Below are 127,591 nucleotides of genomic sequence, written 5' to 3'. Positions count from 1 at the left end.
ACCATTATATCTCTTTATGGAGAACTTTACATCCATTATTTCATTTAAGCTCATCTTATTGAATGAAAGTCCATTACCTCATACTCCCTCTGATGATTCTTCTGACATACAGATGTACCTGCGTGAGGAAAAAATGATAATAAAAATGTACATTTACTCTGTGCCAGGGATTATTATGCAAAGGGCCTTATGTCACTTAATCCTCATACTAGAGCTATGAGATATATATTATTACCTCCATTTTACAAACGTGGAAGCTGAATTTCAGAGGTAAACAATGATTGTGGTTTTTAGATTCAAACCCACTAGAAGCTTTACTTTGTATTACTTGCAATCCGTGGGAGAAAACTAGATCCAAGAGTCTAATCAGCAATATGATTTACAAAGTGAGCTTACTTACAATTTAAATAAACAAATTTCCTTATATCTGCTACAACAAACATTCTAAGAGGAAATGAATAATCTTCTTGGCTAAATATTGTATTCTGGGGAGACATCAAACAAAAACTTTGTAGTTAACATTGTTCTTTCTATTCCTTTATCTTTCTGTACTTTAGTTTGGGTATTTTCTATTGGCCCATCTTCAAGTTTATTAATCTCTTGCCTCTGCTGTGTCTAGTCTGCTGCTCAGCCCATCTGAATGCTTCCTTTCAGATATTCTATCTGTTCATCCTAGAATATTCATTTGGCTTTTATATATTCTAATTCTCTGTTGAAATTCCACATTTTGTCACCATTTGTTCATTGTTCCTAGTACTGTCTTTAACATATTTATTTATTTTATTTATTTATTATTATTATTACTTTTTTTTTTTTTTTTGCGGTATGCGGGCCTCTCACTGTTGTGGCCTCTCCCGTTGCAGAGCACAGGCTCTGGACGTGCAGGCTCAGCGGCCATGGCTCACAGGCCCAGCCACTCGGTGGCATGTGGGATCTTCCCGGACCGGGACACGAACCCATGTCCCCTGCATCGGCAGGCAGACTCTCAACCACTGCACCACCAGGGAAGCCCTCTTTAACATATTTAAATGGTTACTTTATTTTTAAATTTTATTTTATTGAAGTATAGTTGACTTACGTGTTAATTTCTACTGTACAGAAAAGTGATTCTGTTATACATATATATACATTCTTTTTCATATTCGCTTCCATCATGGTTTATCACAGGATATTGAATATAGTTCCCTGTGGTACACAGTAGGATCTTGATGTTTATCCATTCTGTATAATAGTTTGCATCTGCTAACCCCAAACTCCCAATCCATCCCTCTCCTACCCTCCCCTCACTCATGAGCAAACTCATGAGCAAACTCATGTTTGCCCTCTATGTCTGTGAGCCTGTTTCTCTTTAATAAAAGTTCATTTGTGTCATATTTGACGTTCCACATATAAGTGATATCATATGCTATTTGTCTTTCTCTTTCTGACTTACTTCACTTAGTATGATAATCTCCAGGTCCATCCATGTTTCTGCAAATTGCATTATTTCATTCTTTTTTATGGCTGAGTAATATTCCATTGTATATATATACCACATCTTCTTTATCCATTCATCTGTCGATGGACATTTAGGTTGCTTCCATGTCTTGGCTATTGTAAATAGTGCTGCAATTAACATTGGGGTACATATATTTTTTTGAATTATATATTTTTTCTGGATATATGCCCAAGAGAGTAATTGCAGAATCATATGGCAAATCTATTTTTAGTTTTTGGAGGAACTTCCATACTGTTTTCCATAGTGGCTGCACCAGTTTACATTCCCTTAAATGGTTAAAGTCCTTGACATCCAGATCAGGTATGGGTCTGCTTTTATTGCCTCATTTTTTTTTCTCTTGATTATCAGTCACATTGTCCTGTTGTATTAGTTTCCTACTACTGCTATAATAAATTACCACAAATTTAGGGGGCTCAGACAACACTGATTTGTTATCTTACAGCTGTGGAGGTCAGAAGTCCAAAATCAGTCTCACTGGGCTAAAGTCAAGGTGTCAGCAGGGTGGGTTCCTTCTGAAAGCTGTAGGGAAGAATCCTTTTCCTTGTCCTTTTCAGCTCTAAAGGCCACCGGCATTCTTTAGCTTGTGACCCCTTCTTCACAAAACTCCTACCTCTCATTTCCATCCTTAACATCTACTACTAACTCTGACCTTCCTGCCTCCCTCTCATAAGGACCCTTGTGATTTTATTGGGCCCACCTGGATAAGCCAGGATACTGTCTCCATCTCAAATCCTTAATCACATCTGCAAAGTCACTACATTCACAGGTTCCAGGAATTAGGACAGACACATCTTTGGGAGGACATTGTTCAGGCTACCATACCTGCTTTTTCTATGACTTGTAATTTTTTATCATATGCCAAATATTGTGTATAAAAGAATCACAGATGTTGAGATTAATCGTATTTTCCCCTACAGGGTTTACTTATCCTCTGTTAGACATATATCTTAAAGGGATGATGCCTCAATCCAATCAGGAATTGAGCTGAGTTGGGGTGAGCTGCAGCTTTAGTTGGACTCAGTACACCTCTGTTTTTAGTTATCTTGAGAGTGAGATCTATCTTGTGTTTTTGCAGGCCCTTCTCCCCAGTGAGACTCCATCCTCCAAACACCAAAAGATGTAGATCTTGTGCTGCCTTTCCAGCCCAGGCCCCCAGACAGGCCCAACCCCCTCCATCACCACCCCTCAGTCTACCCCAGCACTTAGCAAGTATCCCATAGGAAAAATGAGCCTCGCATCTAGATTCTAGTCTATAATGGCAGCTTGAATGGCCTCAATAGTTTCTGTAAACTAAGCTCAATCTTCAGCCTATGCCCAGACTTCACAAATGACCCAAGGAAAAAATGACCAACAATCTCAGCTCACCTGGAATGAGCTCTTCCTTTTCTGCTCCCACTGCTCTCTGATGTCCTTTAAAATATGGTTTTTGTAATTTATCCTTCTTTTTCCCCAATTGTTGCAGCACAAATGAAGACCTACTGATACTGACTACATCCTACCCAGAAGCAGAAGTTCTTTATGGATAACATTGAATATTCTAGAAAGAACTTTGTAGTTAACACTGGATATCTCAGAAAGCTTCTTGCATCTTCTTAGCAAACACAACAAAAGACAGACTATGCATAACTTTAATTAAGATCTTTTCCCATCTACCTGGTCTCTTGACTCTGTTCTGTTTACTTTGCTCTTGAGTGGTTAGGAGTGTAAATATACTTATCTTACATACTTTGAAAATTTAATGTATTTGGTATAATAGAATTTGTTCTTACTAAGGCTTATAAAATACCATTGCAACCTCTCGTTTTTTGTATTTTTAAAATTATGTGGGACTTCCCTGGTGGCGCAGTGGTTAAGAATCTGCCTGCCAATGCAGGAGACATGGGTTCGTGTCCTGGTCCAGGAAGATCCCACATGCTGGGGAGCAACTAAGCCCGTGGGCCACAACTACTGAGCCCACTTGCCACAACTACTGAGCCCACGTGCCACAACTACTGAAGCCCATGCGCCTAGAGCCCGTTCTCTGCAACAAGAGAAGCCACTGCGATAAGAAGTCCAGTCCGTGCACTGCAATGAAGAGTAGCCCCCGCTCGCCGCAACTAGAGAAAGCCCGCACGCAGAAACAAAGACCCAATGTAGCCAAAAATAAATAAATATTTTAAAAATTATGTAATTAATACTATGAATAGTAACAATCCCAAATGTGCAAATGTAAAAAGATATAAAAGGATATATAGTGAAGTCATTCCCATGACTTCTTCCCCCATCCACCAGTTTCCATTCCTCAACAGGTATCCATGATTATTAGTTTCTTGCTTATCAGAAAAGTTCAAATGCATACACAAGCAGATACATATAAACACAATTTCCCCCTCCTTTTCTACATAAACAGTAGTATACTATGCCTACTATTTTGCAGTTTTTTTTTTTTTCAAACATGAAAGGGAATTTGTCAGCTCGTGTAACTGAAAAGTCCATGGCTGATAGCACGGCAGCATCCAGGGCCTCAGACAATCATATCACAACCCAGCTTCTTTCCCAGTCTTGCTGCACTCTCCTCTGTGGTGGCTTCACCCTCAGGCTAGCATCCACCCCTCTTCCACATGGTGCTTCCCTCCCAGTCCCAGCTTCAGGATGACATCCTGACAGTTCGATAACCCCACCAAATAAGGCACACCGGCCATGTTCCCAGTGAACCCTAGTGAAAGTCTTAGGGAGAGCTGCCATTGGACTAGCTGGAATCACAGACCCATCTGTGAACCAATCACTGAGGCCAGGATGGGAGGGTGATGCTGATTGGCCAGGCCCAAGTCACATGACCACCTCTGGATACCTAGGCTGAGAGAAGTCAGTCCGACAATGGCGTGAGTCACCTGGGCCAGGAATTGGGAAGCACGGTGGTTCTCCAAAGGGATATCAAGGTGCTATGAATGGAAGGTCCGTCGCAGCTGAAAGCAGCAGATGTCTACTGCAAAAGGTGCTCTTTTGTTGTTTTTGGTTTTTTGGCTCTTTCATGCCTGGAAGCTGCTGTTTTATGCCTAACACGTGTATAGCTGAGGCCGCACATGGCTCCCAGCACTGGCCAATTGGAAAATGCTGCAAGGTGAAGAGGGGCTGCTCTGTTTCCTTAGATTCTGTATTTGTCTATTTAATGTCTATTAACCACAGGGCCAAACTGACAGCCAAAGTTGTTTACATCTGCCCTGGGATCCTGCTTTCATGAACAGGTAAAGTTGTATAACAAATCCTCCAACTAATCCCGGATCCATTCCCACAACTACCTCCTTTATGTAATCCCACACACCATGTCACTATTTCCCCTTCCTTGAGTCAACCCAGGGCCAGTTACCAGGCATCTAGGGACAGCCCCTAAACCCCAAATTTTGCTGGAATTATTCAAACCAGGAGTTTATCAGGTAAACACTCAAAAAAAGTGGGGGAAATGGTCAGAGACAGGAGACAAAGAAAAACGTGACAAGTGGGACTTTATCCACCTAAAGATACAGCTGTTCAGCTATTCTAAAAGATTTTGTTTAAGAGGGGAAAAAAGTAGGGGATGTTGAGAAGGGGACAGAGGAGGCTGCTGTCTAGAGGCACTGGGCCCTTTCCCTCCCTCTTTCCCCTTAAAGCAGAAACTAAAACCCACTGGCTTCAGGGAGCTAAAAGCCTAAAACAGAAGAAAAAAGGGTGAGCAGGGAATAGAGAAAAGAAAACAAAACCCTAGACAACAGGAGGAGAAAATTAAAGATTACTAAAATATTTTTGTATATATATATATATATATATGTATATATATATATATATAAATAAATATTTTAACTAATACATAATAGATATATATGTATATATGATATCTAACTAAATTAAAACAGGTCTTTAATTTGACTCAATTGGAATTCGAAAATTTATATGTAAAAATGTATATATTAGAAGAATTTATCACAAAAAGATAAAAAAGGGTGCTGATTGGCTTTTGTGCCTCTGCAGCCTTGGTTCTAATTTAACTTTAGCATTTGCTAAAAGGTATCAACTGAGACAACTTTATAGACTTAATCAATACTGGGGCTCAAATTATAGTTATACCTGGGGATCCCACTAAATTTAAACATTGTACCCCCTATAATCTTAGAAAAGGAACTAAACATAAAATAGAGAAAAAAATAGCCTTTAACTACAGCCTTACCCAAGTTTCCCATAGTCATAATACCTATTGCTCTAAAAATATCTCACGTTGGGCACACACACTCTAACACAATGAATACTGAATTAAAATTAAATCTTTGGCCATTACAAATTGGCTTGATACAATGGAACTCCACAGACCCCTTAGTTAAAATAGTTAATATGGCCCATTGTAAGTTAAAAGAGGGCCTTCAAGGATTAAAACTTATTATATAAAACCTAATTAATAAAGATGTGATTGTTCCCACTGCTTTTCCGTTTGATGGCCCAACTTTGCCTGTTTCTGCTGGGAAAAAATAAAGGATGCTGTACTAGTTAGCTTGGGTTGTCAAGACAAAATACCACAGACTGGGTGACTTAAACAACAGAAAATTATTTTCTCAAAATTCTAGAGGCTGGTGCCAATGCAGGGGACACGGGTTTGAGCCCTGGTCCAGGAAGATACCACATGCCGTGGAGCAACTAAGCCCGTGAGTTACAACTACTGAGCCCATGTGCCACAACTACTGAAACCTGCGTGCCTAGAGCCTGTGCTCCGCAACAAGAGAAGCCACCACAATGAGAAGCCCATGTACCACAAGAAAAAGTAGCCCCTGCTCGCCGGAGCTAGAGAAAGCCCACGCGCAGCAACAAAGACCCAACGCAGCCAAAAATAAATAAATTAAAAAAAAAAATTCTAGAGGCTGGGAAGTCAAGCGTTAAGGTGCTGGCTGACTCAATTTCTGGTGAGGCCTCTCTTTCTGGCTTGTAGATAGCAGCCTTCTTGCCATGGCTGCACATGGTAGACAGAGGAAGAGGTATTTCTCTCTTCCTTTTCTTCTAAATTCACCAGTCCTTTTGGATTAGGGGCCCACCCTTACGCCCTCATTTAACCTTAGTTACCTTCATAAAGGCCCTATCTCCAAGTACAGTCATATTGACGGTTGTGGCTTCAACATTGTAAATCTAGGGAGGACACAAACATTCAGTCCATAACAGGTGCCTCATGGTGGATTACTACAACATTAATGCTCTGTTCCCAGCTATTAGGGCCCCCATACCCAATATCTGATACTATTAAAATTACGGACTCTATCCAACTAGTAAATATTTTGCTCTTATAAATTTGGTTAAAAACATTCTCTTGCATGCCTGTTTCAACAGCCTTTCAGCTGCAGTTTGCCTTCACTTCTGAAAGGACACAAGATACCTTTTCCAGGCATGGGTACCTCAACAGTTTTGCCACCACATAGAATCTTTGCAACACGATCTTCACTGTGTTCACCTTTCTCCAGGAGCACAGGTATGGCATTATATTGATGACATCCTCCTCCAATGAGACTCATTTAACACACTCTTTACGGACGTGTAAGTTCAACATTTTTTAGTCCTTTTTGCGTCCGGTGGCAGTGTATTTACAAATTTTACTTCCAAATCAGCAGACACTTCCATTAGTGCCCTCAGAAACTCCTTCACTATAGTCTTTGGCAACCTCTTCTCATGTCTCCTGGTGTCTCTACACCACTTTTTTAAAAAAAATTGGAGTATATTTGCTTTACGATGCTGTAAACTTTGCTGTGTTAGTTTCTACTGTACAGCAAAGTGAATCAGCTCTATGTATACATATATCACCTCTTTTTTGGATTTCCTTCCCATTTAGGTCACTACAGAGCAATGAGTAGAGTTCCTTGTGCTATACAGTAGGTTCTCATTAGTTATCTATTTTATACGTAGTTGTATATATATGTCAATGCCAGTCTCCCAATTCATCCCACCCCTGCCTCCTCCCTTGGTGTCCATATGTTTGTTCTCTACGTCTGTGTCTCTATTTCTGCTTTACAAATAGGTTCATCTGTATCTACACCGCTTTTGATGGCCGTAAGTTGCCCAAGAGTTTGTGATTCAAGAAACTACCCGTCTTAGCCTCATGCTGTACACTATTAAAACAACAAACAGCAGGCTACATCCTGGACTCTCCTGGAACTAGAGGCTATCACAGACCCCCAAGACCGTGACCCTCTGTACGCAGCTACCCATTATGCTTTGGGTCATGGACACTGCATCCCACAAGCTCAGCACAGCTACAGAGTCCTCCCTAAGACAGGATGGAACCAAACATGGGCCCTCTGGCATATTCCACCTCCAGGGGGTTGGGGGTGGCTTCCCCTGTCTTCAGTCCCTTGCCAGATGCCATGGTGCTGAAGGAAGTCTCCCCACTCTGAGACCCCTTGGCTTCCTGAGAAGCCCATTGGCATTGACTGAGTGAACAGCAATGCTGTTTGTAGACGATGCGAATGGCACTGCTAACCATCATATGTGATGGAGCTTCATGGAATATTGCTGCTTTCCATCCCTTAACCTGGATGTCCCTGATGAAGGACGGGACCCAAAGGTCAACACAGTTGGCCAAACTTTAGGCAGTCATCTTCACACTAGATGCTCTGGCCAACAAATGGTCCCACCTTCACATTTATTATAAACTATTTGGCTCTTACGTAAAAACTGTCCCTTCCAAGGTAGAAGACTGGGAATCTCTTACCTCATAGATACCCAAAATATAAATCAAAATCACACATGTCTCTACTTATATTGAGGCCGCAATACAAGGCCTTGTCAGGACCCTCCTTATTCCCTTTGGGGTTACAGACGTTACTGGTAGTAACCAAGACACACATTTCACTTTTCAAAATACACAATGCTTGGCTCTTGGACAAGGCATTCAGTAGAACTGCATGTCCTTAATAGGACCTAAATAGCCAGTTTAACTGAGAGAACTAATGGTCTCTTAAAATAACTCCTTTTAAGATTCCAGCCCAGGAAATAAACCTCTAAATGTGTCTTTATGTTGCCCCTGGCCTTTAACCTATCTGCAAATTTTCAATCCTGTCTCCATTCCATAAGGGCTGGAGACCAGATCTAGGCTCATACTCCGCTGACACCCATTAACTATAGATTGTCCCATGGGCCAGGCAGCTGCCTGCCTGATATGGGACCCAGCTGAACCCAAACTTCCACCATAAACAAAGCTAAAAAAACAAGTGCAGCTGTACACTTTCTGTTGATTACAGAAAGTTGGGGCACTTTCATTCGTTTACAATCCACGGGCCAAATTCTCCAAGCTCCGTTGTTTCAACCAACCGTGGCAAATGCTAAGATCCACACTAACCTGAGTGGATGCCCACTTCAAAGGGATATCCCAAGTCCCATATCCCAGATGGCATTGCCCTGGCCCAGGAGTTCACCACTGGAGATGCCATCACCCCAACTCAAGACCTCACCTTTGGAAATGATTTGCCCTCCTGTGCCAGAGATGACTTCACCTGGACACCGAAACCTCCACCCCAGTGATGCCCATGGATGGCCTCTCCTAAGGTAAAAACTGGACACAGGGCAGTTTTGCTTTTCTTCCTTTGATATTAGATATTCTGTTTCTGAGCTTGCTGTCTGCTTAGCTTGTGACTCTTGGTATATCCCTTGTTCTCTGCCAAAACATACACCCCTAAACTCCCATGCCTAAAGGGAAATCTTGTGGAGATTATTACTATCTGTGCCATTCTAAAACTTATAGAGATTATTACTTTCCCCAGAAGGCACCTCCCCCATGTCAGTCAACCCGTTGACCCCTTGGGGAGAGGACCACTCACTCCCCAGTGCTGTGTCCTACTTGTGCTCTGCATCTCGAACATGACCTCTCCTTCCCCTTGGTTACACACAATACCACTAATCTTTACGTATACTTTGCTAAATTATCAGCTCATACCCTCCCACAACATAACTGCCTGACCCAAGAAATACACCAAGACGTTATTGTCACTCATACTTTTAACATACTGTACAACTCCACCAAAATATTATTAGAGACTCCTGAAATTTCAGATCTATTTTCTTGCCTAATGCCATATAAATGGAAAACCAGTTTTTCCAGTCAATTATGGACTGACCTAGAAGCACTCCTTATACTTCTACCTGTGTTCCTTCTTTCTACTTTCATAATAAAATGTTTCCTGTATCGTTTAGGACATCCTATGCCTTACTCCATAAAAGTCTCCTTATAATCACCCCAAAGTTTCTTAAAGTGATGCCAGATAACCACAGAGCCAATTGTTTTGTGTTTTCTTAGATTCTGTATTTAGCCTTTTGACATCTGTTAACCACAGGGCCAAATTAATAATGAAGGTTGTTTACATCTCCCCTACAATCCTGCTTTTGTGAGCATGCAAGTCATATTACAAACTCTCCAACCAATCTCGAGTTCATATCCACAGCCACCTCCTTTATCTAATCCCACACAACATGTCAATATTTCCCCTGCCCTAAATCAACCCAAGGCCAGGTACCAGACATCTAGGAACAGTTCCTGTCCCCCACAGTTCAAAAGAATTATTTAAACTAGCCGATCCTAAGCTATATTCCCCGCTATAGCTTGCCTTTCCTGCAGAAACCCCAGTAAAGGCTCTGACTTTGGCTTTCCCCTTGCTCCTTTCTGCCTCTTGACCAAACCTGATGCTTCCCCATGTGGCCACATGTGGTGTGCCTCCTCTTCTTGGGAAACATAAGTAATAAATTATTCTTTCAATGGCATCACTTCTCTCCGTGCTGTCACTCAATCACTTCCATAAATTAAAATTCTGCAGTTACAGTTGAGACAGGAGCTGCCACTGCTGAGTTCTCAGAACTGGAACACCAGGTTTGTGCACGTATGTGCATCTGTGTGTGTGCGTTAAAGTGTATGTGATATAAATTTTACCATTTTAACCATTTCTAAATGTACGGTTCAGTGGCATCAATTACATTTGCATTGTTATGCAACCATAATCACTATCCATCTCAAGAACTTTTTCATCACCCCAAACAGAAACACTACCTATTAAACAGTAACTCCTTATGACACCTCCTCACCCCCAAATCCTAGTAACCGTTATTCTGTGTTCTCTCTCTGAATTCTAGGTACCTCATGTAAGTAGAATCATAAAATATTTGTCTCTTTGTGACTGGCTTATTTCATTTAGCATAATGTCTTCGAAGTTAATTCATGTTGTGGCATATATTTCATTCCTTTTTAAGACCAAATAATATTCCATTGCATGTATATACCACATTTGTTTATCCACTCATCTGCACTTGGTTTCTTTCCACATTTTGACTATTGTGAATAATGCTGCTATGAGCTTTGGTGTACAAATATCATTCTCTACATAACAGCCAGAAAGAGCTTTCTGTTCAGTCCCTTCCCTCATAAAAACATATGGTAAATTAAACCACAATGAGATACCATAGAATATCTACAGATAGCTAAAATGGAAAAGACTGACAATTCCAAGTGTTGGCAGGGATGCAGAAAATAAGAAACTCATACAGTGTTGGTGGGAATGTAAAATGGTACAATCACTTTGAAAACAAGTCCATTTTTACCAGTTACCCTATGACCCAGAAATCCCATTCCTAGATACTTACCCAAGAAAAATTAATGCATATATTCACAAAAAGACCTATACAAAAACGTCCATTGCGGCTTTATAATAGGCAAAGGGAAAAAACGCAAATGCCCATCAGTAGATGAATGGATTAATAAACTGTGGTGTGTTTATACAATTGCATACACTTGTTAAAGAATAATTTTTAAAATCTAGTATAATCATGACTCACACAGATATAAAATGAATGTGTCAAAGGTTTTATTTAAGTCATTAATTAATGAGAGACCCAGAAAGATATTACAAAGTTCAGAGGAAAATTCAAAGTACTGCACGCACATGTATATTCAAATGAGGAATAACGAAATGCTTTACAAATAGATGCAAAACCTGGCAGAACTGATCAGACCCACAGTGCAATAATAAAATACATCTCCTTGAACACAATTTGCATTTCTATACACAAGAATAGGTCTTTTAAAAAACTAACAGAGTTATTCTTTACCTCAAAGACAATGAAAGGTATGGAGCCCTCATAGAATCAGATATCCCAGAAGGGTGTGCTAGACAGCACCTTGTTTTTCACTGGATACTCGGTAATGTTTTTTAGACCATTTCAAAGTTTTTCACAGTTTTCCTCTACATTACACAGTAATAAAAGAGAATGAACTACTGGTACACAAACAGATGAAGCACACAGATACTATGTTCAGGGTAAAAAAAAGGCAGACAGAAAAGAGTATATACTGTATGATACCAGCTTATGCTGGGGGCAGAGGTAGACTCCACAAAGGAAGCTCCACAAGAGAATCTTATGGGGTGCTGGAAATGGTATATAACTTGATTTGGGTGGTGGAGATATATATATGGCATATATATATATATATAATACATGTAAAATCATTGATTTTACTTAAGATTAGTACATAAGACTCTCCCTATCCCACTTGCCCCCAAATCCAACAATTGCCATGTACCTTCATAGTGAAGTCCAAACTTGAGGTCTGTTGTCTGTTTCCTCTTGTGTACCATTTCTCTCTATTTCCCCTTTTCCTGACAGTTAGTCTTTCCAGTTTCATGGCCTTTGCCTTCAAATCATACCTGTTATTTATCTCGCAGGTATCAGGACACCTTCTGAAAGCCTTACCTTACTAAGTCTATCTAGTCTACCTCTACCCCCAGAGTAAGCTGGTATCATACAGTATATACTCTTTTTTGTCTGCCTTTTTTTACCCTGAACATAGTATCTGTGAGCTTCATCTGTTTGTGTACCAGTAGTTTTCTCTTTTATTACTGTGTAATGTAGAGGAAAACTGTGAAAAACTTTGAAATGGTCTAAAAAACATTACCGAGTATCCAGTGAAAAACAAGGTGCTGTCTAGCACACCCTTCTGGAATATCTGATTCTTTTGGGCTCCATACCTTTCATTGTGTGTGTGCAAATCTGCCATCCTAGGTGCCTCCATAACATGGGTCAGCATTCTTATAGCTTGTGTACCCTTTGAGTCTAAATGTTAGAGGCTTTATTCTTTTGGTAAATTATTCACACCTGGGCTTTGTCCCTATCCTGCTTCCTATGTGGCCTTTTTTGCTATTAAAAGTCTGCTTAACTTACTCTGCTTTTGCTTTTTCCTACAGAGTAATTTAACAGCGATGCGTTTTGATTGGCTGCACCGTTCGGTTTTGTTTTTGTAACATTTTTTAAAAAGGCAGATATCACACACAAAACAGGGCAGAAACAGATTTTAAGTTTTTCTTAAAAGAGAAATAAATGAAGGAAGAAAAGAAAGATCTGGCATCACAGAGCCCACAGTCCCTCGTGGAAACAATCAGCTGGAACCTCAGGTACTGCACACGTCCCTAGAGGCATCTGAGTTTGATACCCCTTTCTCCGTCAATGACAATTTCCAGTTGCTCATTTAGAAGAGAACGGGTGGGGCAGAGGCCAGCGTTACCAGGAGGGTGGAGAGGACAGCCAAAGCCTCAGAGACAGACGGTCAGAACCAAAGAGATCGGGGTGTAGAGCCTTGGCCTGGTCTGTGGGAACTAGTAAATCTCAGGCTCGCTTAAACTCCGGGGTTTTCAAGACCGCCACGGTCCAATTCCAAGTGCGTGCTTCACTTAAGTCTTTATCGACGCCACGTAACATACTTAAATCAAAGAACCCCACCAGCCCCGGAAGCCCTGGGTTCAACCGTAGTCATCTGACCTTGCATTCCGGGCTCTGATTGGGCTTTGGGAATACGTGCTCTTCCTTCTCAGACCCTTACGGGGACCCCGCCCCAGCAGCCCACGGGGGCGGGGAAAGGTGCCACGGGGCGACGGTATTGGTCGGCTTCTTCAGGACGCAGCCAATCGGAATTCGCCTACTTCCGGTGTGAAGTGAGCCGGCGCGCGGCGTCAGGGCGCGGCTGCGGCGCGGGCAGTTTGGATCGTGGTTCCGCCCGCTTCGAGACTGGGAGAGGTGAGTACCGGCGCGCGCTGACTTATGGGCCCGTCCGCCTGTCCCAGCCCCACTACTGGCTATGCGGCCCGGGGCCGGAGAGGAAGGCCTCTCCGGTTCCTCCCGTTTCCCTCCCCCGTTCGGCTAGGCCCGCTGAGTCCTCTCGTCGGGCGAACAGCATGCAAGGAGAGCGCAGACGCACATAGATCCTCAGATGGGGAAACAGAAGCCTGGGGGCGGGGGCGAGCTTTGCCAGGCTGTCCCAGGACCTTGGTGGCAGAACCGGCCTAGCACCCAGTATGTTCTTGTTCGTGTACTCCAGTGCCTACTAAGATGCCTGGCACAGAACAGTCACTTACCAGATTTCTGGCACTACCCCCATTTCCCTCCCGAGGGATAACCAAAACTCTGTACTTTGTCTGTGGCTTTCTACAATCATGAGCCAGGCTGCATGTATTCTTAGTATCTACTGTGTGCCACGTGCCCGGCACCCCTTTACCTTATAGTTGTAGCTTCGCAATACCCCAGCAAAGGGAAATGGTTAAGGACACAGACTGTATCAGATTGCCTGAGTTCGGAAGCCGGCTCCTGCATGTACTAGCTATGTGACTATCCAACTGTTACTTAAAGTGCCTCAGTTTCCTTTTGTCATATGAGGGAAATGACCTACTCTACCTCCTGGAGATTTTGTTATTATTGAACGACTTAATATATGCAATAAGTGCTTCAAAGAGTACTTGACAACATAGTAAGGGTTCTATTATAACCACCCAGAGAACTGGATAAGATTGTCCTCATTTTATACATGGAGACTCTGAAGCACAAACAATTGTCTCTGTGATGAAAGGGCATTTGGTGATTAAATGCTAGAAATAGGATTTGAACCAAGAACTGCCTGACTCCAAAACATCTTGCACAACATGGGGATTTCACCCTTACCCCTCACCTGCCCTTAGGTTACTTGGCACTTTGGACACCTAGTGGCCTGAGATGGAGCAGGTACCTGACAGCTCCTGGTGCCACCAGCGTGGATAAATAGCACTCCTGTGCCCCTGTCAAGATGAACGGGCAGTAATGAGAGAGACTGTGTGAGCGACCAGAAATTGGAGAAGGCGGGAGATAGAGTATTCTGTGTGAGGAATAGTAAATAGTATTAAATTGAGCCAACGTTTAGTTAGCCAGGCTGCTGTCAGAAAGTAGCTTGTAGTCTAGTAGGAGAAATACGGTGCATGTATCTTTTTGAATTCGTGTTTTCATTTTTTCTGGTTATATACCCAGAAGTGCAATTTCTGGATCAAATGGTAATTAAATTGTCAATTTTTGAGGAACTTCCATATTGTTTTCCATAGTGGCTGCACCATTCCCATTAAGAGTGTACAAGGGTTCCCTTTTTTCCACTTCCTCTCCAACATTTGTTATTTGTTTTTGGGGTTTTTTTTTTTTTGGCTGCACCCCACAGCTTGTGGGATCTTAGTTCCCCGACCAGGGATCAAACCTGTGCCCCCTGCAATGGAAGCGTGGAGTCCTAACCACTGGACCCCGCCCCCCAGGGAATTCCCCAGCATTTGTTATTTGTAGGCTTTTTGATGACAGCCATTCTGACAGATGTGAGGTGATATCTCATTCTTGTTTTGATTTGCATTTCTCTAATAATTAGCAGTGTTAAGCATCTTCTCATGTACCTGTTAGCCATCTGTATGTCTTCTTTGGAAAAATGTCTATTTAGATCTTCTGCGCATTTTTTGATTGGGTTTTTTGTTTACCAGCACCACTTGTCGAAGAGACTGTCCTTTCTCCATTGTATATTCTTGCCTTCTTTATTGTAGATTAATTGACCATAGGTGTGTGGGTTTTATTTCTGGGCTCACTGTTCTGTTGCATTGATCTATGTGTCTGTTCTTGTGCCAGTACCATGCTGTTTTGATTACTGTAGCTTTGTAGTATAGTGTGACGCCTGGGAGGGCAGTACCTCCAGTTTTGTTCTTTTTTCTCAAGATTGCTTTGGCACTTTGGGGTCTTTCATGAGTCCATGTGCATTTCAGGAGTATTTGTTTCAATTCTGTGAAAAATGTTGTGGGATTGCATTACATCTGTATATTGCTTTGGGTTATATTCTGTATATATTCCTTTTAAGGGAAGGAAGGGTAGAAAAAGAGGTCCAGTGTAATTGTAGAATATTTGAGGGAGCTAAATGCCACAAGACCCTGTGGGTCTCCATTGCCTGTAGCATGATACATGAGGCCTTTGAGCAGTCTCCTCTAACCACCTGCTAGTCTGCCTCAGTCTTTGCATGAATAGTGTATAGACTACCCTTCACAACCTCCACCCTGTTTGGAAGGTTCCAATTGTCCTTCAAGATCCAATTCAGTGTTCTTTGGAAAACTGCTCTATGATTTTCCTGAGTTTTACCTTCATCTGGGAAGCCATAAGACTTTTAAGAAAAGACTTTATTATAGGACTTACCCATTTCATTGTAATTTTTTATTGACATGTCTGTTTCCTGCTAGTCTAGAAGCTCATTGAAGGAAGTAATTATTTCTTTTCTGTGTCCTCTAGTGCCTCCTACAATCCCTGGCACAGAGTGAAAATACAAGTCATAATCAACTAATGGAAGTTCTTGGTGTTATGACATATAGACTTTGTTCTCTAGAATGGCAGGGAACTATTGAGTTTACTTTGTCTAAAAAGTCCTATATCTTTTTTTTTTTTTTTTTTTTTTTTTTTTTGCGGTATGCGGGCCTCTCACCGTTGTGGCCTCTCCCGTTGCGGAGCACAGGCTCCGGACGCACAGGCCCAGCGGCCATGGTTCACGGGCCCAGCCGCTCCGTGGCATGTGGGATCTTCCCAGACTGAGGCGCGAACCCGTGTCCCCTGCATCGGCAGGTGGACTCTCAACCACTGCGCCACCAGGGAAGCCCAAGTCCTATATCTTAATGAACCATATTCTCAATGTCAAGAAAAATATTGCAGTCATAATCCTGTCTTCCAAACACTTCAGCTATTTTTATTTTTTCATAAAATTTAAATTTTCTAAATTTTAACTATGCAAATTTATTACTGTAAGCCTAATATACTCATAATTTACTGAGTTTTTTTCAGTTTTAAATTATTCCATGTAGCTTCTCAGTCTCCATGGTAGTCATTTATCTTGTAAATTATCACATTATCCCACCCTCCTTCGTGGTTTAATAGGTGTGAAATGTTGCTTCATGCTATTAATTATTAGAAGAATTGAACATTTTTCCATGAGATTATTTTGTCTTTGTATATTCTGGTGAACTATGTGTTTATATTCCCTGATCATTTGTTCACAGGAACTTTATGTGTTTTTAATATTAATCCTTTATTTGTTATTTGTTGCTAATTTTCTTTTAAAAAAATTTCATATGTGAAAGTAGATACATTTTTCAAACTACATAGTGTGTGTGTATATATATATATAAATATAAAGAAAACTTATAAAGTTTAATTTTACATTAAAATTATATAAATGTAAAGAATAATTATAAAATTATAATTACATGTAACTGTCATCCAAATCAAGAAATATGGGGTACTTACTAGTACCCCAGAAGTATGCTTCCCTCATCATAACCTCCTCCCTACACTAGAGGTAACTGTTTTCCTGTTTTGTGTAATAATAATTCTCTTGTCTTCCTAATTTACCCATATATGCAACCTGTAAGTAATGTAGTGCAGTTTTGCTCGGTTTGAACTCTATAAACGGGATGGTAGTTTGTGTATTCTACTTTGTCTTTCTCATTTAGTTCAACATTACGTTTGTGAGATTCTTCCATATTGTAAATACAGGTTTTTAAAATTTTTAAATAATTTTATAATTGTTAATAAAAATTTATTTTGTTGCCATAGAATATTCCATTGTATGATTGTGCCACAGTTTATCCATCCTGCTTTTGATGACATTTAGGTTGGTTTCAGTTTTGAGCTATTAATGTTGCTGTGAATGTTCTTGTTCATATTCCCTGCTGCACATGTTCGTAAGTTTGTATATAACTAAGAGTAGAACTATTGGGTCTAAGGATATGTATAGGTTTTACTTTTCGATCTAATGCCAAATTGTCTTCAAAAGTGGTTGCACTCCTACCAGTGTTTGTTTGTTTATTTATTTTATTTAATTTTTATTTTTTGGCTGCGTTGGGTCTTCATTGCTGCATGGGCTTTCTAGTTGAAGTGAGCAGCGGCTCCTCTTCATTGAGGTGCACGGGCTTCTCATTGCGGTGGCTTCTCTTGTTGCGGAGCACGGGCTCTAGGCACACGGGCTCAGTATTTGCGGCATGTGGGACCTAGAACACGCAGGCTTCAGTAGTTGCAGCGCGTGGGCTCAGTAGTTGTGGCGCACGGGCTCTAGGGTGCACAGGCTTCAGTAGTTGTGGCACGTGGGCTCAGTAATTGCGGCTCGTGGGCTCTAGAGTGCAGGCTCAGTAGTTGTGGCACACGGGCTTAGTTGCTCCGCGACATGTGGGATCTTCCCAGATCAGGGATCGAACCCGTGTCCCCTGCATTGACAGGTGGATTCTTAACAACTGCGCCACCACGGAAGTCCCTTACCAGTGTTATTAGACTTTCCATTGCTCCACATCCTTTCTAATATTTGATATTGTGTATTTAATTTTTGTCTATCAGGTAGGTGTATGTATTTTCTTATGGTTTTAATTCCCTGGATTATTAATGAAGTTGAGCACCTTGTATTTATGGACTGTTTCCTCTTTTTAAAAGTGTCTCTTCAAATTTTCTGTCTTTTCCATGGAGTTGTCTATCTTTTTCTTATTTTGTAGGAGTTATTTTTTCATTCCACATAGTGGTTATTTATTTGTTATATATATTGCAAATATCTTCTACTCTGTGTCTTTTAAAAGTGGATTTAATATAATTTTAGTCAACAATTTTTAAACACTTTTATTGTAAAATATTTTTTAACTTTTTATTTTATATTGGAATATAGTTGATTAACAATGTCGTGATGGTTTCAGGTGTATGCCAAAGTGATTCAGTTATACATATACGTGTATCTGTTCTTTTACAAATTCTTTTCCCATTTAGGTTGTTACATAATACTGAGCAGAGTTACCTGTGTTATACACTAGGTCCTTGTTGGTTATCCATTTTAAATATAGCAGTGTGTACATGTCAATCCCAAACTCCCTAGCTATCCCTTCCCCCCACCCTGTTGTGAAATATTATATATTTCATAGAGAAAAGTGCAGAAAACATCTATATAAGCTGTGCAGGAATGGGTTAACATAGTAGGCCTGGGAACTTGGGTTTTGAAACCTCTCCTAAGCTGATAAGGTTCTTTTGCCCACCTGTGGCACTAACACTTGCTTTCATTCTGAGAATCTGAAATTTTGGTGTTAAAGCGTTCCTATGTGACCAGCCCTGGATAAAAACCCTAGACAATGCATCTCTGGTGTGTTTCCTAGGGCAAAAACATTGTGCACGTGTAGCTGCAGTTTTCTTGAGAGAGAATGTGCTCTCTGGGAGGTAGAGAGCATATAGAAGCCAGCACATGGATTCCTACAGACTGATGTGTCTTTTCCTCTTGTTGCTCTGTTGGTGTGTCCTTACTGTCTGTTACGGTAATAAAACTTAGCTGTGAGTTAGGACGGTATGCCTGCGGTCGTTCATCACTGAACATGAGGGAGTGGTCTTTGGGGACCGTGGAAACAGCAGTTTAATGACATGTATCAAAGCAAACACCTCTGTACCTATGTCCCAGGTAAGAAATAGAACATTGCTAACACCCTCAGAAGCCTCCTGTCTATTAACACATATATGTGGAATCTGAATAAATTGGTATAGACGATCTTATTTACAAAGTAGAAATAGAGACACAGATGTAAACAAACGTATGGATACCAAGGGGAAAGGGGGGGTGGAATGAATTGGGAGATTGGGATTGACATATATACACTATTGATACTATGTATAAAATAGATAACTAATGAGAACCTACTGTATAGCACAGGGAACTCTACTCAGTGCTCTGTGGTGACCTAAATGGGAAGGAAATCCAAAAAAGAGGGGATAAATGTATATGTATAGCTGATTCACTTTGCTGTACAGTAGAAACTAATACAACATTGTAAAGCAACTATACTTCAATAAAACTAAAAAAAAAAAACAGGAAGCCTCCTGTCTGCCCCTGTCTTATCCTCTACCCCAAAGATAACTATTATCCTGACTTTTGTGCTAATCAATACATTGCTTTTCTTTATATTCAGGTGTCTCAAGTCTTAGTGCTGTTTTAGCTAGTTGGCACATGAAAGATTCTCAATTAAAATGCAATTCAGTTTTTCTAATCTTTTTCTTTTTTGTTAGTGCTGTTTGTATCTTGTTTGAGAAATCTCTTGGAGGTTATAAAATTATTCTTCTGTATTATTTTCCAGAAACTTTATTGTTTTGCCCTTTACATTTAGATCTGCAGTTCACTTGAAAATGATTGATGTGTATGGAGTGAAGTAGGATTTAAATTTCATTTCTTCCCACGTAGATATCCGATGTTCTAGCATGATTTACTGAAAAGACTCCTTCCATAGTGTTCTGCTATGCTACTTTTGTCATAAATTAAGTGTCTTTATATTGCCTTGCTTGTGGGTTCTTTATTCTCTTCCACTGGTGTTTGCCTATCCTAGCATCAATATCTCACTGTTTTTAAAGTAGTTTTTTAATAAGTCTTTATATGTCTGCCAGAGGAAGTCTTCTCATCCTATAGGTATTCAAGAGTATCTTGGCTATTTTTGGAATTTTGCATCTCCATATAAATTTTACACTCAGCTATTAAGTTCCTCCGGGGGAAAAAATAGAATTTTGATTAGAATTGCATGAAGTTATAGATGAATTTGGAGAGAATTGGCATCTTGACAGTATTGTTGTCTTCCAGTCATGATTATGGTACAAATATTTGTTTGATTACTCCTTAATTTCTCTTAATAATTATTTATAATTTTCTGAATAGAATCATAGACATAGTTTGGTAGATTTGTTTTTTTGATATTTAAATTTTTATGCCATTGTGAATGGTAAGTTTTCTGAAATTTCATTGTCTAATGGTTTATTGGTGGTACATAAAAATAGAATTAACTTTTGTATATTGACCTCATATCAGCAGTCTACCTAAACTCACTGCATTAGTTTTCTGCTGTAACAGATTACTACAAATTCAGTGGCTTAAATCAACACAGATTTATTATCTTACGGTGCTGTAGTTCTGAAGTTGAATGAGTCTCATTGGGCTAAAAATCAAGGTGTTGGCAAGGCTGTGTTCCTTTCTGGAAGCTCTAGGGAAGAATCTGCTTCCTTGCCCTTTACAGCTTCTTGAGGCTTTCCTCCTCCATTAATCTGAAGATTCTTTTAGTTGTTCTATATACACGGTTGTATCATTTGTGAACGTTAAGGTTCTTGCTTCTTTCCAGTTTATTTACTGTTCTTGCTTTATTGCTCTGGCTTAAATTTCCAGTGCACATCATATGGAAATGGTGAGAGTGGGCATCCTTGTACTGTTCCTGATCTAAAAGGAAAAGCTTTCTAAATATCACCTTTTTGGAGGTTTGTTTATTTTTAAATTATATATCCCCTCTGTAGGGTTAAGGAAGTTCCCTTTTACTCCTTGCTTGATAAGAGTTTTCATAATGAATGGATTTCATTGTGAATGGATATTTGATTTTATTGTATGCTTATTCTGCAGCTCTTGGGAAAAGTCATACGATTTTTCTTCTTTAATAGTTTGGTAAACTATATTAATTGATTTTTTTAATGTTGCCAATCATACATTCCTGAGACAATACAACTTGGTCATAGTATATTTTATACATGACTAGATTTGGTTTGCTAACATATTGTTTGGGATTTTTTGCAGCTACATTTATGCATAAGAATTAGCCCGTAATTTTTCACGTTGAACTGCCCTTGCAGAATTCTGTACCAAAATTATGATAGCCTCATAGAGTGAGTTGCGAGGTTCAGTCTTTCTGTACTTTGGAATCGTTCATAAAACTGGAATTTTAAATAAATTTTTCATTTAAAAATTGGAATATTGCCATAAATGCTCAGAAGAATTCACCAGCTCTCAGGTGTTGATGCTGTCTTTAAGGGTAGATTTTTAGCCACAGATATTTCTTTAAAATGGCTATAGGCTATTAGGCTTTCTGTTTCTTTTTGAGTGAGTTTTGATAAGTAAGTTTGTGAAGAAATTTGTCCCTTTCATCTAAATTTTAAATTTTATTGGCCCAAAGTTGTTCATAACAACCTATTACTATATTTTAATATCTATATTATATGTGGTTGAGTTTCTTCTTTTAGTCCCGATATTGGTTTATTTATGCCTTTTCTCTTCTTTTTGATGTCTTTTAAATTAATGAATTAATTAATTTTTGGCTGCGTTGGGTCTTCATTGCTCCGTGTGGGCTTTCTCTAGTTGTGGCAAGTGGGGCCTACTCTTCTTTGCAGTGTGTGGGCTTCTCATTGTGGTGGCTTCTCTTGTTGCGGAGCACGGGCTCTAGGCATGCGGGCTTCAGTAGTTGTGGCATATGGGCTCAGTAGTTGTGGCTCGCCGGGCTCTAGAGCACAGGTTCAGTAGTTGTGGCACATGAGCTTAGTTGCTCTGCGGCATGTGGGATCTACCCAGACCAGGGATCGAACCTATGTCCCCTTCGGCAGGCAGATTCTTAACCACTGCGCCACCAGGGAAGCCCCTTCGATAAGTCTTTTCATAGAACAAACTTGGTTTAGTGGTTCTCTCTATTTTATGTTTATTATTTTAGTTCTTATCTTTATAATTTTCTTCTTTGTATTCTCATTGGGCTTATTTTGTTTTTTCATTTTCACAAATGAAAGAGATACAAGATAGATGCCTACTGCTCATTAATTTTCATTTGTCCTTTCTAACAATTAAGGCTGTACGTTTCCCTGTAATTACTTCTTTAGTTGCGTATCACAAGTTTTTTTATATGTAGACTTTCATTATTATCCAGTTCAAAAATACATTCTAATGCCCACTCTGTTATCTTATTTGATCCATGGTTTTTTTTAGTAAGTATATTTCTTTATTTCCAAACATGAGGATTTTCTGGATCCACCTCTCTCCTTCTTTCTCTCTCTCTCTTTTTTTTTTTCTTTGAAAAATTAAAACCCTGTGGAAAAGTAGCAGGGTTAGTCCAGTAATAATATGTCTTCTCAAATGTGCATTTTGCATTCTAAAAATAGTTCACATTATCAACCTTAAAAATAAAATAGCCAGTTATTTTACTAGCAAAATGAGCTTATTCAGTAATGGCAGAGGAATTGCTATTTAGGACATGAAAACTATAGCAAACCACGGGTAGGTCTGGAGAACAAAGGAGAGCAACCTTACTTTATATAGAAAAAGGAGAAGTTGCGAAGGGCTGCTCCAAACCACAGTCCGTTGGAGGAATGTGAACGTTCAGAGTGTCTGAGTTGTTGGAGTTCTCACTGACTGGACTGTTGCTCAACAAGGAGAGAATTGGGTAATAAAGTAAGCTTCCCGCCCAGGAACGTGAAGTAAGTTGTGAAGGAAGGTACATGTGTGGAGAGCTCCCCCTTTAAGACTTCACAACTCCATTTTAAATGAGGTTTCCCTTTATTAATTTTTACAATATGTTAGGTCAGAAAGAAAACATTAGTATTTTCCAAAAGTAGAAAGATTATGAACAGTCCTTATCATTGTACAACAAAACTAGAAATTTAAAATGAAATTTTAAAAAAAAGGAAAAGCCCCTTCCATCTGGAAGATTAAAAATCTTCTATTAAAGAACTATTGGATACAAGGGACATACAAACTGAAATAAAGGATTCCTGAAAATTAACGAAATGAAAACACAACAAATCAGATTTTATAAGACATATAAAGCAGTGGTGAAGGGGGGAAATTTATAGCTTTAAAGGCATTATAAATGAAGGACGGAAAATAAATGAACTAAATTCCAAACTTGGAAAGTTAGAAAAAGAGCAAAAAGTAAACCAAACAAAAGCACAAGAGGCTAAAAAATAATAAAGATAGAAACAGAAATTAATGAGATAGAGAATGGAAGAACATGTGATTAATCAAAATCTTGTATCTTGAAAAATTTAACAAGCCAGCAAACTAATAGCTAACTTAAGAAAATAGGAGGAAATCGCAAATGCAAAATAACAAATGACAAGTGGGGGAAAACCCACTAATATAGAAGAAATTTTTTAAAATATGAGATTAACTTGCATACCTCTAAACATATTTGAATATTTATATGAAATGGATAATTATTTAGGGAAATACAATTTAACAAAATGGATCCCTGTAAAGATTACAAGTTAAATACCTCAATTTCCATAGAATAAACAAAGTTTTGAAAGAACCATCCCAATGAAAACAAAAAAACACTAGGTCCAAATGGTTTCATAGGGAAATTCTACCAAACTTCAAGAGTCTAGATAATCACAATGCTAATAAATTGTTTCAGATGAAGGAAGGAAAACTTTGAAATTCTTTTTTTTTTAATTAGATACTTCATATTATAGTCACTGATTTAGTCATCTATCTCTAGTTGTTGTCAAGGGGCTGAAAGGAAGTAAAATTTCCAAAACACTTTTCAGTCTTCTAGATGCTCTTTGAGTTTACTTTTTCTGAAGCAGCTTTATTGAACTACAATAAACTGCACATATTTAAGTTATGATTTGATCAGTTTTGATATATAGGAGATACCATCACCACAATCAGATCAATGAATATTCATCTCTCCCAAAAGTTTCTTCATGCCCCTGTGTAACGCCTCACTCTTGCTCCCTTTCCCCAGTCCAGAATCTGTAAATAGCCCCTACAGTTCTTTAAAACGAACAAATAACAAATAACCCAATGAAAAAGGAGGCAAAGGATTTGAATAGACGTTTCTCCAAAGAAGATACACAAATGACCAACAAACAGTTGAAAAGATGCTTAGCATCACTAATCGTCAGAGAAATGCAAATCAAAAACACAATGAGATATCGCGTCACACTCAGGATAGCTACTATCAAAAAACCCCAGAAACGACTTCTGTGGTGGTGCAGTGGTTAATAATCCACCTGGCAATGCAGGGGACTAGGGTTCGAGCCCTGGTCTGGGAAGATCCCACATGCTGCGGAGCAGCTAAGCCCGTGCGACACAACTACTGAGCCTGCGCTCTAGAGCCCGCAAGCCACAACTACTGAAGCCTGCGAGCCTAGAGTCCTTGCACTGCAACAAGAGAAGCCACTGCAAAGAGCAGCCCCCACTCACCGCAACTAGAGAAAGCCCACACGCAGCAACAAAGACCCAAAGCAGCCATAAATAAATATATATATATATATATATTTAAAAAACAAACCAGAAAATAACAACTGTTGGTAAGGATGTAGAGAAATGAGGATTATGGAGAAATTGGAACTCGTGCACACTGTTGGTGGGAATGTAAAATGGTGCAGCTGCTGTGGAAAATAGTATGGCAATTCCTCAAAAAATTAAAAATAGAATTACTGTATGATCCAGGAATTCCAGTTCTGGGTGCATACCCAAAAGAATTGAAATCAGGGTTTCAAAGAGATGTTTGTACACCTGTGTTTATTTCAGCATTATTCACAATAGCCAAAGGGTGGGAGCAACTCAAATGCCCATCGACAGATGAATGGATAAACAAAATGTGGTATGTACATACAACTGAATATTATTCAGGCTTTAAGGAAGGAAATTCTGACACATGCTTCAACATGAATAAACCTTGAAGACATTATGCTAAGTGAAATAAGCCAGTCACAAAGAAACCATACTGTATGATTCTACTCAAGTAGTCAAATTCATAGAAACAGAAAGTAGAATGGTGATTGTCAGAGGCTGGGGGAAAGGGGAAATGGGAAGTTGTTGTTTAATGGGCACACAGTTTCAGTTGTGCAAAGCAGAAAAGTTCTGGAGATTGGTTGCACAGCAATGTGGATATACTTTACATCACTGAACTGTACACTTAAAAACGATTAAGATGGTAAATTTTTAATGTTAGGTATGTTTTAGCACAATTAAAAATAAAAAAGGACAAAGGAGCCAGCTTGAAGGAATTCTATTCCCACTGCCCATATATGAAACAATTTGAGCATCAGCATAAATAATGACAGTATGGATTACAACCCACTGAATAAATTAAGAATCTTTACTGATAGAAAACAAGTAGGGAAGAAGGGGAAGTTCTTTATAGTGGAATGCCAATTACTAAATGATGATGCCAGCTACTAAAGAATGACTGGGGTTAGAAAGACCATCATTATATAATCATATTATTTTTCAGGTATGAATCTCCAGTGGGTATGAAAACAGTTTTTTTCTAGTTAACTTTTTTATTATTGATTTCTAGCTAATTTACGTTTGGTTGGAAACATGCCATTATGATGTCAGTCCTTTGAAGTTTGTTGAGACATGCCTTGTGACCCAGTACATGGTCAGCTTTTGTAAATGTCTGTTCTTGAAAAGAATGTGTACATTTTGCTGTTGTCAAATTTGTGTTATTCAAATCTCTGGGTTGTTACTGATTGTTTAGTTACTTGTTCTATCGATTACCGAGAGAGCTAATTTTATACTATAATTACAATCTTTTTTCTGTTTCTTCTTGTCATTCTATCAGTTTTACTTCATGTATATTTTTTCCATCTTCTTTTAACCTTGCTATACACTTAGTGTTTTAGATGTGTCTCTAATAAACAGCAAATACAGTAGTTAGATATCATTTTTAAAATTCGATTGTAATCTTTTAATCAAGGCAATTAGTCTGTTTACATTTATTATAATTCATAAATTTTTGGATTAAAATCTACTACCTTATTTTTTTCTTTGTATTATAATTTTCCTTTCTTCCGCTTTTATGTAGCTTTCTTACAGGTGAAGTGTTTTTTAAAAAAATCATTTCCCCTTGTAGATTTTAAGTTACATGCTCTGTTTTTGTTCTTTAGTAGTTACTCTAGAAAGTACAACATGCATATTTATCCTCTCCAAGTCTAAAGCTTATCAACACCTTACACTCCCAGGCAATACAAAGGCCTTGGAACACATTCACTCTCTTTACCTCCCTCCTCACTTATGGGTCATTATTGTTGGGTATTTTAACTATTTTTTTTTAACCCCAGAGGACATCATTGTTGTTGTTTTGCACAGGCAAGGTTTCCATAAATTTAACCTAATATTTACCACTTTCTTTGTCCTTCAGTCCAGCTATCATCTGAGAACTTCCACCCAGGCTCACTTTTCTACTACCTCAAAGTACATCCTTTAGAATTTCATCTAATGAGAGTCTGCTGGTGACAAACTATTGGTTTTTGATGATCTGAAAATGTCTTTATTTTGCCTTGATTTTTTTTAATAACAACTCTTTTGAGATATAACTCACACACCATAAAATTCACCCATTTTAGATGTATAATTCAGAGGCTTTTAGTATATTCATAAGCTTGTGCAGCAGTTGTCACACTCAATTTTAGAACAGCTTTGTCAGCCTAAAGAGAAACCCCACACCCCTAGCCATTAACCCCCAATCTAACCAGCAACCACCCCCGCCCCCCGCACCGCCGGCCGGCAGTCACTAATTACTCTACAGGTTTGCTCATTCTGGACATGTCATATAAATGGGATCATACTATATGTGGTTCCTTATGACTGGCTTTTTTTTTTTTTTTTTTTTTTTTGCGATACGCGGGCCTCTCGCTGCTGTGGCCTCTCCCGTTGCGGAGCACAGGCTCCAGACACGCAGGCTCAGCGGCCATGGCTCACGGGCCCAGCCGCTCCACAGCATGCAGGATCTTCCCAAACCGGGGCACGAACCCATGTCCCCTGCATCGTCAAGCGGACTCTCAACTACTGCGCCACCAGGAAAGCCCTGGCTTTTTTCTCTTACCATAATATTTCAAGGTTCATCATTATTGTAGCACTTATCAGTATGCTTTGGTCATTCCTTTGATTGATCAAATAATATTCCATATGGATATACACATTTCCTTTATCCATTCATTCATCAGTTGATGGACTTTGGGTTGTTTCTAGTTTTTGGCTATTATGAATAATGCCTCTGTGAACATTCAGATACAAGTATTTGTTGGAATACCTGTTTTCAGTTTTTTGTTTTTTGTTTTTGTGGTACGCTGGCCTCTCACTGTTGTGGCCTCTCCAATTGCAGAGCATAAGCTGCGGACGCGCAGGCTCAGCGGCCATGACTCATGGGCCTAGCCGCTCCGCGGCATGTGGGATCTTCCCAGACCGGGGCACGAACCCATGTCCTCTGCATCGGCAGGCGGAGTCTCAACCACTGCGCCACCAGGGAAGCCCTGTTTTCAGTTTTTTTGAGTATATATCTAGGAGTAGAATTGCTGGATCATATGGTAACTCTGTGTTTAACTTTTTGAGGAACTGCCAGACTGATTTCCAAAGCAGCTGCACCATTTTACATTCCCAGCAGCAATGGATAAGGGTTCCAAGTTCTCCACATCCTCACCAACACTTTATCTGTTGCTTTTATTATAGCCAGTTTTAAAAATAAAAGGTTTATTGGGATATAATTTATATACCATAAAATTCACCCTTATGCAATTCAGTCTCAATTGTTGAAGGATATTTTTGCTGGGGGAAAAGTTCTAGGTTACTCGCAGCAGACTGAAGATATTCCACTGTCGTCGTTGTCTTTTTTTTTTTTTAATTGAAGTATAGGTCATTTACAATGTTGTGTTATATTCCACTGTCTTATGATTTCCAATTTTGCTGAAGAGAAATCAGTTATCTGTCCAAATATTGCACAATGAGGGGAAATCCCTGGAAGTCCAGTGGTTAGAACTCGATGTTTACTTTCTTTTTTTTTTTTGGCTGTGCTTCATGGCATGTGGAGTCTTAGTTCTTCAACCAGGGGTAGAACCCGCACCCCCCTGCATTGGAAGCATGGAGTTTTAACCACTGGACCACCAGGGACGCACCAGGACTTAGTGCTTTCAGTGCCAGGGCCCAGGTTCAATCTCTGGTTGAGGAACTAAGATCCAACAAGCTGCTTGTTACAACCAAAAAGAACCCCAAATTTTGCACAATGATGTATTTTGGTGTGGATTTATTTTTCTCTGTCCTGTTCAGAATTTGTTTGCTTTCTTTCTTTTTTTAAAAAAATTAATTTATTTATTTTTGGCTGTGTTGGGTCTTCGTTGCTGCGTGCGGGCTTTCTCTAGTTGCAGCGAGTGAAGTTGTGGTGCATGGGCTTGGTTGCTCCGTGACATGTGGGATCTTCCCGGACCAGGGCTCAAACCTATGTCCCTTGCATTGGCAGGTGGATTCTTAACCACTGCACCACCAGGGAAATCGCTGTTTGCTTTCTTGAATTTGAGGATTTGTGTCTTTCATTTTGGAAATATCCCAGCTATTATCTTTTAAAATATTCTGCCCCAGTTTCTCCTCTTTTTCTGGAACTAGATTTCTAGCTAGATTTATGTTAGACTTTCTTACTCTATCTCCCATGTCTTTTAACTTCTCATATTTTCCATCTCTTTCTTTAGTTTTCCGTGTATGCATCTATTAAGTCAGAAACTGTGGGAATCTTAAAATTTACCCTACTTTTAAGCTAACAAGTCAGCCTCTAACAGTTATTTATATGCGCGCATGCACACACACAGACATGCACATAAATGTTTACACATGTGCTGACGAGACACAAGACCCCTGGGTCAGAGATACAGATGGTTTATTGCAGCAATACCTTGCATCCATTCCCTACACCCTAATTCCCACAGGGTGGTGTGATAAGGGCTAGATGATACCTTATATACAGTTGAGTGCATCACAGGAAAGAAACCCCAAAATTCAGAGACTCTGAACACTCGAGGGTTTCCGGCACATCTGCACAAACTCCCTTCCAGAGAGAGCACTTTTTACCTTAGAATGTAGGCAAATCTCCCCTGGATGAGAGGGGAAGGAGCCTTGAGGATTATTATCTTGAATGTAGAGAAATGTCTCCAGGGAGAGAAAAGAAAGGGCTTTATCTTTACTACTGTGAGATGTCTCTGGGGGAAGTGTGACTCCAAATGTCACCAGAGGAATACAGCAGCCAAGACCATCTGCTACTTCACATGTCCTTTGCTCAGAAGGCTTGGACCATGTAAGAATGTGAGAAATCCATGGAGCCAGATCCTGGATACTTTCTTCTGGTTTTCCCCCCACTTTACTAATGATCTCTTTAGCTGTGTGTAGTCTACTGGTAAATCTATCTGTTGAATTCTGAATCTTGGTTATTGTATCTTTCATTCCTAAAAGTTCTGGCAAGGTCAACTTTATAGTTTTCTGTTTACTGTAGATATTTTTAAGCTTGTCTTTTATTTTTGTAAACATAAGTTTAATTGCTTTATACTGCTATGTCTGATACTGTTTGACTATTTCTGTTACAACTAGTTCTCATTCCTGGTGCCTTGTTTACTTGTGTGGTTGACAATTTTTGTCTGTATTTGCTATGTATTGTCTTGTTGTGGGAACTATTTAAGGCCTAAGATAAAGGCATAGTCCTCCAGAGACATTTTTGCATTTGCATTTGGAAGACGCCTTGGAGTTAGGATCACTTTAATCTAAATTCATGACTTGGATTTTTTTAAAAATATGTGGGTGATAAAAATTGGGTTCAGAAGATTCTCAGGTTTGTGGTTTCAGAGTCTCTCCCACTCAGTCCCTCAGCAATTGATAACTTTACTTATAGATACCTGGGGATAGAAGTGAGGTTTAATTTTGGTTTACCTTTGCCCAGGTGGTATAGCCCTTTGAGGTGCTGGTTTTATAGGGGAACATTTCCCACCATGGTTGTGCCCTAACTTTGATTCTGTCCATCTTTTTCCTCCAAGGCTAGCAAAACTGATGTTCAGATTCTCAGGATCAGACAGCTGTCCTCAGGACAAAAACAACTGTCAATGCTCTCCTTACCTCTCTGGGTTCCCACTTTTGGCCTGATCATTTTAACTTCTTGTCAGAGATTTACTGTATTTAATAATTTATTTTATTTATTTTTTTTTTGTTTTCTATTTTTAATTCTTATTTTATTTGTTTGTTTGTTTGTTTGTTTTGCGGTACGCGGGCCTCTCACTGTTGTGGCCTTTCCCGTTGTGGAGCACAGGCTCCGGACACACAGGCTCAGCGCCCATGGCTCACGGGCCTAGCGGCCCTGCGGCATGTGGGATCTTCCCGGACCGGGGCACAAACCCGTGTCCCCTGTATCGGCAGGCGGACTCTCAACCACTGCGCCACCAGGGAAGCCCTAATTCTTATTTTGTATTGGAGTATAGTAGATTAACGATGTTGTGTTAGTTTCAGGTGTACAGCAAAGTGATTCAGTTCTATATAAACATGTATCTATTCTTTTTCAAATTCTTTTCCCATTTAGGTTATTACAGAGTATTGAGCAGAGTTCCCTGTGCTGTAGTGTAGGCCCTTGTTGGTTATCTATCTGTCTATCTATTTATTTATTTATGACTGCATTGGATCTTCGTTGCTGCACGTGGGCTTTCTCTGGTTGTGGCGAGCGGGGGCTACTCTTTGTTGCGGTGCATGGGCTTCTCATTGTGGTGGCTTCGCTTGTTGTGGAGCACAGGCTCTAGGCGCGTGGGCTTCAGTAGTTGTGGCACGTGGGCTCAATAGTTGTGGCTCGTGGGCTCTAGAGTGCAGGCTCAGTAGTTGTGGCACACGGGCTTAGTTGCTCCGTGGCATGTGGGATCTTCCCAGACCAGGGATCAAACCCATGTCACCTGCATTGGCAGGCGGATTCTTAACCACTGTACCACCAGGGAAGTCCCTAGTTATCTATTTTAAATATAGCTGTGTGTACACAGCTCAAACTCCCAATCTATTCCTCACCCTGTATTTAATAGTTTCTTATTTTATCCAGCAATAATCTAGAATAATTGTCAATAAGCCTTTTCAGTAAAGGATCAGATAGTAAATATTTTAGGCTTTGCAGACCATTCTCTGTCGTGACTTCCCAACTGTGGTGCTAAAGTAGCCTTAGGCAGTATGTGAACAAACAGGCCTGTGAATCATAGTTTTGCCAACTCCTGATGTAGAATATATTGCATACTGATTATGCCAATAACATTTGTTAAATATTGATTACCCTATTTTGTTATGTTTCTCTCATTAAACACTGTATTTTGGAGACTAGGATTTTCTCTGTCTCTGTCTCTCTCTCTCTCTCTTTCTACGTTGGGTCTTCGTTGCTGAGCACGGGCTTTTTCTGGTTGCGGCGAGCGGGTGCTACTCTTCATTGCGGTGCGCAGGCTTTTCATTGCAGTGGCTTCTCTTGTTGTGGAGCACGGGCTCTAGTTGCACGGGCTTCAGTAGTTGTGGCACGTAGGCTCAGTAGTTGTGGCTCGCAGGCTTTAGAGCACAGTCTCAGTAGTTGTGGCGCACGGGCTTAGTTGCTCTGCGGCATGTGGGATCTTCCTGGACCAGGGGTCGAACCCGTGTCCAAAGCAAGGGGCTGGGTTTGATCCCTGGTCCGGAAACTAGATCCCACATGCATGCTGCAACTAAGAGTTTGCATGCCACAACTAAGGAACCTGCATGGTGCAACTAAGGAGCCCGTGAGCCACAACTAAGGAGCCTGCCTGCTGCAACTGAGACCCAGTGCAACCAAATAAATAAATAAATGTTTAAAAAAAAAAAAAAGCTGAGTACCATGCCATTTAAATTAGTTACATTTAATATGATTATAATATTTCTAATGCTAGTTCCCACCCATTGTTATTTAGTATTCTTGTTTCATGCTTTTGTCAAATGAATTTTAGAAGTGTTTTTGTTGAGTTTTGTGAAATATTCTTGTGGTGTTTTAATTGGAATTTTGTTGAACTCACAAATTAATTTATGAAAAACTGTTACCTTTGTGATACTTAAACCTTTCATTTAAGAACATGAAATATTTCTCTATCCAAATCTTTATTTATCCTAGTAATATTTGGTCATTTTCTTTATATCATGAAGATGTATGTCTTTTGTTAGGTTAATTGGTAGTTTAATGTTTTTCGTTGCTATTGTTGATTGAATGCTTTTTTTTTTTTTTTTTTGCGGTACACGGGCCTCTCACTGCTGTGGCCTCTCCCGTTGAGGAGCACAGGCTCCAGACGCGCAGGCCCAGCGGCCGTGGCTCACGGGCCCAGCCGCTCCGCGGCATGTGGGATCTTCCCGGACCGGGGCACAAACCCGTGTCCCCTGCATCAGCAGGCAGACTCCCAACCACTGCGCCACCAGGGAAGCCCAGATTGAATGCTTTTTAAAAATTATATTTTCTAGCTCGTTATTACTACTACATGAGAATGCATTTGACTTTTGTGGGTTTATATTTATCTTTTATTTACCCACTTTACTGAAGTTTTAATTATCTATTGTTACGACTGATTTTCTTTGAATTGTGTTGGTATATAATCGAATTGTCTACATGTATGATATCCTCATCTCTTCTTTTCTAGTATTTCCCTTTTTGAATATCTTTGCATTGGTAAGAATGTCTAACATGAGAGTGAAAATAAGAGAACAGTCTCATTTTAGCCCCTATTTTTAATGGATTCATCCCTGTTGTAAAATATAAGATATTGTATTGGGTCTTGATTTTAAGTACTTCTAATTTTATGTTTTAATATATCTGTTAGAAATGTTTTGAGTTTAACAGGTGCCATTTCAAATATGCATTGATAATACATACTGTGTGATTCCGTATATCCATATAAGTTCAGGAATAGGCAAAACTAACCTATGGTGAATAAGTCAGTTAATGGTTATATCTGGGGTGTATTAACTGGGAAAAGGCACAAGAAAGCATACTGATATGCTAAAAATGTTCTATATTTCTATTTGAATGTTGTTCATGCAGTTATATACATAAGTAACACTATATTGAGACATATACTTAAGATCAGAGAAGTAGTTAGAAGTAATTCTGTTTGTTACTGTAAATGTGATATGTTTCTTGCTTGGCCACTTGTAGGGTTTTAAAAAGAATGTTGCCCTTTAGTTTAATTTCAGGAGACTATGTCTTAGTCTTATCTGGTTCAATAAAGGTCCTCTCAATTTCTGGCCTGAATTATTTTTATTTGTTCAAGATACTGTTGAGATAGGACTCCTTTAATCATTTATTATTTGTGAATGGTTTCTTTTACTACTTCAAGAAGTCTCATTCGCTGGATATATTTTTTATATTCCAGCCCTAGATTGTTGTCATTCTCTCATACCTTTTTTTCATTGATTTATTTATTCTTACTATGTATGGATATGGTTTTCTAGTTTACTTGTTTCATTCAATAATTTTTTTTGCACTGTTCTATCAGCTTTTTACTTATTTATATTGTTTTACAATGCCATGATAACTTCCTTCATGTACATGAGAGAAATTTTTAATCATTTTCCAAATTATACTTGTGATTTTTGTGGTGAGTCTAATTCAGAAGCCTTATCCGTTTCTGGGCTCTCATTGTTCATCCCCTTTAGTATTGTGAAACTTTGCACTAGTCTCTATTTATTTTCCATTTATTTTCTTCTTTTAATTTTGTATCACTGATCTTTGCTGTTGATGAACAATTTTTTTGCGTGTCAAACAATTTTATTGATATTTTTTGCTTCTCAGTACTCACTAACTCCTTAAAAGCATTACTGCTGAAGGCTGTTGAGAAGGAAAATTGTGTACTTGCTACCATGCTTCAGAATATGACTGACTAGAGGATGCTACCCTGTGGGAATAACCAAAGAGCAGTGTAGCTTGAAAATAGGGAAGGGTGCCCCAGGGTTAAGGTTGACTACATTGCCAACTATGAATCCATAATGTGTCACTACAGTTACGAATCAAACACATGTACTATTGAGATGACTAAACATGCATATCAAATCGTACTGTGGAATAATATTGGAAAACTCTATTAGAATACCATGGCTAGGGGAATCCCCTGGTGGTCCAGTGGTTAGCACGCAGTGCTTTCACTTCAGGGGGGCACGGGTTCGATCCCTGGTCAGGGAACCAAGATCCTGCATGCCGCATGGCACAGCCAATAAATAAATAAACCCTCTTTCTAAAAAAAAAAGAATACCATGGCCAGTTTTGATATAAAAATAAATAAGGTATGAAAAATTGTAGAAAGTTGAGACAGGAACAATACAAACTTAGAAGGAATGTGGGGAAAGGTTAAGTAATGATGCCATGGACCATTTTGTCCTGCTTTGTGTTAAGGCTGAAGGACTGTGTGCCTCTGCCTCCGTGTCAGCCATCTAATCGTTTGAGGTTGAAATGTTGAGAGGGCAGTAGTGTGACTTCACTCTTTATCATTTATTCTGTGAAAAACTTCCATATTGGACAGGACCTTGGAGAGAGCATACTTCAGTGAAAGGCCAGTGCTTTTAAACTGGATGTAAAATGGAGAGGTGCCTTTGGATGTGCAGGGACTGTGGTCTTAAAATATTCACCACTAAAAATAAAAATCAGGGCTCCTTGGGGAAATGGCTGATTCTAAGTCTGGGACAAAAAAATGCACAAGATAAGTCTGGGGTGTCTTTTCATTCCAGTTAGTAAGGAAGCTCTCAAAACCTACTAAGTTTATGTCAAAAGTATTGAAGAGTCAACCTGGAAAGGCTCCCACTGGGCAAACGTGAAACAGTTTCAGAATCGATAAGGATGATAATTATATTGGATTAAAACATACCTAATGGTTAATTCATGAGTTTATAATGATGCTGAGAAGAAGATTCACAACCATTAGAGGCTGCTAGAGAATTAACTCATTATTTTGAAAACTAATAAATAAAGGAAAAGAATCCAACATTTATCCTGTCTTTTCTATGTCAGCTGTACCACTGGGTAACAAAATAATAGATCAGAGAACATTTCTCTTGATAGAACTATTCCAGCTAATGAATCAAGAAGGAATGACAGAGTTAAAATATCACTATTTTGGGAGGTTGACTTCTAGAATGGTGAAGTGAGGACCTTAGGATGTGTGTACAGATGAAACAGTATCGGATGAGCTGATAATAGTTGATGAGTTGACAAATGTTGAAAGTGGGTGGTGGGTTGGTAACAACATTATTAAGATATAATTCACATATCAGTGTGAATTATTCAGTGTTTATTAATTAGCTGTTTCACCTAAAGCATTTTAAAGAGGAAGAAGAGGCAGAAATCATTCCTTCTTCTGGAGAAGGTGGAACAAAATCTATATCATAATCATCTTCATCAAGCTCAACACATGGAGATTTCCCAGTGGAACTTTCTACCAAGTTTTTCTTTTTTCACTGTTATCTAAAGTAAAGCAGTTGTTAAACATAGCTTATTTTAATAATTAGCGAGTGGAGTATGATATATGTAAAACTTCATATTTCCATGAATATCATTTAGTATTGTTAATCCTTCCTTCTAAGATATATGGCATAAAATAAAAGGAGATCTCTGGTAAACATAGAATGGGAAAGAGGGTTATAACTCTCAGCTCAAATGAAAGAGCATTGTTTACTAGCCGTATATTCTGCTATCCCATCTTCCTTTGGCCCCAGTCATTTTAAGGTGGCTTAAGCTACACATTATCCCAGGCAGTAGCTCAGCAGTGTCACAATTTGTTACACAAGAGGTGTAAATATGCTTGGTAAAAGTGTTCTTTCAGGTTGAAACTAGGTAATTATGAAGCACGGTATCTTGCTGGTAAACCATTGCTGTCATTGGTGGTGCTCTTCCTTCTTTTCCCGATTTTCCCCTTAGGAAGAGAATTCAATTATTCCTTTGTTCTTTGGGTTTTCAGTGTGCTTTGATCATTTTCTCCCACCTCACTCCCATTCGGCTTCCATTTATGCTTCAAGCCTAGGCCAGGTCCCGTTTTTCTGCAAGCCTTTTCCTAATAAGCCCTTCCCTAATGTCTTTTGTGCTTATTTTAGCATTGGGGGAAAACCAGGTCATTTGCTATTTAAGTGAGACTTCAGTTAGTTAAAGATTATAGGGCTTCCCTGGTGGCGCAGTGGTTGAGAGTCCGCCTGCCGATGCAGGGGACACGGGTTCGTGCCCCAGTTCGGGAAGATCCCACGTGCCACGGAGCCGCTGGGCCCGTGAGCTATGGCCGCTGAGCCTGCGTGTCCGGAGCCTGTGCTCCGCAACGGGAGAGGCCATAACAGTGAGAGGCCCCGCGTACCGCAAAAAAAAAAAAAAAGGTGAAAGATTATATATTTCAAATGTTACCGGTTGTAAATGTCAAAACAGTTTTTTGACCAAAAAAAACAAAAAAAAACGTCATTACTCTGGACACAGTTGGAACAGTGCTCTACCCCCCAGTAAATAGTGTGATTAATGCAAAGTGCGTAACTCCACTGATATTTTTTTCTCTCACTTTTTAGGATCATGGCTGCTGTTCCTCAAAATAATCTACAGGAGCAACTGGAACGTCATTCAGCCAGAAAACTTAATAATAAATTAAGTCCTTCAAAACCAAAATCTTCGTAAGTATTTTGGTTGGTTTGCTTCCATCCAGGCACTAACACACAAGTGAAATACCATCTCTTTCAACTCTTTCATTGTAGAGATGAGGAAATGAAGCTGAGAGGGTCAGTGATTTCCTACTTTGCAAATTAATGGTAGCGCATGTTTTAGCAATGCTAGGTAATGTATTGTTCAGCACCTTTGCATGGTTTCTAGCACATGGTTTTTGTTCAGTAAATATTCATTGAATGAATGAATACAAATCGTGTAAATTTGGGCAGATCGGTGTTTTTAATATTTTAATATAATTTTATATCCTTTTCAAAAACCATTTCTAAGGAAACTATAGCTCTCCAGTTCTGTTCTTTCCTCCAAGCTATATTCCAAACTCCTTCTAACAGTACCTAACATTTTATAATCTTTATTGTGCCCTTACCAGATTCTAGACACCATTCTGTGTGCTTGACTTCAAAGTCACCATTGACCTTCATGTCACTAAATCCATCCGATGTCCAGGACTCTTGCCTCTTTCACTTGTCTTTCAGATTTCAGCATAGCTGGCAGTTTTTGACTCTTCCCCATAAAACTTTTATCAGAGTAGAAACAAGTAGCCACGTTTTTTCGCTTACTCCGTCCCCTCCCTCTGGAGAGGCTATTAATTAAGGACTATGAGCCTGAGAAACAAAGTAGTAGGAATGGTCCAGATACTCTCAAAGCTGAATAATTAGCTTCTGAATAGGAAGAATCAGAGCATACAAAGCATAATTTAAGTTACCTTACACATTTTAAAATCAGAGAGGGAGATAGATTCTTCGCTCGCTCATTTGTGATGCAAGGAAGTAAGTTGTTATATAAATTAGGGTTTTGTTTTGTATACTTGCTGGGTTTTGTATAGTTGCTGGGTTTGTTGAAATTAATCCATCTAATTCAGTTTTTCGATTATTTTTCAGAGGTTTCACTTTTAAAAAGAAAGTATCTTCAGCCAATGATGTGTGTGTAACTAGTGTGTCAGTAGCAAAAGCTCCTGTGTTGAATGATAAAGATGTTACTATTACTGAAGCCTTTTCCTTCAGTGAACCTTTTCCCCACACCACAAATCAGCAGACAAAGATCAATGACTTTAAAAATACTCCAGCTGGACAGCAAACTAAGAGAGTTGGTTCAAAACCGTTATTGCCAAATTTGTCGCAGGTTCCTCAGGAAGTTTTATGCACTACCCAGAACACACTGCTTGTAAAGGAATCCCGCGATGCTACTTTCAAGAAATTAGAATTTAGTTCTTCATCAGATTCTCTTATTACCTTCAGTGATTGGGATGATATGGATGACTTTGATACTTCTGGAGATTCAAAAGCATTTGTGACACCACGCCAAAACCACTTCATAAGAGTAAGCACAGCTCAGAAATCAAAAAAGTCCAAGAGGAACTTTCTAAAAGCACACCTTGGTAAAACAAATACAGTAAAGACTGATTTGACTCCTTCCTCCTCTGAGAGCAAGCAGGCATTTTTGACTAAGAAACAGAAGGATGACTCAGAATGGTTAAATAGTGATGTGATTTGCATTGATGATGACCCCAATTCCGAAGAGCTTATAAATGAAGATACTCAGGAAAATCATCCTTTAAAAACTCATTTGGGAGAGGAAAGAGGTAAAAATTATTGTTTTATTTCATTTCAAAAGGTTGTATTTATTCAAAGCTAGGCATTGGGAACAGCAGCAAATATGATTTAGCTTTTGTCCTTAGGATGTGCAGAGGTGCTTATACATCCTAAGCACCATCTGTTGGCCACGTTCTTGAGGCAGGGCATACTAAGGAAATGAAAGATTTTATTCTGCTATTTATGTAAACAACAAGGATAGCTCCGTGATTTTATATATGAAGAAATATGTAGAGGGACTTCTCTGGTGGCGCAGTGGTTAAGAATCTGCCTGCCAGTGCAGGGGACACAGGTTCGAGCCCTCGTCCAGGAAGATCTCACATGCCACGGAGCAACTAAGCCCATGAGCCCCAATTACTGAGCCTGCACTCTAGAGCCCATGAACTACAACTACTGAAGCCTGCGCACCTAGAGCCCATGCTCCGTAACAAGAGAAGCCACCACAGGGAGAAGCCCGCGCACTGCAATGAAGAGTAGCCCCCTCTCGCCACAACTAGAGAAAGCCCGTGTGCAACAACAAAGACCCAATGCAGCCAAATAAATAAATATAATTAATTAATTAATTTAAAAAAAAAGAAATATGTAGAGAATATAATGCTTAGTGAAATAAGTCAGAGAAAGAAAAATACTATATGATATCACATGTGGAATCTAAAAAATAATAAAAATGAATCTATATACAAAACAGAAACAGACTTGCAGACATAGAAAACAAACTTATGGTTACTAAAGGGGAGAGGGAAGGGGGAGGGACAAATTAGGAATATGGGATTAACAGATACAAACTACTATATGTAAAATAGATAAGCAACAAGGATTTATTGTATAGCACAGGAAATTATACCCAATATCTAGTAATATCCTATAATGGAATATAATCTGCAAAAAAAACTGAATCACTTTGCTGTACACCTGAAACTAGCACAATATTGTAAATCAACTATACTTCAATAAAAAGAAAAGAAAAGAAGCTCCATAGAAGTTAAAATGGCTTCTTAATGGTCTACTGGCTGGTTGGTAGTAGAAATGGGATGTGAAACTAAGCCTTTGTGTTATAATTCTTTTATGGTTTGTACCACCTAATGTTGATGTATAATATGATATAATCATGCTATTAAAGTATTTTAAATTACATGCAAATTGTTTTCTGTTTAGATCTCATAGTTATTAGATGTCTAGAACTTAATAGCTGACGTTAGCCATATGTGGAGGTACCCACGTTATGAAACAGTTGTAAATATGAGACTAATATTTTTAAACACCTGAATCCCATCAAGGTTACTATAGGGTGAGAGAGGACTGAAAAGTGATTGATAATAAGCAAAACTATAGTCTAATCAAACATGTTGCTATTTATGAAGAGAAAATTTGGTTAAAGGTAAACTAGAGAGCAACAGTTTGGCAGTGTTTTCCCACATAGTCAAGAGAGAGACACTCTGGGAGACTTAAATAACTAAGACACCTTTGTGGTAAAGTAGAGATTGTTTATCTGTATAAACAACAGTGTTTGTACAATTATCAGGCTTACTTGTACTTCACTCTTATTTAAGTGTGAATGAAAAATAGAGAAACGAAAGTACTGATAATAATGGTTTCATAATTTAACTGGAGACAGTCATGAAAATCCTTAAGCAAATCGTCAGCCTCAATCCAGCACTCATTGGACTTAATCCAGTTGACTCAATCATCGTTTATGAAGAAACAAGGCAACACTAACGTGTGAGAGGAGAGAACTCGTATTGCACAGAGTGGTGGTAGTGCTTATGACTTGCTCAGAGCGCTCACAAGTGCTCACACCCTGTTCTTTCTGTCTCATTAATATTAAAATAACCTATGTTTATCAGCTGTTTTTTTGTACTTTAGATAATTGTGAAAAGAAGAAAAACTTGGAAGAAATGGAATTACATTCATTTGAGAAATCTTCATGTGTTGAGCTTGATGAAGATGATTATGACATAGATTTTGTTCCACCTTCTCCAGAAGAAGGAATGACTTCAACCTCTTCATCCTCTTTAAAATACTCTAGGTAAAATAGTTTATTAATTAATAAACATTGATTCTGGGGTAGCTGAAGTAATTTTAGTTATGTAGTATCATCTCAAAATTGATTAATTTCATGCTTCTGCACAATTTATTTTGTATCCAAATGAAAGCATCAAGAAGTCCCTATTTATTTACATTTTATTTAATTGTTGGTATTCTAAAGCTGTAAAGTTCCATTATGATTCATTACATGGGACCTCTAAACAGTTTTATGTAATTGATCTTGGCATGTGGAATATAGTCCTAAAGACACTGTATTTCCAATCTCATGTATCTGAAATGACCCAAAACTAACACCTTATTTGTGAAGTGGCTTAGTATGTAATGTGTTCTTTTTCGTCTTTTTTGTTTTTACTTTTTAAAAAATCCAAATAGAATTGATCATTGTATTTGTCATTCACTGAATTTTGGTAAATTAGTGACATGATTGTGGTTAAGTGGTAGTATTATGGGAAAAATAGAGTCCACATAGTTCATTATAGTTCATTAATAGCTGAAAATATTAATAGTCTTTGTTACCTCCATCCTCACCCCAGTCTAAATCACAGTTCAGTTGAGTGGTCTGGTATATACTCTGCTGTTAACCATATTTTGATGAGAAACAAATCCCTCTAGTATATCACCTGAAGGCAGGAAGGAGGTGTTTGCCTGCATAACCTAGTTTTCTCTAGGTTTTTGTTTTAACAGGTGGGTTGAGATGTTAAAGGAGGTGGGAAAGGTTGAAGCATGATTGCTGTTAGACAACAAAACAGAAAAACTGTAAGAGCTCCCCTCTTTCACCTCCCAGTAGAAATTGAGACAGAATTGTAGGAAAAAAACTGAGCAACAGTTCATATAGCATTCATCAGCATTCTCTTTTAACAGGAGCAGCAATTGAGGCCTAAGGAGGAGCAGGGGATTGTCTGGGGTGATAATTAACGGCAAATGGACTAAGATCCAGTGTAGGGTTATTTTCTGGGCCATACCGTTCCCTGTTGACTGCCTGGCTTTTTTCTTTGTTTATTAAAAAAGTGTGTATTGCACAGATAATATTGTAACCACATTAACAGGATACTTACTGGTAGTCTTACAGTCCAACAAACCGAACATTTTCTGTATCCACATTAAGTTTTTTTGTTTTTTTTAATTGAAGTCTAGTTGATTTACAATATTGTGTTAGTTTCAGGTATACAGCATAGTGATTCAGTTTTGTTTTGTTTTGTTTTCAATTATATTCCATTATAGGTTGTTACAAGACATTGAGTATAATGCTCTGTGCTATACAGTAAATCCTTATTCCTTATCTATTTTGTTTCTGTTCTCCTAATTTGTTCCTCCCCCGTTCCCTAGCCACATTGTTTTGTTTCTTCTCTACATGTGTATATGATTTTTACATTGCCATAATCAACATGTAGCTATAATTTTTCAATCTGCTTTTCTTTTAACATTATTTTTAAAACATTTTACATATTCCTACATAGTCATTATTTTTATTCCTTTTAATGGCTACATAATTTAATGAATTTTCATACCATAATTTATTTTACCTAGATCTTCAGCAGTTGGAAAATGGTTGTTTCCAAGGTAAATTCTCTCTATATTTTTCCATTACAACCTAGTATACATATTTGTATACATTATAAAACTAAAACAGAATTTTCACAAATGATACTGTATGTGCAGTGCACACAAATTTTCTGTTATATTTTATTTCATTTTAATGTGCTGGTTGTGACTTCTGAATTAATTTCAGAGGTGTAATGTTCAGGTAATATATGACAGAAAAGAGAACATGTTTTTGTAACTCCTGTATTCCTAAACCTCTTTAGCTGGGCCTCAAAATCCTCCATCTTCAGACCCCAAATTACCTTTACAGCTTTATCTCCAGTAATGCTCTTACAGTAACCCTAAGCTCAGTAGCGTAATGAGACTTATAACATAGTTATTCATCATTCTTTGATTTAGTTAGAAGATTGCATTCCAAAATCCTGCTTTAGAAAAGTACAGTTGATTCCTGAATATCGAGTAAATAGAATTGTCTTTTTTATCTCTCCTTTGTAAGCTGTCACTTTTCCATACCCATCATTCAAGGTTTCCTCAAATCCTACTTTCTTGGCAAAGCCTTCTCAAGTTCCAGAAAGTGTTATCTTTCTTTGGATTGCCATAGTACCCTCTCTTTAATACTCCTTTAGGACTATTTATTTTGTTACTTTTAAAAAGTATTTTTTATATCCAATCAGACTGACCATGTTTATATGTGTTAATATTGGGGCCAGGGTCTTCCCTGGTGGCAAAGTGGTTAAGAATCTACCTGCCAATGCGGGGCACACGGGTTTGATCCCTGGTCCGGGAAGATCCCACCTGCCACGGAGCAACTGAGCCCGTGCACCACAACTACTGAGCCTGTGCTCTAGAGCCTGTGAGCTACAATTATTGAGTCCACATACCAAAACTACTGAAACCCACGCGCCTAGAGCCCGTGCTCTGCCACAAAAGAAGCCACCACAATGAGAAGCCCGCGCACTGCAACAAAGAGCAGCCCCTGCTAGCCACAATAGAGAGGGCCTGCGCACAGCAACGAAGACCCATGCAGCCAGAAATAAATTATTAATTAATTAATTAATTAAAAATAATATTGGGGCCAAAAGATGGAAAACTTTGAGTGCCAGCTAAAGAGGTTTTAGAATAGAGGAGACAGAAAGACATGTTCCTCTTTTCTGTCACATAGCATCTGACCAGTTGTGGAAAATATTAGAGGAAAAAGTATGCATTTGGTCTAGTCTGTACTGTGATCAGTTTAATATTTTTTAATTTGTAGTGTGTTGAAGGATCTTGACACCTCTGACAGCAAGGATGGTCTTAGCATATCAGAAGACTTGTCAAAATCTGAGAAAATGACTACAAAGCAGCCTAATCAAGAAACCAGCACAAGCTATGATGGTACAAAAGTGTTTGGGACATAACACATATTGTAACTGCTTACTTATGAAAACAAAATAAGATTGTATTCTTAACCTGTGACGGTATAGTACACGATGGTGAGCTCAGTTCCTTTTCCTGTAACAGTGAATCATCCATAATAACCAACCACCATGGGTTAACCATTGTTGCTCGAACAGCTCAGAAACCGAGAAACTTGTTTTCTCACAAGGTGACTTTCTAACAAGTAACGTTTTCAAAATAGACAATGAATTATTTCTCTTACTGAACCAAAATTTTGCCTTCCTGTAACTTTAATCTTTGTGAGATAAGTCTGAAGCGCCTAGCGCTAAATAATGTTAGATCTTTTACCTCTTCTTTATAGGTACTGGTTTCTAGACCTTTCATCCTCCTGGTTCTCTGGGTTTGATTCTTGGTGTCCGCTTGAAGTTTAATACTTTTTGTTTGTTTGATTTGTCTCTAATTCATTTTTAACTTTTCTATTAAATATCTGGTATAAATAATCCAGTAGCACTACAAGGCTTTGAAAAACAGCTGTCTCCTTTCCCACTCCTGATTCCTACTTCCCAGAGGCTTTTTTAGGCTAGAGATTTGTGTCCTTCTATTCTGAAATTTTTTCTGGTATCATTCCTTTTTATTTTGTTTTTTCTTTTCTCTTTCACTCTTCTTGGAACTTTAATTATTGGGCTATTAGACGTCCATTAATTAACTTTTCTATTTTTCATCTCTTGCCTTTTTGCTTTCTGGGAGATTTCCTCAATTTTTAAATTAACTCTTTGATGGAATTTTTCATTTTCATCAAATTAATTTCCAAGAGCTGTGTTGTATTCTCTGAGTATTTCTGTAACGTTTTCTATCCTTGTTTGATGGGTGCTGTACTTATGGGGGGGGGGGGGTGTGTGCAGGCACACGCACATGTGTAGCGATCTCTGTGTGTTGTTCCTGTTTCCTCTGAATTTCTTTTTGTTTATTTTGGTCTCTGAGTTTATTGTTAGAGATGTTCCTGAAAAACCTGATGTTGTAGGCACTCTTCTAAGTGCCTTAATATTAACTAATTTAATCCTCACAGTGATCCTTTAAGGTGGTTTCTGTTATCCTGTTTTACAAATAAGGAAACCCAGGTACAGGAGAGTTAAATAATTACTCATGGTCATAGAGTTAGACAGCAGCAGAGCTAGGATTTGAACCCAGCAGTCTTAAGGCTCTTGAGTTTACATTGATAGCCACTGCAGTATACTGTTTCTGCCTCATTAAGTTTCACTGGTTAAAATGGTTAGTGAGGACGAGAGCAAGGACAGAGTCCCACAGAATGTCATTAGCGGCCTCCCTCTCAGCTGACATCAGTCCCTTCATCACCACTTCTTGTTCATCTTGTTACACGTCTGCCTTCAGACTGTTTCTCTCCCTTGTCCACGGGGATGCAAAAGACTCAGTCATATGACTCTAGAAGTTCAAGGTCTGAGGCAGCAAGAGGGAACAGGTGGGACATTGGCTCTAGAGTGATGCAGACCTAGTATACAAGCCTGCCTCTTCCCACTCCTGGCTGGGTGACTATGCCTAATTAATTAACCTTCTTTGGACCTCAGTTTCTTCTTCTGTTAAATGAGGAAAATAGTGCCTGCCTTGCCCAGTAGTTGTCAGGATTCAAGGTAAAGTGCCCAGCATACTGTAGGCCTTCAATAAATGGTAGCTGTCATTATCTGCTAGTCTAGTAATCCTTTCAAAGAAGGAAATACGTTGAGATGGCTGGTTTATTTTTATGAACTCTTGCTAACTCTATAATTGTTTCCTTTTTTTCTTAGAGCTCACAAAGCAGCCATTTGATAACATGTTCTGGAATTTTGCCTTGAATTAACTTTAAGATCACCAGCCTGAAGCTTTTGGCATCCCTTTAGAATTTTTTTGAAAATTAAAACAATATTTGCCTGTCTTCACTCTTCCATCACCTCTCCTATTCACTAGATGCCGCATGCATCAGTGACATTTTCTTTGCAGGTTTCCTTTGTACTCTGAGGTGTAATCTGTCTAGACGAAGACTTGAGCTCCTTTCCAATAGCTGTATTTCTCTGAGCCTGTCTTGGTTTTCATTTCCTTTGGACTGTTGTTTATGCTCCTCTCTCCAATCCAGTGCCCATTCTCCTTGCAGAGAAAACAGATGTGAAACAGGAACCCAGCAAGTCCATTTTTACCATTTCATACTTCATGACCCTATTTACATCAGCCAAAACTAGTAAAAGTCCACACCCCCAGGTCATTTTCACACAGACGCATGCGTCCCATCGTCTGTGTTCTGTCCCCACCACCACCCCTGTCTGTCCTCTCTTCCTCTCCTTCCAGCCCCTTAGACCCTTCAACCAGCTGCCCTCGGTCAACAATTTCCCAGTAGCGTCATTCTCTTCTCTGATTGTCTTCTGAGAATACTGTTGCCTCTGCAGCCCACCTAAACTGTTTATTTCTCCTGCATACCTTAGGCCCCAGAGGTAGGTAGGCATCTTCCTTGCTTCCCATTGCTACCCTAACCCATTTTTTTTTCTTTCCGTCGTATAAAGCCACCCCTCCTTTGACATTATTTCTTAGTTACATAGCTGAAATTTAAAAGTGTGAAGTGGGCTGGCCAGATTCAGATGTCCAGACGTTGTTATCAGGAATTTCTCTCTTTCACACCTGCCTTCACTCTCTTCTCTTTCATCCCACCTCTCCGTCTCAATCTCCCATTTCCTTCCATCTCTGTTTTCTGCTTTTCCTTGTGTTGGTCTTATTTTCAAGCTTGTGTTTTTCTCCGTGGTGGCAGAGATGGCCACCAGCAGCCTGTCCAACTTGTTAAAGAGAGAGGTCCTCTTTTCCAGTCAGTCGAAAAACTCTTAGATCTCATTCTCATTGAGCTGCCTTACATCAGATGCCCACTGAGGACGTGGGAGTGGGGATGGGAGTAGTCTCCAAAAAGAAAGTCCAAGTGCTGTACTGTTAGGAAACACTGGTTGGCAGGCAAACCAGAGCAACAGGTGAGGTTCTTACCTGTCCACACTTTATAATGTACTTTGTATGGGCATGGTGAGATTTACACCTGAAGTTAGTAAAACATCATGAACTTTTGTATCTTACAACAACTTTGGTTACCCTAAGAGAAATAATAAGAATTAACATGAAATGAAAGGATAGCATAGTTATGAGCTCTTATGATCTAGAATAGAGACAGTATGACTTCAAATTATTTCATAGGCAGATAATGGGAGAATATATGGTTGTTTCTAATCTCGTTTGTAAACTACTTCAAGTTTTACATGCATGGCTTTCAAATTGTTAAGTCTTTTTTGTTGTTGACAAAAAATATTAACAACATAAATACTTTATAGCTAGACAGATAAGTTTACAGCAGCAACTTATTCGTGTGATGGACCATATCTGTGAATTAGTTGACACTATTCCTGATGACAAGCTGAAAACTTTGGATTGTGGGAACAAACTGCTCCAGCAGCGGGACATAAGGTATCGATTTTTCTCCTTCTGGAATATATCTGATTGCCTTTCCAACACTACTGTAAGTCACAAATGTATGGGGCAAGATTTCCAGGCATTCTGGCCAAGAAATTGAATAAGATAATTATCACTTTGTCTTTTTTTTTTTTTTAATTGGAATGTAGTTGATTTACAATGTTGTGTTGGTTTCAGGTATACAAAAAAAGTGATTCAGCTATACATGTACATATATCTATTCTTTTTCAGATTCTTTTCCCATATTGGTTATTACAGAGTATTGAGTAGAGTTTCCTGTGCTATACACTGTGTCTTAAATTTATTACTTTTTCAAATGAGGGCTACCTGCGCCACGGTGGCTACCGCCAGCAGCAGTCTCAGATGGCCTACTGATTGCTTGACTTCAGTCCCCAGTGCCCTAAACCATTCAACATTTAGGTCCAGCCACACCCCAGTCATTAAAAGTCTCTTTAAAGTTGCTGCAAAAAACAACAACAACAACAACAACTGTTCCTTTAGCATTTGTATTCAAATTTTTAAGGTTGGAAGAAAGAGGATATATTTTGCCACAATCTGGCATGAAAACTAAAGATAAACTTGTGTGCCTACCATAGCTGACTACTTATAATTAATTTGATGTTCTGTGCTCTCTCTTCAGAAGGAAACTCCTGGCTGAAGCAGATTTTAATACGAGTGATGCCAGTGTTCTTGGCTCATTGTGGAGATGCAGGCCTGATTCACTTGGTAGCTCTGTGAAGGATATGGCATCTGTTTCCCCACCTTGTGCATTTCCAAAGGGTGATTCCTGTCCTACAGGGAATTCTGTTAAGGAGTTCACTTTTCCAAACCTTCCCTCAAATTCCATTTCTACTGGGGAGTGTTTACTGACTCCTACCCCAGGAAAGACAGGATTCTCAGCCACCACCAAGAATCTCTTTGAGAGACCGTTATTCAATTCCCATTTACAGGAGTCCTTTGTAAGTAGCAACTGGGCTGAAACACCAAGGGTTGAAAAAAGAAATGAAAGCTCTTATTTCCCAGGAAATGTTCTCACAAGCACTGCTGTGAAAGATCAGAATAAACACACTACCTCTATGAATGACTTGGAAAGAGAAATCCAGGCGTCCTGTGATATTGACAGTTTTGACATAGATGACTTTGATGATGATGATGATGACTGGGAAAATGTGATGCATAATTTAGCAGCCAGCAAGTCTTCCACAGCTGCCTATCAACCTATTAAGGAAGGTCGGCCCGTTAAATCAGTATCAGAAAGAATTTCTTCTTCAGCCAAGACGGACTGTCTTCTGGCATCTACTGCTCAGAATAAAAACTTCTCAGAGTCAATTCAGAATTACACTGGTAAGTTTAAAATAAATTGAATGCTTATATTTTATATGAAAACAAAACTGTCCAAAATAGGAATCGTATAAGAAAAACCATAGCAAATCATCATGGCCTGAAAACAACATTGTTTCTATGCAAATTTCTGCTGATAATATGAATTACAAATCACAATTTCAAAAGCAAGTTGCTCTTTTGTCTCTGTAGCAGCTGTAGTTTTATAAAATGTGTAATTATAACCTATTGTAGTAAAACTCTAAAGTCATTACAAATGTGCTTTGCCTTTAAATTAACATTTTTCAGTCCCTAAAACAATAAAGCTCATGAGGGCCAAGTTTTTAATGATTATGGGGGATGGATAAAAAGCAAAGCTGAATTTATGTTAAAATTGTAATTGTGTGTATTTTTAGAATTCTGGATTGATGAGAACTGATCAGTTTATAAAGTAGAAACATGTTTTATGTCTTCAAATATTAAAATTTAGGACAGCCTAAGAAAGGTAAGAAGTCAGAAATTTCTTAAATCAGTCAAGTTATTTCTTTTGGTCTAGAATCATTTTAATTCATTCAGCAGATATTTATGGAGTGCCCACTGTGTGCCATGTTCTGTGCACAGGTCCTGGTAATAGATGAGTAATGAAGAGTTCCTGCCCTCTTGGAGCTCACAGTTTACTGAGAGAAGTTTTTGGAAGAGTGAAATTAGACGTTGTAAAGGCTGCAGAGAAAACCCAAAATTAATTTTAAAACCTTACATCGACCCTATAAAGTTATCAAAAAGTGGGTTTTTTTTAACTGAAACAAGTTTATACGTGTAAGTTTTTGTAAAGTACAGTCCTCCCTGTTTTTGCCATTGATGACTTAATGCCACGGAGGTTGTTCTTACAGTTCCTCTGTTGACCTTTAAAATAACCATTAATGGATTTATTTTTGTGTCATGTTTGGGCATGTCATACTTGGTGTTCGCAGTTATCTTTGCGGTGGTTGAGTGCCGGGGTTGATGTAACCGCCAGCACTGGCGTGAGCACCTCTTGTTCTCTGTGCGGAGCCAGAGTTGCAACAGCGAGGAGGCAGCATGGGGGTGGGCGTGAGAGACGCCATGGAAGAAGAACCAGAGGAAGTTGGGGTGATTCTGCGGTTTCAGACCCAGTGACTGGGAATACCGTGACACTGTTAACAGAAACAGGGAAGTCAGGAGGCAGGCAGATTTGGAGCAAAGCTGAGGAGGGCTGTTTTAAGGCTTGTTGAGCATGAAGTGTTGGGAAGTCGTTCAGGTAGAAATGTCTGGCGGACAGTTCGAGGTGCGTGCAGGACTGGAACTTAGGAGGGCATCCGTCAAGTCTTAAGAAAGAGATCTAGGCGTTGTGTGCACATCGGTGATGTTTAAGGTTATAGGACTAGGAAAATTCCAAAAAAAAAAACCAGTCTAAAAAACCCAGTCCCAAGTGTCCAAAAGATTCCCAAATTTAAGGGGCAAGTGGAGGAAATGGAGCCAGGATAGGGAATTTAAAGCGAGTAGAAAACCCATGATTATCTTGAAGGTCAAGAGAGAAGGAGAGAATAAATAGTAGTGGTAGATGCTACAGAAAAGTCAAGGAAAGACTTGAATTTGGCCCTTAGGATGTCTCTGGTGGCTTTGACACTGGACAGCGAGGAAACCCTGATAAACAGGTAAAGAAGGATGTGCTGCAAGGAAACGTACACCAGTGATTATGCAGGGCAAAGGGTTAAAATGCTAAAACTGATTTGTTACAGTAATGCCCTGATTTCTCTTAACATTGATTATTTTCTTAGACAAGTCGGAGCAAAGTTTAGCATCCAGAGATCTGAAACACGAGCGTTTCCAAAGTCTTAATTTTCCTCATACGAAAGAAATGATGAAGATTTTTCATAAAAAATTTGGCCTGCATAATTTTAGAACTAATCAGCTAGAGGCGATCAATGCTGCACTACTTGGTGAAGACTGTTTTATCTTAATGCCCACTGGTATGTATTTTTAGATATGAATTGGCAGGAATCCATTGGCAGATGTTAAATGAAAGCCCTTTAATAAAAATAAAAAGAACCTACACAGTATTTCTATCATTTAGGGACCTCTAAACCTCCCATGCCATAGTTAGGAAAGAGTATCACCTCAATCCTCTATTCTAGTTGTTGATATGATAGCATTATTGCCCTTTAAGATTTTCAACTCAAAGCTTGTTGTGTTGAATTGATCTAGGATTTTCCTTTGGGAATTTTTCTTTTTTCTAGTCGAAATTAGCCTGGAACATGAGCCAAAAAGTTACTGTCAGAGACCACGACCATTTCTGGCAGTTTATCTGGTACAACCTAGTGTTGTATGGTGGTTAAAAATCATCAGCTTTGGAGCGATGCCCTAGGCTTAAAGCACAGTTCTGCCACTTATTAACAGTGTGGACTTGAGCAAGGCACTTCACTCCCTGAACCCCAGTCTCCTCATGTGCGCAGTGGGGATAATACCAACGTGCCCACTTCACAGAATGTCTTGAGGATTAAGTGAAAAGCATTGAGTGTAGTTCTTTCTTGTCCTCAGTTTTGAAGAGATCCAGGACTTTTCATCATGCTATTAAAGTTTATAACAGCTGTTCAATGATTTATAGTCATCCAAATAAGAATATTAAATAAGCCATTAGGATAAGAGGCATGGGGACACTGTAAATCAACTATACTTCAATTAAAAAAAAAAAAGCAGCAGCAGCATAGGGAGTTTGGAGTTTCATTATTCACATGTAGTCTTCCCTCTGCCTTTTACTCACCTTTGTTGTGACCTTCGATCAGTTGTTGCCATCGTCATTAAATAATGTTGCCTGGGTATCCGAATTTTTTCAAGCTGATTTTAAATTTTAGACAGTGTTGGTTTGTTTAATCAGCAGCATTTCATACTTCATTAACTTGTTCAGTCTGTGTCTTCTGATTTGACTCCAATTTGGTACTCCAAAACTAAAGCTGGAGAGGACCCTGGCATTGATATCGTGCAGAGGTTTGAGGCGTTGGTTCAATGGTAGAATTCTCGCCTCCCTCGTCCAGTGGTTTTCATGGCTTTCCATTATCCTCTAGGGTTTCAAGGGGGCATTTTTCAGGGTCTTTCTCAAGTAGACTTTTAAAGTAATTCTGTTGCATTTAAGTTTCCTGCCCTGATTCTTGCTTTTGCTATGATATGCACATACATAAGATGTCCCAAGAGATCATTTTTACACATTTAAATTGCCCAAGTATTTTGGCTCATTCAAATATGGCATATTTTGGCACCATGGAGAATATCACTTGGTGTCCTATTAGTTAATTACTTTAAATATTATATGTAATTTATATTGTAACTTTTGCCTTCATACTCTCAAAATAGAATCTGACAGGTTTTTTTGTTGTTGTGATTTCTTTTAGGAGGTGGTAAAAGCTTGTGTTACCAGCTCCCTGCCTGTGTTTCTCCCGGGGTCACTATTGTCATTTCTCCCTTGAGATCACTTATAATAGATCAAGTCCAAAAGCTGACTTCCTTTGATGTAAGTTAAAACACTACCAATTATAATAAAAATGCTAATAAAAACATAATTTAAAAACAATTATATTTCAGTACTCTGGGTAACCTTTTTCATTAAATAGTTCATGGATTATAAGAATAAAGCACGGCAGTTATATTAAGTTGTACATTTAAGAACAAGTCTTTGAGAATTCTGGTACAGGTAACCTTCTGGAATTCAGTCTGATTTTACTCTAGAAGAATGTATTTTGGTAAGAACTTTTAACCTGTATTTTACTGATGTAAATTTTTTTTTCTAATATGGAAGGATTTCTTTTTTTACTCCTGTCAGATCAGCTTAGTTCTCTCTCACTCCCTTAATATCTTAAAATGTATACACATGTGCATGCCCACGCACATATGTCCTTTTTCCTCCTGGCTGAGGTTAAGAAAGTATATGAATACAGTCTATTAAATCCTACATACTGTGATCAAACAGAACTGTGTTCAGCTTTATGAACCACCACCCCTCAACAAGACCACTGGTTTGATTTTTCTTCCCAAGCATGTTTTAGTACAGTGATGGTAGCCATTGTTCAGCCATTCATGATGTTATGGTCCTTTCAGTGTTGGTATGCATTAAAACCCAAAAGATGCATTTACCTTAAAAAAAAAAAAATGTGGTCATACATTAGGACTGGAACCTTCTGGATGCTGAATTCATATTTATCTTACTTACAGATATGAAAAGCTAAGGAAGTAAAGAAATGGGAAAAAGAAAAGAAAAGTAAACAATGGGAAGAATATTTGACTTATGGTTAACAAGGGTTTTTAAAAAATATGTACTGATTACTTTTTATTATGTTGAGATTCTCTTTCCTTTGACAGGTGTGATATGTGACTTGTAAAATATTTATGAAACCTACGGATAAATGTAATCTTGATCAGATTAATGGGTAAAATTTAAATTGTTTACTACTTTTATGCTTAGATTCCGGCTACATATCTGACAGGTGATAAGACTGACTCAGAAGCTACAAATATTTACCTCCAGTTATCAAAAAAAGACCCGATTATAAAACTTCTTTATGTTACTCCAGAGAAGGTTTGTATTTATATCATTATTTTAAAATACTATATTAAAGCTCTTTTAGAAAAACAACCCATTTCTCCCTACTGAGTAAGGAAAAACCCAGTCTTTCCCTTCTGTGTTTCTCTCCTTTACTGCTCACATAGAATATTTCACTTCTAGTCACCAAATGTATGGAGGTTTTTCCTTATATCAAGTGGTTCTCTGTCAACTATCCAGAGATAGTGTCAGGTCCCACAGGTTAAGGGCTCAGTCCCACAAGATTCTTACCACTCTGCTTCAGGGGCCAATCCACAGGGTACTCGCAACTTCTGTCTGACTTGGCTACAAATCAGAGGTTCCCGTGACCTCCTCCTGCTTGAATTCAGTGACTTGCAAGAGCAGCTCACAGAACTCAGGGAGACACTTACTTACATTTACCAGTTTATTAAAGGCTATGGTAAAGGACACAGATAAACAGTCAGATGAAAAGATACACAGGGCAAGGTCTGGGAAGGTCCTGAGCACAGGAGCTTCTGTCCCTGTGGAGTTGGGGTGCATCAGCCTCCAGTACATGGATGTGTTTGCCAACCTAGAACCTCTCTGAACCCCATACTTTTGGGATTTAATGGAGGCTTCCTCACGTAGGCATGAACAATTATTGACTCCACTTCTAGACTGACTCCCTTCTCTGGTGGATGGGGGTAGGACCGAAAATTCCAAGTTTCTAATCATGGCTTGGTCTTTCTGGTGACCATCCCCCACCCAGGAGCCCACCCACAGTTGCCTCAAGAGAACAAAAGATGCTCCTAGTGCTCTTTTTTTTTTTCGCTGCATTGGGTCTTTGTTGTTGCGCGTGGGGTTTCTCTAGTTGCGGCGAGTGGGGGCTACTCTTTGTTGCCGTGCACTGGCTTCTCTTGTTACAGAGCATGGGCTCTAGAGCGCAGGCTCAGTAGTTGTGGCTCACGGGCTCAGTTGCTCCGTGGTACGTGGGATCTTCCCAGACCAGGGCTCGAACCTGTGTCCCCTGCATTGGCAGGCGGATTCTTAACCACTGCGCCACCGGGGGAGTCCTGCTCGTACTGCTTTATCACTTAAGAATTTACAAGAGTTCCAGGAACCCTGTGCCCAGGAACTGGGAGCAGAGACCAGTGTATCTTTTCTATTATCTCATAAAAGCCCATTAGAATATGTATATTTTAAATTTTTTGACATAATTTCTGATGTACAGTTTAGTGCAAGAATTCCTGTATAACTTTCACAGGAAACCCCAAATGGTAGCATTTTACTGTAATTGCTCTATCATTCTTTCTCTCTATTTCCCTCAAACATTTGAGAGTAAGTTGCAGACATATCCTTTTAACCCTAAATACTTTACTGTACATCTCCTAAAAACAAGGAATTCTCTTGCATAACCTCAGTACAGTTATCAAAATTAGAAAATATTCATTGATGCAGTACTATTACTTTATCTGTAAACCTTATTCCAGTTTCACCAGTTGTCCCAATAATATCCTTCCTAGCAAAAGAAAATCCTAGATTATGCATTGCATTCTGTCTTTCATGATTTTGACAGTTTTGAAGAGTGAAGGCCAGTTGTTTTGAGGACTGTCCCTCAGTTTATGTTTCCTCCTGATTGGATTTGTATTCGTCATTTTTGAGGGGAATATCACAGAAGTGGTGATATGTTCTCAGTGTATCCTATCAGGAGGCATTTGGTGTTGATTCATTCTATATTACTGGTGATGTTAGTTAACTTTGATCATTTGGTTAAGGTGTTGTTGTCTGCCAGACTTGCACTGAAAAATCACTCTTTTTTTGTGATTATTAATTACAAAAATAAATTAATTTTTTTTTGTAATTGTAGGTATCCTGTTATGGAATACTCTTGAGACTATGTAAATATCCTATTACTCATCAGACTTTGACCCAAGAGTTTCCTCATCCATTGATGATTCCCCATCAGTTATTATTGTAGTGAGTGCCAAATGATGATTTTTTTCCAATTTAGTTGGCATTCTGCTGTAAGGACAGGCTTTTCCCTTTACCCACATATTTATTTGTATCAATATGAAATCATGGATTCTTAATTTATTCAGTAGGTTATAATCATTTACTATTATGTATTTTGATGTTCTAAGTGTTCTAGGTTTGGCCAGTGGGAAGGCTCCATCAGACTGGCTTCTGTGACCTTTTGACATGTCTATCAAGACATGGGTGCCAGAGATGGTCATTGCTACTGGCATGTCATTGCTTCCAGGCCCAGTTATGGACAGAGCTACAAAATATAAATATATGTACATATATATATGTATATATGTACATATATATGTATATATTTCCCCCAGACAACACACACACGTAACACACGTCTGTAACCCTGCTACCAGTGTAAACATGTGGTGGCTCCCAAATACACTGAGGAAGAAAAATTCTTTTAGAACCACTGACCTAATACAAAACTGTTTGCTAAATGTGGGTAAACATTCTAAAATGTCTCATTTGCTATTTCCTATTACTTCTAATTCTATTTGTAGATCGAAATCAGAACCAATTTTATGTGGAGGTTTTAATACAACTTAAGTCATAGTGGAACTTAAAGACAACCAAATCCTTAAGGTGATATGTTTAAATGTTTTTAAATGTCTGATTAATGCATTTCTGGTCTAGGTCTGTGCAAGTAACAGACTGATTTCTACTCTGGAGAATCTGTATGAGAGGAAGCTCTTGGCACGTTTTGTTATTGATGAAGCACATTGTGTCAGTCAGGTAAATACTGTTCTCTATGTCTTGAGATAGCAATAGATTGTACTACCAACAGTATATATATTTTCAGAGCCAAGAGAAAAAGTATTGAGTGAATTATTCTGCTATTTCACTGAAGAATAAGGTGGTTCTTAATATAGTGAGCAATCTTTGCTTTATATAAGGAAGATCCAAATAGTCTGAAAAGCAGTATTTTTTTTTTTTCCAACTAGTGGGGACATGATTTTCGTCCAGATTACAAAAGAATGAATATGCTTCGCCAGAAGTTTCCCTCTGTTCCAGTGATGGCTCTTACTGCCACAGCTAATCCCAGGGTACAGAAGGACATCCTCACTCAGCTGAAGATTCTTAGACCTCAGGTGTAAGTTGTCGAAACTTATTAATTTTGAAACCCTGGGGCAGTGGTTCCCAGATTGCTGCACATTAGAATCATCTATGGAGTCTTAAAAATCCCAATGCCCAGGTTGTACCCAATGCCAATTATATCAGAATTTGGGGGGCTGGGAGCCAGTATGGTTTTTGTTTTTTGTTTTTTCGGCTGCATTGGGTCTTCGTTGCTGCGCGCAGGCTTTCTCTGGTTGCGGCAAGTGGGGGTACTCTTTGTTGTGGTGCATGGGCTTCTCACTGCAGTGGCTTCTCTTGTTGCAGAGCACGGGCTCTAGGCATGTGAGCTTCAATAGTTGTGGAGCGTGGGCTCAGTAGTTGTGGCTCGCGGGCTCTAGAGCTCAGGCTCAGTAGTTGCGGCGCACAGGCTTATTTGCTCCATGGCATGTGGGATCTTCCCGGACCAGGGCTGAAACCGGTGTCCCCTGCATTGGCAGGCGGATTCTTTTTTTTTTTTTTTTTTTTTTTTTTTGCGGTACGCGGGCCTCTCACTGCTGCGGCCTCTCCCGTTGCGGAGCACAGGCTCCGGATGCGCAGGCCCAGCGGCTATGGCCCACGGGCCCAGCCGCTCCGCGGCACGTGGGATCCTCCCGGACCGGGGCACAAACCCATGTCCCCCGCTTCAGCAGGCGGACTCTCAACCACTGCGCCACCAGGGAAGCCCCAGAATGCAAAATTTTTATTTTAATCTTACTTGAAGAGGAGTGTTTGTATAAAATTTGGGGGAAAAAATATTTTCTTCCGTAATTGATTTACATTACAACATTATATTTAAGGTGTCTTCAGGTTCTAGTGAAGAACCCACATGCTAGAAATTTGCTTCTACAAGTACTCCATTGATCTATAAAAGCTTTTATTTATTTATTTTTTGCGTACACTGGCCTCTCACTGTTGTGGCCTCTCCTGTTGCGGAGCATAGGCTCTGGACGCGCAGGCTCAGCGTCCATGGTTCACGGGCCCAGCCGCTCCGCGGCATGTGGGATCTTCCCAGACCGGGGCACGAACCTGTGTCCCCTGCATCGGCAGGCGGACTCTCAACCACTGTGCCACCAGGGAAGCCCACAATCTACTATTCTTTTAGACTAGTAATATTAATTGCCAAATGCCCATAGTTAAAAGAAGTGATATAAATTCAATTCACCTTTTGAATAACCTTTTGAAAGTGTAGAATTTGTCATTTTTGTTTGAGTAAACATTGCACATACAGGTTTAATATCTTTTCCTAGTAATGTGCGGGGGAGGTCTGCTTGGAAAAGTAATAGATTGTACATTTCCTGAGTCTAGCATGTGGTGCCCTGTGCATATTTGGCACTCAGTAAGAATGAATAAATGAAACATATGGAGGAACTTTGGTAAATGTGGGTAAAATATGAAAATTTGGGCAGGTCTGTTGACTCCTTAATATATTTGGTACTTCTATATTTGGGAGAATTTAAATCCCTGAGTGGAAGTAAAAGATTTTAACAAACACTTTCTGTTACATTTTTTTCCTTATCTTCTTTTCTGCCCATAGGCCTCTTGTTTGGATTACATTTCCCAACTGCTGCTATGTCATGGCCCTGGTGAAGGCATGTGTCCCTAGGGTTGAAGCCATGGCCCCCATGCTTCTCTCCTACTGCCAGTCTGTGATAGTATTCTTCATCTTTGGGAAATATGAGGATGGAAATAAGTAAAATGGATTGACTTTATTCCTTTTCCTTAGGGCCTTAAAATACAAACTGAGAAAGAGAAAAGAGATAGACATTTAGACAGTAAATACAACAATAATACTATAATACCACAATAATAGCTAACACTTACATATCTAGCCTATACAATGTGCCAGGCACTGTTCTTGGCATTTTATGTGTATTGACTCATTTATCCACACAAAAGTCTTATGAGGTCAGTGCTCCTATTTCCCTCACTTTATGGATGAGGAAACTGAAACACAGAGAAATTAAACAGCTTAAACAAAGTCATACACCTAGCAAGTATTGGAGTGAGGACTTAAACCCAAACAGTCTGCTTTCAGAACCCTTTAAATACTGTACCAAATGCAGAATGTAGTAAGTGGTGATTAGAGATGTAAATTGACTGCTGGAACTTGGAAGGCAAGATTGACTGTAACCCAAAGTAACAACTAACGGTTACGAGGAGGGTCAGGTAGGGTTTTATAAAGGAAGTGGACTTTGTAGGAACAATGGTCTTTTTAAAGTTTTAAACGGCTGTACTGAGATATAAATTACATACCTTAAAATTCGCCTATTTGAAGTATGCAGTTCTATGGGTTGATGTTTTGCTTTATTTTTCATTTATTCACAGGGCTGTGCAACTCCACCACTACCTAATTTTAGAACATTTTTGTCTCACTTAAAAGAAACTCCATACCCATTAGCAGTCAATTCCCACTATTCCCTATCGCCCCAACTCTAGGCAATCACTAATTACTTTCTGTGTCCATAGATTTTTGCCTATTCTGGACATTTCATGTAAATAGAATCATACATTATGTGGCCTTTTGTGATTGGCCTCTTTCACTTAACATAACATTTTCAAGGTCCGTCCATGTTGTAACACATATTGGTATTTCATCCTTTTTTTATTGTATGTATATTCTATTTATCCATTCATCATGTAATGGATATTTGAGTTGCTTCCATTCTTTGGCTGTTATTAATAATGCTTCTGTGAGCATTTGTATACAAGTTGTCATGTGGATGTAAGTTTTTATTTCTCTTAGGCATATACCTAGGAGTAGAATTGTTGGGTCATATGGTAATTCTACATTTAATCTTTTAAAGAGCTTCCCGATTATTTTCCAAAGCAGCTGCACCATTTCACCTTCTGTAGTATATGAGGGTTGCAATTTCTCCACATCCACACCAACACTTGTTACTGTATCTTTTTGATTATACTCATCCTAGTGGGTATGAAGTGGAAGGTGAATGGCATTTTAACAGGTGAAGAGTGAGAATTCAGGGCTGAAGTTTCTGGCATGAAATTACAGGTCAGGCCCAAGGAATGGTGGATAATCCATTGGATAAGAAGAGAAATATAAAGGGATGACCCTAGAAAGGTGGCTTGAGGCCAGATCTGGAGGGTCTTGCATATCATGATGGTAAAGTATTTGGACTTTCTTATGTAGGCATTTTGACCTGGGAAGTGGCTTGATCTGAACTGTATGGTTGAATGATAACCCTGGCAGTGGAACAGAAGATGGAATGGAGGAACAAGAGATTAGAGGTAGGGTGGCCCTTTAGGAACCCAGTTGTAGCCATCTAGGAGAGAGATTGGCAACACCAGAAGTGGAAGGAGGGGACAGAATCCAGAGAGAAAGCAGAGTTGAATCAACGAGACTTAAAAGAATTTTGGAGAATTGTACCACTTGTACATTTCTAAACCTGATACCTAAAATTTTTCAACATGACTTTTTTTGTTTTTTGTTGTTTTGTTTTGGTTTTTTGAGGGAGTTCCCCAACGAGGGATTGAACCCAGCCCCTTGGCAGTGAAAGCATGGAGTCCTAACTGCTGAACCACCAGGAAATTCCTCAACATGAGTTTAAATAAAGAGAACAGTGGTCTGTTGTAAATAACATTTTTAAACAGAATTGTTACTTAGCTCTTTTAAATGTATCCAGTAGACTATAAACATAATATAGCAATTCTGTACCTACTATCTTCCACTTATAGAAGACATAATAAAAATTTTAACTCTTTAACAGGTTTTTTAATTTCCCCTTTTCTTTTCAAATTCATATATCTCTTTCAGTTTCCCTACAGAATTTTATCCTAATTTTATCCTATTTTTATGCATGAAGCCTGTTGCTTACTCTGTCATATTTACCTGCAAGAAAAATATATATATAAATTATTTTTAAATTTCCTATACCAAAATTTTTGTCCTAATTGAATTATATATAATCATTAGTAGTACCTGACTGATCAGAATAGCTTAAATATTTTTGAAAATAATTCTTAAGTATAAATTTTGATGGGGAATGTGTAACTTAATGAGATAGGACTTTTTCCCAATTAGTACATATATCTATGGATAAATCAAGTCTGTTCATATTTCTTATTTTTATAGGTATATTTTATAGCATTGAGAAATGTTGCTCACATAAACATGTAGATAGGAATGGAAAACATTTTATTACAGTATTAACGCTCAATTATTCGAATTCCTTCTGATGTAAATGCCAAAATATGATCTGTCATCAAAAATTATTTTTAATGATCTGTCAGCTGACATCTCAATTGAGTCCTGCAAATATTGTGAAAAGCGAAGAATTGAAAACCATCTGACTGACAAAATAAGTCAGATCATTAGTTACTTTACTTTTTCTGGGAAATACACCCTAAAAAAAATGCTTTACCAAAACTTTTCTAATGACTATTAAGTATTTGTGTTACTCTTTCAGTCAGGTGAATCTTGTGTCCAGTATATTTGAAGGAATTGGGGAAATCAAAATACTATTAGTTTCAGTACACCTTTCCTAGTATATTTTTGACATATATTTTTAATCAGGTGATATGCTTTTCTTTTTTTAAAATAATTTTCTTTATACCAGTCCCTCAAAGAGCTTATCTGTCTTCTCTGCTGTGTGCAGGGACTCTTAATATGCTTTCCTAGTCCTCAACTTTTTTTTTTTTTTAATATTTATTCCTTTTATTTTTGGCTGCGTCGGTTCTTAGTTTCTGTTACTTGGATCTTCGTTGCGGCATGCTGGATCCTCCGCTGCAGTGAGCGGGCTCATCATTGCAGGGTGCGGGCTTCTCTCTAGTTGTGACACACGGGCTCAGTAGTTGTGGCACACAGGCTCCAGGACGTGTGGGCTCTGTATTTGTGGCACATGGGCTCTCTAGTTGTGACCCGCGTGCTCAGTAGTTGTAGCACGTGGGTTTAGTTGCCCGGCAGCATGTGGGATCTTAGTTCCCCAACCAGGGATCGAACCCGCATCCCCTGCATTGGAAGGCGGATTCTTAACCACGAGACCACCAGGGAAGTCCCTGATATGCTTTTAAATAATAGTTTTGTCAAAACTATTCAACAGTGGCACATGACTACCATATAACCTAACTGGCAAAGCCAGTTGTCATTGCCAAACCAATTGGCCAAACTTATTTTCTTACATATAAAAAAAAATTCTTTGTTTTTAAGTTCACATAAACTACTTAGTGCATATCCTCATGACAGTGCCTCAGTTCCAAGAGCAACAAGAGCTGAGTGCAAATTGATTCCATTTCCTGACACATCACTTAAAATGACATGGGTTTGACACCCTGGACCTAATAATATTTACCATTTTAATGGCAACATCAGTACTCCCTTTGTGAAGATATTTTGGAATCCAAAGCTTTTTTAGAAAAGAAAATATTGAGATATAATTGACACACCACAAAATTCACCCATTTAAAGGTTAGAATTTAGTGCGTTTGTTTGTATTTTCAGAGTTGTGCAACCATCCCCCGAATCTAAGTTTAGAACATTTTCATCACCCCAAAAAGAAACCTAGTACTCAGCAGTCACTCCCCATTCTCTCCTCATTTGTGCCCATCTTCTTTCACTTAACCTGTGTTCAAGGGTCATCCGTGTTGTAACACATATCAGAACTTCATTCCTTTTTATGGCTGAATAATCTTCCATTGAATAGGCATTCCACATTTTATTTATCCATTCATCAATTGATGTGAACTCTCCCTAACTAGAATATCTGTTAATTCCAAACATCCATTTTCCAACAGGCCAAGTAAGATATGTTATATGTAATGACCTCTAAGAGACTGTTAACTTTCTCATTATAACAAATTGTGTGAATACAGTGGACCCTTGAGCAACATGGGTTTGAACTGCATATGAACATTCACAAACAAAAGGTTTTGTGTGTACCTGTATTTTCATTTCTCTTGGGTATATACCCAGGAGTGGAATTGTTGGGTCGTATGGTGACTATTTTTAACCTTTTGAGGACTGTTTTAACCTTTTGCCAGACTGTTTCCCAAAGCGGCTGCACCATTTTACATTCCCGCCGGTGGTATAGTGGGTTCTGATTCCACCAGCACTTGCTGTTGTCTCTCTTTTTTTGACCCAAAACTTTTTTTTTTTAATGTATAAAACATGGTTCTGAAATTAAAGTGTAATTTGTAGGGAAGAGCAGTAAAGCCATTCTTGTGTATAATCATTTCAGCATTCCTATTGGTAGGGAGACAGACACATGCACCATTCCCAACTTAAGCCCAAATCATATCAAATAAGTTTCAAGAATATCTACATCATTTGTATTCCTGGGCAATTCTTTTTATGCCTTAATTTTATCAGGACTGCAGTTTCCTTTGCTGTGGCAGTGATTGTAAATAACAGAACAATCAGAAGAGTCTATGGGCGGGCTTCCCTGGTGGCACAGTGGTTGAGAGTCTGCCTGCCGATGCAGGGGACACGGGTTCGTGCCCCAGTCCGGGAAGATCCCACATGCCGCGGAGCGGCTGGGCCTGTGAGCCATGGCCGCTGAGCCTGCGCGTCCGGAGCCTGTGCTCCGCAACGGGAGAGGCCACAACAGTGGCCCGCGTACCGCAAAAAAAAAAAAAAAGAGTCTATGGGCATATCAAGTCCTTTATCTACCGTCTTTTTTGCCACAATCTGCTACACATTCTTCTGCCATTTCAAGCACTAAAAGATCTCTAAGTGTTTTGTACATAGAAATGATATCTTTTTTTTTTATGGATATTTTTCAGCATTTTTTAAACATTTTATTTATTTATTTATTTATTTTTGGCTGCGTTGGGTCTTCATTGCTGCGCACGGGCTCTCTGTAGTTGCAGTGAGCGGGGGCTACTCTTTGTTGTGGTGCACGGGGTTCTCACTGCAGTAGCTTCTCTTGTTGCGGAGCATGGGCTCTAGGCGTGCAGGCTTCAGTAGTTGTGGCACACGGGCTCAGTAGTTGTGGCTCGCAGACTCTGGAGTGCAGGCTCAGTAGTTGTGGTGTGTGGGCTTAGTTGCTCCACGGCATGTGGGATCTTCCCGGACCAGGACTCGAACCCGTGTTCCCTGCATTGGCAGGTGGATTCTTAACCACTGCACCACCAGGGAAACCCTAAATGATATCTTAAGAGGGATGGTTTCGAAGTATTGTTTAACAGTAGTCTCACAAGACCCTCAGAGTAATGCGTTTTATGACAATTGGAATGAAAGAAGCAACTTCATAAAGTGAGAATGATCTTCTCTCCCACCGCCTTACTCTCAGTATATCTGAAATCAGAACACCCCAATAAAGGCCAAAATACTTTATTCCTGATGTTATACTTTACTCTTAACAGAAATAATGTAAAACACTTAGAGACATGAAGCCCTACCAAGAGTTTCTGGTATTTGGATTAGAGCAAGTTTCATCTACACCCATACTATATTTCAATTTGTTTTATTTGGTGTACTGGAGGTTTTTATGTCCAAAACAATGCACAGTGGTAAAGTTGAGAATGGGTGAAAAGTAAAATTTGTTTGTTTTCCAAAAGTGAGAGACAATTGTAAAAGGAAAGAACAGGGTAGGAGTAACAAGCAGGGAGTCCTGACTACAGGCATTCTCAGATCCATCTTTAGGGGGAAATTCGTAAGTGTGAAAACAGAGGATCTGGAAATTGATTCCTTTAAAATTGTCTTTGCTCATGTACCTTTGGAAAGTCTTTGTGAACCCTAGGGGTATGCACACCCCAACTTTAGACCACTGACCTGAAAGAAGTTGGACTGTGGTTTAGAACTCTGAAAAGAGGTCTAAGCTGGGGGTGCAAGTTGGGACTCGCAGGAATGATATTTGGTGCTGTTTAAAGCAGTGAGAGTGAGGTCCCTGAAGAAGGTAATATAGGGGAAGAAGAAAGAAGAGCCAAGCATTTTGGGGGGTGATTCTCACTTAAGGAGTAAGCAAGGAAAGGAGAGAAGGAGAGGAAGAAGTCAGAGAGGTAAGGGGGAGAAACCCCACGGGTGTGAGCACTAATAGAGTTTTCGGTAAGGATAGCCAACCGCGTGGAGAGGTAAGAGAATGAAGTCTGACAAAAGACCAGCGTGCGTGGGGCTTCCCTGGTGGCGCAGTGGTTAAGAATCCGCCTGCCAGTGCAGGGGACATGGGTTCAAGCCCTGGTCCAGGAAGATCCCACATGCCACGGAGCAACTAAGCCCGCGAGCCACAACTACTGAGCCCACGTGCCACAACTGCTGAGCCCACGTGCCACAGCTACTGAAGCCTGCATGCCTAGAGCCCGTGCTCCGCAACAAGAGAAGCCATCACAATGAGAAGCCCGCATACTGCAACAGAGTAGCCCCTGCTCACCGCAACTAGAGAAAGCCCACACACAGCAACAAAGACCCAACGCAGCCATAAATAAATAAATAAATAAATAAATAAATAAATAACTTACAGACCAGTGCGCACACCAGACACAGTTGAAAGATTACCTGCACAGTTGAAAGAACCACTGCCTACTGCATGGCCTTCTTATCTGTATTACAGCCCCTTCAGGAACACGACTACTGCCCTCCACATGTGAAGTGTTGCGTTCTTTAGTCCTAAAACTAAATGCTTATCTTATCAATGGCAACAAAACCTGGACCCATCTAGCTTGGACTTAGATACAAAGACAGAAAGGCAGTGGTTTTATTCCCCATCTTTCCTCCCTCTGATCCCCACCCCCTGTCTAGAGGCAACCTCCTTACCACAGGTTATTGCTGTTCATGGTCTCTTTGTTTCCTTCCGTCCACCCAGGCACTGAGATGTCTTTGTGCTCTAACTTTAACTCATTAGATAGTGTTCTCTCTCCTTTCTGTGGCAATGTTGGAACCTGGCACAGCTGGAGGGTGTCGTCAGGGCCAAGGGCCCTGTAACAATTCCCTTACCCTTCAGTTTTTAAAAGCTTTCATAGGATTTCCCTGGTGGTCCAGTGATTAAGTCTGTGCGCTTCCACCGCAAGGGGTGCGGATTCCATCCCTGATCGGGGAACTAGGATCCCACCTGCTGCGTGGTGCGGCCACAAAATAAGTAAATAAAACAAAAGCTTTGCTAAAACAATTTTGGCAGAATGGTAATGGCGAAAGCCAGAATGGAAATGATGAGAGTTGAAATTGGATGTATGGTTGGTTGGTTGGGGGCATAAGTCTTAGAAACTTGCCTTTGGAGGGAAGGAACGAGGAGGGATGCCAGCTGCAGTGGAATGTATGTAGGGTCAAGAGAAGCTTTTGTTGGTTTTAGGATTGGGGGTCCTAGAACATATGCAGAGATAAAAGGGAAGAGTTCACAGAAGAGACTGAAGCACAAGAAAGGAGATAATGGAGAGGAAGAGCTCACTAAGGAAGTGGGAGGAAGTGTGGGACCAAGAGCAAAAGGCCAGAGAAAGAGGAGCACATCTGTCTCGGAGTCAGCCGCACTCCCCTTGGGCACACAGCCAAAGTACAGAGATCAGGGTCTGCAGGCTTGAGCTCCTGCAGCCCTGCAACCAGTTCCTCACTCTTCTGTACACAGTCAAAATTTGGGGGGGTTGGTGGCCTATGTTTTCTCTATGATTTTCTTAATCTTTTAAATAACGTTTTAGCCATCTCTGCTTTTAATCCACCTCATCTTAGAGACTGGCTGCTGTCTTTTCTACAGGTTTTTCTCTTCTGCATTCCTTCTGATTCTTTGTTAATAACTAGTCCCGTAGACATTGCCTCCTTATCACCATTCTTAATCCTTAACCTAACTTCCATCTGTGTTTTATCATGTAAGCTGCCAGTAGCTACATTCACTTTAAGACAACTTGATAATTAGGTTTGCATGGTGGAAAATCAGCATTTAATTTTTGAAGATGGCTAAAACTATATTTTCTCATAATAACAAAATTTTACGTTTGCGACTTCTTTTAGGTTTAGCATGAGCTTCAACAGACATAATCTAAAATACTACGTGTTACCCAAAAAACCAAAAAAGGTGGCATTTGATTGCTTAGAATGGATCAGAAAGCATCACCCACGTGAGTACAGCCATGTGATAAATCATGTCTAGAAGTAATAAGTGTCTTTTTAGTACCACAATTGAATATATAAAATTGCATATTAAACATTTCTTTTCTCATTATAATAGCACTAACTTGTTATTCATAGAGCAGAATATTGCAACTCTCTCAATTCTGGAAATTATAAAATCTCATTTGGTTTGTTAACAATAAACCCTAACAAAAAGTATATTAAATACTCCCTCCTACACACCTGTATTGTAATTCATGGTTTCACTGTCTTTCCTCTGGCTTCTATCAGTTAATGAATTACACAGCTCTGTTTTAGTGCCTTCTCCCAAGTGTGTCTGCCCTTGAGTTATATTAACTAAAATGAGATTCTGAAATTCATGGTAGTTTTCCATGTAACCTCTTTTCTACTTTTCCATGGAGAATTTTTTTGTTAAACATCTCTATTTCATTTTCTTTAATTAGTATACGTATTTGTTTGAATAAATCAAACAATGCAGAGATAGACCAAGAAAAAGTCAGTAATTTCCTTTTCCAGTCCCCCCCCTCTCCCAGGCACCTAATATAAATAATAGCTTGTGTGTGTATCTGTATCTTTGGCTCTGCCACAGAGAGATGACTTTTTCTTTAATACCTTTTATTTTTTGATTTTAAAAATAGCATACATACAAACAGCAAGAAATATAGTGAAGAGAATTTAGAAAGCAACAAAAAAAAAGAAAGAATCAAAAGACAAGCCTCACCATAGGACAAGTCACTGTTACCATTTTGGTTTATTTCCTTCCAATAATTTTTGTATGCATTTTTCCTTCCATTAGCATACTGTATCTACAGTGTTTCTACCTTTACCCTGTTTTATATTTTAAACATTTTCTCATGTCATTTTAAAAACTTAGAAAACACTTAATAGTTGCAATTTGTTTTAGTTTATAAATTCCTTTCTTAATTATTGTCCTAATGCTGGCCCTTAAGATTTTTCTAATTTTAAAAATTATAAACAAAACTTCTTATATAATAAGTCCTCGGATCACTTTATTTCCTAGATTTGTTTCCTAGAAAGAAACTGAATCAAAGGTTAGGAGCATTGGGCTTCCCTGGTGGCGCAGCGGTTGAGAGTCCGCCTGCCAATGCAGGAGACACGGGTTCGTGCCCTGGCCAGGGAAGATCCCACATGCCACAGAGCGGCTAGGCCTGTGAGCCATGGCCGCTGAGCCTGCGCGTCCGGAGCCTGTGCTCCGCAACAGGAGAGGCCACAGCAGTGAGAGGCCCGCGTACCGCAAAAAAAAAAAAAAAAAAAAACAGGAGCATTTCTAAGGCTCTTGATAGGTATTGCCATATGCTTTCTACAGTTCGTGAAGAGTGCCTTTCCATTTTATAGCAAGTGTGAAACAGAGCCCAGGGTTCCTCCAGGTCTACCTAAGGAGTTATTTGGAGGGACAGGATTAAAGGTTAAATCTTGTCATTTCCAGTGCACGTGATCCGTTGCTTGACTTATTCTACCTATGTTGTTTTCCTCTGCTGTAAGAAAACTATGGAGAAAACTATACCTCTGTTTACAATTCAGATATTTCTGAGAACATAATGTAGGTTGTGTTATTTATGTTAAAAGTCCTCGTTTCACAATACTGTTTGGTTTCTTGGCAGATGACTCAGGGATAATTTACTGCCTTTCCAGGCGAGAATGTGACACAGTGGCTGACACATTACAGAAAGATGGTCTCGCTGCTCTGGCGTATCATGCTGGCCTCAGTGACTCTGCCAGAGATGAAGTACAGCACAAGTGGATTAATCAGGATGGCTGCCAGGTAACATTTTTAAAAATAAACAAAGGAAACAATATTTTATAGTACATAAGCCACCTTGTACATGTAGGATGAAAATTGTTTTCACCTTAAAGGTAGTAAACATCAAAATAAGGCAGATTTAAAAACTGATGTTTTTTGAGACATCTAAAATTGCTTTTTCTTTCTTTTTTTAAAATTTATTTTATTTATTTGTTTGTTTTGGCTGCATTGGGTCTTCATTGCTGCATGCAGGCTTTCTCTAGTTGTGGTGAGCAGAGACTACTCTTCGTTGCAGTGCTCGGGCTTCTCACTGGGGTGGCTTCTCTTGTTGTGGAGCATGGGCTCTAGGCGCACGGGCTTCAGTAGTTGTGGCACGTGGGCTCAGTAGTTGTGGTACACAGGCTCAGTAGTCATGGCTCGCGGGCTGTAGAATGCAGGCTCAGTAGTTACGGCACACGGGCTTAGTTGCTCCGCGGCATGTGGGATCTTCCTGGACTAGGGCTCGAACCCATGTCCCCTGCACTGGCAGGTGGATTCTTAACCACTGCGCCACCAGGGAAACCACTTTTTCTTTCTTAAATCAAAAAAACTTTTTATTGAGATGTAATTCACATACCATACAATTCCCCCTTCCAAAGTTTACAAGTCAGTGGAGTTTAGTACATTCACAAGGTCATGCAACTGTCACCACTGTCTGATGCCAGAACATTTCATGATCCCAGAAAGAAACCCCATATCTACTAGGAGTCACTCCTCACTCCCCTAACACCCGGTCCTTGGCAACCACTAATCTATTAACTACTACTAATCTGTCTCTATAGAGTTTCCTATTCTGGACATTTCATATAAATGGAATCATACAATATGTGTTCTTCTGTGACTGATTTCTCTTACTTAGCATGTTTTCAAGATTTATCCATATTGTAGCATGTATCAGTACGTCACTCCTTTTTGTGGCTGGATAATATTCCATTGTATGGAAGTACCAGTTTGTTATCCATTCATCAGTTGGTAGACATTTGGGTTGTATCCACTTTTTTTTCCTTTTTTCTTTTTTGGCTGCATTGGGTCTTTGTTGCTGCGTGCGGGCTTTCTCTAGTTGCAGTGAGCGGGGGCTACTCTTCATTGCGGTGCGCGGGCTTCTTATTGCGGTGGCTTCTCTTGCCGTGGAGCACAGGCTCTAGGCGCACGGGTTCAGTAGCTGTGGCTCGCGGGCTCTAGAGCGCAGGCTCAGTAGTTGTGGCACGCTGGCTTAGTTGCTCTGCAGCATGTGGGATCTTCCCAGACCAGGGCTCGAACCCGTGTCCCCTGCATTGGCAGGCAGATTCTTAACCACTGCGCCACCAGGGAAGTCCCTGTATCCACTTTTTGGCTATTGTGAATAATGCGTCTGTGAACATTTCTGTACAGGTTTTTGTGTGAACATGTTTTCAGTTCTCTTGGGTAGATGTAAGATTGGAATTGCTCAGTCATATGGAAACTCTGTTTAACTTTTTGAGGAACTGCCAAACTGTTTTGCAAAGCAGCTGCAAAATTCTGCATTCCTACCAGCAATGTATGAGGTTCCCATGTCTCCATCTCACCAACACTTATCATTGTCTTTTTTTTACTATATCCATCCTAGTGTATATAAAGTGGTATCTCGTTGTGATTTTTGTTTGCATTCCCTAATAACTAATGATGTTGAGCATCTACTTCTGAGAGGATAAATTTATCACCCAAGTAGATCAAGAAGGAAGCAAGAACATTCTAGGGCATCCCATACTGTGGCAAATATGAAACTTGGATAGATCTCTCTACATACAAGGATGAATTTGAGGAGAATGACTAATAATTTTTTTGTAGCCTATGAAGTTTTCAGCTCACAAAAAAAAGAAATCATTACTGTGAAGATTCAGAAGGAAAAGTATCTCCCAAAATTATTTCCTGAGGGAAAACAAAAGGAAATCTTAGAGGATATCAGCTTAATATCCTCAGAAAGATTTAAGAAGACTTGACTTATATGAACTAGAAACAGTTTGCCATAAGAAGATGTTGTGAAGAGGCTGAGATGAAGGGATAAATAAAGTCAGTTTATCCAGATAAGAAAATACAAGAAAAATAAAACAAATAGAATTATATATCAAGACACAAATGGTTCAATTCAATGCAGACGTTTGAATCAGTGATGTAGTGAATAACTTGAGAATGTGAAGGGAAAAAAAACATATGAAAATTGAACAGAAAAAAACAAAAAAATTATTGGTAGCTGGGAGAGTAGGGGTTCAGCCTAAGAATAGTAAGTATACCCAAAAAAGAAATAGAGATAGTTGAGATCAATAGAGTAGTCAAAGGTATTATAAATAAATACATAACAAATATGTAACAAATTTAAGAGTTATCTCAAGATCACTGGGGAATAACTTACATGTAGACATAGTTCATAACATTTTGCTTGATTTACAGTTATAAGAAATTGTATTCATGAAGATAAAAAAATAGGTTACTCAACAAAGAACGAGAGGGACTTCCCTGGTGGCGCAGTGCTTAAGAGTCCGCCTGCCAATGCAGGGGACACGGGTTCAATCCCTGGTCCGGGAATATCCCACATGCCGCGGACCAACTAAGCCCGTGCACCACAAAGAGCAAGCCTGCGCTCTAGAGCCCGCGAGCCATAACTGCTGAGCCCACGTGCTGCAACTACTGAAGCCCGCGTGCTAGAGCCCATGCTCCACAACAAGAGAAGCCACTGCAATGAGAAACCCACGCACCGCAATGAAATGTAGACCTCACTCGCTGCAACTAGAGAAAGCCTGCACACGGCAACGAAGACCCAATGCAGCCCAAAATCAATCAATCGATAAATAAAATTTAAAAAAAAAGAACGAGTAATAGACATGCCTGAGACAGTTACACTAAATTAAAAAAACAGAAGCGAACTATCTCCAGAATCAGAAGAGGAAAGGCTGGGACTTAAGAGTTTCACGCCAGCTCATTGTCATTTATGTCGGAAACAATAGAAAGGCTTTTTCAGATATGTAAAATACTGGTTTATGTTCACTGACATAACTAGAAGGCATTCTTCCCAAATTAATATGTAGCTAATCAAAATTGCAGTGTTTTCTTCCTTTGATAAACTTTTCCCAAAGTTTGCCTGGAAGAATATTCAAGTGAAAATAACCAAAAGAATTTGGCAAGAAAATAATAACACACGAACACTGGCTTTGCAATACATTAAAGATCAATGGAACAGAAATCCAGAAATAGACTGGAAAACAGGTAAAAACAATATATGATAAGGAAGGCATTCAAAATTAATTAGGAAAGGAAAATTTTTCAACTAGTCGTACTGGTTACCTGATGGGGAGAGTTGTTCTGAGTCCTCATATCAAAGTTTATTATAGGTAAATAAAGGTACAGATATTTTTAAATGTATGCACGCTGAGTGAAAGAGAACCTAAGCTTAAAAACAGCTCAAAAGGAAGTAATTGCTAGAAATGATTAAAAACCTAAACAACTAAACACTTCTATATCTGTAGAAAAAAATTAAAGGCAACAGCAAAATGGGAACTATAGCTTCCTCAAATAAAACATAATGAAGAGCTTGTAAAAATGTGAGAAGAAAAACATTTCTCAAATAGTAAATTACTCAAGACTATCAAGAAACTGTTGGAAAGGAGGAACTACAGAAGGCTAAATACAAATTTTTTAAGTGCAATTTTGCTAATAATCAAAGGAATTAAAATTTAAAACAGTGAGATCATGTTTATCTCTTGTATTAGCAAACTTTTATTAACTGTCGGGGACAGTGTTGTCAGAGACAATTTCCTGTAGTACTCGTGAGAGCCTTTCTGGAAAACAATGTGGTAGACCATATTTAAGAGCCTCAAATCTGAAACATGGGTGTGGAGTTTACATCAGTGTTTTGTTTTTGTTTTTGTTTTTTTGCAGTATGCGGGCCTCTCACTGTTGTGGCCTCTCCCGTTGTGGAGCACAGGCTCCGGATGCGCAGGCTAGCGGCCATGGCTCACGGGCCCAGCCGCTCTGCGGCATGTGGGATCTTCCCAGACCGGGGCACAAACCCGTGTCCCCTGCATTGGCAGGCGGATTCTTAACCACTGCGCCACCAGGGAAGCCCGAGATTACACACTTTTGAATTATATTTTCCCCTACATTTATCCATTATTAACATTCGAACATTTTCATATCATTAAAAATTTCTTCATAAACCATTTTTTAATGGCAGGGATGTACCATAATGTAACCAATCATGCTCTCAGGACATTTAAGCTATTTACTATTAAAAATAACACTGATGATTGGGCTTCCCTGGTGGCACAGTGGTTGAGAGTGCAGGCTTCAATAGTTGTGGCACATGGGCTCAGTAGTTGTGGCGCACGGGCTTAGTTGCTCTGCAGCATGTGGGATCTTCCCGGACCAGGGCTGCGTAGACAGGCGGGTTCTTAACCACTGTGCCACCAGGGAAGTCCCTAGCCTGAAGTTTTAAAAGCAACACAGAAATAAAGAAGGAATTAACAACTCCACAAAGCCAGTGTTCCCAGTTATAAGAAGTAAAGAGTCTCAGAAGGCATTGGTATCATAGTCACCTCATGAGCCTGCAGCCTCCCTCACAGCCCTGTGCTCACCCGACCTTGGGAGATGCACCCAGGCTTCTTGGAAACCTGTGCGCCTGTGGGCTGACACACCTTGCTTTACAGCCTCTCTACCTGCTCTCCCACCTCTAGAGACTACAGTAGACTTTCTCTTCCCAAGGAGATTTGCCTTTGATAGCAGTGCCATAAATTTAGACAGATGGCTGACCTAAAGTACAGGCCACCAGCATCTCCAGCGTTGATGAGCACCCGCCGTCTGCCATCCATGGCGTGCAGCTCCTAGCTGTGGTACTTACAGTTACTGAAATCATGTCATTAGCCTCAGTCTGGCTGCCAGATCGTCCAGTTGCTTTTGAAATACTATTTTTGAAGTAGCAATTCATTTTTTTAGGTGGTAAAAAAAGCATTGCAGCTTTATTTGTATAATGTAATTTTGCCTGGAGATATAATATTTTTGGCTGGGTTATAGGTCCTAAATTTGCCACTGAAATGGATAGGCTTGAAAGAGATTTTTTACTAAAAACTGATATATCAAGCTCCTGAAATTTACCTATCACCTTGCTTCCACTGAGTAATTTGCATAGACCAAGATCCACGGTCTCCAGCCTTTTTTTTTTTACCCTAGTATAAGCAACTCTCAGACTTTTGCCCACGAGTTCCAATACAGTTTTCACAAGTTTTGACTCTGAAATTAGCTGATGAATAAAAGGAGCTAGTGTGTGATCACTTGCTACCACTGGAAAAACGGATAGTAAGTTCTCACCTGGAGCAGGTGAGAACGCCACTGTTCCTGAGTCATTGGAAAATCTAGCAGCAGTGACCTCTAAAAGCCCAAGCCCTGGGAACAACCAGAGCTCCTGAGAAACAGTTACCGAGGCAACAGGGGTATCATGGCTGGGTGAGCCACACCCCCACACCTCCATATCAAAAACATACGAGAGGGCTTCCCTGGTGGCGCAGTGGTTGGGAGTCTGCCTGCCGGTGCAGGGGACACGGGTTCATGCCCCGGTCCGGGAGGATCCCACATGCCGTGGAGCGGCTGGGCCCGTGAGCCATGGACACTGAGCCTGCACGTCCGGAGCCTGTGCTCCGCGGCGGAGAAGGCCGCAGTGGTGGGAGGCCCGCATATCGCAAAAAAAAAAAAACAAAAAAAAAATACGCAAGCAAACAGTGGTAACACATCAGGAGGCGACTGCTGCTGATCCTGGCTCCCTTGGTGATAGCCCCAAATCACACAAGCAAGTGCCTGCCACACCGAGCTTCTCTTTACTTTCTTGGGTCTGAATAGAACTGCAAATTATCAATATGAAAATCTCATATTAGTCATGCTAAATAATGGAACCAAGTTAAGATATTAGACTCTTATATAGAGTACATTTTAAAGTAAGATAGAAGATAAAGCTTCTAGAAGCATCTATTATTAAAATGTTCCTTTAGGGCTTCCCTGGTGGCGCAGTGGTTAAGAATCCGCCTGCCAGTGCAGGGGACATGGGTTTGAGCCCTGATCTGGGAAGATCCCACATGCTGCGGAGGAACTAAGCCCATGCGCCACAACTACTGAGCCTGTGCTCTAGAGCCCGTGAGCCACAACTACTGAAGCCCGTGCGCCTAGAGCCCGTGCTCCGCAACAAGAGAAGCCCACACACCACAACGAAGAGTAGCCCCCGCTCAATGCAACTAAAGAAGCCCGCGCGCAGCAACGAAGACCTAATGCAGCCAAAAATTAATTGATTGATTGATTTAAAAAATGTTCCTTTAAATGCATTATGAGCCTAATAGGCTTTTGCTTTTACATCAGGTTATCTGTGCGACGATTGCATTTGGAATGGGGATTGACAAACCTGATGTGCGATTTGTGATCCATGCATCCCTCCCTAAATCCGTGGAGGGTTACTACCAAGAATCTGGCAGAGCTGGAAGAGATGGGGAAATCTCTCACTGCCTGCTCTTCTATACCTACCACGATGTGACCAGACTGAAGAGGCTTATACTAAGTAAGCTGAGCTCCATTGGGGACACATGCTGTCGTCCTCGGTCTCGTTTTTGTCATCTGTCCCTGCAGTTGTGGTGTTTTGGGTCCAGTTTTCCTTAAAATAGAGGCACTTAGATAGACATGGAAGTTTTATTTTAATTCATGTTTATGATAAAAGTATTACATGCTTGTTATGTAAAATTCAAATGATACAGATGTGTTGAGGACTGAAAAATTTCCAAATCATGCCTCATATGCAGTCCTGCCCTAAGAAATAACTCCAGTTACTGATTTCCTTTGTATCCTTCCAGGCCCAATTTCTGCATGCATCCTGGTATATAACAAATTTCAAGCATGCAGAAAGGTAAAATGGAAAAAAATAATGAACTGTCACGTACCACCGTCCAGGTTAGGAAATAAAACCCCTACATAGCCCTCTCCTATCTCATCCCTTTACCTCTTCATTGGAGTTAGGCAATATCTTATATTTGATATTTACCTTTCCCAAATGCAGGGTTTTTTACAATATAAATGCGATTCCATTATATGTGCTTTTTTTTCCCCTAAGATGTAGTTGATTTACAGTATTATATAAGTTTCAGGTGTACAGCGTAGTGATTCACAATTTTTAAAGGTTATACTCTATTTATAGTTATTATATAAATGTGCTTTTTTAATATGTATATGTTGACCTGATTTTTTTTCCAGTCAACACTAGGGTGTAATTATGACTCCAACTAGTACACATAGCTTGACTACATAGAGTTCCATAGTATGGTATTCCATGTTTATTGAACCAGTCCCCTTCTAATAGATAAATAAGTAAAATTGCCTGTATTGAGACCACTTTTGAATGAACTCTGGTAGAGATACTGAGCACGGGAAATGGCACTTACCAAGCTCTGTGCCAAGTAATGTTCACCTTATTTGCTTGTAACCACTAGTTTTTGAGGTAGTCCCATGAGAAAAGTGAGCTTCAGAAAGGTTTTGTAACTTGCCCCCAAGAGCAGCCGCAGCGGTAAGGGGAAGGGTAGTGATAATGATGATAAAGTTTCCTTACCACTTACTATATGCTGCTGTCTTAAATGCTTTACGTATATCACTTCATTTAATCTTCACAACAACCCTAAAAGATACTACTATTATTCTCCTCGTTTTACGGAAGAGGAAAATGAGATACAGAGCTAGGTAAGTGGCAGAGCCCTGATGGAATCCAGGTTCATCTGATTGCAAATTCCATGTCCCTTGCACTATACCAAGATAATTCTCAGTGCAAAAATGAAACTTTTAAACTTAGTGTGTCCATTTGTGTTTTTAAGCAGAACCTATATTAAGTTAGGTCCAAATAATTTAGTAAGTATTTAAATGCTAAACACTTAGCAACCATTTGAAAAAAGTAATACTCATAAACCAGAAAAAAAAATTTTTATTTCATTTTTAACTAACAACAATTGCTTACAAATGAAAAGTATGTACATGTGGTTCTCAGACCTTGGAATCAGATTGGACACTGCCACCCTCATTTCCTGTTTCACATTGATTTTTTGGAGGTACTTATTTTTATCATAGCAACTGCCAAAATTTCAGCTTCACAATGTCATTAGAAGGAAAGTAGCACATCATAAACTACCTCCAACTAGTTGCTTGTGTGGTGTTCAACAGATGTCAGGTATTGCTGTGTTTCTCTTAAATTTAAAACACCTGCCAGCACCCCTGTGAATTCATTGCAGCACCCGCCCCAGCCCTGGGGGGTCCTTGGTACATAGTTTCAGAACCACTGGCTTAACCACTTTGATCCCAGATACTCAGGGAGATGCACAGCCCACTGCCGTGGCTCCATGCTCTGCTTGCTTTGGATGCTGGGTTCAGTACATCCTTGTCTGATAAATATAGTAAATATAATTCAGATATTTATCGTTGGGAATAATGAAGAGTTGCAAAATTTTTTCAGCTACTCCTGACAACCTATGTTTATTCCTGCAAAACTACAATCTTGAAGATGAACATAAATATTCAGTTAATTATCATATAGCTTCATGTCATGTTGATATATAGTGCTATGAATAATTTTATTTCATTTAATATTTAAAGTTATATGAACCTATTCTAAATATTTCTGTGATATTCTTTTCTATTTTTCTACTCTAATAAGTATGTTTACTGTGTTCTTCATCTCTTTTAGTGGAAAAAGATGGAAACCATCATACGAAAGAGACTCACTTCAATAATTTGTATAGTATGGTACATTACTGTGAAAATATAACCGAATGCAGGAGAATACAGCTTTTGGCTTACTTTGGCGAAAAGGGATTTAATCCTTATTTTTGTAAGAAATACCCAGATGTTTCTTGTGATAATTGCTGTAAAACAAAGGTAAAATAAGAAAGTTTTAAATTCTTTGTGATGAGGAACTTGCCAAGTTTTTTTTTTTCTTCTCTTAATTTAGAAAAGTTAGATACAAGTTAGATTGCAGTAAGTGGGCCCTAGGGATTTTAACAAGGGGATGATGGCTTCCTCCCCGTGTTAATTGGGAATAGAAACATTTTAATAGTATTTCTGTGGAGTATCCGTAGAACTAGAAGCCTGTTAAAAATATATACTGGGGCTTCCCTGGTGGCACAGTGGTTGAGAGTTCGCCTGCCGATGCAGGGGATGCGGGTTCATGCCCTGATCCGGGAGGATCCCACATGCCGCGGAGCGGCTGGGCCCGTGAGCCATGGCCGCTGGGCCTGCGCGTCCGGAGCCTGTGCGCCGCAACAAGGGAGGCCACAGCGGTAAGAGGCCCGCGTACCGCAAAAAAAAAAAAAAAAAAAAAAAAAAAAAAATATATATATATATATATATATATATATACACACACACACTGGACCTGTTTTGGTGGTTATAGGATATTTAAGAAATATCATTAATCTGTAAATACCCAAAAAGATCCAACATGGGCAGGTAGAATATTTTACATTCAACTCTGTATTTAAACATCTTCATTCTCAAAAGGGTTGTAACTAGTGTACTGTGTGTTTGAATTCAGATCAATTAGATTACTCTGTAAACTGGTTTTTAAAAAACTGTAAAGAGTAAGGGCAATAGCTTCAGGATGCGTTTGCTATCATCTGTCCTAAAAATAACTTTGGGAGGTTGTTAAATTCAGTCGTTAGGTACTGTATTGTACCTATCATGGTAATTCTATGTTTTAATGTCTACTGTACTTCACAGTTTACAGAGCTTTTTTTTTTTTTTTTTTTTGTGGTATGCGGACCTCTCACTGTTGTGGCCTCTCCCATTGTGGATGGAGCACAGGCTCTGGACGCGCAGGCTCAGCAGCCATAGCTCATGGGCCTAGCCGCTCCGCGGCACGTGGGATCTTCCCGGACCGGGGCACGAACCCGTGTCCCCTGCATCGGCAGGCGGACTCTCAACCACTGCACCACCAGGGAAGCCCCCTACAGAGCATTTTCACAGTTGATATATTATTTGAAATATCTGTGCAAGATGCTGGGGATTCACATATGAACATGATATAGCCAATTCACAGACAGGAGGGGAGACAGACATGTATGTGTTCATATCACTGTGATACCGTAGGCAGCGCTAGCCAAGCAGAGGGTGATTTACTCTCTCTTGGGGTGGAATCTGTGGATTTATGGCCATCTCAACCCACCACACCCCACTCTGTAGACATTGCTAATCAGTTCACTCATTCAACAAATATTTGTTGAATGCCTGCTCTGTGATAGGCAATGTTCTAGGAGTTTGGGATACATCACTGAACAAAATATAAAGATCCCTACTCTTGTGGAGCTTACATTCTAGCAGAGGGAGGCTGAATAAGGACTCTACGTTATAAGTACATGTTAAGAGGAAAGAACTTTGATGAAAAGTACAGCAGTGTAAGGAGTCAGGAATGATGAATGGGGTGCAGGATGCAGTGGCCCAGGGAAGTCTTACTGCAAAGATGAGACCTGAGCGAAGACTTGAAGAAAGGAGTTAGCTGAGCAGCTCTCAAATACGGATGTTCTTGGCTAAAGCCAAGACCAGAGGCCCTGAGGTGGGGGGCGTGCCTGTGCCTTTGAGGGGTAGTGCCTGCCCAGGGGGTGAGGGGAGGCCGGTCAGAATGGTGCCTGGAGGGCTGAGAAACTGGAAGAGTGGAGCAGCCCTCAACCGAGACGTTTGGGGAAGACTGGCAGGGAAGATCAGGGGTTTGGTCTGGGGTGTAGTGAGTTAGATATGTCTTGGATCCAGCAAACTGAAGAGAGGCTGGTGATACCATAATTCTGGGAGTGGTTGACATATAGTTGAATTTGAAGTCATGAAAGCAGATGAAATCTTCACTGGTATAAGTTTATAGACAGAAGAGAAGAAAACCAAAGACTGAGCCCTGAGACTTGAAGAGGTTGAGGAGAAGAGGAAGAACTAGGAAAGGAGACCAGGAAATAGAACAAGTGAGGTAGGAGGAAGACCAAGGCAACTAAGCGTAGGAGTGCATCAGGGAGGAGGGAGCGCTCCCTAGTCACCTGCTGCTGCCGAGCCAAGTACTATAAGGACCGAGACGTCACCGTTGGGTTTAGCACCGTGGAAATATGGGACCTGGACTTGACCAGTTTCAGTGGAGAGGGGCAAAATTTGGAGGCAGTGCATATGGAGAATTCTTTCAAGTTTTGCTTCAAGGATGAACAGAGAAATGAAACCGTAGCTGCCAGGGGAAGTGGAGTCAAGAAGAGACAGGAGAAATATATTTGTGTGCTGATAGGAACGTACCTACGGAGGATGGAAATTGATGTGTGAGGAGAGGGAAGAATTGCTGAAGCAGTGTCCCTGAGTAAGCAAGGGGGCTTGGGAGCTAGTGCAGAAGGACAAAGACTGGCTTAGACAGGAGCTTGGATAGTTCGTCTATAATAACAGCAAGAAAGAAGAGAAAATGTGGGGCAGGTACTGGGGATGGATGTAGTGAAGGAAGTTTTGAAAGCTCTCTTCTGATTGTTTGTTTCCTCAGCAAAGTAGGAAGCAAGGTAGTCAGCTGACAGGACAAGAGTGGGGATTGAAGAGAAAGGAGAAAGTGTGAAATTGTCTTCTAAGCCGGGGTCAGCAAACTTTATCTTAAAGGGCCAGAGGGTGGTAAATATTGGCTTGGCCAAAAAGTTCATTCGGGTTTCCGTAAGATCTTATTTGGAAAAACCCAAACGAACTTTTTGGCCAACCCAGCATTTCAGGCTTTGTGGGCAGTCTCTGTCACAACTACTCAATTCTGCTATTTTAGCCCAAAAGCAGACATAAATTACAATAAATACACCAATTTTTCCATAGTTGTGTTCCAATAAAATTTGATTTACAAAAACAGGTATACAGCTCATGGGCCGTAATTTGCTGACTCCTATTCTAAGAGAATGGGGGAGAGAGAGACTAAGCATGTATCATCGATTACTTGGCAGCGTTAAAGATCCACTTGAGGTTTGTGGCCCTGTACTGAAAGGGAAAACAGTCAGCATAGTTGTGTGTGTTTCTCCTGCCAAGTTCAGCTACACAGCTATAGGCATGGAATGGTGGAGAACTGGATCTCGTGTGTTTTGTCAAACAGTGTGACCCAAGGGCAGGGGAGTTGAAGGTATGTGAAAGGTTATGTTATAATTGATCGGCTCTGGAGTTGAAGCTGAACATCTGAGGACGAGGATCAATGGATAGGCTGTCCCAGTGGATTGCTGGAGTCAGAAACTAGATGGCGTGAGTTAGAAAGGCAGGAGGTAGCGGTCGGAGAACAAAAGGGTTGCTGATACTAGTAAGGCTAGATAGTGGGTGTGAGCATGGGAGTGAGGGGCTGACATATGTGGAGGACAGGATCACTGGAGTATAGGAGATCAAGTTGCCAAAGGCCAAGGTGTGGGAGGATCATCTCTGTACACTAGTCACCAAGAATTAAGGCAGGAATGATGTTGGTGAGAGTGATGGGGCACTCTTTCATGATGATGCCAGATAGAGCCTCAGAATCACTACCAGTTGTTAGTATAGGACAAGAAACCTATTTGTCTTCAGGACTGTGGTGGATGAACAAGGATTCGAAGGTAGAGGAACTACATACACAGAGGCACAGAAGCACGATGCAGCTTTTGAGAACAGCAGGTGCTTAGTATTGGGTTAGAGAACTAGGATAGACAATAGCAAAAGACCACATAGTAATGGTAGGCAGAGTTTGGAGACAGCTGAGGGGAATGAGAAAGGGAACTGACCGGAGATGATAAAAAGGATTGACTGTGGCACCAAAGACCCAAAAGAGATCAGAACTCACATCTGCATGGTTGGACAATGTTTTTCATCCCTAAAGGTCACCATCCAGTAAGTGACCAAAAGAGGTATGAAGGGTTTTGAAAGAAAAAGAATATTTCTACCCACAGAGTGCTCTCAGGTAACTGTCTGTGAAACAGAAATGAAATAGATATAGTAGAGTGCTAATTATTCTAGACATAAGGTTAATATAAGAACTTAAAAAAGAATGAACATTTGAAACTTCCTTGGTTTTTGGTCTTGGTTTTAGTCTGGAAATGGTTTATTATGGGACTGTTACAGTTAGTATTAAATCCTAGCGATCTAGGTATCGGTATCTTAATTATAGCAAAAGGTAATCTCTTTTTATTCATAGGATTATAAGACAAGAGATGTGACTGATGATGTAAAAAATATTGTAAGATTTGTTCAAGAACACAGTTCATCACAAGGAACAAGAAATATAAAACATGTAGGTCCTTCTGGGAGATTTACTATGAATATGCTGGTCGACATTTTCTTGGGTAAGTCATCTGTTTTATTGTTTGAGTTACATCGATTAAAATGGAACATTTAGGGAATTCCCTAGTGGTCCAATGATTAGGACTCTGCACTTCCACTGCAGGGGGCGCAGGTTCAGTCCCTGGTCAGGGAACTAAGATCCCACAAGCTGCATGGCACAGCCAAAAAAAAAAAAAAAAGTTGAACCTCTAAAGAATTCATTACAAGTACATAGAAAAAATCTCTTCTGTATTCTTATAGAAGCTAAGAGTTTTAGAATAAAACCTTTTTGAGTAACAAAAGAAAATCAGTTTTTATGAATTATTACCAATTATTTTTATAGAATTTATGTAAGTCACTAAGATGAGTTTCCACAAACAAAAAAGAAAATAATAAAGTTTATACAATTTCATCTGAGTGAATAGAATATAACTTCCCTGGAGAATTACCCATTGACTGACTTCCAGTTCGGGATGGCAGCGTGAGCATAAGTATCTGTCTTCTTTTTTCACTTGAGGCCCCATTAAAATAGTAGCAAGGAAATAAAATGAGGATTAAATCCATAACAGCATAGAAAACCAGAAAGAGACCATCATCAGATTAGAGGTTTTAAAAATCTTTGACGAAATGGATGGAAGCATATTGAAAAATGGAATGAAATGCAGTAAATCACAATGCACAATAAATGTAGAGAAAGTTACAGCAGAGGGGCTGTCAACCAGGTAGAACCCCATTATCACCAGGCTGACTCAGACTTGGAAGCTCAGAGGCCTGGGGGGTGGGAGTAAAAGCAGAGGAGCCAAAAATAGGAGGGGACGGTTGAAAGAAAGTCTGCTCACAAAAGAACTGCACGGAATAGCAGCCTGCAGTTGATTCTAGAACAAAGATAAACTGCTTGAGGAGTAGAGAGACAGCTGAGCTGGGAGCCAGCACCCCTAAGTGGCATTTGGGGGCCTCCCAGCCCACTTACCCTAAAGCAAACCTGGTAACTAGATATCCCCATTCAGGGGAGGAATTTGAGGGGAAATAGACCTAGATATAAAATAACAAGAAATCCACCTAAAAAGTTTAACCTGGTTCCTAAAGACTAAATATAAATAGACAATCAAGGGGACTTCCCTGGTGGTCCAGTGGTTAAGAATCCATATTGCAATGCATGGGACGCCAGTTCAATCCCTGGTCAGGGAACTAAGATCCCACATGCTGCGGGGCAGCCAAGCCCACGCACCACAGCTACTGAGCCCACGTGCCACAAGTAGAGAGAAACCCGTACACTGAACGAAGAGCCCATGCACTGTAACTAAGAACTGACGCAGCCATAAATAAATAAATAAATAATCTTTTAAAAAAAAAATTCAAGAGGAAGACCAAGGGACTTCCCTGGCTATCCAGTGGTTAGGACTCCCCACTTCCACTGCAAGGGGCGAGGGTTTGATCCCTGGTCTGGGAATTAAGATCCTGTGAGCCGTGAGGTGCAGCCAAAAAGAAAAAAGCGAAAGACCAAATAAGTAGCATATTTGACCCTGGGGATAGAGATAATTTAGAAAATAAGCAATAGCTTTGGGGATATGGGAGGGGAAACTCCTGATAGTATCTTCATAAAGACTTAAATAATAATAGAATGTTACAGAAAATAGAGAAAGAGCTGTTAAAAATTTTAAATGATTGACACAAGTAAATTTAGTGGAAAGGTTGGAAGATAAAGTCAAGAAAATTTTCTTAAGACCTGAGCAAAAGGCTATATGGAAAATGTGAGAGACAAAATATAGATCAATTCTTAGGAGATGTAAAATCTGACAAATAAAATTTTGAAATAGAAAGTAGAGAGAGGGAATTCTCAAACCAATGATAAAAGAAAATTTCCCAGAATGGACAAGAAAAAAAACCTTAATTAAAATGCCCACTTGGGGAGTTCCCTGGTTGTCTAGTGGCTAGGATTCAGTGTTTTCACTGCTGTGGCCTGGGTTCAGTCCCTGGTCAGGGAACTAAGATCCCACAAGCCACGCAGCGTGGCCAAAATTTTTCTTAAATATGCCCACTTAATGCTAAATAAGATGCTTTATAAGATGAAATTTAAGAATACCAAGAGTGGGGCTTCCCTGGTGGCGCAGTGGTTGAGAGTCCGCCTGCCGATGCAGGGGATGCGGGTTCCTGCCCCAGTCTGGGAGGATCCCACGTGCCGTGGAGTGGCTGGGCCCGTGAGCCATGGCCGCTGAGCCTGCGCGTCCGGAGCCTGTGCTCCGCAACAGGAGAGGCCACAACAGTGAGAGGCCTGCATACCGCAAAAAAAAAAAGAAAGAATACCAAGAGTAACGAGATGTTAGGGAAGAAAAACTTTTTCTCCACTCTGTTATATTTAGTTGTTGGGGACATTAGCAAGAGAAAAGACATTTAATCACGTATGTGTGGGAGTTCATAGAAAATGTGACTCAAAGGGGCAATTAGAATTTGAGGCTGGTGTACCGTTTTAATAGGGGAAGTAGAGGCGGGAGAAGGGTTAGGAGGAAACAAATGATTTGAGGGAAAGATAAATGGGCCCTTAGGAGAAAGATAGCGGGGAGACATGGCAGTTTTTGTGACAGTGTCTGTTTAGGTGTTGTGTGGAGACTTCTCATCTCCAATGATAAGAGTCAGTTTTCTCTGGTTGCTCCTGGGGAGGGGATTTAAGACAACTGAGTTCTTTTGGGAGTCACTGCTTTTTGGCAGATGGATTTCAGAAATTCAAGTACCTTCTGCTCAAAATAATTTTTATGCCACTGTGGCATGTTCTGGACCCCTCCAGAAATACTCCAGAAAGCTTTGGAAAGAAAAAGCAAACCAAAACCAAACTGACATCAGATTAATGTCAGTAGCCCTGGAGACTAGAAGGCAAAGAAGGTGATATCATGTATACCATAAACAGAGGAACTGACCCATGGGTCCAGTGAGAAGAAATCCCAGAGTCACAGCTATGCAGCAGGTCCAGTAAGCGGTCTGTACAAATTGTAACAGAAAGTCGGGAAAAATAAGTCCCAAGCAATATAGAGAAAGAACAAGAAATGAATTTTTTTATTGATGACAGTAAAGAACACAAATGTTACTTCTCAACAACAAAAGGAGAAAGGCACTTAGAAACTCCTGCGGAGGGACTTCCCAGGCAGTCCAGTGGTTAAGACTTCGCCTTCCAATGCAGGGGGTGCGGGTTCAATCCCTGGTCGGGGACCTAAGATCCCACATGCCTCAGGGCCAAAAAATGGAAACATAAAAAACAGAAGCAATATTGTAACAAATTAAATAAAGACTTTAAAAATGGCCCACAGCAGGGCTTCCCTGGTGGCGCAGTGGTTGAGAGTCTGCCTGCCGATGCAGGGGACGTGGGTTTATGCCCCGGTCTGGGAAGATCCCACATGCCGCGGAGCGGCTGGGCCCGTGAGCCATGGCCACTGAGCCTGCACGTCCAGAGCCTGTGCTCCGCAACGGGAGAGACCACAACAGTGAGAGGCCCACATACCACACAAAAAAAAAAAAGGCCCACAGCAAAAAAATCTTAAAAAAAAAAAAGAAACTCCCAAGGAAAGATTATAAAAGAGAACCAAGGTCAAATAGAAAACAAAGGAAATGGCTGGATGATTTTGAGTAATTAATAAAATATGCAAAAAAATAATCCGTTTGTCTGAATACAGTGAACATCCTCCTTAGAGTTGCACAAGAGTCATGAGTTCTAAGTGGGGAAGGAAGCTTGTTGTAATACAAATGTTGCTGATTAGCTGCAATAGAATCAATGTATAGACTTAAACATGGTTAGAGAACAGAGCAGGATATAGACGTTAATCTTGATGATGTAAAAATAAAAGTACAATAAATAAAAATAAAAGGGGGGACTTCCCTGGTGGCACAGTGGTTAAGAATCCGCCTGCCAGTGCAGGGGACACGGGTTTGAGCCCTGGTCCGGAAAGATCCCACATGCTGCGGAGCAACTAAGCCCGTGTGCCACAACTACTGAGCCTGCGCTCTAGAGCCTCCGAGCCACAATTACTGAGCCCACATGCCACAGCTACTGAAGCCTGCGTGCCTAGAGCCTGCACTCCGCAACAAGAGAAGCCACTGCAATGAGAAGCCCACGCACTGCACCAAAGAGTAGCCCCTGCTCGCCACACCTAGAGAAAGCCCGTGCACAGCAATGAAGACCCAACGCAGCCAAAAATAAACTAATTAATTTTTTTAAATAAATAAATAAATAAAAATAAAAGGGGAGTATATGGACAGCTTGGGGTGCTGGTAGCCTCCTACATAGTGGGGAGGGAGAGTGGTCAGACACTCTAAAGTTACCCCAAAAACCAATAGATGAACCAGTATTATGTAACTAGCAAAATTCAGGGCAGGGTAAAGTGAAGGGGGTGGTATAAATGAGATAAAGCCTCATCTTTCATTGTGAAGGGTCAATAAATAAATGTCAGGTGGTGATTCTGGCCAGTGGCATGACAGCAAGAGTACCTCCATGCAGAGGTAACCACTAGAAGAGCTGAAAACAAGCTATTTAAAAAGTGATTGCCGGGGGCTTCCCTGGTGGCACAGTGGTTGAGGGTCCATCTGCCGATGCAGTACACGGGTTCGTGCTCTGGTCCAGGAAGATCCCATATGCTGTGGAGCGGCTGGGCCCGTGAGCCATGCCCGCTGAGCCTGCGCGTCCAGAGCTTGTGCTCCGCAACGGGAGACGCCACAACAGTGAGAGGCCCGCGTACGCGTACCGCAAAAAAAAAAAAAGTGATTTACGGAACTTCCCTGGCGATCCAGTGGTTAAGACTGTGCTTCCACTGCAGGGGGCGCAGGTTCGACCAGAGATCAGGGAACTAAGATCCCACATGATGCGAGGCGCAGCCAAAAAAAATTAAAAATAAAAAAATTAAATTAAAATTTTTTAAAAAGTGATTCCCTTGGAGAAGAGTGAGACTAGGGAGGGGAGGGTGGAACAGAGGAATGTTCCTTTTAATTATAAACCCGCCTGTGCTATATTGTATTTTTTTCCTATGTACATGTATTACTTTAATTAAAAATCTATAAAGCAATTAAAAAATTAGTAGCCTAGATTGGAGTAGGAAGATGGTTTGTTCAGTTTCTCAGCTGTGTCTCCTGGATCTGTACATTTCTCAGGACAAAGCAACTTTTAATGCTGGTCTTCCCATTCTGGATTCTTGCCTTCTCCTAGTTTGGACTCTTTTGGGGGTACAAGGGGCTGCAGATAAAATAATTTGTTATAAGAACGATACATGATCATTCTACATTATAATATGTAGAAAACCGAAAAATACAAATAGGTCCCAAAAAAACTGCTAATGTTTTAATGTGTGTTTGCTCACAATCACATATTTATCATATTGTATGTATAGTTTCTGTCATTTTTATATAACAAGATATAAGCATTTTCTTATTTTTTTATTCTTAAGTAGTTTTTAATTTATATTTTATCATATTGATGAAATATATTTAAATAGTTTTATTTTAGGACATATTGTTCTATTGTAAATAGTGATGTGATAAATAGCCTTTTAAATACACCCTCATCTACATCTCTGTTTGTACCTTTCATGTACATTGCTAAGTCAGACATTTTTCTGACACATTCTTCAGTTTCTCGTTAGCTCTTAGGTGTTTTTTAAGAAAATTGTTTATGTTTCGTCCAGATTTCTTAGTTATTCTCAGCACTAGGGTTGGTCCACATCAGCCAGCCCGTTATCAGAGCAGTAGTCCTGCCCCAGGACTGTGACATTTCAGGGATACAAATCACTTGAAGAAGGAAAAACTTGAATCATTCAGCATCTATGACCAGAAGCCATCTGAAATTTACAATAATGTAATTATTTGGAACTCTTAAAATAGAGCTAAAGCTTTACAAAGTAATTGTTAATTCTGATTATAATCAGTGTCACAAGCCTTCTTAAGTAGATTGTTACAATAAAATTGTGAGGCTTCCCTGGTGGCGCAGTGGTTAAGAATACATTTGTCGAGCCCTGGTCCGGGAGGATCCCACATGCTGCGGAGCAGCTAAGCTCGTGCTCCACAAGTACTGAGCCTGCGCTCTAGAGCCCGCGAGCCACAACTGCTGAGCCCACGTGCCACACAACTCCTGAAGCCCATGCGCCTAGAACCTGTGCTCCGCAACAAGAAAAGTCACTGCAATGAGAAGCCTGCACACCACAAGGAAGAGTAGCCCCCACTTGCTACAACTAGAGAAAGCCCACACGCAGCAACGAAGACCCAATGCAGCCAAAAAAATAATAAAATTTTTTAAATTGTGTTTATGATGAAAACATTAGTCATTAGTGCAGCGTGGATGTGAAACCAAGGATCTAGCTGTGGGTGGGACTCTCAGTCAGTGGGAGGAGGAGGGAAGTATACAGCCTTGTGGAGTGTTCTGCAACAGTGATATGAAGCTATTAGGGTTTATATGAACTGTCTTTGATTTGTTTGCTCTAATATAATTTTATAAGCTGTACATGCAACATGCTAAAATGATAAACTTAATTTTGCTGCTGTTTTTGGCCAATGCACGTTATAAAAAGATGAAGAGAAGTACATACAATTATTTTAGCATTCTACTCAAATATTCTTACTTCATGGAAACAAGTGTCTATTTGTGCCATGGTTTTTCCTGCAGAAGAGCTTAGCTATCGCATTTACCCAGACCTGTCCATAAATGGCTTTTTTAGCCTCTTCAGTTAGAGTTATGGTATACCTACATTTACTAATCTAATTTCTCTTACCTTCTTACCAGGGAGTAAGAGTGCAAAAATTCAGTCAGGAATATTTGGAAAGGGATCCGCTTATTCAAGACACAATGCTGAAAGACTTTTTAAAAAGCTGATACTTGACAGGATTTTGGATGAAGACTTATATATCAATGCCAATGATCAACCAATTGCATATGTGATGCCTGGAAATAAAGCCCAACATGTACTAAATGGGCATTTAAAGGTATGGTATTTTAAATGTTTATTTTATTTTATTATCTCACAATGAGTAGACAGAACTATTTTACTGTGAACTCAAGTGTCTTTTCCAAAGCTTATGGATACTGAATTTATATATACTGTCCTATATGAACATATTCTATTCTTCTTAATTTAGAAAGAGATCTTAAAATTGAACCCAAGTAATGTAACACCTGTCAAAATGAATTGAGTGGGTTGGTTGTCAGATCATTAAATCATCGTATATTCATTAAATAAACGTTTATCAGAAAGCTAGTCTGTGCTGGCATGGGAAATATAAAGATGGAGAATATACAGCCCCGTTCCCAAGGGACTTACTATCTACTTGGCATAACAGAAGTACCCCCAAAAAATGTAATTAAGCATTAAATAAAGCCTCTATGTGCATGCACTCATTCCTGTGTTCTCATTTTCTCTCACAAAGGTAGACTTTATGGAAACGGAAAATTCCAGCAGTGTGAAAAAACAAAAAGCTTTAGTGACAAAGGTATCTCAGAGGGAAGAGATGGTTAAGAAATGTCTTGGAGAGCTTACAGAAGTCTGCAAATCTCTGGGAAAAGTTTTTGGTGTCCATTACTTTAATATTTTTAATACTGTCACTCTCAAGAAGCTTGCAGGTTGGTGTTTGTGAGTCTTCTGTTGCATGGCATAAGTTAATAGGCTAAAAGTTAATCTTGCTAAGGAACTTATCAAGAGCATTAATATATCTCAGTCTTTTTGATCTCTGAATTGAAAGCTCAGAAAAACAGTTTAAACTCATTCTTGAGATAAAATATATTTTTTAAGATATACACAGTACTTTGTTATTCAGACATATGGTATCATTTCAATCTTATACTTCAGTCTAATGCTGCATGTTAGGATATGGATAATTCTAATCGCTAACACCGGATGTCACTTAATGAATTTGTGTGCCTTATTTGCCTGCCTTATGATGTTTAACTATGTGTGTACATGTCTTTGCAATGCGGAGCTAAGTTCCTTTTGAAAAGAGATTTTGTTTTATGCTTCTCTGAATCCGGATCTAGCACACTGCTGTGTCTAAGTATTTTTTGATAAATCCTTGCTGACGTGAGTTATTTCCATGGCTTCAGACAGCTCAACCCAGAATTCTAATAGTAGAGTCCCTGGAAAATAAGTTGGCCACATGGTTGACTGACTAATGTACATTTCCTTCCACCCTCTTCCTTCATAAAAGCTTATAATCATCACTTCTCTCTCTTCCATTCCCACTCCTGCCACCATAGGTCATTACAGTATTTCATCAACTCTAAAATGCCACATTGTTATTTTATGGACTATTGAGAAAGAAAAAATTCTACTAATTAAACTGTGACACAGTGCTTTTATTGAAAGAGTTGTTTTTACTTTATTTAGATTTTTATCACATATAACTGTGCCTATATGGAAAATGCATACAATCAAAGTAGATTGATTTAAGTACTTGTAAAAATTCACATTCAAAACCTGACTCTTCTGAATTATTTTTTGAGTCAGTTGTCCATGTCTTTGTTTTCCCTCATGTCATCAGGAACGTTAGTGACACAGCCTTTTTAGCATGCTCCACTCTGTTCCCCAAAATTTTAATCAAAATCCTTGTCACCCGTTCTGATTTGATGGTGACACTTTCTTGATGATACCAGAAAGTGTCCGCGGGAGGCTGCACGTCTCTCAGTAACACAAATGTAACACTGCTTCATCTACTTCAGGTCATGTAAAGCACTTGGTTGTTTCTTGCAAGAAACTGTGGAATTGTCATTTCCTCCAGAACATACAATTTGCTGTGTTAATGCCAAATTTATCCCCCGTTACTCCGTTTCTGAGCTTTTCTGCATGCACAATCATTTTCTCAATGCTAATCACAATCTAGTCTTTTCTAACACATTTCATGTGCAGTTCAGTTCAACATGTGAGCACTGCAGTGGCGCTGTCGGCATGCCGGCAGCACTGATAGCTATGACTGAGATCTCACATGTGGACGCAGTGACAGCACAGCTGCCATTTGGCCGTTAGCACTCGTAAGATGCCTCTTGACCTCAGGAATGCCAAAACACACACAAAAAAGAGTATATCTTAGAAACCATGAAATGTAGTATTTTGTTCCTAGGCTATTAGTGAAGTTTCCTAACTGGTTTCCTTATCTCCAGATGTGAACATAATATTCATTTTAACCTTCTAAATACTTGGCTAAAATTCCAACAGCTCTCCAGATAAAGTACAAATTCTATCAGGAATCTGCATTTTTTATTTTATTTATTTATATTTTTTGGCCGCACCCTCACAGCATACAGGATCTTAGTTCCCCGACCAGGGATTGAACCCACACCCCCTGCAGTGGAAGCGTGGGGTCTTAATTACTGGACCGCCAGGGAAGTCCCAGGGATCTGGGACTCCCCCACTTTATCTTCCAGTAACCCTTTCCATAAACCTCCTGGTCTGTCCCACAGGTCTTTTCTTTTCCTCTAAACATAGAAATGATGTTACAATCACGGATTTGAAATCCACCCTTTGCTCAACTCAGATACATGGGAATTATTACTGCCTCACTGCCCATAGCCAGTGCATCAATAAATCCTACAGACCCAGCCTCCAAAACATGTCCGAATCTATTTCTTCTCTCTGTCTCCACTACTACCCGCTAGTTCACAGCGTCCTCTCTCGCACCTGTAGTGGCTTCCACCAGGCTCTGGTTTCCCCTCTTTCCCTTACAATCCATTTCCCATGTACAGCAGCCAGAGTGATCTTTAAAATAACAGGCTTGTCTAGCTGTAAGACTGTTGTGCCTTCTCTACGCAGAAGACTCTTTTTTTAAAAAATTTATTTATTTTATTTATTTATTTTTGGCTGCGTTGGGTCTTCGTTCTGTGCACGGGCTTTCTCTAGTTGTGGCGAGGGGGGGGCTACTCAGTTGTGCGTGGGCTTCTCATTGCAGTGGCTTCTCTTGAGGAACACGGGCTCTAGGTGCACAGGCTTCAGTAGTTGTAGCATGTGGGCTCAGTAGTTGTGGCTCACAGGCTGTAGAGCGCAAGCTCAGTAGTCGTGAGGCACGGGCTTAGTTGCTCCGCAGCATGTGGGATCTTCCTGGATCAGGGCTTGAACCCTTGTGCCCTGCATTGGCAGGTGGATTCTTAACCACTGCACCACCAGGGAAGCCCTACGCAGAAGACTCTTAATGGCCTACTTGTTAAAGGCAGAGTACTTGCTTCACCCACGTGCAGAAAGACCTGAAGAACAGGTTTGGGTTGGGGGGAAGTAAGAATTCAGTTAAGGCCTTACTGAGTAGGGTATACAAATGTGGAGTGCAGGGGAGAAGTCGGAGCTGGAAATACAGATGTGGGCCTTTTCTGCAAACAAGCGTCACCATACTTGTAGCTAGACAAGTCTTGGTTGTGAGAACAGTGGGCCAAGAGCAAAGTCCAGTTACATCTCGGGCACACTGCCCAGGAACCCCCACTCCGCTTACCCCCATATCCCGTGCTCCCTCCCATTCTCGGCCCTGACTCCACACACCTTTGCTGCTGGGATTGGACCACAGGCTCCTGCCCTCTGGGCCTGTGGGCTGCCTCTGTCGGCATTTAACTGCCTTTTAGAAAATCAGCCCATGTACCCGGTGCTCTGCAGCTAGTTGGCACTTAACAAACATGTGCTGAATGGGTGAATGAGCATAAATTCAGTGGGTTTTCTCTGGGTGGTAATTTAAATTTCTAATTTTATGCCCATGCACAGAATCTTTATCGTCTGATCCTGAGGTTTTGCTTCAAATTGATGGTGTTACTGAAGACAAACTGGAAAAATATGGTGCAGAAGTGATTCCAATATTACAGAAATATTCTGAGTGGACATTACCAGGTTCAGTATACAGCCAAATATGGGTTTTCTGAAAGCCTCTTTTAATGTTAAACGATGCATCTCACTGGATTAGAATCATTTGGTTTCTGGCTTGTGTTAATGGTCCCTACACCTTTCACACTGACATCCAGGTTCTCAGAGGAGACCCCAGTGGTATGCCAGGCACCTCTTAGAGGACACCGGTGCTCAGGTCCCCCAGGGGAGACCCGTTACTGAACTTGCTAACAGGACCCAGAGGACGACCTTTGGGCCCAGGAGTTGCTTGTTCTGTTAAGGCAAGTGCCTGAAGAATCTGGAACCCTGGGTGCAGATCACATATCTGCCCCCATCTCACTCTGTAATCCTTGGCAGGCCACACATAGCCTCTTTGTTTTTCAGTTTCTATGTCTGAGGACGGGAAGTGTTATCTGACAATCATGTATAAAGTTTAAGAGTGGAGTTTAAATGTTTTGGGAAAATGAACATGTAATTGGACTACTGGAGAATCTTATTGTTATTAGCCACTGAAAGAATCTGCCCGAGTGAGTGCATCATTAGCGGACCTTCCCAAAGGTTGCTGGAAGCCTGTCATGTAGCACCTCTAATTACGAAGCTCAACACTGAGCTATAGAAAGCATGGACGCGGGGAAAAATCGAGAACAAAGAAAGATTTCGTTGTGGGAGATACAGGTGCAGGAGTCGGGCGCCCTCCTTCAGCGTATTGCCATATGCAGACTAGCCAAGTGAAATGTTTCCCTCTTTCTGTAACGGACCACGGGAGGGGTCCTTCTCAGAGTAGCAGGATGAGACATGAGTGAGCATGCATTTCACATTCTGTCTCTCCACAGTCGTGTTTTATCCATTGACAAAACGCCGAAGAGTCAGGTTTTCGTTAATTCCTCTGTGTGGTAATTATTCCATAAATCCTTACTTCAAATACATTAACCTCTTAGTGGGAACTTAATGTTTGTTTAGTATAGTAACTTGTTTGGATAGGGATTTTTGCCCACGTAAGGTAGGGCTGCTCTGCAAAAACAGCCCACAGTGTGGTCATGATCACTCCCACTTATTGAGGGAGGACAGAGCCAAGAGCTTTGCCTATTCTGTGTCATTCAGTCCTTATAACACTGATTTTATTTTGTTTTTTTATTTATTTTTATTTTATTTATTTATTTTTGGCCACGCCACGTGGCTTGCGGGAGCTTAGTTCCCTGACCAGGGATTGAACCCAGGCCCACTGCAGTGAGAGAGCCCAGTCCTAACCACTGGACCTCCCTGGATATTCCCCAACACCCATTTTAGAGGGGAAAAGTGGTGAGGGCTTTTCATTTCCGCAAAGTCCCCCAGCTGGGATGACAGCACACTTCACTCGAGCTGCACTGTCTGCCCGTGTGCCCTTCCTACCATGCAGTAAGGTAGGGTAGCCTGAGGGTGAACCAGACCAGCCAGGAAATATCTTCAGAAAATGAAGACCTGGTCACTGTTAACCTAGAAGGAGATTTCGTGCTTTGGGTGTGCCTTGGGTTGCAAATACCTATGGAAATTACCATCTTCTTTGCAAATGTGTGCTTTCATACAGACCCATTTCCTGCATAGTATGTGAAATGTTCACAACTATTATGCAAAGAAGAGTAAAATGTGGTCTAGAATTTTCTGACAGCCATTTACTAAGTAACTATTGCCCAAAGATGAGGTGCAGGACATAGTTATGTTTTCCTTATGTTGGACTTATTTTTTCAGCATGTGTAAAACTATAAATAAAATTGTCTTTTGTTTAGCGCTTTATACTTTTCAAAGAACTTAACAGGATTAATTGCCCATACAATAACAGGGACGTGGGCTACAGAATGTGAGCTAATAAAACCTGACGTCTCTGGTTAAGTTAAAGAGCATCACACGTTTTCTTAGTGAACTCTGAACCCCTTTCTTTAAAAATAAATTGCCATTGACTACTTTGGGGCTTTGTGAAATTAAATAAGTGCTCAGTTCTTGTGGGGTGTTTGAATCCAAATGGCAAGATGCTACAGGAAAGCAGCTGGGCTTTGGCTGAACTGCACGCCTGTGCTGTGTATCTCCGCGTAGACTGTAACCACACTTGGATCAGAATGGCATCACTGGTAAATGTCTGCATTGTCCATTTGTAGCTGAGGACGATTCCTCACGGAGAAGCCCCTCCAGCAGCAGAGGCACTGGAAGAAATGCCCCTGAGGAGCTGGATGAGGAAACACCCATATCTTCTCACTACTTTGCAAATAAAACCAAAAATGAAAGAAAGAGGAAAAGGATGCCAGCCTCCCAGAGGTCTAAGAGGAGAAAAACTGGTTTCAGTGGTTCCAAGACAAAAGGGTAAGTTCTGCCACCTTTTCTGCAATGTAGGGTAGAAGTGAGAAAAATATAAAAGTACAGCTGCTCTGATTTGCTTTGAAGCATTTATTAAAATAAGCCATTGCCATTGTTAAATGTTGCCTCTCCCGTTTGTGGAGTCAGGATTAAGGTCTGATCCCAAACAAAAACATTTGTTTCAGATTTTTAAGATATCTGCTCCTAGGTTGATGATCAAAGTTTTCTAGTTTGCAAAAACTTCTCCAATTTTGACATTACCTTAGGAAAAAAACTTTTTTTTTTTCTGCCAGTTGCTCTTAAGTGAATTTTCCACCTATAATACTGTAAATCATATACTAGCTGAATAAACAGGGGTTTTTGTTTGGTTGGTTTTTGTTTTTTTAAAGTTTCTTTTTATTTATATATATATTTTTGGCTGCGTTGGGTCTTCGTTGCTGTGCACGGGCTTTCTCTAGTTGGCGGCGAGCGGGGGCTACTCTTTGTTGCAGTGCGCGGGCTTCTCATTGCAGTGGCTTCTCTTGTTGTGGAGCACAGGCTCTAGGCACATGGGCTTCAGGAATTGCAGCATGCGGGCTCAGGAGTTGCGGCATGGGGGCCCTAGAGCACGCAGGCTTCAGTAGTTGTGGCACATGGGCTCAGTAGTTGTGGCTCATAGGCTCTAGGGCGCAGGCTCTGTAGTTGTGGCACATGGCCTTAGTTGCTCCGCGGCATGTGGGATCTTCCCGGACCAGGGATTGAACCTGTGTCCCCTGCATTGGCAGGAGGATTCTTAACCACTGCGCCACCAGGGAAGTCCCAACAAAGGGTTTTGTTTTCTCATCACCCTTATGCTTTCGCCAATACTTGCTACACCGCTTCTATTGCTGCAGAATCTGCAGGGCCTCCACGCGGAGGCTCCGCACACTCCCTGCCATTCAGTAACACCTGGGAGAGCCAGCCTCCCAAGCTTTGCAGGGTAGCAGAGAAGAGGCCACAGCAGGAACCCCAAGAGGTCAGTCCAGCCCCGCCATCTTCCCTTTCCTACATCTGCCTGGCTCCTGAGCTGGGTTGCACCCACTTTGGGTGCTCTCTGCTCACCAAGGCGGAACAAAGATAGCACTACCATAAGGTCCTGGTGACGATCTGGGCAGCGTCTTATTTCTTCATAATCACACTGCTTCTGACAGCCCCTTTTTCCTGTTTTCTGCAAGGACATGCTCTGCCCTTGCCTCGTAGGTAAGGTCTGGTAGGGTTGTGACCACCCCATCAGTCTGGAGAATGTGGCCCTAAGCATTTATGTATTGTAACAGAAATGCTTACAGGAAAAGGGAACAAGTCCTCAGGAAACTTGTGCAAGCTGTTGTGGTTTTTTTGGGTTTGTTTTTTTTTTTTTGCGGTACGCGGACCTCTCACTGTTGTGGCCTCTCCCGTTGCGGAGCACACCGGACGTGCAGGCTCAGCGGCCATGGCTCACGGGCCCAGCCGCTCCGCGGCATGTGGGACCTTCCCGGACCGCGGCACGAACCCGTGTCCCCTGCATCGGCAGGCGGACTCTCAACCACTGCGCCACCAGGGAAGCCCTGTTGTGTTTTTCTTTTTCAGTTTTTCTACCTCTTTTCCTTCTGGGTAATAAAGACCAAAAATTGAGTGGGGGAAAAGAAAGGAAGGCAGATGTTACCAAATTGTCATTTCCTTGTTAAGTCCATAAACAGACATCTTGTATGTGCTAATCCTTCTGTTGGGGTATAGAAATTAAAGGCATTAGTAAATATTAGTTTAATTTTGTGGGTTTTATTTATTTATTTTAATTCTATTTAAACTTTTAAAAGAAAAAAAAACTTTACCCATTTATCCTACACCCACCCCACTCCAGCCTCTTGCAACCACCAATATGTTCTCGCATCTATAAACTTGGTTTATATATATGTATATATATATATTTAGGTTCCACATGTAAGAGAGGTCATACAGTATTTGTCCTTGACTTATTTCACTTAGCATAGTGCCCTCGAGGTCCATCAATGTTGTCACAAATGGCAGGATTTCATTCAGTTTTATGGCCGAATAATAATTTTTGTGGTTTTTAGTGTGCAAGTGACCTGCGGATGCTCTTCAGTAGGGACATTTTCTTATTTTCTTCATTTATTCCCCCATTTGGGGAAATACTCATTTCTCAGGCACTCACACAGAGTAGAAGACCTTCAAAGGCCTCTGTCCAACTCCCTGGGATTTATCATGAGGAAGCTGAGGCTTCCTGAAGCTTCCCCTGGGGAAGGTTTACGTGAAGCTGTCCCCAGCCTGGTACCAGTCTCACAGGTGGGACTGGACACTGGCTTACCCAGGCCTGCCTGGAGCACTTTCACTGCTGCACGTGGTCCACGGAGATTCCTGAAAACCCATCATGATCTCCTCATTGTTGGTAGTTAGAACAAAAGTAACTTTTGTTGATAAGACGGAAGCACTTTGCCCTATGGCCTAGAACCTAAGCTAATAAGTAGTAAAACTCATATTTGTCCAAAAGCCAGTACCACTTTTGTTTTTGTTTTTGTTTTTGTTTTTGTTTCTTGCGGTACGTGGGCCTCTCACTGTTGTGGCCTACTCCCGTTGCGGAGCACAGGCTCCGGACGCGCAGGCTCAGCGGCCATGGCTCACGGGCCCAGCTGCTCCGCGGGACCCGTGCGGGGCATGTGGGGTCTTCCCGGACCCGGGCACGAACCCGTGTCCCCTGCATCGGCAGACGGACTCTCAACCGCTGCGCCACCGGGGAAGCCCCAGTACCACTTTTGATGCTAGTTTTTAATTAGCCCGTGTGTTTAAGGTGGGATTATTTTCTAGTCCCTACTGGCTAAAACCAGGAAGTAGTGTAACTTTGCTTTACCCTGTAGCAGCCTCTTTATATCTGTGCCCCGTTATCCTCGTTTCCACTGAACCACTCTGCAAGGTGGCTTCCCACGTGTCCAGGCTGCTCACCTAGCTGAGGATCCACACAGCCACAAAATAAACGTGGCTCTTTGCCAGACCCCTTAACACCCCACCCTACCCTCAGAGTTTCACATCTTCAGAAGAACACGCAATGAACTGGTTGTGTTCTGGGCTCTGAGTGGGAGTAAAATGGATGACTCTGGTGAAATAGAGGCTGCTGATGGCAGATTCATTCTGCAAATCAACATAAACAGCAGGTTTTTGCTGGGGACTTAATATCTCAGCAGGAAATCAGCATAGGGAAATTTAAGGCTGCTTCTCTGCTGGTTTAGCACATCTTTGCCAGTTCTGCAGTAAAATTGCCCTCGAGCAAGAGTTTTTAAAAAACCACTCTTCCCTCAGCCCCACCAAAATGTCATTAGCAGACTGGTGGCCCTGATACCCGGGCCCCTAAATTCAGAGATCAGATCGGAGGCCATTTGTGTGCCCTGATGGTAGGAAATTAACACCAGGCATGAATTCAGCCCGGTTACAATGGGGCGGGAAATACTCGTTTAGGGAAAGGCAAACATGCTGACCCTGTGATTTTTTTTTTTTTAACCATTTATTTTCAGGGGAGAGAAAAAGCTGTTATCTTCAGATCAGTGGGGGAAGTGAGGTGCTGGAAGGACTTTGTAATAGGCTGTGGCAGGGGCCTCTCACCCTTTCTTATTTTTTATTTTAATTTTATTTTATTTTTGCGGTACGTGGGCCTCTCACTGTTGTGGCCTCTCCCGTTGCGGAGCACAGGCTCCGGATGTGCAGGCTCAGCAGCCATGGCTCACAGGCCCAGCCGCTCCGCGGCATGTGGGATCTTCCCGGACTGGGGCACGAACCTGTGTCCCCTGCATCAGCAGGTGGACTCTCAACCACTGCGCCACCAGGGAAGCCCTCACCCTTTTTTAAAGGCAGCGAGTGGGAGGTGAGAGCAGGCAGATCTTGGAATGTAGACGAGCGAGCAAGCCCCTGGCAACGGGACCCTGACAGAGATGTGCCAGGCCCCAGCTGCTGCGGGCCCGGGGAACCACATCTGCAGCCTTCCCCTCTGCAGGAGGAGGCTCGCTCTGCTCTGCTCTGCTCTGTCTCCACCCACCCACAAAGCCCCCTTCCTCTGGACTGTGGGAGCACAGTAATTCCACAGTGTCTATTGTCTGGGCATTGAGGCCTTAAACAAGGTATTCTCACTTCCTTTCTGTGGTCGGAGTAGATGGGAAGCATGGATCTCAGCTCAGATGCCTGGAGGGAGGCGTGGGAGAGGGAGGGGTCTGTGAAAGGGTAGAGAGAAGGCACATGGGGTTGGGCTCAAGTCACAGAATCCTTGATGTTTTAGGAGGACAAACGTAGGACAAATTGGTGTAAAGGGTGACAGTCATTTACTCCTTGAATTGTAAAGGAAACTGACCCCATCCAGGGCCGTTATAGGCAGAAAATGCACAGAGACATGGAACACCAAGGAAAATCATGGATTATATAGCTGCATGCGGGTTAAGAGAAAGAAAACTGTTCACTTTTGGGTTTATTTGACATTTTAATTTTCTTTTCTTTGTCGCATTTTAGGGGGTCCAGCACATGCAGAAGGATACCTTCTAAAACTAAATCCTCCAGCATATTTGGACCCAGTTCAGCTTTGCATGGCTCTCAAGCAGCATCAGGAGTCAGTAGAAAATTGGGGATTATGGCTCCACCAAAGCCTGTAAATAGGCCATTTCTTAAGCCTTCATACGCATTTTCATAACAACCAAATCTCATCTCAGTGTACATAGATCTTAGTTGTTGTTTGTCAGCATCTGACCATCTGTGAATATAAAGCTGTTAGTTTCGTAATACCATTTGTAATTTTTATCCATATCTATTAATATTTAAATAAGTGCTTGGGGTGACAGTTCTTATTTTTTAAATAAACATTTTCTTTTGAAACGCATGCATGATTTGCTGCCACTGCAAGTGTTGTAGCCATCGTTTCTCAGAACATCTGAAGCAGCAGCTGAATCATCTCAGTGAGAGAAATTTTAAGTACAACATCATGAAACACAGAAGCCAAAGAAAAAGACTCACATGGGACAGCATGAAACTGTAAAACTTTTTGTAGAAGACAATGTAAACAAAATTAAAACATAAATGACAGAGAAAAAAGGGAAACAATATATGGCAAAGGATTAATATCCATAATATACAAAGAGTATCTATAAATCATTAAGAAAAAAAAGACAACCTAGTAGAAAAATGAACAAAGGATGTGACTAGGCTGTTCTCAGAAAAGGAAATGTAAACAGCCCACAAATATGTGAAAAATGCTGCATCTCCCTCATTAAAAGTACCAGTTAGAACAATGAGATGCCATTCTCTTGCCTAGCAGATTGTCAGCACTTAGATGATATTTCGAATCTGGGGTCCACAAGAACAGGGTCAAATGTTAAGAATGTATTAAATGCTGGTGACGTCCTTTAGCATCAGGGAAGCCTTACTTTTCAAGACCCCTCCCTGAATCGGCTAATGAGCCAGCAAGGCTCATAGTGTTTTGGCACCTCTTTTCGGACTTCCAGTCCCTCATTTTTGGAGACATCTTTTCTTAGCTGTCATGCAACCTTGGTTACACCTGTTTGGTGTCCCACTTCTCTCCTTGACCTCCGTCAAGAGGGTAGAGCTGAGGAGACCTTGCCTGGGTCCAAGGTGTTGGAAGACGGAGTTGGCTGGAAGTCTGTGGCCTTGGCCTGGAGATGGTGCTGAGGCAGACCCTGCACCTACCCCTAGGGACCGCCCTTGTAGCTGCACGCCTACCTCTTGCCTCCTCGACCTCCACCTGGGCCCTTGGTCCCTCGTTTAATGCAGGAGACTGGCAGACAGAAAACTGGCAGACAGGAGTCTGCTGAGGGCCATGCACTGTTAACCTCCAGATGCCTTCAAGAGCTGACATTTTCAGGAACCATCTTTCCGGCAAGCTCTGACTCAAGTGGCCAGAAGAACCTTCTTGGGGTGAGGAGAGGAAATGGAGGGCAGAGTAGCCAGTAGTCAAGGCTGCTGGGATAATGTCGCTGGCCTGAGGTCGCCTTGGAGAGCTGGCAGTGCACGAGGGTGTCTGGCAGGAGGTCACACCCTTCTACCTTCAGCAGCTCTGGCTTTGGGGACAGAGTGGGTAGCCTCTGCACAGAGCTGATGCCACAGAGATCGGGTGACTTCCTGGCTCTGACCTCACTCGTTCATTCATTCCTTTACTGAGCCCCTCTTCTGCCCGGACTCTGGAGCTAGCTGTGCCCTCGGCAGTGCCCACTCTGCCTCCAGGGGCTCCCGGAGCAATGGGGAGGACAGGCGAAGGCAGTGCAGTGGGGGCCCCAGGGTGGAACGCAGAGTCTGTGAGCAGGGCCAGCACCACCCCCACCCCTGTCACCTACACCTTTCACCAAGCACTGAAGAGGAACTCGCTGCAGGAACCTGAAGCCTGGAGACCTTGGGGTAGCCTGGGGTCAGGCAGGCCCCACACCCACCTCTTTAAAAATGTTGGGTTGTGGGGCTTCCCTGGTGTCGCAGTGGTTAAGAATCCGCCTGCCAATGCAGGGGACACGGGTTCGAGCCCTGGTCTGGGAAGATCCCACATGCAGCGGAGCAGCTAAGCCCATGCGCTGCAACTACTGAGCCTGTGCTCTGGAGCCCGCGAGCCACAGCTACTGAGCCCTTGTGCTCCGCAATGAGAAGCTACCGCAATGAGAAGCCCACACACCGCAACAAAAGAGTAGCCCCCGCTCGCTGCAACTAGAGAAAGCCCGCGCACAGCAACAAAGACCCAGTGCAGCCAAAAATAAACTAATTTTTTAAAAAAATGTTGGGTTGGAGCAGGGTCTGTTCAATTTCTCAGTCCCCAGGAGCAGCCACAGAAAATGCAAGCAGCCTCCTTCAGTTCAGCCTCCAGCTCCCAGAGAATGCAACCGTATCCATACAGCGTCATCTTAGGAGGACAGAAGCACACGGACTTTCCCTGAACCAAAACTGGGACCTCTGGCAGCCGAAGACAGAGATGGTGATAGCGAAGCCAATCCAGGCTGGGCGCTGGTAGGGGTCCTCCATGAGCGCCGAAATCACCACCACCTGGGAGGAGGGGCGGGGACAAATCCACAAAGGAGCTCCAGCCTAGGACCCTTCACTGGCCCACCCTCCCCAGGTACAGGTAGGCCTGAGGGTGGGGGCTCGGGCTCTCCCACCCTCGCCGTCACCCCTCTGGAGGGCACAGGAAGGATTAGAATCTGACTCTCCAGCTATATACATACCTTCCCCAGCCCCTCCTGGAGCATGAGAACTTGCTCCAGAGAGCTGACAAGTCCTTGCTTATCTCCAGGGACAGGGAACCCACTATCTCACTGGAAGAGAGCAAACATGGAGAGCCCAGTCTATGCTGAGGGCTGTTCAGGCATTTTCACACATAGTAAGTCACTCCTTTAATCCTTCCACCAGCCCTGGGAAACAGGCACATATCAGTCTTTTTTTATGCAGAAACTAGAGTTCAGAAAGGTTATGTAATTGCCCAAATCCACACAGCTAGGAAATGGTGGTAATTAGGGTAACATACATCTCAGTTTGCATCTGCTGCCCAGGTGTAATAATTAAGACAGCTCCCTTTCATTCTTGAAAGTGCTCCAGTTTAGAAGATAAATTATAAGGAATCCAGGTCTATGCTCTTTCCCTGAACAATCCAACCTCCTCTCCCAACCCCATTTTTCTAGCCAAAACCCCAGGGGCTGCTTGCTCAAAACTTCAGGCCCCTGGGGCAGGCCCCAGGGACAGAAGCTGCAGAACTATCAGCCAGCACAGCTAAGCTGTGGTTTTTTATCCAGAAGAGGAAGTGGAGGCTGTGGTCCAGGCCCTCTTGCTCTTCTTAAGAAACTGCTGCTCCTCCTACAGCTTGGAGCTGCTCTGAGCCCCTAAGGCCCACCCTGTGCTTGGGAGGCTCCCAGAGTCCCCACCCTGGCTCTCCTGCTCTGAGCAGCAGCCTGGGTTGGTGGCAGGGGTGGATCTCACCCAAGCCTGTGACCCCATCCTGACAGAGGCCCCTGAGCAGAGGGACAATGGCCCCTAAGGCCTTTAGTGGAGGCCAGGGTGGAGTCCCCAGGAGGCTCCAGCAGTCACTTCTGACTCAAGGCAGAAATCACATCCCCCACGTGGCATCACAGACAGGATTTGGAGAAGCAGGCTGGTGGGACGTGCTTGGGGGACCCAAGCCTCTACAGGCCCCTGCTAGGTGCTCCAGGCCATGGGCCCAGCCCCCGTTTGCTAGGAGTCAAGGGCTCAGTTTCCACAGTTGTGCCAGACACCACCAGAGCTGCTAAGACAAAGACCCCTTGACCTTTAGAAAGCTCCTGCCTTTTAAAAAACACTCACCCTCCTGTTCTCCCCACCCCCAGACCGGCTTTCCTCAGCCAGACCCATGTTCCATGTTGGCAAGAGAAGAAGGAAGAAGGAAACAGAATCCCATAGAGGTTAGAGTGGGCTGCTGGGCCCCTGTTCTGGTTGCGGGGCAAAGGACAGAACACAGGACAAGAGGCTAGCCGGAAGCCTGAACTTGAGTCCACACAAGCAAGTGGTTCTGAGGAAGAGAGGCATCTCCCAACCAGGGAGCAGGGCCTGAGGCCGTGTCCCTACTGCCTGCAGGTGTGGGGGATGGGGTTTTGGTGTCATCACAGCTTGACTGCATGGTTCCAGCATCCCACAGAGAGTTTGGTGAGCATCAGTAGCCTGGATGGCCCCTCAGCCTACTCAGGGGGCCTCTGTATGTCCCTGTGGGTCCCACACACACGGCCTGTCCTGGTCCCACGTATTCAGCCTCTGCCAGGAGCCTTAAGCTCCCACAGAGGTCAGGCCTCGGCCCCTGCCCAGCTCTGTGTGGGAACAGAGCACACAGGTCCTTGCGTCCCCCTCCGCAGGGCAGGCGACTGGACATCCAGACCCGGTGACCTTCACTGCTCTCCGGACAGGTCTGAAACCCCAGCCTGGAAGGAGGCGTGTTTGAGAAACGAGACCTGCGGCCGGAGTCCCTCTCACGGCTAGCACCCCGAAGCTTCCTCCCCAGCGAGGGGCCCCCAAGCCTCTCGTGACGTGGGGAGCAGGGATCCCTGCTAACCTCAAGACGGAAGCATCAACCTCTGCGGCGGCCGTGGTTTGACAGTTACTGCGAGAGCAGGCCTCCCACGCCAGCCCCACGAGCCTACCATGTGCAGGCCACACGTGCCCCGCCATGGGGGACCGCCATCCACTTGTCACCGCCTGGTCCCCGCTCCCAGCCCAGCGGTCCTGCTCCCTTCGCACTCGCTGGGTGACCTTTGCAAGCTCTGTGGCCTTTCTGAGCCTCAACTTCTCATCTGCACGGTAAACGTAGCCGCTGGCCCTGCCGCCCGAGCTGGTTGCCAGCGCCTCTGGTCAGATGTCCCACAAATGTTTGCTGGGCCAAACACAGAGAGCCAGGCATGGCCCTGGCACTCGGGGAGGTCACAGTCAGGGAGGGAAACGGCGATCGCTCACCCCGGGGGAAGGAGAGAAGCAGCATTGGGGTGTGGGGGTGCTGCGGGAGCCCCCAGGGGAGACCTAATCCAGTCCAGTGGGCACAGGAAATGAAGTTTGAGCCTTGGAGAATGAGTAGGAATTCAGAACACGAGAAGGACACCCCAGGGAACCGCAGGGGTAAAGGCTGGAGGTGTGATGGAGCTTGGCCTGAGAGGGGACCTCCCCAGGGTTAAGGACGGGCTGCGGGAGGTGGAGAAGCCATCCCAGATGGTCCTGGCTGAGGGGCGGGACCTGTCCCCAGGGAAGGCTCTGAAGCCGGAGAGATGTGATCCAATTTGCCTTCGAAAAACTACTCTGACCCCAGGGTCAGAAAAGGATTGGAGTGGGTGAGGCCGGACGCCAGCAGACAGGCAGGAGGCTCTTGCTCATCCAGCAAGAGAAGTAGCAGCTCTCAGGGTAGCAAGGTGACAGGAGTCGACAGATCCCACGGGCCAAGGAGGGGACATGGGGCAGGGACAGGGGCAGTTGACATGCTTTGAAGACATCCCCGAGAGATAGCGATCCCACGTCAGGCAGACCGACAGTCCTGGCCCTTTCCAGGTAGGAGGATGCTTTGTTGCCGGAGGGGTCAATTTGGGAGCCCCTGGTCCAGGCCCCAGTGCAGCCCCCCTGGGGCCCAGGATCTCCTGCGATGTGTGGGGTATGCATGCGTGTGCGCGTGAGGGTTTTGTCCAGCCCATGTTGCCTCCTCCGAGCTTGGCAAGTAAATCCGCAAAGGCCATACCAACACCCCACAAAAAAATGCCAACTCTGTGCTAATTTATTTTTTATATTTAAGAGCATGTGATGAATGCTCTGCTTATTGACCTAGAAAGTCATCCACAGCATGTTTTTGAGAAGCCGAACAGAACCCTACTCCTTTGCTGTAAATCCATGCCACCCTGCTGCCCAGCCTGGGACCCCAGGTCCCTCGTGGGCTGCAGGAAGGGCCATGTCATAAGGCACAGCACTCGGCATTGTATGTCTCTTAAATGACAGCTCAGCTCATTTTTTTTAAAAGGCTACAGAACAACATGGCTAGTAAAGATTTTGTCACTTTACGTGTGTGTGTGTGTGTGTGTGTTTAGATAGAGAGGGTTGTTCACCAAAATATTAACAGTAGTGGAATTGAGATGATTTTTACTTTTCTGAATTGCTTGACTTTTTACCAAAAAACTCTATCATTTTTATAATCAGAATAAAGCAAGGGAGAGCCACTCGGCCACCTTGGGGTTTAGCTTTGCTCCAGAAGGGCTGTGGGGTCAGAGCCCCCAGTGGACTAGGAATAGGCTGTGGGCCTGGAGCAAGCACCCCCTCCCAGGGCCAGCCCAGGGCCAGGACCAAGCGAGGCCAGCAGGCGTCAGTGGAGTTGAACTTGCACAGGGTGCTGAGGCTGGAGTGGCCCTGTGGCCTCTAGGCTGGGGACCCCAGGGTCTGGCCATCGCCACTGGGGCCACCCTGCCCATTCCTGAGCAGAAGGCAACACTTCCCCACCTGGCCACCCTTCTCACTTCCAGGGGACGAGTGCCCTGTGCTGGGTCACCTGCCTAGGTGCCAATGGGGAGCACAGCAGGAGCTCCAGCTCAAGGAGAGGGTGCGGCACAGGGGAAAGGAGAAGGGGGCCCCAGGTGGCCTGCAAGGACCCCCACCCTACAAGTCCTGCCACTCCCTCCGCAGTCCTTAGCTGAGGTCTGCACTTTGCCCCAGACCGGGGTTCTGGCTGGAAGGACCTAGCACACAGCAGGTGCCTAATAACATATGTTGGATGAGTGGGTGAAGGGGCCGCTATGAAGGCACCTGCCTAGACGGCCCTCCCCATGAGAGGATGAGAGGATGGGGACGGGGGCCTGGGGCCCACTGGATCTTAAAATCCCGCTGCCCACTTGGTACTGCCAGGCCTGTGGGGAGGCTCCCCCCTTACTGCTTCTGTTGGCTTCACCAAGACAAGTGAAAGTTGCCTTCCAGTTGGCCTTAGTATTCACTTAGATTTCCTTTTGTATGTGTGCATTGATGCTTTTGATTATTAGTGTCTTATTCATTCTCAGAAAGCTGGCCAATTTCCCCATTTACTGATTTTCTGAAGTCCACTCACGTGTGGGGAAGACCAGAATGCATGGAAGACTTGGAATTCAAACTAATAATCGCTACCTGTGCAGAGCTTCATCCCAGCTGAGAAGGCAGAAGCCTAGGTCAGTGGTTCTCAAAGGTTCAGCATCTCTGGAGGGCTGGGTGAAACAGTTTCTGGATCAGAAGACCTGGGCTGGGGCCTAAGGGTCTGCATTTCTAACATGCTCCCTGGTGATGCTGAGGCCACCAGCCACCCCGGGCACACTTTTTTTTCTTCTTTTTGACTGCTTTGGGTCTTCGTTGCTACGCGTGGGCTTTTGCTAGTTGCAGCGAGCGGGGGCTGTTCTTCTTGCCGTGTGCGGGCTTCTCATTGCAGTGGCTTCTCTTGTTGCGGAGCACGGGCTCTAAGCACGTGGGCTTCAGTAGTTGTGGCGCGTGGGCTCAGTAGTTGTGGCTCGAGGGCTCTAGAGTGCAGGCTCAGTAGTTGTGGCACACGGGCTTAGTTGCTCCTCGGCATGTGGGATTTTCCCGGACCAGGGATCGAACCCGTGTTCCCTGCATTGGCAGGCCGATTCTTAACCAATGCGCCACCAGGGAAGTCCCCGGGCCCACATTTTGAGACCTGCCTAGGGCAGAGGAAAGGGCACCAGGGGTCAGCTCTCAGGGTGATTACAAACCTTAGCTGCTGGGAACTTAACTTTGGGCCTTGGGCAAGGCAATCTCTTTCATCCTTGGTTTCCCGCAATGTCAGCCGAGCCTTTAGGGTGGGCCGGAAGCCTCCAGAGGGTGTTTAGGAATGTGCAGGTGGAACAGCCTTGCTTGGTGAGAGCTATTTGCAGGAAGGGGTCTGTTGTCACAGAAAAGCTCCTCCAGCATCCAAGTACGTCTTCAACAGACTCGGCAACAGGGAAGCAGAAGCAGGAACGCTGTTTCCCACAGGCGCTTTGCAGAGAGCACTGGAGGTAAAGGAAACCTTAAAAGCGGTGGAAAGAGTGTAAGTTGAGATTTCCCAGTCCTTGCCAGCCTATGGAGTCAAATGGGGTCACATGACCTCCCAAATTTGCTGGAGAGCGGACTTCTGTCTCCCTGCCAAGCCAGGCAAATGCCACTTCATGATACAGTCCACTGGGGATTTGAGATAGGGGGCTTGGGGCGCCAGTGTGCTACAGAGGCGCTCCAGAAAACCGTCATTTCAGCATCCACTTAGAGCCTGGTCCCTTTGCCTTGACCCTACAACATCCAAAGCCAAACCTCAGAACAGGATGGGGCCAGTCACCCCGTGGGCTGTGTTTCACCAGTTCATAGCAAGGAAGACTATCAAATGGCTCTGGAGTCAGAGTGCTTGAGGTCAAAGGCCAACTGAATCCATTTATTGTGTGACCTTAAGTAAGTTACTTAACTTCTCTGTGCCTGAGAGTGATCATAATAGCATAACCCTATGGGATTGATTGTTATGAGGGTTTAATGAGATAATGCGTGATCAGCAGGTAGCACACTGCCTGGCACTCACTGAACATGAACTTTTGTTATTGTAGCATAGACCCCCCCTATGTGTTGTCTGTTGCATATATCTGTGCAGAAATTGACTGGCGAATAAACTGGTTGTAGTCCTCACTCAGCTCAGCCATTCTCAACTTGATCCTTTTTTTGAAATTGCTCTCTCAAAAAAAGAAGCCACCACCCGAGAGGGCAGTCCTGGAGAGGATGACTTCACCCCGTCTGCACTGGGCACCTGAGAGCATTGGGATGCTGTCTATGAGAGAGAGCTGCAAACTTGCCAAGAGTATGGGGATACAGGAGAGATCTGGTTATGGCTTGACTAATAAGGTGGAGGCAGAAACACAAGATTCCATTGGATGCATCAGTGCTTGATACTGGGACGGGAATGGCGTTCTACTGGCTAACCTTGTTGGTCTGATAGAGAAGGAAATGAGGGAAACTGGGAGAAAATGAAGATCTTGAAGAATATGGCTTGAGATCACTAAAAGAATAGGAGGCAAAATTTGGTTTCTCTAATATTTCTGAAATGGATTACTCTCCTTCTGCAATACAGCTTTCTGGAAGTATTATAGAGAAAGAAGGTTTATCTAACATTATGTTGAACGTGGAAGACTTTTGGGGGCTTCCCTGGTGGGTCAGTGGTTAAGAATCTACCTGCCAATGCAGGAGACACGGGTTCGAGCCCTGGTCCAGGAAGATCCCACATGCTGCTGAGCAACTAAGCCCGTGTGCCACAACTACTGAGCCTGTGCTCTAGAGCCCGAGAGCCACAACTACTGAACCCGTGTGCCAGAACTACTGAAGCCCGTGCACCTAGAGCCCATGCTCCACAACAAGAGAAGCCACTGCAATGAGAAGCCTGCACACCACAGTTAAGAGTAGCCCCTGCTCGCCGCAACTAGAGAAAAGCCCACGTGCAGCAATGAAGACCCAGTGCAACCAAAAATTAATTAATTAATTTTTTTTTAAGTTATAAAAAAAAGAAGACGACTTTTTGAATCCTTCCACAAAGCTGTCTGGATTTCATATTTGTATTGACAAAGGAACTTTTGATGCCATAAGCCTTAATCCTGACAATGCAATTGAGAAGAGGAAGCAACATGTGAAATCTCTCTCCAGGGTGAGAGAATAAACCTGACACAGAAAATACAAGTGCAAGTAAATGTTTAGTAAGTACACAGGATGCACATGTTGAATAGATAAAGTGGGTTGGTAAAAAAAAAATCATGAGCATGTAAGTGGTTGGGTTTTAGAGATCAACCAAGAATAATTTAAAATTTTCTTTTGTATTTGAGATGTAAATATTTTTCTTTCTGATTAAAAAAAATTCCTGTAACTGCTGAACAGTTAAAAACTTTAAAGCAGTAAATGAATCTACAAAAAGCAAAAAAAAAAAGCCTCCTTCAGGCATGGACACATCCAGCTATCTAATCATCGTAAGCAACCAGATTCTGGGTTCTGGAAATTGGCAGACAGCACCTCCTAACATAGGAGGTCTCAATACAGACTCTAGGAACCCCTGGAAGACCCAGGGATGGATGTCAGAGGGTGTATAAACCTCTAAATTGTATGTACTCTTTTTGTATGTCTGTGCAGATTTCTGGGAGAAGGGTCACGACTTTCTTCAGATGGTCAAAGAGACCAGCACCCCTAGAAAGTTAAGAGACCCTGCCTCAGAGAGACTGAAGAAGGCCTCAGCAGGCTCCCTGGACAGTACAGCTCCTCCCAGGAGCACACAGGGGCTCCCTGAAACCAAGACCCAGGACTGAGCTAGCTCTGCACGTCCTTACCTGAGAGCCAAGCCTTCTCCAAAGTGAGGAGAGGACTCAACACTACAAAATGGGGAGAACAAATTAGGAATTGTAAACACCAGGCAAAAAAGCCTGATGACAGTTCGCCATAATGACCAGCTGCCTGCAATCTGGTGGGGGAGACAAGCCTTGGGGAAGAGGAAGGGAGCTGCCCCATCACAGACCAAGCAGATGGTGTGCTCGGCAGGGTGGCCGGGACAGCCGGAGGATCGGGCATGGAGAGGTGTACAGAGTCCATGGTGCAGCTCAGACTAAAATAGTCGAAAGAGCTGCAGAACAGGGTGAGTGCAGGCTCTGGGGCATATCAGCCACGTGAGCCCTTAGCTTCCCTTAGCCTCGCTTTCTCATCTGAAAAATGGGATTTGGTGGGATGGTGGTAGATACCTGGCCTGTCTCCTCCTGGGCTTGCTGTAGAGCCAAGAAGCCCGTGCATGTTGTGATGGGTTCAAGGTCGGCTGCAGCAGCAGCTGGGGCCTGGGTGGCCTGAGTCTGAATCCCAAGTTGGCACTTTCTCCCTGGGCGCTCCTGTGTCTAATGGGGTCAGGGCGGTCCTGCCACAAGGCTCGCTTCCTGGACTTCCCAGAGCATGGCAAGCGCTGGGCAAGCCGTGGCCACCGTCCTCATTCACACACTCAGCGGGACACCCTCGGGGGCTACTGTCAGCCCCCCCTGTTTTGGTAAGAGCTGTGCAAACAGAGGGCTGGGATTGAACAACAGAGAGGAATCCAGGTGGGGGTGGGAGAGGAGGAGGAGGGGGCATTTAGCAAGGAAAGAGCAGAAATGGCCCAGAGAGAAAAGCAGTTGCAGCTTTATTATGGGGAAGGATGAGATTCCTTTTCCCCATCTCCTCACAAAAATACTCCAATCAAGTATTTCTTGTTTCCCTGTGGAATGGATCTATTCCAAGCTCAGCAGCTCCATTACAGGAAGCCTGCGCTTCCCATGCCTTTACAGGAATCCACCCTTACCGCAACCTGTGAGAGGGTCCTGCTAGTCCCTGCGGCAGCTGAGCCCTGAAACCAGGCAGGTGTTGGGCCCGGGATTCTCCTCAGGCTGCCTGATGTCACCAGGCTGGTGGGGCAGGACGAGAACAGGCCGGGGGCTGACAACACCCAGGACACGCTGAGAGCTCGACGCAGCTGCCCAGAGGCTCCTGGCCCATCCTTTTTTTTTTTTTGACCAAGTCCCACGGCATGCGGGATCTTCCCTGACAGGGATTGAACCCACACCCCTGCAGTGGAAGCGCAGAGTCTTAACCACTGGACCTCCAGGGAAGTCCCTGGCCCATCCTCTTGATGGAGGGTCAAGCTGCACTGCCCTGTCATGGCCCATACTGCTCCTGCAGCCCCTTCCCTGGGCAGGTGCGGGACCCTCCCAGAAAGGCCTGACCGACCCTTTTTTAGCCTTGATCCCAGATTCCCCATCTATTCTGATGCTGCTTCCTCACCAGGACAACTCAACCTGCCACCTGGCCCAAGGTCCTGACCAGGTCCTGGGCTGGTGATGAGAGCGTGGCTATGGGGCAGTGGGTGAATGGGGTGAGGCAGGCATGAGGGGAAGTGGGGTCACTCCTCCTGGGAGGGCTTGGATTGGTGGTGTGCCTCCTGGCCTGGCCCCCGTCCCCAGTGACGCTCCGGACCGAATTTCCCCAGGGGAAGGGCCACAACCACATATTCTCTTCAAGGCCCCAAGATGGGAAGTGAGCTGCTCATGCCACAGGCAGAGACCTTCCTGCCCTCTGAAGTTGGCTACCCTGATCCGGAGGCCCCATATCTGGGGTTGGAATTTCCAGTTCTTCAAACCTGTCTGTTCAGTTCTTCAAACCTGTTGCTGACTTGCTACGTGACCTTGGGCAAGTCACTTCCCTCTCTGGGCCTCAGAATCCTCACCAATAGAATGAGTGATCCAATATGCCCACCCACTAGGACATTCCAAAACTATGAAATGTTCATAGCCATGTGATTTTACATAATGAGACACATTCCTTTGATCTGACAAAAATGTAAATGGCCCTGGTAAATGACTCAGCAGTCCTCAACCCTGACCTGTACACCCACATCACTTGCGATGGGAAGGGAGAGGTCCCACCCAGACCCACAGCATCCGAGTCTCTGGGCCTCTAGGCCTCTGGGTGGGCAGGACCTGGAGATCTGCATTTGTTAAGAGGCTGCCTAGGAGAGGATTTCAGACTTTAGAAGGCAGAGTGAGGGGAGAACACAGACTCTCCCTACCCCAGTACCTGACAAAGTGAGCAACAACGACAAATTATGAAGAGAATGAGCCGACAATCTCCAGAGCAGTGGCCTCCAGGGCCCTCCGTCCTCACGAATCCTGGGCTGCCTGGGACATGGGAGTAGGACACAGGCCTGACTGGCTGGGCAGAGGGGGTCTGGGGTGCAGGGTATGTGAGGGATGGCAGGAAACAGAAGACCTGTGCCCCCAGCAAGGGTGGCCTCGGTGGGGGGAGTCTCCCCCAACCCCTGCACATTTGGGCTCCCAAAAAGCAGACTAAAAACAACACAGCTCTTGAAACCCTCCTTCTGGGGGAAGGCAGCCTGGTTCCCATGTGAGAAGTGGTGGAGTTGCTAAATTAACTGAGCAAGATGAAAAGAACTCGCAAGGCCACCCTGCCAACTGCCAGGAAGGGGAAGAAAATCTTATGAGGGCACGGCTGGGAGGGGATGGGGCTGAGGATCAAAGGCAGCTTCCCTGAAACTAATAGCTTCAGGAGAGAGAAAAGTTAATGAGAAGATGAGTCGGATATAAAAAGAGCACAGAGGAGAGACGATTAAAAAATAGCATCAGGGGCTTCCCTGGTGACGTAATGGTTAAGAATCCACCTGCCAATGCAGGGGACACGGGTTCGAGCCCTGGTCCGGGAAGATCCCACATGCCGTGGAGCAGATAAGCCCTTGCGCCACAACTACTGAGCCTGCACTCTAGAGCCCGCGAGCCACAGCTACTGAAGCCTGTGTGCCTAGAGCCCGTGCTCCACAACAAGAGAAGCCACCCCAATGAGAAGCTTGCGCACTGCATCAAAGAGCAACCCCCGCTCGCTGCAACTAGAGAAAGCCCGCGCGCAGCAACCAAGACCCAACGCAGCCAAAAATAAATGAATGAATTTAAAATATATATATATAGCATCAGGAGATGCAAAGAGAGCTTGAAGAGGAAAGGACACACACTAAGGACCCAAGCAGGACCACTGCACATCTAAAAACGGAGTTACAACACAGGGCCCAGGTCTGAAAAGCAAATTCATGGCACAGAGAGAAACTTGAACTAGTCACAGTGAATTCAGAGAAAGAGGACACATAAATTCAAACAACTAAAGAGAAGATGATCATTATGGAACACAGACCTTCCCACCTCAGAGGGCTTGGAGTCCCTGAAGTAGATTATCCAACAGCTAAAGCAAAAGAATGTTTAGAGAAACTCTCCCTGAACCAAAGGGAGAACCCACTGTGTTGATTGAAAGGGTACAAGAGGGATTCAGACTGATCAACACCGGGAGCACACTGAATCCGGTGGAGTTGCTGGACTTTAAGGATAAAGAAAACAACCCTTCAGGCACCCATGAGGAAAAACCAAGTCAACAATGAGGGGAGAGAAAAATCAGTCTGGCCTCATGAAAAGAAAATAAAAGTGGAGTCAGTATTGCTAAGGGAGCTCTCTAAAATGGAGCCGGAGGCCACTGAGGGAGTGTGACTTAAGCATGCCTCAGCCCAGATGGAATCTTCTCGTCTTAACACAGGCATCCAGAACATCTGTCCAATGTCCCAGAAACTCCAGATACATATTGGACCCTTACCCTCAAATAATTCATGACAGCCAATCCCTTAAGGACAAATATTTCCTTTCTTGCGTCAGCACAGCCTCGTGGCTTTTGCCTTTACAAGCCCCTGACTCTTCCTCTCCCCTGGAACACTTTTTTGGTTTTACCCAAGTCTGTGTCTCCTGACTTAAAATCCTTAAGACCCCAAATAAACTCTTTCCTTATTTGTAGCCTTGTGAGGGTTGTTTTGTTTTTTGTTTTTTGTTTTTTTTTTTTGGTTGACAGCCTCAGATTTTTCCACAGCAACATTCAGGGCCAGAAGACAAGGGAGCTGAGTGTTCGAAGTGGTATGGAAAGGGGGAAACCAAGAATTTGACACCCAGTAAGGTTGTTTGGATTCGTAGACAACATGGAAAGGGTCGAGGAAAATAGCACCCTTGAGCCTTTTTTTGAAGAAAAAAAAAAAAAACCATACTCAGCCATGAAATCTAGCTAACCATTAAAAGTGTTCGTTTTGGGGAGTTCCCTGGCGGTCCAGTGGCTAGGATTCGGCACTTTCACTGCCGTGGCCCCAGGTTCAGTCCCTGGTTGGGGAACTAAAATCCCGCAAGCCACACAGCACAGCCAAAAAAAAAGTGTCCATTTTTCAAAGGTAAAATCATGACTCTCAGACAATATAAAATGAACACATGTCAAAATTTTTATTAAACTCATTAAGTAATTAGGGAACAAGTAATATTTTCCAATTGATTCAAAGGAAAATTGGAACAACACACACATATATAGGCAGATAAGAAATACTGAAATGAATTTACATATACGTGTAAAACTGATGAATGGCCACAGACAGCAGTCAGTTGTATTCCACTGGACAAAATCCATTTGCATTTCTGATAAACAAGCCCTACTCTAGGTTTTCTACAACTTAGATTTGCTCAAAGACAATGAATGGCATGAGTCCCTACATGCAGGACACCCACCAGTCTTTTTTGTTGTTGGTCTCATTCAAAGTCCTTCACAGATTTTCCTGATTCAGCCAAGAAATGACTCCGAGTGCAAAACTCAGGGGCACAGTGAGCTTAAAAAATGGAATGGAATCTATTTAAGTACAGGACTAAGACGAAATACTAGGAGAATTATAGTTGCAGAACAGAATATGTGTTATAAACCTTGACAAAGTGAAAATATTAGCATCAAAATCAGGAACTGTAGCGTGTGAGGAGGGAGGATGTATACAGGAAGTGATCATCTTTTTCATCCCAAGAAATACTGAGCCTGCCAAAAGTGAAGGGTTTATTCTTTTTCCCCAAGACTCCAATCTCTTAATGAGTTTCATAATTTTTTTCTTACTGTTAGAGACATTCATTATGAACTAATATCTCTGTGGAAAGTAAAAATTTATTTAAGATTCAGCAATTTTTTCATTTTCTTTCTGTTAAACTCAATTAAAATTAAGTAGTTTAAAATATAGCACGTGTGGTACAATCCCATTTTTAAAAATTATTTCCACCTATTTACCTTTCTCTCTACCTGTACCTTGTTGTCTCTCCAAAGTTCTCTGTGTACAGATGACGTTCACCAAATGTTAACAGTAAATGATGGGCTGTATTAAGCATCTACTCTGTGCCAGAAAGCTCTAGGAGCTGAGAATACAGCAGAGAACAGAAGAGATAAAAATCCTGTGCTCAGGAAGTTGGCATTCTAATGGAGGGATTTATGGCTTCCTTCTTTGTACTTTTCTAGATTGCTTGTTTTGTTTTGTCTGAGAACGAGCATGTGTCATTTTTATATAAACAATGGTCATTACCTTCACACACACCTCAGATGATTCTTCTGAATAGCCGGAGTGGAGAAACCACTACATTGTAAGCTGTATGAGTCATTAACACTTTAATGTAAATAAGGTTTTTAGGAAGGCAGCATGAGGACCCAGAGTCTCTGCAGATCCCGACCTGGGCACCTAAGTCCTGGGAAGAGCTGAAGAGGGGAGTTGGTTTCCAGGATCTTCAGCCCCTCTCGGCTGGAAGAACCATTGAGCTTGTCTCCTGGCTCCTCGGCCAGAGTTTCCTGTGCCTGTCCTGGGATCCTAAGCCTGTGAGACAAGATGCCCATTCTAGCTGGCCCTGGACCCAGGCAGCTGAGGGCCCGGCCCAGCCTTGGTAAGTGTCTGGGACGTGCCCGGCCAGGGTTCTCCTCCCTGTAGCCTTGGGGGCACCGAGCCCCATCTGACTCCACTACCCTCACCTCCCACTCCCACCTCTTGAGTGCAGCCCTGACCCCATCCTTCTCCATTTGCACCCTCACTCTAGCCACCCTGGCCTAAGTTTGCCTTCCCCACACCACCTGGCCTTTGCACGTGCTTTTTCCTCCACCAGAATCCCCTTCCTACCCTCCTTCCCTCACCCCTAGATCCCAAGACCCCCTCCTCTGGAGGCCTCCCTGACATACCTCCCAAACCCACAGGTCAGGCCCCTGCCCGCTTCTGTGGGCTGTGAACTGCCCCGGCCCCCGTGGGCCAGCCTGCTCTGCTCAGCCCTATGGCCCAGTGCCAGCCGGGGCCTGGTGTCGGGGAGCCAGGAAGGCATGTGAGTGAGACTGGGCCTTGGCCTCTTACCAGTAGGGTGACCTCAGCCAGGTCCCTTGTCCTCGCTGACTATTTCCTCATCTGAAAAATAAGGACATTGTATGTTTGTTTTTTTGGTTGGTTTTTTTTTGGCCGCTCTGTGTGGAGGCATGTGGGATCTTAGTTCCCCAACCAGGGATAGAACCTGCACCACCTGCAATGGAAGTGCAAGGTCTTAACCACTGGACCGCAAGGGAAGTCCCTTTTTGTTTGTTTGTTTTATAAATTTATTTATTTATTTGTTTGTTTTATTTTTGGCTGCATTGGGTCTTTGTTGCTGCGCACAGGCTTTCTCTAGTTGCAGCGAGTGGGGCCTACTCTCTGTTGCGGTGCGTGGGCTTCTCATTGCAGTGGCTTCTCTTGTTGCAGAGCACGGGCTCTAGGCACGCGGGCTCAGTAGTTGTGGCTCACGGGCTCTAGAGCACAGACTCAGTACTTGTGGTGCACGGGCTTAGTTGCTCCGCGGCATGTGGGATCTTCCCCGGCCAGGGATTGAATCCATGTCCCCTGTGTTGGCAGGCAGATTCTTATCCACTGGGCCACCAGGGAAGCCCTGTTTGTTTTTTTTTAATAAGGACATTGTAAATCTTCTTCATGGGGTCCTTGAAAGATATAAAAAAGATAACATGTATTTCTTATTTTAAAGTTTATTAAAAGAATAACAATGAGATATAAGCTTAAAGGAGGAGGGGAAGTGAAAGGGGGAAATCATCAAGTCAGTAACAAAAGAAAAGTGATGAAGAGTTTAATTGAGAAAAAAAGTCCAACTTTCCTGAGGGGAAAGAGATTCCCTACAGAGCCCACTGAGGGTCTGTGGGTCCAGGGGGTCGGACACCTTCAGACACCATGGAGGACCCCGGGCAGGGCTGGGTCCCCGGGCTCCAGGCCCAGTGGGAACTTCCTTCTCAGACCCCCGTACCTTCCAGCTCAGCATACCCTGTGCCCCTTAGAACCCTGGGAAGCATCACCCCACACAGTATCCACCAGCTCCCCCAGAAGGTCCCTCGAATCGTTTTCTCTATTCACGTAGCGAGCTCACTGAGCAAACGCAGCTCTGGGGCAAGCCCCCAGCACCCGTGGGTGAATTGAGGTCACCACCACCCCAGCAGTGCCAGGTGAATCTCCATACAGGCGGGGGCTGGGGGGGGGCGGGGTGAGGGCTGGGGCTGTCACCCTGTGTCGCCTGATGTGCCTCCTCCTCCCTCAGGAAACAGCGGCGTGAACTCTTCCCTTCGTCTGCCGTGGGCGCACACAGAGCATGTGACAGGCAAGGCCGCAGCCTGAGCCCCTGCTCCTCCCTGCCCGCGGCTCCCCCACCTTCCTGAACCCACCCGGCCTCTGATCTGCACGCCCACAGTTCCCACTGGGCAGAACCTGAAAGTCACATTCCCCTCTGTCGGACACCTACGCTGTGTACCAGGTGCTCACCTCACCTGCGAGGTAGGTAAATTGTCCCCATTTTACAGATGGGGAGACTGAGGCAAAAAAGCAGCGAATAGGTTGCTGTAGGCCACACAGCTGGGATTGGCAGCCCACCTGGCTCTGAGGTCTTCCAGCTCACCTTTCTGCCCCAGCCCCAGTACCCAGCAGGGACAGAGCAGTGTGATGCAGAGGGTGCTGAGTGAGGCTGCATGGGGAGGGGGCCTCTAAGGGACATGGGAGCCCCGGCTGCAGGGTTTACGGCAGCCTCTGAGGGATGGGCACAGAGGAGATGCCCCCTCCCCTGTGAGCACACTCCAGGGACTCTCGTTCTTTTTCCGGGCTTGCAGCACTCCACTGAGGGGACGCCCGGAATCCCTTATCCCCCTCCCCCACTGTTGGATACGTAGGTTATTTCTAGTCTTGCTAAGACAACAGTGCTGTGATGACTACCCTTGTGATGACATCCCTTTGCATGAGTGTGTGTGTGTGTGTGTGTGTGTGTGTGTGTGTGTGTGTGTGTGTAGGATAAATTCTCCAGGCAGGCCCCACAGATGGGATGCTGGGCCTCTCGCCAGGAGGACACAGTTTCCAGGAGGACCCCTCACTGGGACTCACCCAAGCTCACTCCAGGCCCAGCCAGTCCCCAAGAGCCAGTTGCCCAGAAAGACTGCCCAGAACCACCAATAGCCTTTCCCTATGCCAGAGGTCTGTTTGGTTGGCTAGTTGGGGTTTTTTAGCCAAAGGTCAGTGCTGGGCTACAGTCTTGGGTGCACAAGGTACAGAGCTGGTCTGGGCAGATTGTTATGCAACTCAGACACGAAAACAGAGCTTGGGGAGCAGAGAGGTTCATGCTGGGCTGCCTGCCAGGGAAGAAGGGGATGTAGGGGCCCCACCCATACAGAAGGCCTGAGGGGTTCAGGGAAGGCGCAGTGACCACCCAGTCCCAGGGAAATGGGTCCAGCCATCGCCCCAGTCCCTCAGCCCCATTCCCTGCATTCCTGGGAGTCTGTCCAGAGTGTCTACGTGAGCTCAGAAGCCAGTCTGGGCAGGTACTGAGACTGGATGGCCATTTCCTTCCCCTTTGCCAGCTCTGGCCCCTCAGCTGCCTACACGGGGTCCCCCACTGATGCAGGAACATCCAATGGGGCCTCCCCTGTGCCCACAGCCCTGACCCTTCAGCATGGTAGTGAGCTCTGTGACAGCAGAGTGGGTCTGGGTCATGGGTACCCAGCACAGAGCCTGGCACATCACAGATGCCCAGTGCTGTGCCCCACTGAACACCCTGACAGTGGCACACCGGCAGGGAATGGGGACAAAGCCGTGCCTGGCCGAGGGCCCCCAAACAGGACCCACCCTGGGGAGGACAGGAAAGGGGGGTTCCATCAGCACTTCAGCCAGAGCTATCAGCAACAAATTAACAAGAGAGGAGGAAGAGAAATGAAGAAATCCTTCCCCCAGAGCCTGAGGTCACTTGCGGCGAGGCTGGAGGAGCCCAAGCCAGCTTCCTTCAAATGGTACATATATTATATGACATCCCTAGATAGAGAGTCCAGTTTCTTTCACCTTTTGTGCATTTCAGGAATTTTTTTAGCTAATTAACTTAAGGGCTCTGGTGCCTAGGATTGGGGATTCTAACAAGCCTGGTTTCAGACACAAGGCTTCAGGTGTCCCTGCTCACTTCTGTTCTTAGTAAGTTTTCCCTGCGTCTGTGCGCCAGGGCGAGCTCATTAAACAAAGTGGCCATGCCGATTGTCTGCTCCCTGACCGCCGGTGAGGAAAGACTGCTTCAATGGCGGTGTCAGAAGAGGCAATGGATCCCACTGCAAAGTGCATTCAACTCCCCTGCAGACACACTAATCAGGAGGTGACACAGAGCCGCGCAGTCCCCAGTTTCCATACACATCGATGCCTGGCAACTAGCATGTTTTCGTTTTACTCCAGCTGCCTCCACCCTTCGTAAGTGGAGGCTGAAAAACCAGCCCATTTCGGCAACTCCTGACCGTCTGCTCCGGTGAGAATCTGGGTCATCTCACCCGCTGCTCACTGCCAGGTGCTGATGGCAAGCCTCCGGGCCTTTGCTTGTGTGTCCCTCTGCCTGGGGAGCCTCCTGCTACTATCCTTTTAGAAAGAGGTAGAATCGTGACTGTCACACATATATAAAAATGAACAGGTGTTAAAGAGTGTATTATGGGCTTCGCTGATGGCGCAGTGGTTGAGAGTCCGCCTGCCGATGCAGGGGACACGGGTTCGTGCCCCAGTCCGGGAAGATCCCACATGCCGCGGAGCGGCTGGGCCCGTGAGCCATGGCCGCTGAGCCTGCGCGTCCGGAGCCTATGCTCCGCAACGGGAGAGGCCACAACAGTGAGAGGCCCACGTACCGCAAAAAAAAAAAAGAGTGTATTATACTCCTAAATCAATAAGAGAGGTATTATAATCAGTTCAAAAGAGAATGTGAAGAACAGACACATTTATTGATCAGGACTATTGAAACGAATGTGGACACAGAGGCAATACTGAGGAGGGGAAGTCAGTCTGTTCTACAGATCGGTTCAGAATCTACAGTGTAGACAGGAATTAGTTTGAATCACTATCAGTTACCTGCAATTTGCAGAGTTGTAAAATAGCCTTCATAGACTGGAATCCGATAATCCCAGGGATGTCCTGCAAGTTGAGATACTGCAGAGCTTTTCCACAGATTGTACAAAGACTCACCTTCAGCCTTGACCACCCAACGTTCTTCACCTGACCTGCTTGAGGCCACGCCTCCTCAAGGACGCCCTCCCTGGCTCCAGGCGGGGTAGGTGCCATCCACTCAGCCCCCGAGTCCCTGCAACTTCTGATCACACTGTCTCCTCCGTCAGACTATGAGATTCTTAAAAAAGAAGTTGCATCTTCTTGGGACTTCCCTGGCAGTCCAGTGGTTAAGACTCTGTGCTTCCACTGAAGGGGACATGGGTTCAGTCCCTGGTTTTGAAACTGAGATCCTGCATGCCTTGCAGTGCAGCCGAAAATAAATAAATAAATAGAAGTTGCATCTTCTCTACCTGTCATTGTGCCTGTGAGAACTCAAGAGACATTTGTTGAATGAATGAATGAGAGAACAAAGGAACAATACAGGGTCCTTAAACCAGGGTGGTCCACGGGGTGCCCCCATAAGACAGTAAAAGACCTGTGATGCAGCAGTTGAAGGTCAGCAGTGCCTCGTGAAAATGTGTACGTCTCCAGCTTCATCTTATTAAGGGCATCTCAGAAATAAGGCTCTGAGAGCAGACAAGCTTGGAAATGCTGGGTTAAACATAAACAGCTTCTTTGCTTTTTCCCTTTTCATCACAGCACATCTGAGAGCCTTTGATATATCAGAGTGACCTATGAATCTCTCAGAAGGAGAATGCAATGTTCCAGCATTGTACATGCTTATCGGATGGTGAAGCAAAGTTTTTAAATGGAGCAAAGGCAAAGGTTCTGGAGAATTCACATTGAGAAACACCAATTTAATCCAACTGACTTGATGTATTTAATAATACATAAATTATTATCCCCTGGGTCAGAATTCTGGCTCCAGCATTAGTGTTCCTGTGGCCTTGGACAAGTTAATGTCTCTGCACCTCAGTGTTTTCAGCTATAAAATGGGACTAAACTTACTTCAGAATTGCCGGGGGGGACCAAGTCAGTTACTGTGAGGAAAACACTTAGCATAGAGCCTGGTACAGGGTGTACTCAATAAATGTGAACCATATCATTACTGTTTCTAAAAACATGAAGGGCCATTTATTGACTGTGCCTTTGCATCATCTCACTTGATCCTCACAACAAGCCTGAGGCCAGATGAGGAAGATGAGGCAGATGAGGACAGAGCACTTAGGAGGTGAAGTCACTGGCCCAAGGCCTTGCAGCCGGCAAGCATCCAGCATTCTTGGACCAGGCGCGAGGCCCTAAGAACAAGCTTAGCCAAGGGCTTGGCGTGAAGTAGTTGCTTAAGAAAGACTGGTTTCTCCTCTCCCACCCTCGTCCCTCCTTCCCTTACAGCCAAGAGCCATGCCGGGCCCCAGTGTGAAGGTCACCCCTGGCCAGGGTTGTGGTGGGATGGACAGTGCTCAAGCCAAGGGCTCCCGGGTGCACGGGCAGCGAAGGACACAGGCTGAGCCTGGCCTTCCTCCCCACCCCCAGCTGAGACGCTCCCTGCCCTTTCTCTTCCTCATCTTTCCCCCCACCCCGGCCCAACACGCCCCCATTTTTATCTGGCGACTTGAGAACCCAGGGGTCCCTCCCTGCTCTTCAGCCATCCTGGTGACAGGGCTTCACTCTCAACACACACAAGAGGCTTAAAATCGTTCTTGATTTTAAGAACGAAGCCTGCACCCTGGGCCTCGAGCTGGCCGGCTGGCCAGGCCACCTGGGGCTGCCCACAGGCTAAACGCAGACCTACACAGAGCCCCACCCCACCCAAAACACTGCCCCGACTGAAGGCTTGCTCAGAAAAATGACTCAGCTTGAGTGCTCAGACGTAATTTTCCACGTTTTATGCACTAAAGGTGTTTTCATAATAGCCGGGGATGATGAGCCAGAAGCAGGCTGTAAACAGAGCAAAAAAACCCGCCCTGGTCAGAGGCCCCACACACAGGCAGGGCCTCTGAGGCTATAAGCTTCTCCACAGTGGTGGCAGGGCCTCCTTCATGCCCACGTGCCAGGGGCTCCTTCCTTCACCCTGGCTGATAGCACAGGCCCTGCCCACCCCCCACCCTCAAATGACTGGAGACTCACCCAGGCCACTTCCTTTACTGAGGAGGGAGTTGAGTAACAAAGCTGGTCCTGCAGCCTCAGCGGCCTGCTCAGTCCTCCCCAGGTGCCTCGCACCTCCTGTGAGTCTGGAGGCCAGTGTCCTGGGACCGTGAATCTGGGGGCCCTGCTCTGAGCCAGGGCGGGGGTGGGGAGGTGCCATCGCACGGACAGGGAAGATGTTCCTCCCCACCAGCGATGACAGTGGTTGGGAGAAATGACACACATGTGCTGAAACAACTAATGGTGTTAAACTAGGAGGATGGTGCTTAATCCTCCCTAAGGCATCAGATGGAAGGGCTGCAGGAGGTGGGGCGGCCCTGCCGGCTCACTCCCCCCACCAACCCCCACTCTCATTCATTCATTCATTCATTTGTCAGGCACTTTCTAAGGGCCCACCTGTCAGCTTCACCCCAGGCCTTCCCATCTCAGCAAATGGCACCACCAGCTACTTTGGCCAAAAAAAAAGGAGTCATCTTTGATCCCCAATTTTTCTGATCCATCAGCAAATCCTGTCTGCTTTACATCCATTACACATCCAACATCAGCCCACGCCTCGGCCATGCTGCTCTCCTCTGGCTTGGATACTGCAGCAGCCACCAGCTGGACTCTTGACCCTTTGCCTTGGCCTCTATAATCCATTTCTTCAATCATCAAAGTGACCTCGACACAGCGTCATTCTGACTCCACCATTTCCTGTCTTCAAGTCCTCCACTGTGTCCTACTAAATATTAAAACTTTTGGGACTTCCCTGGTGGCGCAGTGGTTAAGAATCCGCCTGCCAATGCAGGGGACACGGGTTCGAGCCCTGGCCCGGGAAGATCCCACATGTGGCAGAGCAACTAAGCCCCTGCGCCACAACTACTGAGCCTGCGCTCTAGAGCCCGTGAGCCACAACTACTGAAGCCTGCGTGCCTAGAGCCCGTGCTCCGCAGCAAGAGAAGCCACTGCAGTGAGAAGTCCGCGCACCACAAAGAAGAGTAGCCCCTGCTCGCTACAATTAGAGAAGGCCTGTGCGCAGCAGTGAAGACCCAACGCAGCCAAAAATAAATAAATAAATTTATTTGTTTAAAAAAACTTTTAAGGAAATTAAGCAGACCACCTTCAGCATCAGGCTATAAAGAGATAAAATGAACAGAAGAAGAGAAGAAGGGCCCAGGGGTGGAACTGTGCATAAACGAGAACTTGCTATATGACGGGGAGGCATCACCAACCAGTGGGGAAAAGACAGACTCTTTTATAAATGGTGTTGGGACAAGTGGTGATCCATATGGAAAAAGTAAAATTAGATCCCCAACTAACACCACACACACAACTCCAGGTGGATTCCAGGCTTACTTGTGAATAACAAAATTTTTAACACATTTAGAAGAAAATCTAGGAGAATATTTTTATGACCTCAGGGTAAGGAAGGATTTCTTTTTTAAACAAACCTTTTGTTAATTAGAATATGCATTTAAAAAGTGCACACTGTAAGTGTGCAGCTCCATAAAATTTCACAAAGTGAACCCAGCTTTGTACTCTGCACCCACGCCAAGAAATAGGATGCAACCAGCAACTCGGAGAGCTTCCCTGTGCTTTTTGATAGGGAAGAATATCGTAGGTGCAAAAAGCATCAGCTGTGAAGGAAAATATAATGAGTTTGATGACATTAACATTCAAATCTTCAGTTCAACAAAAAATACCATGAACAAGATTGAAAGATATGCCACAATCTGGGAGGAGATACTTGCAATACATACGACCAGCAGGAGATTGGTTTCCAGAATATATAAAGGACTTCTGCAAATCAAGAAGACGACCAACCCAACAGAAAATTCAGCAGAAGTTGTGAACAAATACCTCCTAGGAAAAGAAACCCGTATGTATGGCCAATAATCATATGAGAAAAGAGGCTCTACCTTGCTGGTATCAGAGAAATGTAAATTAAAACAACAATGAGATATTATGTCTCACCCATCAAATTGGCAAAAATTAAAACAAAACAAAACTGGCGCTACCCAGTGTGGCCCCCACGGCTGTTGGAGGAACAGATAAGGCCACTTGACAGGGGCATGATGTGGTATCTTACCAGGTTGAAGGCAAGCGTATCCATGACCTAGCCTTTCCTCCCCCAAGTACAGACTCTACAGAAGCTCTCATCTGAGTGCCCCGGGAAGGAAATTGGAAACATCATCAAAGTAAGAGACAGTCATGCAGTGGAAATGGCCTGGCAATTAAAGTAAGCAAAATAGAAGTGAATTATCAATTAGATACAGCAAACAGGACATGTGTTCAAGGCAAGACATGAGAGGTGGGAGCAAAACCAGAGCCTTCAGGAGGAGAGAGAGCCCACCTGAAGGGGCTGACCATGGGTAGGTGAGACACAGGCTGGGCCTCGAGCACTGGGGAGAATTTACATGTGAAGAAATGGGAGGAAAAAAAGCCTTTTTTTTTTTTTGTCTCACTCACTTTACAAGTAATAAAGGTAAGCTCCAAGAAGGGAAATGACTTGCCTGCCACATTGGGGACCAAGCTGAGATGGTAAGTGGGCCTCACCTGCAATTCTGAGCTCTTTCTCTTCTGCCCCCTGTCCCCTCCTCCCCATCCAATGGTCCCACCTCACAAAGGGCTGGACCAGTGCAGTAGCCCCCCTGCCTCTTGTTCTCCACTCTGCACGTGGCCTCAGAGGCTTTCTTAGCCCAGCACCGTAGTCACACAGCTCCCCTGCTCAGAAGCATCTACAGCTCCCCTCAACTCCAAGTCCAAACCCTTAGTGGTCTCCTATTTGAGGGAGTGATACATTTTTCACTAGGCTCACAGATTCTGTGGGCCAAGAATTTGGACAGGGCTCCGAGGGGCCGGCTTGTGTCTGCTCCACAGCATCTGGAGCCTCAGCTGGAGGACTTGAAAGCAAAGGGCTGCAACCCTGAAGGCACCTTCATTCCCATGGGGTGATTGATGCTGGAGACGGATCAGCAGAGATCTTAGCTGGGCACTGGCTGGAACTTCTACATGAGGCCCTGCTGTGTGTCCTGGGCTTCCTCACAACGTGGCTGATGGGGTCAAAGTGCAAGAGGGAGAAATAGAGAGAGGGGGGCAGAAGACTTATCACTTTTTGTGACCTAGCCTTGAAGCCCACACTGCATCACTTCTGCTGCATTTTCTTCATCATAGCAGCTACTAGGACTTCCCTGGTGGTGCAGTGGTTAAGAATCCGCCTGCCAATGCAGGGGACACGGGTTCGAGCCCTGGTCTGGGAAGATCCCACATGCCGCGGAGCAACTAAGCCCGTGCGCCACAACTACTGAGCCCACGTGCTGCAACTACTGAAGCCCACGTGCCTAAAGTCTGTGCTCCGCAACAAAAGCCACCGCAGTGAGAAGCCAGCGCACCGCAACAAAGAGTAGCCCCCACTTACCGCAACTAGAGAAAGCCCTCGCGCAGCAACGAAGACCCAACACAGCCAAAAATAAATAAATAAATTTACTTAAAAAAAAAAAAAAAGCAGCTACTAAATCCTGCTCAATCTCAAGGAGAGGAGAAATGGAGAGGGAGCAGCAAGCTTTTAGAAGACCATGTGGGACCAGAAATATTTCTGTGGCCATTTTTAGACAGTAGATATAGGAAAACGCTAGTATTTAGAGCTGAGTTGGGGCAGATTCACAGCAGGCCTTGAATAGGAGCCTCTCAGGCCATGTGCAAAGTGGAGAACAAGAGGCAGGGAGGCCAATGAGGAGGCTACTGCACCCAGTCCAGGCCTTTGTGAGGTGGGGCCATAAGGGCTGGGAGGAAGGGATGGGGTGGGGGGCAATAGAAAAGGTACAGAATTGCAGGTGAGGCCCACTTACCATCTCAGCTTGGTCCCCAACATGGCAAGTCATTTCCCTTCTTGGAGTTTACCTTTATTACCTGGAAAATGAGTGGCACAAAAATAAACAAACAAAAGAAGGAGGTTTCTTATTCATATTATGGACCCTTTGAGAATCTGATGACAGGAATGAACCCTCTCCTCAGGGGAAGAAAGATGCACTCAGGCACCTACACGTGGAATTAGGCTAAGGCTTCTGCAGGGCTCAGAGTCAGCCTAGCTCAGTAGTTAGGGTGGGGCCGCTGGACCCAGAATGTCTGGGTATGAATCCCGCCTCCACTGCTCACCAGGAAAGAGAACCTGGGTGAATGACTTGACCTCTCTGTGCCTCTGTTTCTCCACTTGTAGCAGTTAGCAATGCGTTTGGCTGTAGGTAACTGAGGACCCCAGTGTTCAGTGGTTTTGGCAAAATGGCGACTCTGTTCCTGTCATCTGGAAAAGCCCAGATGTATATGGTTGCTGGTGTTGGTTGGGGAGCTCAGACAGAGGATTTTTGTCCCTCCTCTTAGAAAAGCTCAGGGGAGGGGAGGGATAAATTAGGTGTAAGGGATTAACATATACATAGCACTATATATAAAATAGATAAACAACAGGATTTACTATATAACACAGGGAACTGTATTCAGTATCTTGTAATAACCTACAGTGGAAAAGAATCTGAAAAAAATATATATATATAATTGAATCACTTTGCTGTACACCTGAAACTAACACAATACTGTAAATCAACTATACCTCAATTAAAAAAACAAACAAACAAAAAAATTCTTCACCCTGAAGACCTGCCCTTGAACTCATTGTCCGGAGTGGAGGCACGTGAACCACCCACCTGAGTGAGGGTGAGGGCTGGAGCATCAGCTCAGTGGTTCTCACCCCCGACAGGACCTATGGAAATGTGTGGGGATATTTCAGGTTGCCACAGTGATTGGACATCTGCAAGGCAGGGAAGAGTTTTACATGAAGCATTGTTCCCCCCAATGCCAAAAGCGTCCCCCTTTGAAAAACTCTGAGGCTCTTCTGGTCTCTATCGCGGGGGCAATGAAGAAGGAAGGGTGGGGAATGCGGGCAGGTCAGCCAGCCCACGGCACAGAGGCTGCTGCGAGGCGCATGGGTAAGTGCTCAGGTCAAGGCACAAGCAAGGGACTTCCCTAGTGGCGCAGTGGTTAAGAATCCTCCTGCCAATGCAGGGAACATGGGTTCGTAGTCCTGGTCCGGGAAGATCCCACATGCTGTGGAGCAACTAAGCCCGTGCGCCACAACTACCAAGCCTGCGCTCTAGAGCCCGCGAGCCACATGCAGCTACTGCAGCCCATGCACCTAGAGCCCGTGCTCTGCGACAAGAAAAGCCACCACAATGAGAATCCTGTGCATCGCAACAAAGCGCTCTGCAACTAGAGAAAGCCCGCGTGCAGCAAAGAAGACCCAACGCAGCCAAAAATAAATAAATTTTTTTTTAAAAAAGAAGAAGGCAGGGCTTCCCTGGTGGCGCAGTGGTTGAGAGTCCGCCTGCCGATGCAGGGGACAAGGGTTCGTGCCCCGGTCCGGGAAGATCCCACATGCCGCAGAGCGGCTGGGCCCGTGAGCCATGGCCACTGAGCCTGCGTGTCCGGAGCCTGTGCTCCGCAACACAGAAGAGGCCACAACAGTGAGAGGCCTGGGTGCCGCAAGAACAAAAAAAAAAAAAAAAAAAAAAAAAAAAAAAAAAAAAAAAAAAAAAAAGAAGAAGGCACAAGCAAATGTTGGGGTCCCCTGAGGGCCCAGAGACTGCAGATGAGGCCCTCTGAGACCAGAGCCCCTGGGACCCTGCCAGGCCTCATGGCCAAGAAGAGACTGCAAAAAACCAACCACAGGACCAGGAGGTGCACGCAAGTGGGGACACAGAGCTTCTCTTCTTGTGCACTGGTTTTCCTCCCAGCATCTTGCTTCTCTTTGAAGCCTGCCTTGCCCTCGGGAGGGCCGCCCAGAGCGTCCCGCCACATCCTGCTGTGTCATGCCACATCCC

The 127,591-nt window shown here is 42.8% G+C and overlaps 1 protein-coding gene across 31 annotated transcripts; it reads left to right on the top strand.

The window, feature by feature from the left end:
• Positions 1–13,456: 13,456 nt before the first annotated feature.
• On the top strand, positions 13,457–127,314 carry BLM (BLM RecQ like helicase). Of its 31 annotated transcripts, none has more exons than XR_012329599.1 (24): positions 13,457–13,534; positions 36,882–36,983; positions 37,914–38,614; positions 40,488–40,650; positions 43,465–43,586; positions 46,940–47,072; positions 47,719–48,422; positions 50,195–50,386; positions 51,803–51,921; positions 52,870–52,983; positions 55,618–55,716; positions 55,926–56,074; positions 65,963–66,069; positions 67,705–67,865; positions 74,235–74,430; positions 76,591–76,781; positions 81,037–81,184; positions 87,913–88,112; positions 88,554–88,746; positions 91,856–91,978; positions 94,102–94,303; positions 101,091–109,424; positions 114,823–115,077; positions 116,749–127,314. XR_012329599.1 is itself a non-coding variant. In XM_073799835.1 (22 exons), exons 2-22 carry the CDS (start codon positions 36,886–36,888, stop codon positions 101,212–101,214), a joined length of 4,239 nt encoding a protein of 1,412 aa, XP_073655936.1. In that variant the 5' UTR covers positions 13,457–13,534; positions 36,882–36,885; the 3' UTR covers positions 101,215–113,148. The 31 variants fall into 31 exon arrangements, 3 of the variants coding, with proteins under 3 accessions (XP_073655936.1, XP_019801389.1, XP_033708065.1); XR_012329645.1 differs by lacking the exons at positions 114,823–115,077; positions 116,749–127,314 and having other exon boundaries at positions 101,091–101,284; positions 102,631–102,705; positions 105,811–113,148; XR_012329639.1 differs by lacking the exons at positions 114,823–115,077; positions 116,749–127,314 and having other exon boundaries at positions 101,091–101,284; positions 102,631–102,705; positions 103,201–113,148.
• The last annotated feature ends 277 nt before the right edge of the window (positions 127,315–127,591 follow it).

This window comes from Tursiops truncatus, chromosome 2 (genome assembly GCF_011762595.2).
Source record: "Tursiops truncatus isolate mTurTru1 chromosome 2, mTurTru1.mat.Y, whole genome shotgun sequence".
Taxonomy (NCBI): domain Eukaryota; kingdom Metazoa; phylum Chordata; class Mammalia; order Artiodactyla; family Delphinidae; genus Tursiops; species Tursiops truncatus.
Note: the sequence above shows the minus strand (reverse complement) of the source record. Positions and strands in the feature narration are given on the sequence as shown.

Coding starts and splice junctions, on each gene's coding strand:
- BLM (XM_019945830.3), top strand. CDS start 36,886: ATGGCTGCTGTTCCTCAAAATAATCTACAGGAGCAACTGGAACGTCAT. Junction 36,984..37,913: donor CCTTCAAAACCAAAATCTTC/GTAAGTATTTTG, acceptor ATTATTTTTCAG/AGGTTTCACTTTTAAAAAGA. Junction 38,615..40,487: donor TCATTTGGGAGAGGAAAGAG/GTAAAAATTATT, acceptor TTTGTACTTTAG/ATAATTGTGAAAAGAAGAAA.